The sequence below is a fragment of the Peromyscus leucopus genome, chromosome 7 (genome assembly GCF_004664715.2).
Source record: "Peromyscus leucopus breed LL Stock chromosome 7, UCI_PerLeu_2.1, whole genome shotgun sequence".
NCBI lineage: Eukaryota > Metazoa > Chordata > Mammalia > Rodentia > Cricetidae > Peromyscus > Peromyscus leucopus.
Genome location: NC_051069.1, coordinates 29,779,073 through 29,922,797, shown reverse-complemented (window position 1 = coordinate 29,922,797; position 143,725 = coordinate 29,779,073). Strand labels below are relative to the sequence as shown.

At 49.3% G+C, this 143,725-nt stretch overlaps 3 long non-coding RNA genes across 4 annotated transcripts; 1 reads left to right on the top strand and 2 right to left on the bottom strand.

Annotated features, from left to right (window-relative positions):
• Positions 1 to 76,862: 76,862 nt before the first annotated feature.
• Positions 76,863 to 103,537, bottom strand: LOC119088328. Of its 2 annotated transcripts, none has more exons than XR_005091967.1 (5): positions 103,381 to 103,537; positions 94,284 to 94,353; positions 82,178 to 82,346; positions 80,830 to 81,138; positions 76,863 to 80,257 (listed from the first exon to the last, which is right to left on the bottom strand). It is a non-coding gene; the product is annotated as an uncharacterized LOC119088328 (long non-coding RNA). The 2 variants fall into 2 exon arrangements; XR_005091968.1 differs by lacking the exons at positions 94,284 to 94,353; positions 103,381 to 103,537 and adding exons at positions 84,368 to 84,485; positions 85,019 to 85,090.
• On the bottom strand, positions 85,967 to 87,464 carry LOC119088330. Its single transcript, XR_005091970.1, has 3 exons — positions 87,096 to 87,464; positions 86,434 to 86,506; positions 85,967 to 86,248 (listed from the first exon to the last, which is right to left on the bottom strand). It is a non-coding gene; the product is annotated as an uncharacterized LOC119088330 (long non-coding RNA).
• Positions 103,538 to 119,593, top strand: LOC119088329. Its single transcript, XR_005091969.1, has 5 exons — positions 103,538 to 103,707; positions 110,041 to 110,182; positions 110,676 to 110,759; positions 112,300 to 112,380; positions 119,113 to 119,593. It is a non-coding gene; the product is annotated as an uncharacterized LOC119088329 (long non-coding RNA).
• The last annotated feature ends 24,132 nt before the right edge of the window (positions 119,594 to 143,725 follow it).

Below are 143,725 nucleotides of genomic sequence, written 5' to 3'. Positions count from 1 at the left end.
AGCTGCAGCCACCACTCTGCCAGCCCCACCTCCTCCTCCCGCACTTCCGCTTCCTGCACAAGTTCCCATCGACCCCACAGGCTTGTTGGCAGGATCAAGTGAGCTGGTACTTAGAAATACGTAGTTAGAACAATGGCTGGGCTTTTAGATGTATGTAACTCTTGTGAAGCATTGTCCTTGTTTCTTCGTGTGTGCGGCTGCTGTTTCTCTGTGAAAGATACACAGGACTGGGTGCTTCGGGATGAAAGAGACGAGTCCCTCCTCATCTTCTAGTAGAAACAAAAGGCAGAAGCCGCTGCATGCCACCCACATGGGCTCCCACTGCAAAGGCAGCCCAAGTCTAGAATGAGGACCTACCCTGCTTGGGTTGAGATGGAAGGCTTCCTGGAGGAGTGGAGATATGACCTAAGGCTGATGAGAGGGCTGAGACTTTGAAAGTTCAAGACGGAATGCATGAGACCAAAGCATTCAGGTGGGAATAGTAACCAGAATACCAGTGTCTTCCCCCAAGAACAGGGGACGGAGGCAGGTCTGCTTTGTGTCTGTGGCATCTTCAGTGCCAAGACGGGGCTGGCTTTGGAGTAGAGTGTCAGCACAAATGAGTTAAAAGAATGCATGAAGAGAGAGAACATGGATGGGAAGTTGTGATGTCTGGGTGAGGTCTACAGACCAATTGGCCAGTAGGAAATGGGTGGTAGGGGAGGGCACGCCGAGACAGGGTTTACATGGAACTTAAAGACTAAGTCAGATTCTGATAGGCAGAGAGGGATGACAGAACACGAGGCTTTGAACAAACGCCCAGAGAACAAGTGGAAAAACCCACCTTGTGCCAACCTGGCATCGTTTCCCACCTTCGACACCTGGAACAGATGAGGGAGAACAGGAGCAGAAGCCTTCCCCAGAGAAGTGTGGCTCCGGGGCAGCCTGTGTGAGGGAAGCAGACACGGCACACAGACACCTGGTTCTATCTCCCTGGGTCCCATCAGAGCACATGTCCCCATCATAACCTACAGCGCGTGACATTCATCTGTCTGGCTTAATGCGGCATCTTCACAGTTGCCAAAGGCGGTCTCCGCCGACTCCGAGGGACTGCTTGGCAACTGCTCAGCGGATTCCACGTTCCCGCTTTCCTGCAGCTGCTTGGGGACAGCTTCGTGCGCCCCTCATCCAGTGTGAGAACTGAACTGCTCATGTGCAGATGCAGCTCCCTGGCTAGACCTTTGCTCAGGAGTGGGGTGGGGATTCTGCATTACCTTTTCCCGGGAAGATTTTTTTTTTAAGTGTACTCCTCCCATACCATAGGGTACCAGTGACAAACCAAAATAACAGTGGCACCGAAGCCAACAAACCAGGGTGTTTATTGGGCGTGCTTACAGAGGTAAGAGGTAATAGGGGCATGACCCCTGAACAACCACAACACCAAAAATCCTCACCCCAGCTCCATGGCTGTGATAAATGGAGTCTCCCTTTCAGCTGATCTTCCATACTTTATATATTCTATCACCTAAGACCCCAGATCCGTGTGCAAACTGGAGGGAGGTGTAAGAAGAAGCACCAGGAGTCTCTGGCAAGAATCTGATGACCCTCCCATTCCCTGCTCTGAGAAGACATGGAAGGGCTTGGTCTTGACAGTCTCTTGTCACAGTCACCGCTGCTGGGATGAAGGTGGCGGTGACGGTCAGGTTTGGAGGACAGCATTCTGTAACACAAGGCGTCTGTTTCCTGTGCCTCCTGCTTGCACTGAAGCTAGTGATACAGAACCACTGGTTTGGGGGGTGGGGGGTTCCTCTGGACTCAAGGTAAGGCTTCCAGCTTCAGGATGGGTAGACAGAGCGGGTTAGCCTGGGGCAGAGCAATCTATCAGCCTATCTCAACAGCACATACGAAGGATTAAATGTTGGGTGGGAAGTGATAAAAGTGGAAAACACAATAAGATCGTCCTGTTATTTTCCCAGATGAGACTCTCTCAGGCAGTTGTATGTGGGCAGGAGAAAGAAAATTCTTAGATGCTGACAGATCTGAGTTCTGTCTCTATTACCTACAAGTTGATCGATTTCTGGAAAACTCCTTTAACAAAGTAGTTTTTGATTGGGGGGTGTTGGTTGCTCCCCCCTCCCCTGGGAGGACATTCAGTAATATCTGGATACATTTTTGTTGTTGCTGCTGTTCCCACAGTCGTTAAGAGGAAGAGCTTTCCACTGCATCAGGTCCCAGAGCCCAGGGCTGCCACTGGGCTTTCCATACAGGGTAGCTAGGACAGTGCTCACCTCCCCCAGATGAAAGAGTGACGGCCCTCAATGTCAGGAGGGTTGGGGACTCTTTCAGTCCTCCTGAGTCTGCTTTGCCATCTGTCCAGTGGGGTAAGGAGAAGCCAGGAACCATCAGATGTGTGGGGAAGAGCAGTCCCTGCACACAGTAGGCCCTCAACGCAGTTCTCTCTGTTTTGCCCACAACTTCCTTCTTTGTTCTGGATGTGGAGACTCTGGAGAGAACCAGAAGTGTTGCCAAGCTAATTACAGGGCAGGGAGTTACATTCTGCAGCACATGAAAAGACCTGAGGTTATTTAGCCTGAAGAATGAAGGTGATTTAATAATGGTGTTAAAACCTTGGAAGGGCTATGATCTCAGAGAAGTCAATCCATCTCTTCCCATCTCCACCGGGGAATGAAAATGAGCTCCAGTGAGGGTGGAATGAGGCCAGACACGGAGCAGAAGTGTCTTTCTATGGAGATTATCGGGAGAGAGGGCCTTCGGCGGGGTCAGGAACCTAAGAACAGTTTCGCACCTGATCTCAGGAAGAACGGCGTTGGTTAGTGACGTCCGTGTGCTGGAGGAGCTGTGGGTATGGAGGCCTGCATGGGCAGAATGGTCTCGGTCTTACAGCCCTCACAGATTAGTGTGGGGGCATATGAGGAGTGAGGCTGATACTGCAGGAGAAGGCTCTCCAGACGTCAAAGATCAGGGGACGATGGGGCAGCGTTTGAAATGGATTTAGTGGCTCCATCATGATGCAGCTGGAAGACAAAGGACAGAGTCATGAGAAGATTGGAAGGTGGGTGGGACTGGTGGGCCAGAGATGGAGGGTGTGGAGGGCGGAAGGAGTGGCAGGGCGTACTCCGGAGTCCGGAACAAATCGGGGCCCCAAGAACAGAATAGCAGGGAGGGCTTGGTCCTTGGCTCAGGTAGGTAGAGGTGCGCCTGTGAAGACGGAGTAGCTGCAGGCAATATGGGGACCAGGGGGGTCAGCTGAGGACTATGGCTTGAGGACTCAGGTCAAAGCTGAGGTAATGAGGGGGGTGGCACCTGGGGGGAGGTGCCAGATCCTCCCCAAATCTCACTTCCTGGGTGTGCCTCTGGTCTCTCACAGACAAGACAGGTCGGCTCCAAGCTGGGCCACCTGCTGACCTCATCCCTGGAAGCCATCCCAGGCTGGATCCTTTCCTTCCCACTGTGGAAACATGGCAGATGACTGGGTGGCCTGGCTGCCCCTGGCTCTGCCACCGCCGCCGCAGGGGCTCTGCTCTTGGGAGGGCCAGAGGCACCCCTCAGCCTGATCCAGGCACCTGCTCTCTACGTGCCATCCTTTGTGTCCTATTGTTCCCCCGAGTGGTCCCTGGACCAGCTGGGCTGTCCTCTTGGTAATGACGCTGGTAGGAATGTGTAAGTAAGTGGGTGCTGGGGAGGGGAGCCAGGCTCACAGAACCACCTAGGCCTCAGAGGGCTGCTGGCCAAGACCTCCCATCCTTGCCCACCACGCAGCTATCGGTGAGTGTGTGCAGGACATCCAGGTTGTGCCTGGTCACTCCCAGGGCCACTCCTGCCACCTGGGGGCAACTGGCTGAACACATGCCCTCAGAGGCGGTTCCTGCTGCCTGAGGTCCCTTCTAAGAAGCGGTAACATCAGTGCAACTTGGCAGCTTGTCTGCCTAGGGCAGGATGCCCTTGTAGTCTTTATCAAGACTGAGGTATGAGGGGAGGGGTTTGCAATAAAAGGCCTAGGGATCAGGGCAGATCCAAGGGATTCTGGAGGATGCTGCAAGGTGCGCTATCACTGCCAGATGATGCCTGGGAATGAGCTAGAGAGCTTGATAAAAACAGCCTGAAGCCCGGGTCACAGCGGTCCAGCCGAAATGGGGGTGGGGTGTGTGCTGCGTAGAACACCGCTTGCCCCGTTCCCATCCAGAGTGGTGGGCTCCTGTCCCTGCAGAGAGCTACCTTTCCTGTGTCCCCTTATCTAGTTTGGCATGGCAACAGCACTCTTGGCTGGGGCCATCAGATGTCATAGTGAGCAGGACTTACATCAGGAAGATGTGGGGTTTGACTCTGGGCCTACTGCATTGGTTCTGGGATCATCCACGCAGTACAAAACTGAACCAAGCTTGGTTCCTTCCTGCTTAATAAACGAGGGTGTCATTTCTCATTCTATTGGATTACTGTGAGGACAAATGAAATATCAGAGCGCCTCTACCTGGTTGGTCCTCAATAATTAATATTCTTTCCTTTTTTGTCCCTGAGGACCAGTACTGGAATGAGCCAGCTGGCCCATTTAAAGCATGTTCCTGAGGCGTGTATCTCAGGGGCTCACCACAGGAGCCCAAGAGAATGGCCCCTCCTTGAATTTTGCATACCGAGGCCTCTCTTGATTACCTTGGTTCCAGGCTTGCTCTGCCCATGAGCAATTTGTCATCTCCAGCACAGATTTAAAGGTTGAATAACGCTTTGGAGGATCCTCGGGGTGGGAGTCTTGGAATCTACCAGGTGAGTAGACAGCCGTACCTGTGCAGTGTAGAAATCAGAGGGGGATAAGAATCCACAATGACAAGGACCAGGGGTGACACCTGACTCAGAATTTGGAAGGACCACCTGAGATGGAGGGCTTCATAGCAGAAGTTAATCAGCATCACAAACACCCCTGTGATGGGATCCCAGCCCAGTTCCTCTTCTCATCCCATCACCAGGAGGACAATTTAGCTCTTCCCACTCTGATCCCATGGCTGTGCCTGCAGCATGCCAACCACCTGTGCTGAGTGAAAAGCTTACCAGATCCTTCCAAAGATCAGGGGCTGGCATGGCAGAGGCAGGTACTGGCCAGTGTCACATGGCAGCCCCGGGAGGAGGGGGGAGGGAGGCGTCTGGAAACACACACCTGGCTCAGGCTGTGAGTTCCACAGCTGCCTTACTGTGAGCCCACTGGCTCCTTGCTCCTGGGAAGCAAAGACTCCACAGTCTGAGTCACACCACTCCCCAGTTACTTTGAAAGGAAGCTCTCTTAATGAAGGAGAATTGCAGGGGAGCAGCAGCAACCCTGGGAAAGCATCCTCAACTTCCCTCACGGCTGGCACTCCGCTCACCCCCTTTCTCTTTGCTCAAGGTGCATGTGATGGGGCCTTCCACACAGCATGAGCACAGGAAACTGTGAGCGTGTTTGTTGCTGAGCCATTTTCAGCCCTCCATAGGTTCCATCTGTCTAGAAGGCCCGTCCTCATCAGCAGCTGGCGAGAGGGTGCACCAGTGGATGGGCTTGTTCCTCGGCTTCCAGCGGAGCAGGGCTCCCTCACCAGCACCAAGTGCTCCTCCTTCAGCACAGAGAACGCTGGAGAGAGATCCCACCGCACATGTGGGGCCTTCTGTGATGTCTTCACAATGTGATGCCCACCCCAGAAAGCTCCCATCCTCTCCGCCGCCATCCATACCCCACAGCCCACCACCACCGCTGCTTACAGCTTCTTCAGAACTCCAGTGAGCTCTAGTCGGAACGTCTGGACCAGCCATAGTTGATGAACAGTGCTGGCAGGGTTACCTAGGGATGGGAAGTTGAAGGAAATAACGCATGGAACCCTCTCCAGACTTTCTGATGCCGTGAATAGAGAGCAGTTGCTGGAGGTTTGAGGTTGTTTGCTGTTTAAGCCTTCCCCTTCCCTGGTAATGTCAGGATCTGTAGAAATGAAAAGGCTTCAAAGGCCATCTGGCCCACTCTCCCTCTCCTCCCAACCCCTGCTGTCCTCTCTGCCTATTCCGAGCTGAGCTTTCTGAAACATGGTCCTCTCGATGGTGAGTGTTAGTTGTCAACTTGACCGAATCTAAAAATCACCTGGTAGGCTGGCCTCTGGGCATGCCTGTGGGCATTATCTTGAACATATTAATTGAGGTGGGAAGACCAGCAGGCCATCGGCGGTGTCCTCCCCTGGCTGGCAGCCTGGACTGCGTAAGTGGAGAAAGGAAGCTGAGAGACTGCATTCACCGCCCTTTACTTCTTGACTGCAGACGCTGGGTGGCCAGCTGCTTCAAGCCGGGACTCCCTTGACCTCCTGGCTCTGATGGACTGTGCCCTTGAACTGTGAGCTCAGTTAAGCTCTTTCTCCCATACGTAGCTTTTGTCAAGGTATTTTATCGCAGCAACAGGAAAAGGAATGGAGACAGTCTTTATTCCAACTGCGGTCCTCTTGTCAGGGGATTCTCGTTGTGTTGCAAGGCTCAGGGCTGTCTGCACTGGTCCTCAGCGTTCCTTCCACTGAACAGAGTTCTGCACCTTGGGTTGATTCTCATGGGCTCATGCTTTGTGAAGCATGAAGTGAAATCTTATCCTGTTGTGGAATATCACTTTAACTATGTAAAGGTGTGTTACATTTGTTTGTGCTGCCTTTGTTTAACAGTGTAAAGATGTATTGTTTTGCCTGCCTAAGGCACCTGATTGGTCTAATAAAAAGCTGAATGGCCAATAGCTAGGCAGTAGAGGAGGGGCTGGCGGGCAGAGAGAATAAATAGGAGGAGGAATCTAGGAGAGAGAGAGAGAGAGAGAGAGAGAGAGAGAGAGAGAGAGAGAAGAGGACATGAAGGAGAAAGAAAGGGAGATGCCCAGGGCCAGCCAGGCAGCTGCCAGACAGACAGACATGGAGTAGGACGTACAGAATGAAAGAAAAGTAAAGAGCCCCAAGGCAAAACATAGATGAAGATAAACAGCTTAAATCAAGTTATAAGAGCTATCAAGAAAGGAGCCTAAGCTAAGGCCGAGCATTCATAACAAATAATAAGTTTCTGTGTCATGATTTGGGATTGGTTGGTGACCCCAAAGAAAGCCTGCTCCATCATCCCTCTCCTACCACAGCCTGGATTATGCCAGGAGGTGTCTGGCACACACACATATGCATCTCTCTTCCAGAAGGATAGGTAAGTCTATTTCCTTCATGTACAGATTTGGAAGTGCCTTGGGTTGGATATGAACTTTGGAGACCCACCTCACATCAAGCTTCCTTGGGAATTTGGCAGGAAACGAACATCTCAGGGCCCAGTATGCTGGTTTATGAAGGTGATTGATCATTTATCCCTGAAAACCCTGTCTAGTTGGTAGAATTCAGACTTCCAGTAGCCAGTAGGCTGCCAGATCACTGCCTCTGCACAAAACCCTGGACTTATGGAAAGGCTAAGGAGAGAAGACAGCTGAGCTAGCTCTCATAGCCCTCCAAGAAACATAAAGAAGACTGGGTGCCAGTCACTAAGGAGGCTGGAAGAGACAAGGAAGCTTCTAGGAGAAGCTGGGCCAATGGGCAGGATAAAACTAAGAGGAAGGAGGTGGAGGAGCCAGAACACTGTGATGATAATGGCAGAAGAGTGAATCACAAGATGGTGGTGTGTGCATGCACGTGCGTGCATGCGTGTGTGTGTGTGTGTGTGTGTGTGTGTGTGTGTGTGTGTGTGTGTGTGTGTGCATGTGCATGCATATGCATACATGCATTTGTGTGTGTGTAACAGGAAGTCAGAGGGGTTAGAGATCCAGCATACGATCCCAATGCTTGGCATACTGCTCCTCTTGCCTTTCAAATAAAGACAAGGCTGAATCCTGAGGGGACTCTCCGTGGATAGAGAGCCATTAGCGGAAGAACTTCAGGAGGCCTGTGGCTGCAGGACAGACATCTTTGTTCAGCATGCACAGGTGTGTCTGGCCACCAGCACCTTCACTGAAGTCAAGCTAGGAGAGGTTTGTAAGGATGGCCAGGCAGTCCTTTGCCTCATCAAGAAATCACCCTTTGCAGGAGACCACTTGTCTACTGAGGCGCCTGGGTCTGCAGGTTGTCTTTACAAAGAACAGTTCCAGGGGGGCCTTGGCTCAGGCCTCCATGGTCGAAAGCAGCAGTAGCACCCTGAATTGCCCTTTCTTTCTGACAATGTGGTTCAGAACTACAGGAGCTCTGGGCCTCTCTGGACCAACCCTTCAGGGACATGTCTCCCTGCTCCAGAGCCTTCCGATTCTTTTTCTCCACCTCTGGGCCAGGTTTCCAATTTGTTGGTATTTTCCATCTCATTTCCTTCACACTCACCTGTCCTCCCTGCGGAATCATCTGGGGCTTTAGTTTCCATTTGTAAGAATGAGCATCTCCTCTGTATCCCAACCATCCTTCTCTCCTCCTGCCCCACAACACTGTTAAATCAACTGCTTCTTGCTCCTGGCTGTATCTCCTGGGCTGGGGAGGAAAGGCTGGTACCCAGTGGCTCTGCTCCGTGGGGTGGCCCAATGCTGCCGGTGTCAGGAAAACAGAGTACTTCTGTGTCTGGGGTGGGAGCTTGGAGAAGCCTTCACATCGTCCCTGGTGGTCTGCCCAGTAACCTGGCAACCAAAAGCCACGGTATTCCTACAAATCCCTGGCTGATGGAGATCCCAGCCTCTATCCTCCTGCCTCAGGCGGGACTGGCCCACAGCCAGTCTGCACAGATTGAGGAGGGGTGGTGGTGTGGAAGAAGTCAGCTCCTTGAAGAAGCACAGAGAGAGAGGTCCTAGCATCTATCTTCCATGTTCTCCAGTTCTGGAATGTTCTCTGGGGGAATGAGTCGGTCTGGCTTAAATCTTCCTCTCTGTCATTTTAGATGAACTTCCCTTAGAAAGATGGATCTGGATATGTTCTTTTGGGTCATTGATCTTCGAGGCTGGTCTGGCTGAACACCTAAAAGGATCTCTGTGTGTTTCATAATTGTATCCATCTGACTCAGGAATTTGGTTCAGGTTTTACAGGGGTGTGTGTGTGTGTGTGTGTGTGTGTGTGTGTGTGTGTGTGTGTGTGAAATGTGTGGATGGGTGAGCATAGATGGATGTGTGCAAATGGAGGCCGGAGGTTCATGGCAGGTGTTCTTCAGTCTTCATCTTATTATCTGTCTGTCTATTGAGACAAGTCCTCTCATTGGCCCCGAGCTCTCAGATTTGCTTAGACTGGCTGACCAGTGAGCCCCAAGGATCTGCCCTTCTCCACCTCCACCGTGCTGGGATGACAGGTGTGTGCTTGTGGTTCTGGGGAATCACACTCAGATGTTCATGCTCGCATCAGCCGACTGAGCTGGCTCCCCAGCTCCCGTTTGCTCATTTCACACAATCCCCAGTAGTAATGGAATGGCAACAGTATCTCCGAGAGCATGGCACTGGGGACCGTTTACAGGATGATGAGACCAGGATACCAACCGAAGCAAGCTGAGGTTCTGATCTGGGCTCCATTGCCGGAGAGATTTCAAAAGCAAGGGAAGGTGTTGGCCTGCGCATTCTCCTCATCACTGAATTATTCATTTGAAAATATTTTCTGACTTCCTAGCCTCAGTCAGTCATTGTGCAGAGCACGGGGAAAACTGGGGTGCTGAAAACGTGGGGTCTGTTTTCCCAAATGCTTGAGTCTGGAGAGAGAAACCCGCATACAGGTGCATTCTGAATTGCTGCATGATAACCCATAGGTGACAAAGAACAGTGGCCATGCCTGGGGCTTCGGCGAAGGCGTCGGACAGAGGTGACATTAGAACTGGGTCTCTGTGGGTTCTACAGCTGTCACGAAGGGAAAGCTGGGGGACACGGGAAGGCTGGAGAGGTGGTTCAGTGATTGAGATCCCCTGCTGCTCTTCCAGAGGGCCTGAATTCAGGTTCCCGCACCCATGTCTCACAACCACCTGAAATTCCAGTTCCAGGAGATTCAGGGATCTGACACCCTCTTCCGGCCTCTTTGGATACACACACACACACACACACACACACACACACACACACACACACACACTACTTTGAGCAGGGAGGAGGAAGAATAGTGTGAACAGTGGGATCAGGACATCCTATCCCAAACTCTGGTGCCTTGGCACATTGTATCATCTGCTGAAGGCGTGTAAGAAGTTGGCAGAAGCGGAAAGACCAGTCACTCTGGCCTTCCCCTGTCCCTCCTCCACAAAGAAGGCAGTGCACCATCGTGGGAAAGGTGCAAGGAAGGGTGTGCCCATTTCTTCAACGATGAAGAAACCCAGAGAGCTTGGACTGGGCAAGCCTTGCAGAGTCCCCCCGGCTCACCACGCTCATCTTAGTGTCTGCCCTGTCCTGTTTCTCCATGGCTGTCCACTCTTCATCAGTCCAGCTGTGATGCGCAGCTGGATTAACTAATTTGCTAGGCTTTTATTTTCTTATGGAAATACCTGTGTCAGCTAAATCATAGATTCAGTTTGTATGGTTTTTCTTTTCTTGCTGATCTGTCTTCTGTTATAATGTAAGCCAGCCAGTCTCTTCCGATATTCCAGTGTGGACTAGCTTGTCCATTCGATGTTGTAGTATAAACAGCCAGTCCATTGGATGTCACAGCATGGACCAGCTGGTCATTCTGATGGGGTGTATACTAACTACCCTGTTCATTTCAGTCACTCTCTATGGGGTTTGTCTCCATGCACCAAACGACAGAATTTGACGTTATAAAATGCATCATCAGTTATTTCAATCAAGTGATATGTGTGATTAGTGTGGCCAACTGTGCTGGTTAGGCTTCTGCCAACTTGACACAAGCTAGAGTCGTCTGGAAAGAGGGGACTTCAATTGAGAAAAATGCCTCCATTGGATTGGCCTGTAGCCAAGTCTGCAGGGCATTTTCTTGATTAACGATTGATGTGGGAAGGCCCAGCACACTGTGGGTGGGGCCATCCCTGGGCCAATGGTCCTGCACTCTTTTTTTTAAAAAAAAGCAAGCGGAGTGAGCCACGAGGAGCAAACCAGTAAGCCACACTCCTCCATGGCCTCTACTTCAGTGCCTGTCTCCAGGACGCTGCCTGCTTGACTTTCTGCCCCAGCTTCCCTCGGTGACAGACTGAGATAGGGTCATTCAAGTTAAACAAACCTTTCCCTCCCCATGTCACTTTTGGTCATGGTCTTTATCACAGGAACAGGAAACCTAGCTAATAAATCACCAATGTGTGCTGGGGCACTTCCCATGTGGTCCTGGCTCCTGTTCAGAAAGGCTGGGGACATCCAGCCACCTAGAGAACCTAACAGGTATGACTCTGGAGCCAAGACTGCCCCTCATGCCTCACCGCCAATGCAGACATCTTCCCAGAAAAGAACAGAGAGAACTGCTTATGTCTGAGCCTGAGTTCCCAGGCGCCCCAAATGTGTCCTAATTCAAGATTTAGAGACAAGGAGAACATAAATCCATCCAGCTCTGGGGCCAGAGGAGGGTGGATGTTGGTGTTTGCTCTTTAATCAATAGCATTAGGCTTTTCGATGGATGGATCTTAATTTGATAATCTCCCCGAGGAGTCATTGCTTTTGACATGGATGTATTACATGGTTTCCTGGCTACCAGGGAGACTGGGCCAGCTTCCCAATGGAACGGGAATGTTGCTCTCTTTACGTTCTCTTTGTTTTGGGATCCAGGAAGGGGCTTGGTTTGCATCAGAGCTTCAAAGATTTAGAGCTGGAACAGATCCCGGTTAGTTCACATTCTCTGCCCCTGGAAAGACCACACAGGGTCCTGGTAAACCATCCCTGCCAGGTGAAAACACTCACTAGGTCCAAAAAGAACCAAGTTTTTCCTATCGGAGGAGACTGCAATCACAGCCTTTGTTGTACTGAAGTCATTCAAGCTGCTGTTTGGATCATACTTGCTTTTGTTCTCATATCCCCCACCTTTCAGACCTAGCTTGCTCACCATGCCGGAAGTGGAGAGTCCCAGAGGTCCAGGGTGTCTCTAGGTGGGCTGGGGGCAGGACACTGATGCTGAAGAGTGCAAGAGCCAATGCCACCTCGGACCAAGCTGAAGCAAGGGATGGGCAGGTGGCGTCCGGCCAGCTCTCACGATGCCCTCTTCTCTGACAGAGGGCCCCACCCTGAAGCTCTTGTCTTTGGTCCACTGCTACTAAAGCCATTCTCTATTTTCCCCACTTGAGGGTAAGCTCTGCAAGGTCAGCAACAGGACCTTCTCTATCTCTGAATCCTCTGCTGTATTATTGGTGGACAATCGGTATGTGAATGGATCATAAATGCTTCAGAGAGGGCATGAGAGGCAAATAGTTAGAATGTATGAAGAGCCACCAAAATGAAACATCTCTCCTCCATCTTCCAGTCAATACGTGTGTTACAGAATAGATGCTAACAGTCCTCAAGTCAGAAGTCTGTAAATTAAAACTATATGAGGTTCCAGCTAACTCTAGGCAGAATGGCTACCATCAAGAAAAAAAAAAAAGACCGCCAACAATGATGAGGATGTGGGGCAAAAGAACGCTTCTTAACTTCCGGTAGGAGCTTAAAGTGATACAGTCATTATGGCAATCGGTGTAGGAGGGTCTCTAAAAACTCAAAATGGAGCTACCATAGTCCCCGCTGTACTACTTTGGGGTGTATACACATAGGACTCTAGGTCCTACCACAGAGAGATCTGCTCATCTGTGTTCACTGGTGCACTGGGCACAATAGCCAAGAAACAGAAGCAGCTTAGATGCCCCTCAACAGATGACTGGGTAAAGAAAATGCACACACACACACACACACACACACACACACACACACACACACACACTTTTATTCAGCCATAAAGAAAAATAAAGCATGGAACTCACAGGACATGGATAGAACAGGAAATTATGTTAAATGAAATAAGTCAGGTTCAGAAAGACAAATGCCATGTTTTTCCCGTGTGGATCTTAGACTTGAGAGAGAGAGAGAGAGAGAGAGAGAGAGAGAGAGAGAGAGAGAGTCTGGGGGATTGTGTGGGGGTGTGGAAGAGGAGGAAGAAGAAGGGGAGTCGGGGAGAAAGGGACAAACAGGAGGAAGGGGGAAGGAGAGGAGAACGGACAGAAACAGAGTTATGAGAAAGCTGTAACGAGGCTTGGAGAGATGGCGTAGCAGTCTGGAGCAATCGCTGCTCTTCTAGAGGACCTCAGGTCAGTTTCCAGCACCTGCCTCAGGTGGCCTCGCAATCCTCCGTAATTCCAGCTCCAGGTATCCAATGCCTTCTTCTTGCTTCTCTGGGTATGTGTGCAAACACACACACACACTTTGAAAAGAAGAAATGCCATAAAGAAATCCATTACCATGCCAATAAAAAAATAATACAAAGAAAAATAAATTTAAAAATAAAAAAAAACTGGGAGAAAAGTTATTCCTGTGCTCTAAAGTACAAACTAGACATTTTTTTTTTTTTTTTTACTAGATTCACGGTTCAAAGATTCCACCCTAGTCATTTTAAACATTTTTTACCTGACAATTTATTTTTTACCAAGCCTCAGGTCCTTGTCTGTAAAATACACCCCTGCCTCCCAGGGCTGCTGTGAATAATTACTTAAGCAAAATGATGCTTGCGGGCACTCCTCCCTAAACCAGCGCGCTAAGTAGATCTGAAGCATGGAAGATTTGTCATGTTTAGTCTTCATCCAGCCTTCATTGTTCTCTTTCATTTGTTAATCATAACGGAAGACCACAGAGAGAGCAGCGCACTCAAGGCCTGGACAATTGTCCCTTCACTTGGGACGGTGACTGCTCTAAGAACTGAGCACAGGATCCTAAAAGGGCTAGAGTTCTTCCTTAAGAACTCTGTGCTGAGGGGTGAGGGGGGGGGGGCTGAGCTATGACTCAGTAGTTCAGTCATAGTAGTTTCCTGTCAAGAAGGAAGAACCAAAAAAAACCCAGACTTTCTGCAGATGAAATAGAGACGGAGAGAGAGAAGACGCAGCTCTCAAGCCCTGATGTTGGGGTACCTACAGCTCTTCCTTCAGTTGTCCTCTTTACTATGTAAACTCATGTTTTGCTCAGAGTCTGCTTTTGGTCATAGCCAATCAACAAGTTATTCGTGGTCCTGTATTTATTAATTTAGTCTCCGTGGTATATAACCAAGGCTTATTGAATATAAACAGAACTGCTATAAAATAAAGTATTCGGCTCATCTTCCTAGGAGAGAGCTTCTAAGCCCTTGGAATTTTCCCATGATGGAAGCCTTTGCTATTGACAGGTACTCTGGATCACATCTGAATTTATATGGAGAAAATGACTTAGGAGAGGGCTGCTTATGCTGGAGAACAGTCATGTGTTTAGAAAATTCAGCTTCAAGCCAGATAACACCAACTTGGCTAATCCAGGGAGGACAGGGGCTGGAGACTGATGTCAGTCCCATGGCCAATGATTCAATCAATCATGCCTACATAATAAGACTCCAGCCCCTGGCAGCAGTGTCAAACACCTTCAATCCCAGCACTTGGGAGGCAGAGGCAGGTAGATCTTTGTGAGTTTGAGGCCAGCCTGGTCTACAGAGCAAGTTCCAGGAGAGCCAGGGCTGTTACACAGAGAAACCCTGTCTTTAAAAAAAGAAAAACAACAAAATAATAAGGCTCCAGGCCAGGTGGTGGTGGTGCATACCTTTAATCCCAGCACTCTGGAGGCAGAGGCAAGAGGATCTCTAAATTCAAGGCCAGTTTGGTAACAGAGTTAGTTCCAGGATGGCTAGGGCTAGACAGAGAAACCCTGTCTCAAAAAACCAACCCCCCACCAAAAAAACCCCACAAACAGAAGACTCCGGGAAGACTTCTGAATATCAGAGCCCAGCCCAGCTTCTCGGCTGACAGTACACTGATGCACCTGGAGGCTGATATGTCCCAGTTCCAGGAAGAGAGGACAAGGGGCAGCCTGTAGTGACCCAGTATCCCTTCATTTGGCTGGTCCCAATTTGTATCCTTTGTCTTTTTTTTTTTTTTTAAGAGATTTATTTGTTATTATGTATACAGGGTTCTGCCTACATGTGTCCCTGCAGTCCAGAAGAGGGCACCAGGTCTCATTACAGGTGGTTGAGAGCCACCATGTGGTTGCTGGGAATTGAACTCAGGACCTCTGGAAGAGCAGTCAGTACTCTTAACCACTGAGCCCTCTCTCCAGCCCTGTATCCTTTGTCTTAAGACCATATGCACAACACTCTGTAAAGTCTCTAAATCAGTCTAGAGAATCATAAAACCTGATAAGGTTGTGGGGACTCTGGCATTTGCAACCAGTTAATCAAAAGTGAAAGTACCATCTGGAGTGGGAACAATCTTGTTGGAAATGATGCCCCTGATCTGTGGAGTCTGTGTCAAACAGTACTAGAGTACCATTGTAGTACTGTAACCATGGTATTCACAATCCCCGTCATCCCACCATGTGCATCTACCTGAGAGAGAAAAAAATGTATGGCTTTTCATCAAGGGAGAGACTTATGTAAAGATGTTTATAGCAGCTTTGTTATTAATAGTCCTGAATCAGAAATAAGAGATTGGTGGGTGACTAGATAAACAGTACTATAGGCACCCTGGAATTACTAATTCTACCATTAACAAAAATGAATGAATTAAGAAATATGCAACATGGATGAATTCCAAAATAATTATGGCAAATGACAAGCTGCACAAAAAAAGAAAAAAAAGACTATAGAAAATACATCTATATTTTGTGTATGAATGGTGGCACATACCTTTAATCCCAGCACTCTAGAGGCAGAAGCAGGTGGATCTCTGTGAGTTCAAGGCCAGCCTGGTCTACAAAGTGAGTTCTAGAATATCTAGAATAGCTGGGACTGTTACACAGAGAAACCCTCAAAAAAAAAAAAAAAAAAAAAGCTATATTGTGTGCTTTCATTTTATGATCCTTTAGGAAATATTACATAATCTACAGTGATAAGGACAGAGAAGACACCTGAGGTAGCATGGAGGGATGAATTATGGGGCTGAGGGAACTTTTTGGCAAAGAGTTATACAATCTTTTAGTTAAAAAATTTAATTCATGCGTCCCATCTCCTAGCCAAGTAAGAAGCTATTGGCAGTTGATGGCTTCTGGGGAAAAGACAGTTTTCTTCATGGGTGTGGCTCCTGGTAGGTCAACCGTGTTCCAGTGGGTGACCCCACATCCATGAGTGTAAGTGCAACTTGAGTGTGTTGACTACTTTGATGCCAACTTGACACAAGCTAGAGTCACCTGAGAGGAAGGAGCCTCAGTTGAGAAAATGCCTCTGTAAGATGGGGCTATAGGCAGACCTATAGGGCATTTTCTTAATTAGTGATAGCCAAGCCCACTGTGGGTGGCTCCACCCCTGGACTGGCGGTCCCAGGTTCTAGAAGACAGCAGGCTGAGCAAGCCCTGAGGAGCAAGCCAGTAAGCAGCACCCCTCTGTGGCCTCTGCATCAGCTCCCGCCTCCAGGTTCCTGCTGGGTTTGAATTCCTGCCTTGGTTTCCCTCCAATAGCCTGTGGTGTGTAAGCCAAACAACCTTCTCCCCTGAGTTGCTTTTGGTCATAGTGTTTCATCACAGCAGTAGTGACCCTGACTAGGAAAGTGGGTTATTAAAGAATAAAATAAAGAGGGCATGAAGTTGGGAGAGGGTGTGTGTGTGTGTGTGTGTGTGTGTGTGTGTGTGTGTGTGTGTGTGGTGGGGGGGGTGGATTGAGGAGGAGTTAGGGAGAGGAACAGGAGTGAGTAGAGATTGAAATTCTCAAAGAATTAATAAAAATATTATTAGATGTATTTTTTTTTATTATTGTGCATGTGTTTGATGTGGGCGTGGTTGCCCGTGTGGTGATCTGAGGACACCTGTGTGGAGTCGATTCTCCCCTTCCGTGTTCACATGTGTTCCAGGGATCGAAGCGCTCTTGACTGCTGAGCCATGTTGCTGGCCCTTGGCTGATGGCTGTGTTCACTATTGTCATTGTAGTCAAAACTTATCAAACTCTACATCTCATATATGGTTTTTCATACGCTGATCACATCTCTATAAGTCTCTTACAAATAACATGGCAGCATCTATAACAGGTCTAGAACTTTCCCTCTAGTGTCTCACTGGTGGCTTGGTCCTACCCAAGTGGGAACTCCTTTTCTGATCTGCCTCCTGCTTGTTCTTGCTCTGTTGGTTACAATCACTCAGAACCCAGAAAATGGAGTCACTTTTTTCTCTCCCGCCAAGAGTCAAATGGAAATCAAATTCTAGTCCTTCTCTTCCTTTAACAGTTCTTAACTCTGAGTGTTCCTCTCCAGGTAGTTGAGGTGGTCAGTTCCCTCACATTCTATTTCTAACCTAGTCAGCTTCTGTTACTGTCATGAAACACCAGAGACAAGCCGCTCATAAGGAAAAGGGAGCTATTTTGCTCACAGTTTCGGAGGTTCCAGGGTGTGGTGTGCCTGGCATTGGACCAACTCTGGTGAAGACCCTCATGGCTGCATCATATCATGGCAGATGGCCATGGTAGGAGCATGTGTGAAAGCAAGAGATTGCATTGAACTACAGGGAACCAGGGAGGTGGAGTCCCCACCATTCCTTTGGAAGACACATTCCCAACTGGCCTGAAGACATCTCACTGGACTGTACCCCTTAAAAGTCCCATCTCCCAACCTTGTACAGGGATCCATCCTGCACCACAGGGATCCTTGGGCGACAAACCACATCCAAACTATAGCAGCTCCATAACTGATTTGTTGATCTTTGGTCTTACTATTTTACCCCATTCCCTCCCTCCCTCCCTCCCTCCCTCCCTCCCTCCCTCCCTCCCTCCTTCCTTCCTTCCCTCCCTCCCCTGAGTCAGTGACCTTATGAGTTTCTTGTCTCACACCCAAGAAGGATAAGGAAATGTGGACAAGGAGTGAGCAGAGTGAGGGGCGGGCTCTCAGGGAGGAAGACCACAGGGCTGTTGTGCCTCGGGGGCTCTTAGGGATCTTATGGAGGGAACTGGATAGAGACCGAGGTCATCTTCATTGAATTGGTCATTTTTGAGCTCATCACAGGCTGAGCTGGTGAGAAATCCACCTGACTTCTACAAGCTCTCTGAGCCCAGAGTACCACTTGTCCATTTAGGGGATGGGTCACAGGTGCTACAGGATGCGCTCATGATCCACCACGGGCCCTGTCTTTTCTGTCTCATTAGCTCCTTAAACTTCTCCTCCACAGTCTCTGGACTCTCATGAATGCTACGATCGTTACCTTATGGTCAGTCTTCTTGCCAGGCCACATTCTCCATAAAGAAGGGACCAGGTCTGTTTTGTTAACATGAGTACCAGAAACACTGGTCCTCAATACAACCAGCTTTCAGGATTACTAGGATCAATGCGAAAGCATTAAGCAAGTTAGAGTTACCACCAAATCCAACACTACAGTGCATGGGAGGAAGAGAGGGATCTTGTGAGACGAGGAAGGCTTCCAAAAGGGAAGGCTCATAGGAGCAGGGCCAGACCTTTTATGTGGTGAGAATGAACTGAGGAGAGCATGAAAGTGTACAGCCAATGTAGAGACCGGAGCAGCTCACTTACCTAGCCGATTGGCTTACAGAATGGAAAGACAGTGGGAAGTGCCTGGAGGCTAGAACTTGGAGGGTGTGAAATATCCAATTAGTTGGTGGCCAAGGGGAGCCATTGAAGATTTTTGAGCAGGTGAACTACATAATCAACTAAGCTCCTCCTGCTGATTCCTCCCATTCCCTCCCCCATATCTTCCCTCCCTTTCTCCTTTTGTCCCCTCTCTTCCTCCCTCCCTCCCTTTCTTCCTTCCTCTCTCTCTTTCTTCTTTCTTTCACAAGGATCATGATAAGCAACAGAATAGACATTACAAAGGAATGGAGACCGGAAGTGGACATCAATAGCTTGGAACGTTGTCCAAACATTTGGGTATCAGGTTTGAACAGAAAGGAGGGGAGTCAATTGTGAGAACAGAGGCAGAAAAGAGACTGCACAGTCCAGGCCTGACATCTGATTACTCGGGGAAGATGAAGGAAAGACACCGCGGGAGAATGAATCAGCGCTTTCAACTGTTTCCCCCCAAGGATGACTGTATCTTTATTAAGTATCACCAAAGAGCAGATTTGGTGGGGAGTCTGGACTGAGTCAGAGAGGGGAGAGAGAAAGCATTTGGAATGAGCTCAACCTTTATAGCCACATGAATGCAATTCCTCATATTCTTTGATCATGAAATTCAGAGACCTCTTCCCTGCTGTGCTCAAGTCCTCTGGGAGCCCCTGCCAGTCAAGAGGATGGGAGATCCGTCTTCTTCTTCACTGGGAGATTTTTCCCCCCTGTAATAAATAACAATGCTAAATTGCCAGTGTGTGTGTGGGAGCATCAGGACCCAGCTCCTCAATCCTGCTATTGTGTTCACGAGCTGGGTAATTAGTGTCTGATAGTTTTAAACAGATGGGTCTCTCTGGCAGCAAGGATTACGGCTTGAAATCAATCCTGAACAAATATTATATTAATTTCTCGACTCCCTCTCTCTGTGGACAAAACGCGTTCTTTGCCTGCGAACGCTGTAATGACGAGAACATTAATATTAGATCAGTTAGAGATGAAATGGAAGTGGTAGAGGAGAAAGAAGGGATGGGACTTACCAGGAGCTGAAGGGAAGAGACAGATGCTAAAAGTTTCATGGGGCTGGAAGCGGAAAGGGGAATTCTGAGAGCGCCCTGGGCTGGTGGGGCTAGTGGGGGGTGGGGGAGGGGACTGCTCTTTAGGGTCCTCAGGCTCTCTCCAATGGCTCCAGTTCAGCTTGACCTGGGCACCTGCTTTGATAACACAGAGGGCTTGTCAGGCCGGCTGGGTAGCCTCTGATGTTTGTTTGGTCTGTGAGAAGAGACCAGTTCCACATAAATAGGTCTGCAGGGGGCCTGGCTAGACTTCTGACTTTCCAATCAAACCCAGCAATCTACAATTCAAAAACAAACCCGGCTGCCTGGAGCGAGCCTGCAGCCTCCCCCCCCCCCCCCCCCCCTTCCCCCACTTCCACCACCTGGGTAGCCTTTCTCCTACCTAGACAGTTAAAAGAGAAAACCTGCTACCTGAAACCCCACCCCCCACTTAAGGGTGAATGATGAACCTCTTTCTTCCTGCCTTAGGTGAGAGCTGAGCCCGGAAAGGTTTCAACGTATGGGCTGCTCTCCAGAACGAATGCTAATGTCGTCCTCTCCCATTTCTCTTCAGCTTTGCAGGCTCCCTTTTTCATCTTTCATCCAGCCTCACCTATCAAACCATGCTCGCTCACTCGCTCGGCTCAGGCTGACATGAAAACACAGCACTGAGCTGCAACTGTGCCGCTGAGAAAAGGGCCCAGACCTGGGGGGTGGCCCTGCTGCGTCAGCATCCCTGTACCTCAGTTTCCCCATTGGCAGGAAAAAGGAAAGTGGGGTTAGGAAGATCCAATACGGCAAGAAGTCCAAGGCCAAATGGGGTCACGAGAACGATGCCTTCTCATACTGACGCCTGGGAAGAGGGAACAGAGGCCAGAGAATCCTCCTGCAGGTGAATGCAGAGCCTGGATGCAAATATTACATTAATTTCCGGGGTATCACAGGGGACTCTGCTGCAGTTGTAGCGATGTCAACTTGTGAATAAAGGAGCTTTGAGGACAGGCCACTTAGGGAAATAGAATAATGTAACAAGAGTGAAAGCCTGGGAACAGCTGTTAGGAGTTTTGTGTCTTACCTGACTCGCAAGCTGACAGAGTAGCCTGCCATAATTTCCTGCATGCTGGCAGAATGCATGGGCCTCCTGGGTCAGAGACAAAGCACGTTGTTACGCAGCAAAGGAAGCAGCCAGAGGGGTAAGGTTAAAATGGTTCCCCTGCACCACTTCCAACAGTGGGACTGGAAGAAGATTAGGAGACAGGGGCATGAAAAGGTGCCCACGTGGTGGGGTGTGCTCCTGGAGGAAACATCAGGGAACCTAAATCTCTTCTGAGGGGAAGAAACCTGGCCTGACTTTTGCCCCTTGCCCCAGAGAGAGATGTGGTTTTTAACACTAGGCACTTGGCTTCTTCGCCTTTGCTTTGGAGAGACGCCATCCCTGTCTCCCAAGGCTGTTGGCTGTACAAACATCCTTGAGGAGACAGTTCCCAACAATTAATTAGCAGGCTGCACAAATGCAAGAGGCCTAGGGACAATTCCCTCCCAAGGGAAGGCCAGCTCCAGAAGTACCACAGAAAGCTTTTAGAACCTGAGAGCCTATTTGTGACTTGAGCCGGGAACCACAGGAGATGTGTGTTAATATTCTGACCCACCCCTTAGAAACCAATGTTAGTATTCTGACCGGCCCCTTGGCGCTGCCCTGTGTCCTGATGTAAAAGCCTCATTTAAGGAAAAACTCCTCCCCTTCCTGTCTCTCTTCTGCTTTTCCTCCCACAAGGTGTGCACCCTCGACCCCCCCTCTCTCTTCCTCTCTCTTTCTCTCTTCACTGCCTTTCTCTTTCTCTCTTGATTATAATAAACTTATTTCCATGCAGATGCAGTGACTGGGTTGTGAATGTCCACCTGGTGCCCCACCACCATGCCCGCATGGCATGGGTTGTCCGCCAGCCTGCTGCTGCATCTGCCCAGCATGCCAGCAGGGCTCCCTGCATGAGTGGGATACCCTGGCCTGGCCAGCTGGGAATCCCCCATGCATGCAAATTCATAACAGTGTGGATACGCACACACACACACACACACACACTACCATTCATCCCCATCGTAAGGAAAGTCCTTCACCACTTAATGTGGTCTAGAGCAATTTGGCATTGAGCTATTGATGAGCATCACCTGAAAGCCACTAGAAATATAAATTCTCAGGCTTGGCACCTGTGGAGCACCAGAAATCCTGGAGGTGAGAGGTGTCCTGTCTTTCTTGGTGGCTAATGCTCATTCCAGTTTGAGACCTCCAGACTAGTTCTTTCCCAGGCGAGTTCTTGCTGGTCAATCCTCTGTATCTCTCAACAGTGGTTTGTCAGATCTTCAAAAGCCTGAGGTTAGTCTTTGCCAACTGGGTTGTTCCCTTTGCTTAGAACACTGCTTGTTCCCAAAAGTTCTCATGGACAAGTCCTACTTATTTGTATTTTCTGGTTAGCAGTCACCTCCTCCAGGGAGTTTGCTCCGAATCCCACTTCTAAGTCTTTGCAAGTTCTCTCCACGTGGTGATCTATTTATTTGTTTATTTATGTGTCTGTGTGCGTGCAAGTGCACATGTGTGTGCATGTAGGTGCAAGTGTGTGTGTGCATACAGATGTATGTGCATGTGTGCATGCAGGTGCATGTGTCCATGTGTGCATGTAGGTACACAGGTGTGTGCATGTAGGTGCAAGTTTGCGTACATGCAGGTGCATGTGTACATGTATGCATGTAGGTACACATGGTGTATGTGCACACACATGTGAGTATGGAGGCCAGAGGAAAACCTCAGGTGAGGTATTGTTGCTCAGGTGTCATCCACTTTGATTTTTGAGACAGCTCTTCCCTTGTCTGGGAGCTCACTGGTTAGTCTAGGCTGGCTGGCCAGTGAGCTTCAGGGATCTGCCTGTCTCTGCCTCCCTAGTGCTGGGACTGCCAGCATGAACCACCACACCTGTCTTTTTAATATGGGTTCTGGGGATTGAACTCAGGTCCTCTTTCTTGTGCAGCCAGCACTTTACCAACTGAGCTGTCTCCTCGGCCCCTTTGGTATCCTCTCTTTCTCCTTATAAACTCACTACTGATGTTTTTCTGTCAGCTTAGTGGCTGCACATGAATCTACTGATACTTTAATTATCGTCTGTGGCCCCTTCAGTCAACGCCCCACCGGCCACTCAGGCCTCAGTCTGGAGGGCCTTCCGGTCCCTCAGTCCTGCTCTGCTGGGGCTGAGATGTGAAGGCTTAAACTAAGTCTCTATTGTTCGATTTACCAACAAAGACTTGTAAGTCAGATGTTGCGGGGAAAACCTGCTAGATCAGAGAAGCTGAGAAGCAACCAGCTGACCTAGCTTTATGGCCAGAGACCCAACAAGAGATGTGTCTCTTCACTTATCCCAAAACCAAAAGGATAAGCCAAACTCAAGTCCCCTCCCTTTCCTTCCAGTGCATCTTCTCTGTCCGAATTGCTGGCTTCTCTGTGGCCAATTCCAGTCAGCCAGCCGCTAGTTTTGCCCCTGATTCAAGGTAAACTTTATTTAACAGTCTCAGAGTGTCACAGTGTGATCAAAATTCCTACAACACACTATCTTTGGTCCCCATTACCTAGTCACTTCCCCCCAAAGCTCCATCTCGTAAAACCATGGTTTGGGGGTTTAGATTTGGGATTGGAAACAAGCATCAGGCCTTAGCATTCCATTCCAACCTCCGCTCCAATTCACATCCCTCTCATATGCAAAGCCATTTATTCCATCCCATAAATCTTAACTCATCCCAGCTTTGACTCCAAAGTCTGAAACCCAGAGTCACATCTAAATACCATCTAAATCAGATATGGATGAGACTCAAGGTATGATTCATCCTGAGGCAAATTGCTCTCCAGCTGTGAACTTGTGAAATCAAACATTACTTGCTTCCAAAATTCTATGGTGGAACAGGCACAGGATGGCTGTTTTCATTCCAAGAGCGATAAATAGGGAAGAAAGAGGTCGCAGGTCCCAAGGAAGTCTGAACCCCATGCAGGGTAAACAAAAGTAAATCTTAAAGCTCTCTCTGGCTTGGTGCCCTGTCTCCCACAGACTGGGTCCTGTGGACTCTGGGTGGTCTTACTCCGTGGCCTTGCTGGTGGCTTTAGGTGCATGGTTCCCATTCTCTGTGCACTGGCAGAGATGGCACCACATAGGTGTTTGCCAGAGTGGTAGCCACCATGTCGATGCCACTCCTGGGCCTGCTGGAGCCAAGGGATGTGGAGGGTGGTCCTGGGCAGTAACCATTGCTCCCCTTAGTTATCTGTGGCCCCTCCTTTGAAGCTGTTCTGTTTACAGGCCTGATTCTCTGAGCCTGTGATAGGAGAAACAGGTTCCAATGGCCTCCACAATACCTTCAAGGTCATTCCTCAGTGGCTGCGACAAGTAACACCTGTATAGTGTCTATTCTTCTCATGGAGTGGACACTTGGTCACACACACCCTGGGTGTTTTCTTTTGACCTGCTTTTTTATTTTATTCTTTCACAACCCAGGCTGAATCCTCAAGTCCTGCTTCCCTTTTGATTAGAAATTCCATCTTTAAATCATTTCTCTCATCTCACATTCTATCATAGCCATTCAAGAGGATTCAAGCCGTGACTTCAATACTTTGCTTAGACATTTCTTCAGCCAAACATGCTATTTCATAGCTTATAAGTTCTACCTTCTACAAAACACGAAGGCAAGAATACAATTCAGTCAAGTCCTTTGCCATTTTATCACAAGAATTGCATTTCCCCTGGTGTCCACGGGCACGTTCCTTATTCCTAAGACCTTAGCAGAATGGCCCTTACTGCCCACATTTCTCCAAACATTCTCTCCACGACCACTTAGCTATTCTCTGGGAATATTGACATTTCCTCTAGAGCTCGCCTCTTCTCTGAGCCCTCTTTATGATTGTGCTTTATGATATTTCCATGGCTGTGTGAGCTTTGGCTGGCAAGTGCTCAAAACCCTTCTTCCTTTTTCTACCTACTGCTAAATCCCCCGGCTGCTTCCATAGCTTTAGGTATTTGACACAACATCAACCCCACCGCCAGGCACCCATTTTTTGGTTCTAGTCTACTGAGGCTGCTATCCCAAATGCCACAGAGCAGGTGGCTTTTAAGCAACATGAATGTGTTATTATTGCATTGCTAGTCATCATGTAGATTGGGAAACCTAAGCTCAAGATGCTGGAAAATCCAGTGTCTGGTGAGAGCTGCTGCCTGGTTCAGAGTTATTTTTTTTTCTCATTATGTGCACCACCCCAACCCCAGGATGGAAAGAGGAAAGGATCACTCCAGGGCCTCTTTTATTCACAAGGATGCTAACCCCATTCTGGTGAACACAGTCACCTCCCAAAGGCTCATTCTCTTAATACCATCACTTGGAAGCAGAGTTTTAACATGTGAATGCTGTGGTGGACACAAAGTCAGATGAAATGCCATTGGACTCTGTCTTCACGTGGAAGCAAGCAAGGGCCACACTTGTCACTCATCCTGTACCCCTGACACCAAAGAGGTGCTCAGTTGGTACTTGTTGCAAAAACTAATTATTTCATTTAATTCCAAGCCAGTTGGGATGGAGACCATGGAAGGTGCCACCTGTGGGGTAGGGTTCCAGTTAGGAACCCTGAACCTTCTACATAGAGATGTGACCTCCTGGGAACACACCAATGAAACTTGAAGGACCTTGCCCTGCTCTGCCTACTGTGATCCAAGGGATTGTCTAAGGGAAAAGAATAAAGTCCCTAACCTCCCATCCTTGGGGGAGACACTGTGCAGGTCAGTATATCTCCTGGGGTCATGGTCCTGTGGGTAGGAAGTACCACCTAGATCCAGAAGACGAGGAAGAAGAAAGAGAAGAGAGGAAAGTAACCCTTTCTTCCTAAACTGATGATGTAGTACTGGGACTTTACACACTTGTCTCATTTAAGCATTACTTAACAACCTTATGTGGCAGACTGTCAATCCTCCCTCTTCTTACAAACAAGAACGGAAGCCCAGAAGGGCCAAGACAGCCTTCAAGAGCACAGAGTTTCGACATGGCAAAGCCAATGTTGTAGATGGCTCTATCCAACATAGGGCTTTATGACTCCTCTCTGGATATGCATTCAATGAGGAGCTGTCCGAAGATAAAGGCTTGCTGTGCCAGCATTAGTGGATGAGTGAGAAGACCCACGACAGGAGCTGCTAAAGAAACGAAGGAGTCAAAGACTCCACCAAGCAGCCCACACTCTCCTCCTCTGAGTAGAGAATGGAAGTGACATTGGATTTTATGATTTTCAACATCCCTCCAAAATCTGGCATGCCCCAAAGCCCCTGTGGGCTGCTTCCATGCCCTACTAATCCTGATCAGACTAGAGCTGAGCCAGGCTCACCCTGTCTAGCAGGGAGTGAAGGGTCGATCCTTAACTTGACATCCTTCATTGGCCATCCCTTTGACTTCCTACTCCATGTCTAAAACAAAGAAAGGGAGTGAAGAGAGCTGGGTAAGAAACTTGAGAAAGATGGGCACCCTTCACCCCACCTCTATTAGTAGATGTAGCCTTTCAGACCCAACTGTGGCTACAGAGTGTAATCACCTGGAAAATATTAGCTAGACTTGAAAAATGCTAATGACCATGCCTACCCACTAATATGCTGATGAATTGGCCTGGGAATTAGCATTTTTTGAAGAATAGTGGGGTCCTTCCAAACTGCATGGTTCTTAAAAAAAATGTGTGTGTGCTCTTTTATGTGCACATGGGAGCTAGAGGTTGATGTCAAGTATCCATCTTTAAAAAACAAAGAAAACCATTTATTTGGGTGGGGGGTGGGTGTAAAACCACAGCATGCTTGTGGAGATCAGAGAATAACCTGCAGGAGTTGGTTCCCACCTTCTATCGTCATAGATCCTGGGGATTGAACTCAGGTCATCAGGCTTGGCAGCAAGAACCTTTACCCACTGAGAAGACAGGGTCTTTTTTTGTATCTGGAGCTCAATCAGTTGGCTGGACTGGCTGGCGGGCAGGCTCCAGGGGATCTTCTTGTGTCTGCCTCTGTGCTGAGGTTATAGGCACACACTGCCTGTGCTTGGCTTTTTATGTGGGTTCCGGGGTCTCAGAGCCTCATGTTTACCCAGCAAACGTTTTGTCCTCTTGGAATTTTCATGTTTGTCTATCTTCCCAAATGCCAAGTTTTCTGTGGCTCTAGGGCAGTGCCTAAGAAAGACAGATATAAAGGAAGGTGGCAGGTAGGTGGGCAACATGCCACCCACCAACCAGGTCTAGGGCAACCAGGGTCCTGGGGTAGCAGACACAGCAGGATGAGGGTGTGAGCTACTCATAGCAAGGAAGGGCCGTTGACCTGGACCTGGAGACAGCTCTTCGGTGGGCAGTCTTGCAGTGCAGATCCCTTCATTTGGCCATCAGAGTGAGGGTGACAGCTCAGTGCCAGCAGAGCCAGGGCCCCTTGAGAATGTCCGCTATGTGAGACCCTCCCCTATAACACTGGCTAAAAGGTCGGTCCCCATCTCCGCAGCTGGGACACAAAAGACTTAGAATCTCTAGCCACAGCTGCCCAGAGTGCGTTGGTGGGAGAGAACAAACTAAATCCCTGTTTTCGTTCCTTCCCCCCAAATGGAGCTCACGTAAAGCCTTTAAACCATCGGCTTTTATCTGTTTTTAGTGTCCAATTTAGGGCTTTGCAGGGGCTCCCTCCAGGGCTCTCTCAATGGATTTATATCACAGCCAGATAGCATCTTCGAAAGCTCATCTGAGCTGGAAAATAGAGAAACATCCTTCTCCATTGTCAAGTGACAAGCGATGGCACCCAGGCTGCCGGGGAGAGTGCACAGGGGATCCACTCTGGATGCTGTGGCTGGGGTGTGCCTTGCCCAGGGAGGGGGCAGCTGGGTAAGAAAGGAGGGGAGAACTCTGAGCAGGGGCCTGAACTACCTTCCCTTTTTTGAGTATAGACTCGCCAATCCTGACAGTCTTGAAACAAAGGATTTACTGTCTCTGGGCTTGTCACCTGTAGGCAAGAAGATGTCAGCTCCTTGGCCAACCACCAGGTGCCATTTGCAAAGAAGTGTGCAGGGAGGGTGGGCGGGGGAGGGAGGGGTGGCGTGAAGATGCCTGCTCAGGCTTGCCTGGCAGGAAACAACAGCTCTCTTCTGTATTGCTAAGCTGGCTTCTTTAGCTTCCTGCAGGAGCTGCATTAACCCCCTACTTTCTGTCCAGTGTTCTCAGGATAGGGCTTTCGTGGGCTCTTTCTTTCCACACACATTTGTTGAGCATCTACTATGTGCCAGGTGGTGTCAAGGATGGGGTTCCTGTCTTCAGGTTGTTCATGAGTGTGTGTGGAGGAGGGTGGGGGCGAAGAGGCGATGTCGGGGCAGCAGTCAGAGGGGAAGCAGGCATTACAAACAGAAGTGGTCAGAGCCAGAGCCCAGCAGAGCCTGGCCTGTGAGCTCAAGGGTCTCCCCAGAGTGACAGCCAGCCCAGGAACTGTGAGCATCCCCAGCAGGAACACGCAGCAGGAACTTCTGACCTGAGACTGGGGTCTGGATGAGGATTCCCAGGATTCCCAGGACATTCCTGGTTTATGCCTGTTGTCCTGGCAACCCCTTTCATTCTGAAAATGTCAGAGTTAAGCTGACAAACAGGTGTAAATCAGAACCATTTCCGAAAACCCATCAATGCTGTATTCACAGGATGTACATCATCCAGGCTGAGACTATTTTGTGAAGCTGAGTCGGCATACCTGGTACGTCTGTGGTGTGTGTGTGTGTGTGTGTGTGTGTGTGTGTGTGTGTGTGTGTGTGGTGTATGCATGTATATGGTGTTTGTGTGTGTGAAATATGAGGTGAGTGTGTGTATAGTGTGGTGATATGTTGTGTGTTTGTATATGTGGCTGTGTGTGGTGTGTATGTAGTATATGTATGTTTATGTGTATGTACATATATGTGTACATGCATGTGGATGGTGGGCGTGTGCAGTTTGTGGTATGTGTGTATATATGTGTATGGTGTGTGTGGGGTATGTTTTATGTATGTGTTTGTGACATGTTATGTGTATGTATGTGTGTGTGTGAATAGTGTGTGTATATGCATATGTGTGGAGTGTGGTGTGTATGTGTGAATAGTGTGTGTGGTGTGTGTGTGCATGTGTGTTGTATCTGAATGCTGTGTGTGTGCATGTGTGTACATGCATGTGTGATAAATGAGTGTTTTGTAGAATGTATGCCCTCACTTTAGTAGAGATTATAAAGTGACTTGGCAGTTGGAAATGGTGATCATAAATATGAGAGAATCCACGAAAGCCTGTCTGACCTTTTCCATTCACTAAATTGAAGTTCAGAAAGAGAAAGGAGAAAGCAGATGGAGAAGAGAACCATGGAAGGTGTCTAGTAGGAGCCACATGGGTTACACCAAGCTCTGGCTCATTCTCAGCAAATCTGGGCAGTATATCTAGCATACACATTTTCCAAATGAGGAAACTGAGTCTTGGGAGATCCCATGACTGTGTGGGCCACAGAAGATAAGCAGCAGATCTGGCCTCCAGATCTGACATCACACAGAGCAGCATGTCCTGGGCAGTCCTGGGCACAGCATGTCCTGGGCAGTCCTGGGCACAGCATGACCTGGGCAGTCCTGGACACAGCATGACCTGGGCAGTCCTGGGCAAAGCATGACCTGGGCAGTCCTAGGCAAAGCATGACCTGGGCAGACCTGGGCACAGCATGACCTGGGCAGTCCTGAGCAAAGCATGACCTGGGCAGTCCTGGGCAAAGCATGACCTGGGCAGTCCTGAGCACAGTATGACCTGGGCAGTTCTGGACACAGCATGACCTGGGAAGTCCTGGGCAAGGCCGCGCTGGCTCCAGCTGCTTCCTCTGCCAGTCTTGTCACAGTCCTTGGTTCCCGGGGGACTTTCACAGTCCTCTGGGAATCTCATTTCCTGGAAACGTCATTTAGAATCCATCTTAGCCTCCAACCCTTTTTTCCTTCCAAAGTTCAACCTGGGAGTCTGAGGGACAGAGGACGAGGCATTTGGAGCAAGGAAGAGGCTTGGGACACGCGGGGCTCCCTTCTAGGTCACACTAACAATGTGCTCTTGTCCCTGGGGCTTATGAATGAAGATGAGCAATGGATGGCTGTCAGGATCCTTCTAGCTTTGGCGTGACCATCATCCCAGGGTTGGGGTCCCTATTCATCCTGATTCTGGTGGTGAAATGTGGGAAACTGGCATCTTTGGAATCGTCTGCCTTCTCACTGTGAAATCTGGATTCTGCAAGATCTGTCAAGCAAGTTCCCTGCACACAGCATCAGCAGAAGCCCCTCCACATCCTGGCTCGAAGCTGAAAGACCTTCTAACAGGAGGGGGGGAGGGGGTGTGTGTGGCGTGAAGGCCACTTTGCCATTGTGAGGACACCTGGTGAGTGTGCTGAATGAGCTCCTCTGTGGACATTGCTTGGCTCTGGATCTCAGAAAGGTCAGGGGTAGGAGCCTGGCCAAAACCCTGGAGGAAGCATCTTTCTAGGTCAGAGCCAGGGAGGAGGCCACGGGTGTTGGTTTCAGATGGCTGAGCAAGTGGCCCTGCTGGGACTTGCTTCTGCTAAGTCCCACCAGCAGGCACCCTCTTGGCTGGTGGCAGATCCCTGCTCTGCCCCCTTCAGGGACAACAGTTCTCTGGCTGCTAGCATCAGAACACCTGCCTCACCCACTCCCCAGCAGGGCTCAGAGCTTCCTGCTTGTTAGCCAGGGGCCCAGCTGGGGATGACGGAGATGGGAGATCACTAGGAGACCCAGACTCCTTGCTCAAGTGGTGGCGGTGAGGTGTGCCCTACTTGAGCACTTCGTCACCTCTGCCAGGCATGAAAGCTGGCCTACTGTGTGCACTAGGGTGGGGCTCCTCCTAGGTGTTCCTAGATGGGACTGTGGCCCAGACGGAGGGAAGTGTGCTGCCCATACCTAAGGATCTGCCGCTATTACCTGGGGCCTGGAGAAGGACAAAGGGATTCTGCTTTTGTCTTTACACCTCAGTGCTGCTGGCTGGGGTACCAGCCTCTGGCCAAGGGCGTTTGCAGTCTCAGCATGCCCTTTTCAAATCAGGGTCGTCCAACTCTCCCTTCTGAAGTTTCACTCTGTGTGTGTCTGGGCCCTCAGTGCTGTTTCCACACGTGTACTCTGACGCCAGTGTCCTACGTGAGCTGTGATCCACGTTTACCTTGTAGATGAGGAAACCCAGGAACTGGAAGGTGAAGTGACTGACCGGCCATGGTGAGAGTGAGGCAGAGTTGGGACAGGAGCACAGGCCACTGTACAGTGGGCAGTCACAGACTCCCTCCTTCTCAGGGTGGGGTCTGGGGCCAGTCTTAGACTAGGAGACCTGTGACTGCGGATCTGCAGGTGCTGGCACCACAGGAAGGTTCCGGAATGGAGGAGGAGCCTGTGGCTGTGTAGGCTAGCCAGACCTGCAAAAACAGTGGTGTCCAGTGGAGAGGCCAGGTGGAGAGGGGGCTGCATCCAGCCTGCTGCTCAGTATCAAGTAGAAATGTGGGACTCTTTGCAGGTCTTACCACCCTCATGCTGAGAAGGGAGCGGGGAGACACTGAGGCTGAAGACGAGAGAGCGCCGTGCCGGGGAACACAACCAGCTGGTACTTATGTAAATATTGACTGAGTTGCTCCCCTGGCCCTGGCAGTGGGTGGGTGCCCTTTGGTTGTGACAGAATGCATCATTCAAGGGGGATGAGTCAGACACAGGGGGGAGTCTAAGCAAGACAGAATTGTGGGGTGTACGGGGTGACCAAGCAGACCCCAACCTGCTCCTTACTACATTCCCACCTTCTTCAGATCTCTTGGGTTTCATTGGAGCTGGCCTTTTAGACTGGCCTGTCTGCATGGGGCCTGTCTGCTGACACCAAGGGACACCAATAGCTTACCCTAGCTGGTTCCTGTGCGCCTGCTGCTCCTGCCTCCGTGCTAGATCTTCCCCCTGACCCTTCCTGCAGCTCCCCGTCATTTCCTGCTGCCCACTGGTCCCTTCTCATCTCCCTGTGTCTCCTCCCCTGGTTGATCTTAAGCTGTGTTGACTATGCTGCATGCTGATTGCTCCCAGCATCCCTGCCTGCCCAGGCTTCGCTCAGCTCCCCAAACCTTGCCTAACCCTGGCCTGGGAATGGCCTGGGAATGGTCCCGATCACTTTCCTCAGCTCCCAGATCAGGGCTCAGCCCCTGGAGACAGGCCCAGACTCCCGCCATACCCTCTCAGTGTCATCAGCAGCAGGTGGCAGTCACAAGGGCCAAAGGCCTGTCCTCAGTCTTCACATCACAGCCCAGATTTTCGCCGTTAATGTCATTGATTTCCTCTGCCGAACTGCTAGGATCAAAGGCTGCCCGGGCAACTCGGCAGTTCATTAAGTCCAGGCTGCCCCAGGGGACTGGCCAGAGGATAAACACGTGCATTACAGGCCAGGCCAGGACCTGGGGGGCTGCCCACTGCAGGGGGTGCAGCCTGCTACTTGGCAGTGTGTTGGATCAGGACTAGGTGGATGGGGAGGTCAAAACGCAGGCAGGCCGTGCTAGAGTCATTTTTGCCTGGCTGCAGCAGCCACATGTGGGATCGGCTACAAGTTCACGACCAACAGGATACAGCACCTGCTCCCTCACAGCCTCCCCACCACCATCCCACCAGCCCTCCCATCAGACAGACCCTGCTGGGCCCTGCACGGGGCACCCAAGGCCAGGCTTCCAAAGACTGTGTCCCACCTGAAGCAGAGAGTCCCCCGCAGGGCGGTGGGGCCTGGAGGACGGAAACTATTTCTGGGTTAGAGGTCACCTTTCGTTTCCCTGGGTGTTCGCTCTTGTTTTCCAAGTGACTCATTGGCGACATTTTAGACGATTTGGTCTCTGAAGTACAAAGTAGAAAATGAGGTTGGCAGCTGTTGGGCCTGGTGATTTTTCCACTTCCTTTCTCTTTGCCCCATCAGGCAGTTGGCCTAGGGAAGGGAGCACCTGGATGGATTAGTCCTGGCAACCCCAGGCGAGGAGCATCACTCGCGGTGAGGGATGTGTGACGGAAATGGCGGGAGGGAGAAAAGAAGGGGGAAAAGCAGCTATTCTCTTGGTCCCCACTCCTCACACGACGTCATCTCCTTCTGAGTTCCCGCCTGCCTTCCATCCCATTTGTCCTCTCTCATTGTCCCTAGCTCACGTGAAATGTGAGCACTTACAGAGACAGACAGGCATTCTAGGCAAAGAAAGGGCCTTCATGAAGACCAAGGGAATCTGAAGGGTCAACACTCCCAAGGGCCCACCAGAGGCCAGGGGATAATGGCCTGTCCCCCATGACAAGAAGACACTTAGGCGGAGGAGAGCTCTCCCACCCCCAGGGCTGCACTGTGCGTAGTAGGTGGCCTTGACCATGCAGGGCCTGTGCACAGTAGGTGGCCTTGACCATGCAGGGCCTGTGCACAGTAGGTGGCCTTGACCATGCAGGGCCTGTGTGTAGTAGGTGGCCTTGACCATGCAGGGCCTGTGCATAGTAGGTGGCCTTGACCACCTGTGACTTCATGATGAGAGCAGATGACTAGAGAGGAAACTGCCTGAGACAGGCCAGTCTGGCCGGGGCTCTTTTCCGAGTGAAGCCTAAGCCAGAGACAGACAAGTCTGGGGCTGAGGGAGATGCCAGATAGGAGTAGGTACACCCCCCCCCCCCCCGCAAAGTTCTAGTGATGCAACCAAGTAGCTCCTCCCTTGTTCCAAAGCTGTTGCCAGCAGTAGTAGAGTCAGAGATCATGCTCACCACTGTCCCTCTCCTCCAGTCACAGGGAAGAGTGGGTGACATCATTCATTCATTCAGTCAGTCCTCCAATCAGGAGTTGATTGCTAAGTGAAGGCCTAGGGATGCAGAGGTAGGCAAAACAGACACATCCATCTCCCTAGAGGACCTGTCCCTTGTCAGCTTGAAGCCACCCCCAGTCCAGGGATAGCACAGAAGGGTCTGTCTGGATAGTTAGGAGATTAAAGTTTGTGTCAAGACTGGGCAGAGAGCTAGGGATGCAGTCCGGTGGCGGAGTGTTTGCCTAGCAGGTACGAGGCCCTGGCTTCAAAGATGGCGTGGGAACTCTAATTAAATCCCCATCCTATACCATGCACAGGTCTTCGTGTTCTTTATCTCAGTGGTCAACAAACTCTGCGAATAAAGGAGCATGAGCCCCATTTGCAGACCCTGAAACTGGGGTTCCCCGAAGCCCATGATCTCACCAGAATCTGGCTGCACAGCACTGCCTACACTTGCTCCAGCCTGGGTTCTCACTAGGAAACACGTTCTCAATGGAAACTTTAATCTCCTGCTCCCCACGCCCCTGCCCTGGAGCCTTGCAGACTCTCTGACACTGTGGCTCCTTCTCAGGCTGGGAAGAAGAAAATCACCATGGAGAGCCAAGAGCAAACGCTATTTCCTTCCCTGCTTCCTTCCTCCCTCCAGTTTGTATCTGTTCCTGGAAATCCCTGTTGTACCCACCCACCCACCTTGCCCCAGAAAAATCCCAAGAAAGCTTCTCAACTCTATTTAAACCCCCGCTCAAGCGCTCAGAACCGGCGCCGGGCTCCTAGCGCGCTCTGGGTGTCCATCTGGTTTGGAGGCTATTTTCATCTACCGGATGCAGATCAGCCGCCGAGATCTGGGGCTGAGTGGCTAGAGCAACACCTTTATCTACAGAACAATTTAGAAACTAACGCAAAGCCCAGAGAACAAACAAACAAACTCCTCTTTCTGTTCACGGCTTGCTCTCTCGTTCCTGTTTCTACAGGTAATTGCAGCAGGATTTTTCACTTCAAACAGGCTCTTAGGTGTATTAAGCTTAGGGCGCTGCAGAGGCCACTAAGGACATACGACTCTGGCTAGAAACGCTGGTGGGGGAGACAGGAGACAGGCATTTTCTGGGCTCTAGAGCTTTTTTGAGGGTGGAGTCAGATCTTCATTCATTCACTCTAACTGGGGTCTTCTTAGGATTGAAATTATGGCCTTTTTGCCTAATCATGGCAGGAAGGGCTATCACAGGTGCTCTAGCCTGAACCCAAAGAAGGCATTGCTATGGCTGGATGTTTGTGGTGCCTGAAACTATGCGCTTCTACATGTCTCAGGTGGGTGATGGTGAGGGTGTCCCAACTTGAGAGGCAGAGGGGTGGGCAGAGGTGGCAGGGAGGAGAGAGATTTTACAGCTTCTGAGAGCCTGCGGGTACAAGGCGGAGGAAGGCAGGAAGAACAGAGCCCCAGCTTCCAAGCTCACAACAGCCTCCTTCACTGATGCGCTCCGAGGCCGCAGGTCCAAGTTCACTTGGAAACGGCAGAAACAGAATTCAAATGCACACTTTCTAGGAGAAGCTCTGGCCTCGGTGCCACACTGCCCCTTGAAGAGTGGCACAGAGCTACACAAGGGGCAGACGAGCTGGGAGGGACAGGGGTAAAAAGGAGGAGGGAGGATGCTTTCTGTCCCCCCCCACCCCCACCCCACCACTCTCCCTCCATCAGCTCAGATGGGAAAGCTGCTGACACCTCTCCAGACTGCACCTCTGCACGTGCCCCACGCCATGGCCAGAGACAATTGTCCTCAGGGCGTGGCCAGCCTTGATCTAGCATGGGGGATTGGTCCTGTTCTTTCAGAGACATTGGACTCAGGATGGTAAAAGTGATCACAGAAACACAGGAGCACCTCACAAGGGTCAGCCTGGGCTGGGGAGAGTCAATGGAAGCGGGGATACTATGGGCCTGGGCCCTTGTGTGCTAGCTGGGTGTGTGGCCCCTTAGCTCAAACACAGGCAGCAGATGAATGTGAGAGTTAGGGACCACCCTTTGGAATCCTTGCCTGACTGGCCACAATTATCACCCTCGAATCAATGGGAACACGAAGCTCCACTAAAGGTCACATGCATGGTAGGTGCAGATTTGATGTTTGAATCAAGGTCTATCTCAATCTTAGAATTTTTACTGAAAACCCAAACAACTATGGGACATGCTTTTGGAGCTTTCTCCTACAGTCCGCTGGACGTTTTGACCCCACACAATCTTTCCCTGGCTTGGAGATAAGGAACTGAAGTTGAGATAGGTTCATACTTTACCATGAGTGACATAAATCTCAAGGCAGGGCTAGCCCCAAAGCTATGCTTTTAACCTGTGGGCCACTTCTTATTCCAAATGGATACTCAAACTAATGGGACAGTGGACTTTAAAATTACCAAAAGACCTTTGAAAATTTTTAATTTCTATCCCCAGGGATTCTGAGAGGCATATTGATTTGGGGATCAGAGCTGGGCTAGCTGCTCTATACGTGTTTGTGTGGGCACACCTGTATATGTGTGCACATGTGGAGACCAGAGGTCAATATCAGGTCTTCAGGAGCCATTCACCTTGGCTTTTGAAATAGCATCTCTCATTGGTCTGGAGCTTGCCCATTAAGCTAGGCTAACTGGCAGTGAGCCTCAGGGATCCACCTGCTTCAGCCTCCCTGATCACTGAGATCACAAAAGCATGCCACTGCAACTGTTTTGTTTGTTTTAAAAGTTTTTAAAATCCAGTTTCTCAATTTCTTTCTTTCTTTCTTTCTTTCTTTCTTTCTTTCTTTCTTTCTTTCTTTCTTTCTTTCTTTCTTTCTTTCTTTCTCTCTCTCTCTCTCTCTCTCTCTCTCTCTCTCTCTCTCTCTCTCTCTGTCTCTCTCTCTCTTTAAAAGATTTATTTATTACATATACAGTATTCTGTCTGCATGTGTCCCTGCAGGCCAGAAGAGGGCACCAGATCTTATTATAGATGGTTGTGAGCCACCATGTGGTTGCTGGGAATTGAACTCAGAACCTCTGGAAGAGCAACCAATGCTCTTAACCTCTGAGCCATCTCTCTAGCCCCACAACTGGTTTTAAAATGTACATTCTGGGGATTGAACTTGGGTCCTCATGGTTGTGCTGCAAGTACTTTGCCAACTGATCTACCCCCTCACTCCCACACCCAGTGGTCCTTTAAAACTTTCCTTAGTTGTCTACCATAGACTGAAGGCTAAGGACCTAACATGAACCATCTGGTTCCCCAACTTCCTGCAGCATCTATGAGGCCCACTCAGTGCTCAATACAGAGAGAGAGGAACAGGGAGGAGGAGAGAGGGGGAAGAGGAAGGATGAGAGAATAAGAGAATGAAAGAATGAATGAGAGAATGGATGAATGAGAGAATGAAAAAAAAGTGAATGAGATAATGAGAATGGAAGAAAAGAAGCCAGATGGAAAAGCTAGTAATCATGGGCTTTGACTTAGGCGGGTCTGGCTTTGTGTTCTGACTACACCAGTAATATTAGGTATGGATAACCCAAAGCAGTTTTGTACCTGCTTTGAACTGATGCTATGAATCAGAATCTCAATCTGCTGTAGTAAGGTTTAAAGGTAATAATTCTCATAAAGAAGTTAGTACAGTTAGCACACCTCAGGCTTCTAGAAAGTTCAGATTCATAGCATCATCTGCCATACAGCCAGAAGCCAGGGTGATCCTGTGCTTAGGGAAGCCAGAGACTTGGGTGGAATATTCTTCAGGGCAGAGAAGGAGTTCATTAACCAGCTCGGGATTCAGATGGGCAGGCGCTAAGGAAGAGCGCGGCTTAATTCCCCGGTGCACACCCCAGGGAAAGGGCTCTTTTGGAAGAGATTTGCGGTGGCTTTAGCTGATTGCAATTACGCTGTCCTGCACCGTGCCGAAAACGAAATGAAACCCTAACAAAGTTCCAGGTTTAATTGAAATTTCCTGGGATCTGTTATTACATCGCTGTGATTGTTCTGTGCCACTAATGAGGCTGTGCTAGCTGATTAGCCAAGTGTCTCTCCAGTCACTATTCCATTATTGCATTATTAATGATCAGATATGATTGTCACAGCCCAGGGTTTGAACATCCGACAGTCAGGAGACAAGCTAGACGACCAGGCAGATGGACAGATGGCCTGGCGAGTGGAAAGGGTGGACTAGATGACGACCTGGAACCCAGAGTAGAAGGAAGCGGCTGTGTCAGTGGGATGAGGAGCCAGGTGTGGTGCCGGTCAGTGACAGAGGGGGTATGAATGGACATGGTAGCAGCCGGGACTGGATCCTATGAACCCGAGGTTCTGTGGGTCTCTAGCTCTTAGTCCTCTGCTTATCTGGTGGGATAGTCAAGTACTCTTGTTCTGCCATTCTTTTTCTAGTCAGGGTACAGAATACTATGTTTTGTTATTATATATATATAATATTACTTTATTTGCAGTCACCCCTCCCATCCCTTTCTCTCATCTCTGTTTTCAACCTTGATGGTTTCTTTTCCCCATTCTGCTTTTGCCCACACATATATGACAGGCATAGAGTTAAATCTAGAGTTACCATGAGGAAAAAGACACATAGCATTTTGTCTCTCTTCTCTCTCTCTCTTGTTCTCAACTCCACTCTCTAGATTTTCTTAAATTAATTAATTAATTTAGACAAGGTCTTTATGTAGCCTGGCTGGCTTGGAATTCACTATGTAGACCAGGCTGGCCCTGAACTCACAGAAATCACCAACCTCTGCCTCTGAAGTATTGGAACTAAAGGTTCACGCCTCCACACCTGGCGTCCATCTCCCTTTAGACTCCTTCCTCCTCACCTCAGAGTCCCTCTTCTACTTTCAAGTCAACAAAGAGAGACAAAATCCAACATCTACACATTAGCTTCGTCAGAGGGCCTGGAAAGTAAGGGTGAGGTCAGGGTCAAGGGCAAGAAGGAGAGGGGTGGGAAGGGGCCATTCCGTAAGCCGCAGCCCTGACGGGCATCCCGCCGGAGCCGTCTGAGTGCCTCCCCATTTCATGAGCCTGGGTGCCCAGAGCTTGAGTTATGGAGAAGGCTAATGGCAGTGTTTGTCCAGAGCACTGTGAAGCCCTATACCCTGTTGCCCTCTACCTGCAAGTCCACGTCAGTCATTTTTTTAACCCGTCCCTTCCCTGTACCTGAGGACGGACTGGAAGCAAAGGGGTGGGCCATGGGACAAGTTGGGGGAGTTTTCAGGAAACTGCCCGTTGGCTCATGTTGATGGTCAGATGCAATGAGCCAGGGGTTGAACCAGGAGTACCCAGATGCTCCCACTGGGCAGCACGCCCATTTTGCATCTAGACACCCCGGCTCCTATTTTTAAGCCCTCTCATCCCAAGCCTCCCTCCTTCAATCTAGAAGACATCTTTTCTGAAAATGCCAGACACTATGAGGTCATAGCCGGTCCACAACTGCTGCCAAACTTCATTCTTCAAAGACCAGTGTTGGGCTGACATGAAATGCAAGCCTGGAAACAAGAGAGGAGGGGAGTGGATTGATGAAATGGAGGGGAAAACTCACAAGCAGGAGGGAAGAAATTGACATTTGAACACGGTTTTGTAATCGGAAAATTGATCCCAAGACTGTTCCCTCCCCTAGCAAAAGGCCGAGCCTGCACTGTGGTTTCCCGGAGCCCGTGGTGGGGGCCACCTGTTCTGTTACCCTTGCTGCCTACAGCTCACTGTCTCCATGGCAAAGAGGCAAATGGCTGGGGGCTCCCGCAGCCATGGTTTCCCTGGCAACCCTCAGGCGCTCCCACCTCCAGCCACATGAGTGGCCTGTCCCCACTGCCCCCCACTGCTGCACAGCTATTTGGGAGGAGAGGGGGGTGGCTCTTCCCAGCCACCCACAATCCTGTGAACATGTACACAGGTGTCTCCTCTGTGGGTTCCGGGTGTCCACCCACCCTAAACTAGCCCAGCCTGCAGGGGTCCCGAGCTGGCTAGCCAATCACAGAGAGATGCTTCAAGTGTGGGATGAAGGCTCACTGTGGGCGCAGCCTGAGTACCTCCCCCTGTCTGTAAGGGAAGACTGAGAAGTTAGAGGGAAGAACACTAACAAAGATGCCCTCTTCCCTCAAGCATGACTCAGGGCCATCGTGACGAAGGGTCATGATGCTGTTAATCCTAAAGGTCCCATCATGCCAACGTGTCTTCTAGAAACAGACAGAACAGCTCTCGTTGTCATATCCAAGTTATGGAAGAGGAAGCTTCCAGACCATGACCAGAGAGGACCAGAGAGAGTATATGACCTACTCAAGGCCACAGTTGGACATGATGGTCCCATGTCCAGTGTGTGGTGCAATGGTTGGTTTGAGGGTGTCCGACGGGAGATCTATGCCCCCTGAATGTTGATTTTTCTATGTGTAAGGCAGAAATAGGGAGAATTGAGACAACCGTGTCCTTGCCTCCAGGAAACGTCTAGGCTGCCTGTACTTGTTCTGTGGGTTGATTGATGGTGTGCAGCTGGGACCTGAAGCAGCAGAGGTAGATGCCCCTGGGGATGGCTTTCCCCAGTTCCCAAAAATCCTCCGAGGGAGACCTAGGCCACCTGTGTTAACTGGTTTCCAGCACTGCCCTGGAGGCCAGGAGCTATTCCCACTAGGTGTTCCTCAGAGCTGGCAAGGAGCCAGAACTTGAGAGAAGTGCGCTGCGTTGAGCAAGGGGAGAGAAGAAACAAAGTGAGCGGCGTTGTGGCGTGGTGTGTGCGGGATGCAGAAGCAAGTATGCGGGAGGGCGGTGACCTGGGAGAAGGCATGTCAGCGGAGTTCTAGGCACTTACGTTCACAGGCCTGGAATTTTGTTTTGTTTGAGACAAGCTCTCGCTGTGTTGGCCTGGCTGGCATGGAACTGTCTATGTAGACCAGGCTGGCCTCGAACTCAGAGATCTGCCTGCCTGTGTCTCCTGAGTGTAGGGATTAAAGGCGTGCGTCACCATGCCCAGGCAAGCTTAGAGTTCTCTTAGTAACTTTGCAGGCAGATTTCCTCCACAGCCTCCCATGGAGGATGGGGGATGATCCTGGATGATGTTCCTGGTATTTGTTTGAAGTTCCGGAATGGGCAATGGAAGAGAGTGGAGGGCTCTGATATGGGATGTGAGGATTGCTCAGTCATGCAACACTTGTCTATCACGTGTGAGGCCCTGGGCTCCATCCCCAGTGCTGATAAAGGACAAATCAACAAACCAAGGATGCTGGCTTACCTCATGTGCACACCCAGAGCCCATTGCTCTTCAGCAGTGGCCAGGCACCCGGCACAGGTTGCTCTCTGGAGGCTCAACAGCCTTCCTGTCTTACCTGGAAGAAGGACACCCACCCCACCACAGGACCTGACACTCCCCAAGGGGAGAAATATGGCTTGTGTTAAACATCCTCCCTGGAAGAGGATTCACCATGTGTTACTATAGCTGCTTTCTGAGCCTCTTACTTTGCCGGGGAATTTTAATCCTGCAGTTCTCTCAGAACTAGCTCTGTACAAGTGGTTGTGATATACATATACCTTCTATTTGGTGAGGGTCCCACTGTCTACAGACTTCTCTCTCTCTCTCTCTCTCTCTCTCTCTCTCTCTCTCTCTCTCTCTCTCTCTCTCTCTCTCTCTCTGTGTGTGTGTGTGTGTGTGTGTGTGTACGTGCACGCACGCAGAACTCAGCTTGTTTCAGTCATCAGGAAACCTAAGCTCATATACTTTGGGCAAAACAATCCCAAGGTACCAGCTGAAGAGGATGGAAGGTAGGACTTGAACCCCTGCCTTCTACCTCCCTGTTAAGGAACCCAGCACTTTTAGCAACAATGAAATGTCTTCAGTGTCTTTCCTCTGTTGGGGACTAAGCAGGACTAGGGCCAGCTCCACAGCCCCTGGTCCATAGCAGTCACCTCCCCAGGCCAGGGACCTGCCAGATAGCTGAGTAGGGCGGTGGAGGGAGGCTGACATGTGCCCCTCCAAACTGCTCCTTAGCTGGTCGCTGGACTGAGAATAGAAAACAATCCGGATCTGCCCATCATCGCCCCTCTGCCTGTCCTCACTTCTGCTCCAGCCTGGAGATGTTGAGTTGATTATATTCCATGCTCAATCACCAGAAATAATCAATCTGTAATTAAGAGCACCCCTCAGCCCTCTCCCACCCTCCCCCAGCCTCCCACTCCTCCAGTCCCCCCTCCTACCCATACTGCCGCCGCCTCCTCCTCGCTCCCCCCTCCCACTTGCCTTTCCAGCACGGAATCGTTTTAATGAGATTTCTCTGTTACAAATGACCAGTTTGTAATAATTATATTTTGTGCGGCAATCGTGGTTTAAAAATGATTTAAAGCAGGGAAGGCTCCAATTTATTAGGCATCAAATTTTCTGTGGTGAACTTCTAACTAGAAGCTGCCGTTCAGGCATGGAGGGGGCCATCTCTGCCACCCTGGGCTGAGCAATAGTCCTGAAATATTGATGGTTTGTGGATGGAAATGGGGCCGGAGACATTTAACTTTTATTAAAATAAATGAATCTTGCAACAACAGTGTGGCTTTCCTGTGCGCCCCACTTCTTGAAGTAGAAGGGGGAGGAGGGGGTCCCCAGCAGAAGGAGGTGAGACAAGAAGGGCACAAGCTCTGGGACTCATGGTTTGAAGTACTTTCCATGTAGGACCGTATTTGCAGGAAGGCCATTACCGTATTCGGCTGGGCACTTCGCCTCATAAATCTGTGAGGTGCTTTGGGGGCAGCCAATGCTGGGCAGTCCTTGCACTTAGCTTGGGTTCAAATCTGGACCTTGTTATTGTCTATCCATGTAGCCTTGGACATGCTGTCAGTCTTTCCAAGCTCAGTGGAGAGATAACAGGTACGAGACCCTTTGACCTAGCATGGTATGCAGCAAGCTCATAATAAAAGATAGACGTGGCTGTTATTACTGTGACTTCGTACCTATTAAGAGGTTTTGCAACACCGATGTTGCATATAGTAGATGTCATTGTCCCCCGTGGAGGAAGGAGGGCTGGGTGAGTGAAAGTATGACCCCATTGGTTGGATCCGTGGGGTCCCAGCTCCAGGACTCCATCCAGCCTCCAGCCATCTTCTCTCATAGCAAACGCATGACTGAAAGCTTCCGGGGAGATGGTCATTGCAACTAACTTGAGCATGGTATTGTTTTAAAACTGCAGCTAAGGGGGCTGGAGAGATGGCTCAGAGGTTAAGAGCATTTGCTGCTCAAAAGAGAACCAAGGTTCCGTTCCTAGCACCCAAGCGTTGGCTAACAACCATCTGTAAATCCATTTCCTGGGGATCCAATGCCCGTTTTCTAACCTCCATGGACACCAGGCATGTACATGGTGCACATATACACATGCAGACAAAACATTCACATGCATAAAAAAATTAAAAACCGCAGCTAGAAGGTCAGCAAGCTGGCTCATCAGGTAAAGGTACTTAATGCCCAGTCTGACAACCTGGGTTCATTCCCTGAGATCTACATGGTAGAAGGACAGAACAGGCTTCCGCAAGTGGTCCTCTGACTTTTTTTCATGCACTAGGATATGTGCACACCCACATTAAATAAATAAATAAACAAATAAATAAATAAAATTTAAAATCCTTGCTGCTAAAGAGGGTCAGGTTAGACACCAGGACAGCCATATTGGTACAAAGAGCACTAGAAAAAGAGATGGTTTTCAGGAAGATTAAGGGGACACCCCCCTTTTCAGGATATAGAGATTTTGATGACTCCTGGCACTGTCTTTGGGGACCTATGCCAGCAGGCAGATCCCATCTCACCAGGACCAGCCTGTCTATCCTGGCATGTGAGTTCCTGAAGGCCCAAGTCTACAACAAGTTGGGGCTCCCTGCTGCTTAGCTCTGAGTCAGATGCACGCCCAGCATGCAGTGACCCTCTCTGTATGCTTCCTGAAGGTATCCAGAGGCTGTATCCAGAGGCTAAACCAGGGCCAGGCATGTGTAGATACTAAGAATACAATGAATGAATGAATGAATGGACGAATAAGGGTTTGTTGTATCAAATAGGGTTTCTGCCTTCCAACTTCACTTCAAAGGAGGCCATCCCATCATTTCTGTCAGAACACCAGTGTTTACAAGGAAGAGTTGGTACACCGGACTTGCTGGGACTCCATCTTGGGACTCTACGCCTGGGAGGCTCTATGAAACCAAAAGGGGTCAGTGACCTGGAGGGTGGGAGAGGGAAAAGGAGGGCAACTTGGTTCCCTTCTGCCTGGCAGTTCACTCCTCCCAACTCTAGCTTATTGGGGGTCATCCTCCTGCTGGTCACCAGCCCTCTGGCCCACTGCTGGGACCTGGACCTTCTGTCTGTTCACAGCCACCTGGTGGCCCCAGGAAGGGTGGAAGCCACATACTGGCTCCTGACAATGAGACAAAGGGTCGGGCCACAGGCTGAAGCCCCACACAGTCTACCTTGAAGGATGCTTTTGCAGTCACCAACCTGGAGGAAGGGCTGGTGCAGCCAGGACCTCTCCCCGCTGCGGTCTCCTGGGAACAGGAAACCTAGGGACCCCTGAAGGACAGGACACTCCTCGAGCTGTTAGGCCGAAGCCCTCTGCTTGGAGGCTGGGGCCTGAAGTGTAGCATTGGGCTGTCAGATGAGCTGCTGCTTTGAATTCACACAAGCTGTTTATCCTCACAGGGAGCAGCTGGAGGACAGGCGGCCCATCCGCCACCCCACCTCCTTCATCCTCACCTCTGTGCCTCTTTACAGAATGAGTAACTAACTCTTGACCTCAGAGAGGGTTTTGCTAGCAGGGCTTCGCCTGTCAGAGCTCCGCCTGTCAGAGCCAAAGCCACACCTCCTGGAGCAGGACACAGCATTCTGCTCCCCCACAGCTCTGGAGGTCTTGTTCCATCACCTTGGATCAAGCCTCTAGGGGTGAATCCTCTTGTGGGCACCCTCTCCATGTTATCCAGAGGGACTCCCTGGCTTAAATCTTTCAGAGCTTGTGCTATCCTTTAGATCAGTGACAGTGTTGACCACAAATCTCCTGTGTACCAGGGCCTAGCTTCTGGGTACACACACAAGGTCTTCTGCGAGCTGGTTCCTGCCCCAGCCACCCACTCCTCTCTAGGAACAAGGGTGACTTGCTGGTCCCTGAGAGTGCAAAGCATACACCCCTTCCTGTGATGCCCTAAAGCCACCCCCCCCCAACTCCATAGACCGTTACACATTCACCAGCTTATGCAGACCCAGCCCTGGTGTTCCTTTCCCATGGCTTGCCTCTGCGTGCATCTCCCTCAACCCATCCTGACACTTGACCTTCGCATTCTGTCCTGGTGACACAGCAGCCCCTCCTCCCCCATGACCCTTCAGGACAGGGCCATAGCATCTTCCTTACATCTCTACTATCACCATGTGCTACGGACTGGCTGTTTGGGTCTTTCTGAATGGAAACGTTGAAATCCTACTCTGGAGGTGAATGTATGAAGAGGTATCCTTGAAGGGGTTGTTGTTGGGACCCTGCTTCCTTTTAAGCTAGTGGTTCTCAGCATGTGGGTCACGACCCCATCACGGGATCGCATACCAGATATTTGTATTACCATTCATAACGGTAGCAAAATCACAGTTATGAAGTAGCAATGAAAATAATTTTACAGATGGGGGGGTGGTCACCGCCACATGAGGAACTGTACTAAAAGGTAACAGCATCAGGTCTCTCTGCCCCCCACCATGCTGAGGGAAGCAGTCCCTTTACCATGCACTCCCATATGACATTCTGCCTCATGACTGGCCCCAAAGCCACAGGTCCGCTGGCCTGAGCAGAGATGTCTGAGAGCATGAGGCAAGATGGGACCTCTTCCTCTCTAAGTTGTTTCCTTGGGCATTTTGTCGCAGCGAAGTCTTCCGAGCCTCCTTTTCCAGAGGATGTGGGGTCCCTGCTCCTTTATCCTTTTCTTCACTTCTTGGTCATGAGATGAGGAACTGTGCTCCCATCCACGCCTTCCAGAATAGTCTACCTTCCCATAAGCCACAAAGCACAGGGCCGACTGACTTGGACTGAAACCTCCCAAATTGTGAGTCAAATTAAAATCTGTTTTGTATTACACTCATGGACTCAGGTATTTGTTACCATGATAGGAAGATGCTTAACACACACAGGCCAACTGAATAATGACAATAGCGTCACTTATTAAGTACCAACTGTTTAAGGAGCACTTGGTAAACGCTTAACTTTTATCAACATGCTCATCAAGTCCTCACCAAACAACATGGTTGGTACAGTGCATTATTTTATCCATTTTAAAGACTGCGATACCAAGGCTCAGAGAGGGTGCTAACTACCTTTACCTACAGCCAGACAGTTACTTTTAAAGCCTCTACTTAGGACCAAGGGCGTTCAACTCCAAGGATTGGGCATTTATAACCACTGAGCTAGACTGCCACTGATCATCCCCTGGATGAGCCTACCTGACCTAGCCCCATCCAGGAGCCAGCCTGGTTGAGGAGTCTCTTAGCTGAGTCTTGCTGACGGCCATATCCTGTGGCTGTGCTGGGTAACCGCGCACAGACACCAGCGAGAAAGCCTGTCACCCAGAGTCCAGGTGCTTCTTCCTGGGGGACCCGCTGCTCTTGGGATGAGGGAGGAAGGGCGGGCAGGGAAGGAGTGCCTAGGGCCTGTCATTTATCCAACTCTTACCTTCTCTATTGAGTGACAGTCAACCAAAGCATTGGTGTAGGAGGAGAGCTCTAAGGACCCGCGAGAGACTCTTAATTTTGGCTCCAAGCCCATGGTGGAGTTAAGTGACTGGAAAGCTCCTAATTGGGGTGTAGGGGTGCATGGCCAAGGCGGCTATAGCTGTGACAGCTCGACCATGTGCCAGCCCTGAGATCAAGTCACTTACGGGATATATGCCACAGGAGGGGTGTGAATGCCCAAGGGAGGAGGCGCTGCAGCCAGTTGTACCCTGTGTGGGGACAGAACCAGAGATGGCAAAGCTGTCTCCCCAGCCGGAAGAACTCACCCAACAAACAAGGTAGGCTAGCGTCAGCCTCCCCTCTGGGAAAAGAGGGGGAGTCTAGGCTGTCCTTACTGTAAAATCAGGGACCCAAGGCTTCTGAAATGGAGAGCAGGATTTGATCCTAAGACACAGAGCATTATCAGACACTTCTCCAGGAGGGAAAGTGCCCGGAGGAGCGATTAGACTATTCTCAGCACCATATGTTGGGATTTGCATTTGAGCATTTTTATATTTAAAACAACAACAACAAAGACAAACAGCTCTCAACATTGTACACCTATGGGACACAGGTGTGGCAGCTCCTGGATGGTGACCCACTGCTCTGCTGTTCCGTGGGGATGACCATGGCAGCTGCCTGCAGGCTTCAGAGGACACTTGACACTGTAGCTATCCATACTTATGTCGTTTTGTCCCTTGTTCAAACAGATTTTGTACCTTCCATAACAGACCTTGCTCATCCCTTCTTGCAGATAAGAAATCGCAGAGACACCGCACTAAGAAGACTAGAACCTGGAACCCTTAATCCAGCACCCTTCCACAACAATGCATTTCTTCCCTCGAGTCCAATCTGTTTGTCCACTGGCTGAAAAGCAGGCGGATTCTAAGTGGTGAGAATGTAAAAATACTGCAGAAATCTGTGTAGGGCTCGTGCTGGGCAGGCAGCCACGCTGGCCTTCTGGAGTCCTAGGAGACAGCTCGGAACTTGGAAGACAATGTTCTATTACATGGTTCCCCACTGGGCCTGCGTGTTGAGCTCAGTGAGCATCAGAGGAGAGTAAATGCTTGGGCCATTTTCCCCCATGGAAGGAAGCTGCCGGCTCAGAGATGAAAAGTATTGCTGCTGGTTTCTCTTCTGTGGCTCAGGGGTCTGTTCCCTCTCCCCAGCCCTGGCCATCAGAAGTATCTGGATAGTCAGGGCTTGGAGAACAGGAGTGAGTCCGAGCTAGCCCTCACATCTGGCAGTCACAGCCCTGAGGAGGCCAAAACAGTTCGGCACAGTCCTCCCCTGTTATTGGTCCAGCTGGCTGCGTGTTGGCTCACTTTCTCTGATCACCCAGCTCCTCAGTGCTGGACAAGGCCTGGGAGGGACTTGCTGAGTCCTCTGGAGCCTCACACGTGGTAGTGTCTACCCTTCCAGGACGTCCCTGTATGACAGATGTCAGTCCCTGTAGTCAGAAAAGCAGAGAGAGGTCCAGAAGACAGCTGAGGGCATGGTGGAGATCTGGGCTGGGCTGCAGATCCAGTGACGCATTTGGAGTTGAGCCCTGGGTGAGCCATGGTCTCCAGTTCCCATGCCGACTTCAGGACATGTGTCCTGAGGGAGTTCCAAAGGGTCCTCCTGGATCACACATTTCCATGTCAGCTATTTGGGTGTGTTTCCAGAGGTCTTCCACATGTGGCCCATGTCATTTTGCTGAGGCAGGAAGACAAGAAGGCCCCGGTGTTGTGGGGGCAGCTCAGCAGCAGCAGATTCCACGAGAAGCCAGGCTTCAGCCTTGCTCTCCTCTCAGGAGGCCTGGGCCCTTCTGGGTGAGGTGCCTCCTCTTCCCTGGGAGACTGATGCATGCCCTGCTGTTTAGAGGAGGACTCAGGAGTACAGCTCAGCCTTGAGCTTCCACAAGTGAAATCGAAGGAAAGCTTTAGGGCCATCACTCCTCATGATGTCTAGGCTGTCCTACACCCCATGAGCAGGGGGAAAGGAAGGGGAGAGGGAGACTGGATTTACTGTAAAGTCTATGACAGCGGTCTGGTTTCCAGAAAAGACACCAGTCTGTCCATTTCTGCCCACATAGTCTCAGACTGTTAGCACAGCAGCTCCCAGCCCAGTTCCCAGTGAGCTCCAGTACCGCCCTGGGAAGGCAGGGTCCCCAGACTGGATATTGTTTGTGTAACAAGCCAGTGTGGCGGTCTGGTTCCAAAGCACCCTGACATGTACCGTTTCTCTCACTGGACCTGTACAGCAGGGTTAGTGTCTGTGTTTATCTGCTGGGGCTGTAATGACAAAATACCACAGACTAGGGGACTCAGAAACCAGAAGCTTCATTCTCATGGTTCTGCAGGTTGGGAAGTCCAGGATCAGGAGCTGTCGGATTCAGTGTCCTGTGGGTGAGGGCCTAGTTCCTGACTCATAGATGTCAGTGACACTTCTTGCTGTGTCCTCACACAGTGGCCGTGGTAAAGGGTTTCTCTTAGGTTTCTTTTCTAATGGCACTAATGCCACTAAGGAGATTCTTGCAGGTCTCCTAATACGATCATTTTGTGGAGTAGGATTACAGTACCGGACTTTATTTTTATTTTTATTATTAAGAATTTTTCTATTCATTTTAAATACCAACCACAGATCCTCATCTCCTCCCACCCCCCAACCTCTCCCCCCAACCCATCCCCCATTCTCACCTCCTCCAAGGCAAGGTCTCCCCTGAGGAGTCAACAGAGCCTGATACATTCAGTTGAGGCAGGTCCAAGCCCCTCCCCCCTGCAACAAGGCTGTGCAAGATGTCCCACCATCGGCACTGAGCTCCAAAAAGTCCACTCATGCTGATCCTACTCCCTAGGGGCCCCTTAACCAGTTCAAGCTAAACAACTGTCTCACCTATCCAGAGGGCCTAGTTCAGTCCCATGGGGACTCCAGAGCTATTGGTCCACAGTTCATGGGTTTCCATTCATTTGGCTGGCCATCTCTGTACATTTCCCCATCATGATCTTGATGGCCCTTGCTCATAGGATCCCTCCTCTCTCTCACTGATTGGACTCCTGGATCTCAGCCTGGTGCCCGGCCATGGATCTCTGCATCTGCTTCCATCAGTTGCTGGATGAAGGCTCTATGATGATAGTTAGGGTATTCACTAATTTGATTACTGGAGTAGGCCAGTTTAGACACCCTCTTGACTATTGCTAGTTGTCTAAGGTGGGGTTATCCTTGTGGATTCCTGGGAACTTTCCTAGCACCCTTTTTTTTTTTTTAATAATGATTTTTTATTTTATGTGTACGGGAGTTTTGCCTGTATGTATGAGCACTCTATGCACACAGTGCCCACAGAGGTTAGAAGAAGGCACTGGAACCCCTGGAACTAGAGTTACAGACAGTTGCTGGCTGCACATACATGTTGGAAATGGAACTCGGGTCTTCTATATGCTGGGATTCAAACTAGGGTCTTCTGGAAGACAAAACAGTGCTTTTAACCTCTGAGCCAGCTCTCCAGGCCTACTAGTACTTGGATTTTTGAGGCACATAAACACCAAGTCCACACAGTACAAGAATACCAAGGAGCAAAGGTAGGCATTCTGCTCATAGTCACAGGAGGGACTCCAGGTGACCCGGTTTCCTTTCTGTTGCTACGATAAAGTACTCTGACAGAAAGTACTTTTTGGAGAAAGAGTTTATTTTAACCTCCGGGTTCCTGTCCATCATTAAGGGGCAGTCAAGGCAGGAACTCAGACAGCCCGTCACATCACAACCATAGTCAAGTGCAAAGAGAAATGAATGCATAAGTGTGAGTGGCTTGCCTTTGCTCAGCTTGAATTCTCCACTCTTATATAGTCCAGGACCCCTGCCTAGGGAATGGACCCACCTACAGTGGGCCACATCAATTAACTTAATTAAGACACTCTCCCATAGACATGCACACACGCTAACCCAATGTAGACAATCCCTCATTGTGACTCTTCCCAGGTGATTTGATTATAGGTTGTGTCAAGATGACAAAGCTGTCATACCGACTGAGGTCTTCACATTTGCATCGCAACCACAGCTCCTCTTAATGCCATCTTGTGGCTTGAAAGCAAGTACAGAGTCCTCCCTCATTATCTGCAGGGTAGTGGTTCCAGGGTTCCTTCTCCCTTACAGACACCAAAATCCAAGAGTACTCAAGTCCCTTATAGAAAACCTACACATACCTTTCCGTATACTTTAAATCATCTTTAGATTACTTATCATACTCAAATCAATGTGCTAGTAAATAACTCCAAGAATAAGGACAAGAAAAGTCTGTACACGTTAGTATAGAAGTATGCTTATTTCCATGTATATTATATGTGTGCATGTATAATTGTTCGTTTGTATATTATTCTCTCAATATACTCTGGGTTAGCCTCAAACTTACAGTCCTCCTGCCTTCCCCCCTAAAGTGCTATCCTAGGCACACTTCTTCACAGGGACTTTCGGACTTTCGACTTGCCAACTGGTTGAACCTTGCATGTGGGACCTGAAGATACAGAGGGTGGCATATGCCATCCACATTTTACAGGGAAGAAGCAGTCTGATGTGATCCACCTGAGTCCAGACACTTCTATCTTGGAAAGCAGAACATGGGTTTGATGCCAGAAAATGGAGGAGAAAACAGGAGCTGTGGTCCAGCCAGACCTTGATATCTATTTAGAAACATCTTTGCACAGTGATCACACTACTTGCACAGGAGGTTGCTAGTTAAATGAATTATATTCGTTAAATGGGCCTTGCAGGACAGTCCCCAGGGCAGCCCGAAGATCTAGCCAATGACGTTAACTTCTAGAAGACTGCAATGCCCCATCTCCCCTCCCCAACTGTCAAGTGGGTGTTCTCCCATACCTACGGAAGACAGCTTAACCAGCACATGGGTCTTGGCACTTCCCTTGACCTGGAAGGGAAAGGACTCACATGCAATGTGTGGGAGCATGGCATGGTCATGTCTTTGAGTTGTGTGTCTACATAACAATGAGCCTAACTATCACATCCCCCATGTGCATGACCATTTCCATGTATGTGCACAGCACTACATAGGTGGTCACACGTAAACCTGTGATTGGTAGTTGTGGACACCTCCCCTCCCCACCAGGGCCCTGCTCCGAAAGCACACAGCTCCCTGCTTCAGCCTTGGTCTGTCATGCCTGCAGCATGCTGTTTTGGTGAGCTGTCAAATGTAAACATCAGCCCTGGTATCTCTTTCATGAGGAGGCCAGAACAGGCAGGTAATTTATCAAGCATTACTTAAAATAGTCCCCCAGCCTCTCGCCTCCTCTCCCTCGTTACCGTCTCATTCTTGATTGTTTCTTCTCTTTTCTGTCCCTTGTTTTCCTGTCTGGAGATTGACAGCCCCCTGTTAATACAGCCTTGGAGATGCCAGGTGCTGCTGAGGCTGACACCTTGCTGCCTTGGCGTCCCTCCCTGAGCTGACTGCTCCCTGGCTAACGCAGGCACACACCGTGGCTCCTGTCTGCTCGCCTGCACCAGAGCTGATGGATGAGTGGTACCCCGCGCTGCAGACGCTCAGGAATCAGCCACTGATGCTGTGATCGGCTGAGTGACGGACCAGCTAACGAGACTCCTGACACCAGCAGGCCCACCACTCCCCTAATTTTAGCCTCTTCTCACCCTCCGGCCTTTTAAGCAGGCCCAGGTGCTGTGACCTTGTGAACTAGTCTGTGGTCCTCTAACTAGATTCAGAGAGAGAGAGAGAGAGAGAGAGAGAGAGAGAGAGAGAGAGAGAGAGAGAGAGATGCATCATTCCCTGTCATGTCTACTCCCCAGATGAAGTAACAAAGGCCAGTCAAGGAACAGTAACATTGTTTAAATATTATACCGCTGATAGCCTAGCGCTTAGTTAGCTGCTAGATGGTCCTGTATTATCTCACTTTACTTTGTGTAATTGCTTCTAACTCCATATCGAGCCAAGAAGACTGGGCTGCAGAGGACGGTGTCAATCATAGGTTCAGGACTCACCCTTGCTCTGAGCACAGTTGTCACTGATGACCACAAACAACAAAATTACCTCTAGCTAATATAACCAGAGAAGATATTTGGGGGGATGAGACGGAAAGCTCGAAGACCACGTGAGAACTTAACAAAAATGTGTGAGTCCAAAAGATCAGAGTCAGAGCCAAGGTCACTGTCGCTCTAGGTCTAGGAGGAGTCTGTTAGGAGGCTGGAGCCCTGGATTCGGGGGGCTACTAGGGCCGCTACCGAATACATTTCACACTCTCCCTCTGTGCCTACCCTGGTATCTAAGGGTCAGCAGGCCACACATCACACCTCAGTGCCTAGGCACAGCGTACTTTATCTCAGTCCAGCCTTTGACCAGGAATCATTTGTGATGAGTCACAAATGCAGATTAGGGGTCCCAAGATGAGCAGCCAACGCCAGTGCACCTGTAAACCAGGGGGATACTCCCAGCTGGTTAGGTTGCCCTGGCTTCCCGTCAGGCACTCTCTGTATTACAAACTCCCAAATAATGAGGCTCCAGCCAATCAGAATCAAGGCCAGCAAAAAAAAAAAAAAAAAAAAAAAAAAAAAAAAAAAAAAAAAAAAAAAAAAAAAAAAAAAAACCGGAGTTTGGCCATGACTGTGCTCTGCTATCAGCTGACTGCCATTTCTACATCAACAAAGCAAAATTCAAACTCAGGACTCCTGGCTGCCTGGGCCAGAGTTCTAGCTGCTGAGACTATGTTTCCCCAACGTTTTCATAAAAAGTGACCATCCTTGATGAAACACTGGAGTGAACGTGGGTGTCCCTCCAGTGACTGACTTAGTAAGGTAGATAGAGACATGATAGATAGATCAGTTGATAGAGGATAGGTAGACGGCAGACAAGAGAGGATAGATAAATATAGATCATAGACGATAAGTGGGTGGCAGGTGAGGGGGGCTAGATAGATAGACAGGCAGATAGACAGACAGAAGTTAGGAAGATAGATATAGACGACAGAGGGCAGTTAGATGGTAGAGAGATTAGATGGTAGATGATTGATTGATGGACAGTAGATACACCAATTAGAAGCTGATAGATGATAAATATTAGACTAATGTATTAGATTCGATCAAATTAAATTAAAAGGAAAAGGTACATGGTAGTGGTGAGGAGAAGCCCGCTACATATATTTTTTAACATTACATTATTATGACAAAAATAAAACAAAATCCCTGTGAACTCCAGGCTCTTCTTACCCAGCTGCCTGCCTGCCATCTCCGCTTGCATGCATGATGGCTGTCTTAGAAAGAGCGTGCCAGTGTGTCCACACCTGTCCCCCACACGGTCACTACAGCCTTGGCTACCTGCCTCTTCCCAGCTCAACTCAGGTCTCGCTTACCCTGTTGTTTGCCCAGGCCCAACCCTGCAGAGTCTTCTTCGACCCTTTCATGTTCTCCATCCATCCGTTGTCTATGCATGTGTTATGTGATATCTACACACACCCCATAAAACGGTATGTCCCAGTAATCTTCGGCTCTGTACCTTTAGCCTGTATTTATAAACTTGTCACAATCACAGCCACCATTTTGTTCCAACTACTATCACTACCTCATCGGATCCTTATAACAGCTTTCTAAATGAGTTCTTCTGTCCTTCAAGGCTTTTCTTATCACAGTGGCCAGGGTTTTTCTGAAACAGCCTACATCATGGGCCAGAATGTAGCTCCATTGGCAGAGTACTTGCCTAGCCTGCCCAAAGCCCTGGGTTCAACCCCCAGCACCGCATAAATCGAGTGTGGCAGCACACACCTGCAAAGCCTGCGCTCAGGAAGTGGAGGCGGGATGACCAGATGTTCAGTGTCATTCTCAGCCACATCGAGTCTTCGAGGCCAGCTCACGTGAGAGACGAAACGCACATCATGTGACGTCACTCTGTGGCTTCAAATTCGCCATGGCTTCCAATTGACTCACAGGAGGAGCAGTGTTCTCAAGGTGTCTTCCAACCCTCCTCTCCGTCTAGACTCCACCATCTCCGACATCATCTGCTCCTCCCTGGCATGCTTACTCCTCTCTAGCCTCGAAGCCAGCTTCCTGCTCTGGAACACGGCACTCTCGCTCTGCCTCAGGGCCTTTGCTCATGCTCTTTGCTCCGACAGAGTGCTCTTCCCCCACACGTCTACCTTGCTTCCTTCTTTTCTTCCCCCACCCCTCTGCTCGGTGCTGTCTTCTAAGGAGGCCTGCCCCGCCCCCTGTTTTCTCCTGTCCTACTTTTCCCATACCACGCATCACCTGACAGGTGGCCTTTATTTATTTTATCACTTGCTCTTTGTCTCTCTGTGTTGGAATGTCAACTCCAAGAGTTCAGAGGCTTTGCTTGTCCAGTGGTATGTTCTCTGGAGCGAGAATATTGCCTGGCTCTCAGTTCATACTTTCTTGAAAGGATGAAGAAAATACAAAGCATTAGGGAGGATATAACGTAAATTTGCCTAAAATGTCGATACTAGCCAGGAGACCGTAGTTCTTAAGTCTTAAACAATAAACACTGTACCCATAAGCACAGCATTTTCAACCTGGCTTTGAGCCTGCAATGGCTTCCTGGGATTGTGACTCCGGGTTTTCAATACATTCTCTTCAAACTCTTGATAATCTCCATTGACAAGAAGCTTTGCGTGCAGAAAGCAGCCGTGCATTCAAAACTTTGCCGCAGTTGAAATTATATTTAAAGACTCTCCGAGCTTCCTTTCCTTTCATTGGCAGACGCGATGTTGAAATATCCAGCGATAATGCTAATGGCTTTGAATGCTATTGAACTTTTTCATACCACGCATTTCACAATAGTGCTGACGCGCCAACCTGGAACAGGTGGGTGCCTTGTTGGAGCAGACATCCCACAGCTGGCTTAGATGTCATTAATGGCAAAGGAGCCTTCAGTGTTCACAGTCACCTCAGTCTCCCTCCCCTTGCTCACTAGCAACTTCTTGGGGCCTGTGCTATGCTCGAAATAAAACACACATCACGTGATATCACCCTAGAAATCCTCCGATCTCTTATTCTACAGGACAGCAGCCTGTCCTCAAATCATGGAATCATCCAGGTGGCAGAGCATCTCCCAAACAATGCGTAGCGTGTCATGGCATCAGGATGTGATTGAGTTGTTCAGGGTCTCCTGATGGGGACCACGAGACCCACCATTACATCCTGTTCTTCATCCTCAGTAGCCTTAGCTCCCTCCTGCCCACATGGGCAAACTTGAGACCCAGTTGCCATACCCCAGTGTGCCAAGGCACATCCCTCAGAGGGCTGACCCATGGCTCACTGGGGCTGGAGTCTACCACTGACCAGCTATGTGTCCTTGGGTGGGTTAACTTTCGACTCTGAACTCAGATTTCCATGTTTTTGAATGGGAGAGTTGATTAAAAAAAAAAAAAAAAGCAATTGTCAAAGAATTGCCACGGACTGACTCCTGGGATTATGGGTTGGTGCCATGGAGACTGATTTGGGATAGACTAGGAGGAATCCAGTTGGGAAAGACTTTCCTCACCCCCCTCTTTACCCACAGCCCCCCCCCCCAGATCAGCTTTATATTTTGATATCCTATAGACTCTTCTGGAAAAGAGACTCCTGCAGCTAACAGAATTTGAAATCAGTGCACTCTGAAGGTCCCCCATCCCTGGGGCCTCTGCCTCCCACTGTCCCTCTGCTCAAGGAGAAGAAAAGAATTCAGAATGAACTTTTTAATATATTTTACCATAAAAATGCCATCTTTCCTTAATAAAAATAAGACAAGCTCCCCCAAAGTGGCTATTGGAAAGGATTTTCTCAGCGGGATGGGCCGGATGGCCACTCATCTTGTCACTGTATTTGAGTCAGCCTCCGTGTGACTCCTTATAACACAAGCCCACTGTCTCCCGCACACTGCCTCCAGGGAGTGACGGAAACCTTCTCCTTCTCCACAGCACAGGGAAGACACAGCCGAGAGTTGCTTCCAGTGACACTTTATGAAGGACCCTGGGATAGCACAGCAGCAGAGAACGTGGCATAGCTTGGCCATCGGGTTTGCCTGCTGTGACCAGCCTGCCAGGGCTGAAAAACCCTGTTTCATCCCATTGGTCCTCAGAGTTTCATCTTTCCACACTTCCCTCCACAGGGCAGCCACCGTGTAACAGAATCTAGAAATGTCCACTGTAGTCCTCAACATCTTTGCCCATTTCGTAAGCTGAAGCTAGCCTCTGGGTGAAGACCCTCCTTTTTAATGCTGTTACTACCTCTTCTTATGCGATGCCACTTTCTGGCAGGCGCCCCCTACTGGTTAGCTTTACCAATAGCATAAATAGTGCTATTCAAAAGACTGTTTACAGAGGCTGAAGCAGAGAAAGGTGCAGCAATTTTTCTAATACTTCACTGCTTGATGGGAGCAGAGAGAGGATTAGAGACCCTAGTGGTCTGTGTAGGTTCCTTCCCAAGCACCTGTGGGCAATGGGACAACCCAGGGACTCAAGATCCCACTTGATCGTGGTGTGTGTGTGTGTGTGTGTGTGTGTGTGTGTGTGTGTGTGTGTGTTTATGTGTACAAAGCATACACACACACACATCACATACAGGGGCATATGTGTGTGCATGCGTGTGGAGGTCTGAGGACAAGCTTGGGTGCTGTAACTCAGGTGCTCCCCTTATTTTGAGACAAGGTCACCACATAGACCAGGGTGCCCAGCCAATGAGTGCCAGTTTCACCTGTCCTCATCCCCCCTCGCCCCTGCATTGGAACTGCAAGCCTGTACCACTATGCCTGGCTTTTTGTGTGGGTTCCGGGGATCAAACTCGGGTCTTCAAGCATCCATGGCAAGCTCTTTACCAACTGAGCCGTCCCCACCAAGTCCTCTTGAGCCTTCCCAGAATCCATCAGAGTGTGCTGGCAGGGGTGAGGCTGACTGCCCCACTGCCCCACCCAATACTTCTGTCCAGGATTTGGACCCCGGAAGGGATGGGTTTGTTTTGGATAAAGACAATGTGGCTCTGCTGGCATCTGTAGCCCAAGTTCCCTCAATAGGCAATTGTGACTTCCAAAGGCTCAGGGCCAAAAATGCCGAGAATGTCAGAGCCCAAGGCTTCTTCTTCTCTAAGACTCTGATATTTTCATGAAGACTTTTGTTTGCTTATTTATCCTGTTGTCTCAAATTAGAAGTGAAAACCAGAACAAAGCAACAAGAGGCATTCCTCGGGATGGAATTACCTTCCTAGCCTTGGGGTTTGATCCTGCCAAGACAACTGGGAATCTGTTTCAGCCTTGCAAGCATCCTAGGTTTCCTTTCATCTGCTGGTCCCTTGGGATGCTCAGTCCATTTAGGAGAAAGTGGGAGGCCTGCCCTTTCTAGCTTTCGGGGGTCACTGCACGTGTATGTGGACCTCCACAGGCAAGAGCCCATGACCGGGGGCCTTTCCTGTGTCCCCGTGCCTGGGGACATTCTGGGAACTGGAGGGGGATGCTGGGTTATCTCCCAGTGTCCTTTTCTCCCTGCTAGAGGTGCCTGTTCAAACTCCCGCCTGTCCCTGGAGGGATATGAAGAAAAGCTTAGGGCATCCTCTCAACAACCAACTTCTGCTTTAACAGTCCAACATTCGTGAAGTGGGAATGCTAACCGCCTTGCTTCCCTCTCATAGAGGGAACGAGGATCCGACGAGATCATGCTCACTCAAAGCTATGCAGAATGATGCAGAGCGTTCTCAAGGAGTGTGTGGATTATATATGATGCTCCAAGAGTGAGAACTGGTTCCAAAAGCCTGGCACCAAGTTCCTTTATCTCACTGTCTTTCTTCCCCAAAGATTCTTATAGCTCTTTGTTATTGTTGTTTTGAAGGCGCCCAGGAGAGGGAAGCACTCCCCACCTCCACCCTATAACATCCCTTTTCCTCCCAGACAGGTTTCTGAGGAGAGAGGAATTTATTTCAATTCTACAAGGACTTGCTTGTGCCACAGTGCTTTACACGTTGACAAAACTAGTATTGATTAGCTCACTTTGATTTTCACGGTAACCCCAAAAGGTGGGTAGCAGTTCAATTAGCATTCTTAAATTTGAGAAAAAGAAATTGAGAGTTTTGGGCTAACCCATTTGTCTGAGGTCATTGGGCTTGCTAGGGCAGGGGGAGAAACTCACTGGGAAGTTCTGCTGAAGGCTGCCCCCACTGCTCCTGAGTCCCGGAGTCCCGATCTCAGCTCCCTGCATAGCATGGAAAGTTCTTTGCACCTGCACCCATTGCCCTAGACCCAGAGCCATTGCCCTAGACCCAGAGCCATTGCCCTAGACCCAGAGCCATTGCCCTAGACCCAGAGCCATTGCCCTAGACCCAGAGCCATTGCCCTAGACCCAGAGGTTTCCCAGCTTGCTTTCTGTTGGTCCTGTCTGCTTGCTTTTTTGCAGCCCAGCTCTCAGCCCTGGCCCTGGCACATAATCTGTATTTAGTAGACAATCAACTCATAAAAGAGCAGGCATTAAGAGCAGAGATATGATGGAAACACGCTGATTGGCCAACAGTAGCAGAATGGTTAAGGAAACTATGATACATCTTGTACATGTAATATCATGCAGCTGTTAAAAACCATGCTAATGAAAAATTAATGTCAATGTGAATAAGTCATAAGGTGTTGTCCTGTGAAAATGCAAATGTCACAACCTGGGTATGGGCAGTAATCTCAGTACTTGGAAGACTGAGGCAGGAAGATTGTCATATGTTTGAGGCTAGTCTGAGGTCTGAGTTACATAGTGAGTTTTGGGCAAGCCTGGGCTATGCAGAGAGATTCTGTTATAAAAACAAAATCACTATCACCACCACCACCAGCATCGACAAAACTCAAGACTCTAAAATCATGCATAGATTATGATCATAGCCATATAAAGTATAATGACACAGATATAAATATGCATTGTGTTCTATGAAGAATACAAAACATATATCAGGGACATTAAGGGAAGTCTTGGCTTCTCTCCCAAGTCACATGTCTAGGTTTAGGTGGCTGACTTTTCCGGTTCTGAAAATGGATAGGAGCTTAGAGCCACCATGTAATTACAGAGAACTCATGGGCCAGGCTTCCACCCAGAAAACAGGGACTCGAAAGAAGCCTGTACCTAGTTTTAGAAAACACGGTGGTGGTCATTAGGAGCCCTGCCTTGGATCCCTAGAGGAGAATGAAACATTCCTCCCTCACCTCATTTTCCTCTTCGATGGAGCTCCGAGGAGGCTGGTAGATAAAGAGAATGTTAGGGGCTTAATGGGTATTGATTCAGCAGTTGATTTGACAGACTTTCCATCCCTATGAACAAGGTGGAGAAATGTGGGCCAGAGAGCCGCCCCTTCAGCGCATAGAAAGAGATTGTAAACACACATGTAAATGAACTTCAGTGGCTTCCAGACTGTTCTGGAGCAGGGAGGATGGTCTGTGACCTGATACTACCTGCAGGCATAGCTAATCCAACCCATCACTCTTTTCTTTGGACTCCAATGGGGCTCTGCAATCCTCTGCTCAGTGCTCCCAGCAGACGAGCATTGACCATTAGGTTTCCCAAGTTGAAACTCATTAGCCATCTATCCAAGCTGTGACCTTTAGGGAAATCTCTTGTATTGTGGGACTGCCTCACCTGATCCCACTCCACATGACTTGGGATCCAAACCCAGTAATAAAGTAATATGTCTGATTTCTAGATGACTTGAAATCTGGAAGGAAGATTGATTGGGTCAACCTTTATCAACATCTGACTGAATGGTATTATGGGATGGAAGCAAAGGAGCTATGATAGATTATTTTATAATCCCACATTTGAGTCTGTGAATGAGTTTGCACAAGAACAGTTCGATGGTGACAATGATTTGCCAGCAGTTCATCAAGATAGTGGAGCGGGAACTAGACCAGGAGCCCATTTGAGTCCAATATAACTTGAGCTCTGCACAGAGCCACAGGGCCTGGAACACAGCAGGCCAGGATGGCTTAGACTCATCTAGAGGCAAGGCTAAACCATGAACTTTAAAGACCTTCATAAACACCAAAAGACTGCAAAGATGCACCCATGTCCCAGCTCGCTTACATAATACAAAATAAATCAATATAAAGCCAGAAAATAAGGGTAAATAAATCCAAGAGATCCTGCATGCCTTTCCCCATGGAAATGCTTTTGCTTATGTTAGAAGTCTAAGAGATCAAAAATTGAAGGGCCTCCTTCTTCTCCTCCTCTCCCCGCCTCCTCCTCCATTTGGCTGTAGCCTGGGGCATTTTATTCAAGAATTCACTGGACATCAGTGGTCAAGGCCACATGGAGCATATTCAGCTTGGGAAGACTCATGTGGAGAGGAACCTTGCTGTATCATAGTCTACATCTGATTTCATCCCTCGGAGCAAGCTCCCAATTCCCTCCCCTGAGGCTCTTTGTGCAAACAGAATAGGGTGCAATTTCTTTAGTCTGGAAACATTTAAAGCTTGCCAGGACCCCAAAAAAGCTGATTTAAGAACATCAAAATTAGACAAATGTTTTAAAACACAAAAGCACCAAAAGGCCTCTAATGAAATATGGCTGTTCCCAGTTCTGCTCCCTCAGCAACCTCAACACCGTCCCCTGGCAGGTACCATTTTGACAGTATTTATATAGTTATTCTGGAATTACTTTCCCATCTCTAAACAATATGTTTTAACTAATATATCTTGATGTATGTGCTTTACACGTTATCTATTGATTATCTATCATGCTGGTCAAGTGCCAAATTGTCTTACATTACCCCAACTCTCGCCTACTTCATCCTTTGAATATTGTGTTTGTTTGTTTGTCTGTTTAAATCAGTCTACTGCTTTGCCTGTGGAAATATTGGTTACTGCCTCATCAGGCTACATCCTTTTGTGTAGTCTGCACAACTCCCAGTTCCCAATCTCTTTCTCTGGGCCTCACGTGACTTGACTTTACAGACTCCCTCATGGTTCTTTTGTCTTTCAATATTTCCCCACCTCTGAAATTCTTTTTTGGGGGGTGGGTCAAGGTCTAGCCTCAAACTCCCTGCATAGCCAAGGATGACCCTGAATGTCAGATCCTCCTGTCTCCATATCCCAAGTGCTAGGATTATAGGCACGTACTACCACATCTGTTTATTGCAGTGTTTGGGATCGATCCCAGTTCTTTGTATAAATTGGTCCAACACTTCACCAATTAGACTAATTCCCAGTCTGTCTGTCTTTCCTTCTTCCTTCCTTCCTTCCTTCCTCCCTTCCTTCCTTCTTTTCTTCCCCCTCTCCTCCTCCTCCCCCTCCTCCTCCTCCTCTTCTTCCTCTTCCTCACATCACATGCTTTACTTGGATTTAGACATTGACCTGAGGCATTCTTGAAGCGACTCCCTTAATTTCCCTAAAGTCCACTTGTTCTTGTTCCTTTGATGACCAGGTCAAACAGTCCATCCTGGTATTGTCCTGACCTTCTTCTTCTTTTTTTTTTTCCCAAGACGGTTTCTCTGTGTAGCCCTGGTAGACCAGGTTGGCTTGGAACTCACAGAGCTCCACCTGCTCTGTCTGCTGAGTGTTGGGATTAAAAGCATGTGCCACCACTGCCTAGCGTGACTTCTTGCTTGGGTTGGAGCCAGTGTTTTCTTCAGCCCGTCTATTCCTCCCTCTTGATTTAACTTGCAGGGCACTCTTTAGGTAAATGCTGAGAAGGAGTCAGTGAACATAGATGATCTGAGCCCCAGGAGCCCCAGAGTGCGTTTTCTGCTCTTGTTGATGCAGGAGTCTGATGGAGGGTCTGGGTTGGAAGCTGTTTTCGTTCAGAACTTGGTGGGCTTGTTCTACGGTCACCCAATGTCACGGATGAAAGTGTGTGCTAGGATGCTCGTGCTTTGTAGATGAACCCTCTCTTCCCGCCGGTGCACTCACTCTTCTCCGCACTCCACCTGTCTTGAGCATTGCTGTTCTCAATCTCCATTCACCTACTGAGCACAGAACCGCTCCATGGAATGGTCGGTTCGGCTCTCAGAAGTTCTTTGGCATTATTTTTTTTTGAATTGCTCTTCCTTAGTTTTACTTTTTGAGATAATCTTAATTAGATCACAGGTTCCCTGAATCAATTCTCTGTCTTTTTTTTGTATGTTCATATTTCTCTTCTGTTTTTTTCCATCTCTTTCAAAAAGATTCCCTTGACCATATCATCTTAGCTTTCTACTGAGTGTTTAAAAAAAAAATCACAAAATATTGATCATATATATTACATATTTCAATACATACTTTGTGTTTTGTTTCTTTTTAAATTGCATCCTGTTCTTGTTTCATATATATACCAGCGTCTTAATTTTCTTGATGATCTGATTAGAATCTTTTTAGAGTTTACAGCAAAAAAAAAAAAAAAATTGACCTCATTCTATTTCTTTCATTCCTTGATTACAAACCACTCTTACAACTTTGGTATTTTCCAATTTCGAGTTACATATGCATGATACATGATGCTATTATATTGCATGTTTTGCATTTTCATTTAAAGGTCTGAAGTTACACCTACTAATTTTCAAATTGTTTCCTTCAAAAATTGCTTGGGTCTGTTAATGTCCCACATATCCCTTCACTGTAATCTAGTGTTTAATCAGTCACCTGTCCTCCTGGCCATGGAGGTTTACAATATTTGCAATGGCTCACCATCATATTCAGTGTGCTGATCTGAATACACTGTTTTCCCTGAGCACATATGAAAATCTGGCTATCTCTGCTGTGTCTGTCCACACATGGCATTCTTCATTAGGCAGTGGCAAGTTGCTTTCAAAAGTATTTGTACCAATTTATTCTCTTTCCACCATTAAAACTGCGACCCCCCCCCCAACCCCATTAGTGTCAGGATCAATCCCAAGGCCTTGTGCATACTAAACCACCCCCACTCCACCTTCCAGAGGGCTTTCTTGTTTAGTATATTTATTTATGTACCGGTAAATTTGCTCATTTGCATATTTGCTAATTGGCTCGGAGGAAAACAGGATGTCGCTTTTTAGTCAACATTTGCTAATAACAGCCAAGTAGAGCTTTGTTGGCCTTCAAGGTTTCCTCTTCTGCAGACGGAATGCACATAACTTCCACCTAGTTTCCTATTGAGTTGTTTGCTCCCTTCATTGATTTACGGAAGACTGTGCATCTGCTGTAACCTGGGAGCTTGTCAGAAATGCTGGATCTCAAGCTCTACCCAAGAGCCACAGGACTACAGTATTTATCTGCGTGAGGGCCAAGTGATTAGACCGTGCAGTTTAGTTTGAGAAACACAATTTAGAGCATTGTGTGGAAGACTGGGATTCTGTTCCTTGACTGTTTGGTATAATTTTCTCAACGACCATCAGAAACTTGTGTTTGCTAGCTGTAGCTCTGTTGTTGGGCACAGGCAACATTTCAGTTGCTTGTTCAGTTTCTTTAATGACGGAATCGAAATAAATGCATTCTGATTTTTAAGTGTCTTCTGAGTAAGGGTTATTGGTTCATTTGTCTAGAAAATTGCATTTCCTATTTATAATTTCTTAGTATATCTCATGAAGATATTCATATTAACAGGAAGATTTTAACTGTCTCTGCTCTATCTAGAGCTCTGTCTCTCTTTCTGAGGTTTCTTCCCCCTCCCTCCCCATTTCCGCCCCCTCCCCTCTCCCGCCCCCTCCCCTACTCCTTCCCAAGGTTCTGGTTTTGTGGAATTTGCTGCCTTACAACATTCTCATTAATAACTAAATAAATGAAAATAGCCATTAATTTCTGCCTTTATCTTACCTTCTTACTTCGACTTGCCGGTTCCTTTCCAGCTCTGTAAGTGGAACCTCTAGCTTTTTAATCTTTCCTTCTCTAATGACTTTGACACTTAAGGCTGTGTATTTCTGACTAACAGCTATTGTAGTTGTATCTGACATGTTTTGATGTATTCTGTTTTGACTGTCCTTTATGGCCAAATGTCTTCTAATTTCCATGTTAATTTCTTTTTGACCTGTGAGCTATGTGAAAGTCTTTAAATGTATGACCATGTAGGATATTCTAAACATACTTCTACAGTACATTTCTAACTTAATTACCCAATGGATCGAGTACATGGTCTAGATGGTATTAGCTCCTTGGTATTTGCTGAGACTCTTGTCACAGGATCCTGCCCATGCCCTATTGCAGACATGTTGTGAATACTTGAAAAGAATGTGTGCCCGCCTCTTGGTAGGTGCAGTCAAGCCTGTTGCTGTGTGTTTCCTCCCTTTTGTCCTCACTCTTCTTAGTTGGCTTAACCTTTCAGTTGCTGAGTGCTGTGTTGTAATTGTCATTACGGTTTTAGATAGGTAAATTTCTCCTTGTAATTGAGTACTTTGGAATACACACACCAACACACACATACCTTTTTGTTTTGTTGTTGTTTGTTTTTTTAAGGTAAGGTCTCTTCATGTATCCTAGGCTGGTTTCAGACTTGTCATCCTCCTGCCTCAGCCTCCCAAGAGATAAGATTCCAGGTACCCCACATCCAGTGGCTTTATGTATGCATTTTAATGCAAACTCTGCTGAGGCGAGAAGATCCCGTGTGTCAGGCCAGCCTGGGACATATAGTGAGTTGAGATACTATCTCAAACCCCAACCAGTCAAACAAAAAGGCTACATTATTAGCTTCATGAAAATTTTGGATGACTATATATTCACAACAATGGTTCCTTTTAATTATGCGATGTCCATCTCTTTTTAACAATATACAACAAAATAATTGTGCTTCAGTGTCTTGTAGATTGGAACATGATTTGCCCTTTCTAATTTGTTATCATCAGTTTTTCCGTGTCCTTACTTTGAAGTAGCACATAAGTTTTCACAAACTGATCTGATGGCCATTTAACAAGTGACATTTATGTGTTTACAAAGTCTCACATACCTCAGGCTGGCCTCAGATCTTCCCTATAGCTGAGGGTGGCCTTGAACTTCTGATCTTCTTGGTTCAACCTCACAAGTGCTGAGCTTACAGGCATGTACCCCCATGTAGCTAGAGTTTTTCTGGTCCTGCCTGGCCCACAGTCAGGGCAAATCTCTCTAATCCGCCGGTCCCACAGCAGCTCAGACCCAACCAAGTAAACACACAGAGACTTATATTGCTTACAGACTGTATGGCCATGGCAGGCTTCTTGCTAACTGTTCTTATAGCTTAAATTAATCCATTTCCACAAATCTATACCTTGCCACGTGGCTCGTGGCTTACCGGCATCTTCACATGCTGCTTGTCATAGCAGCAGCTGGCAGTGTCTTCTTCTGCCTTCCTGTTCTTTCTTTTCTCCTCTCTGTTAGTCCCACCTATACTTCCTGCCTGGCCACTGGCCAATCAGTGTTTTATTTATACAGAATGATATCCACAGCAACCCCATGCCCAGTTTATGTGGTACTGGTTATCAAATTGAATTGTTTATTCTTGGAAAGCATTTTATCAATTTAGCCACATGTATCCCAGGCTGGCCTAGAACTTGCCATATAACTGAGGATGACTTCTAATTTATGATCTGTCTGCCTCTATTCTCCAACTCCGGGATTGCATGTGGCCTTGCATCACCGCGCCTAGTTAAAAGCAGATGACTTTAGGCCACTTTCATTTTTGTGACCACCAGGAAATAATCAGTGTTTTATCAGGCTTAATATCATTATTTTATTTTGTGCCTTTTATTCCCTCTGTATTTCCTTTACTGTGCCTATTTACCAAGCTCTCCTAATCTTCTTGGTCTAAGACAGCATTTTGACATGCTCACAAGTTCTCTACATATTTGGGGCCTCCTATGGAGTCTCAAAGGCTGATATCATCCCAGGGCTTATTTACTTATATGTGTTAAATAAGAATTATAGGAAGCCGTAGTTTGGAACTAGACTCCTGTGCTGGGCCCCAATAGACCAGACTAAAAATCAAAGAAATGGTAATTGTCTGACATGATAGATACACCAATTACCCTAATCTGATCATTATCCACTGTGTACAAGTGCTGAAATGTGCTGTCCCAGGAAGATGTGCAATTACTGAGTATCAGTTAGAAATAAGACCGCATCTAAAACAATCCAAATCAAGAGATCACCCCTATTGAAGTTTCAAGTTTCCAAGCCAAGATGAAGTCATTTCCTGACCATCAGAAGGCCGGGGAGAATGAAGGCCACCCAAATATCCTAAACAGCTAGCACAGGGACATCCTTTCTATTTAAATCCTGTGTCCTTTTAACTCTTTCGAAAAGTGGCCTAAAGTGACCGGATGCTGATGGTTATTTCCCCGTGTTCTGTCTCTCTATGCCTGCCTTACAAGGAAAGGAGCTTTCAAACAACTGATGGCCCTTTGCCCTTTGTTTCTGTTTCCTTCAGCCCTTCTCTGTTGGTAAAACCAGCCCCTGTGCCCAGACCATTGGAACATGATTCTAGTTTATGAAACGAAGTGTTGCCCCATCCTAGATCCATAAAGCCAAATAAGCTCTCTCGGTGGGTGGTTGTAGTTTTGTCCTTTGGCATATGTCAGGTAGTTGAAGTTGGCTGGGTGCTGAGACCTTAGTTGAATGTATCAATCTATATGACTGACAGGTAGCCTGTCTGTGTGACTAGGGTCCCTCACTATGTGGCAGCCAAGTTTGGGGCCAATCTGGTCTACATAGTGAGGTCCTGTCTCATCTCGTGTGTGTGTGTGTGTGTGTGTGTGTGTGTGTGTGTGTGTGTGTGTGTGTGTATAAGGAGAGAGAGAAACTCAGAGAGAGGGAGGGAGAAGGAAGGAAAGGAGGAGGGAGGGAGGGAGGGAGGGAGGGAGGGAGAGAGGGAGGGAGGGAGGACTCAAAGGAGAGAGCAATGGGTTCCGTCCTCTGGTAGGCAGAGTTCTAGAAAAGCCTGTGAGATCAGACTTGTACTGTTGGGTCAGTTTTCATAAAGTTCAATCTAGCAATTTACTTTTTATTTGCTTCATTTCTTTTTTTTTTCCCCTAGCATTCTATTGGAATGACTGAGGCTTGTAAAACATTATCCCTGCACATTCCGCCTACTATTCTGGGAGTTAGAGACTCTTATTTTTTGAACGAACATCTTTAAAATGTTTGTATTTATGTTTCACCCAAAAATAACAAAGTGAATCACTCTGTCTTTATCTCCAACTAAAGAAGGATGTCAGGACTCAATGAATGCCCACCCCTTCCTCAATTTATATGCTAGCTTGTTGGAAGATGAATTCCACTTCGCTGTGTAACCCCAATAATTATCACATAATTTGTTTTTGTTTTTAATAGCATAGCCTGTTTCAGTTTACTGACATGAGCCCTGCTCTGCGCTATGCTTTTACCTGGCTTTCCAGCAGTCACTCTATCATAGCACTTTCCTCAAAGCTCTATAGACACTTTCCTTTTTTTTTTTTTTTTTTTTTAATATATCTAGAAATGTCTTTATTTCACTTTCACTCTTGAAAAAAATGCCTCAGCTATGCCTAAAATGAAGGCTGCTGGCTCTTCTCTCTCAGAACTTTAGCCGGAGCCTTCTGGAGCCTGCTGCGCTCCAGGAGTCTACAGGTAGCAGTCTTTGTAGGAAACACACACCTTTCATCTCTGCTTGTTTCAGAGATCTTCTCTGCCTTTGTTGCCCTCCAGCTTTACAGCAGGGTTGCCAGGCAAGCATTTAGTGTTATGAATCCCACTTGGGATTCCTCGTATTCTCAAGTAGGAGGATTTCCAGCTCTGGAAAGCTCCTGATTATTGTCATCAGAATACGGCTTCTTCCGTAACGTGCTATTTTCCAGTCTTAACCTGCCGTGTGTGCTCTGAACCTTTGTGCCATGCCTCCATCTCTTAACTGCTAAGAGTTAAAAAACAAAAAAACTCTTTATATTTTGGGTATTTTCATACGGTTTATTTTATAGTTCTCCAATTGTTTGTTTGTTTGTTTTATGGACTGGTTGGAGTTTTAGTTGGTCTTTTTTTTTTTCTGTTTGTTGAATGGGATCTCATATAGTCTTGGGACTTTCTGTGTAGACCAGGCTGGCTTTGAACTTGTGGTGATCCTCCCGTCTCTGTTTCCCAAGTGCTAGGCTAACAGGCATGTACCACCACCCCTGGCCATCACACCTGGCTTACTTCGTGATTTTTTCAGCCATGCTTGAATGTACTTTTCATTTTGTTTTCCTGAGACACAGTCTCCTCTAGCCTCACACTTGGCTGTGACAGAGGCTAGCCTTGAACTCTGGCCACCCTTGCCACGACCTCCTAAGTATTGAGATCACTGGTATGGCACAGCTTTGTACCATCACACCCAGTTTAACATGTGATTTAAGTTTTCCATTGAGTTTTAAACTTCAGCAACTATGTCTTTTATTTCCAGACTTCTGGGACTCCAAACTTCTTGTCTTCTCAATGACTTTCTCTCTTTTATACCTTCCTCTATCCAAGAAATAGGAAAATTCTATTACCCAGAGTCCTCTTCTTTCTCTTTTTAGTCACAACCCATTCTCTTCCAAAGAAAATGATTGCTCCTACCTCTGGTGCAATTGTCTCTTCTTGTTCTCTTTAACTCTTAATATCGTCTTTCACTTCGCTCATGTTTTCGGCACTGGGCAGCAAATGTAGATCCTTGCATGTGGTAGGTGAGTGGCCATCACAGAGCGAAATCTCCAGCCTGCACGCCTAGGTTTCCAGGTGGTTTTGGATTTCAGATTGTAAACTTGTCTTTTACAGGGTCTCTGGAATCCTGGAGACGTTTACACAAGGATATGATGTTCTAAGGACATTTATGTTTGCTTTTGTTAGAAATCTCAACACATCACTAACCCAGGCCCAATTTTTAAATATAATAGCTCATTACTTCCATGTTGATACACTAGAATAAAGTCAGAGGCCAATCTACAAGCAGAACTGGTTCAGCGGTCATGAGTTACCTCATGAGAACTTGAAGAGATCAAGGCAAATCAACTTTCTATCATCATCCACACCCAGCAGTAGACATTTTTCTATCAAGTTCTTTCACGGGACTGCAGTCATTTGAAGGTGAAGGATCTCAAAACAAAACAAAACAAAACAAAACAAAACAAAACAAAACAAAAAATACACAAACAAACAAACAAAAACTCAATTCCAACACTCCATTTCAGAAAACCAAATGCCTCTACCCAGTCCCCGTGTCCCATGTGAGCCTTATCCCCATATGTTTGGTCCCACCATTGGTAAGATGATGCAGGGGTGACAGTGTCCACACACGTGCTTCCTGCTCCAGATTCTCTTGTGTCTGGCTCACGGGTAAGTTGTACTTTGGTAAAGGTCAGTTATGTATTTAAAGGATGCTTGCCTTTTTAGGTCGTTGTCATGGACATTCTGCTGTGACATTGTGGATATCTGGGCCATTACATTGCTGGAACCAGCAACCTTGCCCTTCTTCCTCAGTTTTGAATCCCACCACGACCCTCCACTGTGTCTTTCTCACCAGTGTATGAAGCCTGCTGATCTGCCTTGAGGGCTATCCAGGCCGTTCCTGAGATTACGAACCCTCTGGGTCCAGCGCCTGTGGAGTTCTGTGGATGGACCAGCTGGCTCCCTGTCAGCTCTCTTCTTCACATGCTTCCTCATCATTTATCAGTTCCTCCGGCCGCCTTCTGTCTTCTTGAAGTCGTTCACATCTTTGATTGCCGTTATCTCCTTTTCTGCTCTTTTGGTTCCTGTGAGTTTAGAGTTGTCTTTTGTGTTTTGCTTTCATTTCAATAAAAATTCAGTGATCTGTGTTACCACCTGAGGCCACGTTGATGTCCATAGTCTGTGCTGCTACCTAGGGTCATGTTGGGGGTCTGTGGTTCTGCTGCAGCCAGAGGCTGTATTGACTTCTGTGGCCTGTGCTACCACCGAAGGCCATGTAGATGTCTGTGGTGTGTGCCACATCCTGGAGCCATGTTGGTTTCCATGGTCCATGTTGCCCTGTAGGCCACATTGTTGCCCCGAGGCCACCTTGATATCAGTGGCCTGTGCTGCCATGGAGGGAGGGCCATGATGGTGTCTGTGGCCCATGCTGTGACAGTGGGCCCTGTTGATGTCCGTGGGCTGTATTGCTACTGGAGACCATGCCGAGGCTCTCTGGCACGTGCTGATGCAGGAGGCCATGTGGATGTCCATGGTCATGCAATGGCCAGAAACTATGTGGAAGTCCATGACCTGTGCTCCTGCTGACTGTAAAGGGCAAGGGAGCTCGTTTTTTCAGTGTTATTGATGACTGCAGACTTGCAGTTGAGTCATAGAAGGCTTCTGTGACAACCCCTCCCGCTAAGAGGTAACAGCCTAGACAGGAAGCCATCGAAGAGAACTCTTAAAAATTGTGATACTGGAGTTGGGTGGTGGTGGCACAGGCCTTTAATCCCAAGCAGAAGCTAGTGGATCTCTGTGAGTTCGAGGCCAGTCTGTTCTACAGAGAGAGTTCCAGGACAGTCAGGGCAGTTACACAGAGAAACCCTGCCTCATTAAAAATAAATAAAAATGAAAATTGTGATAATGGTGTCGAAAATGATGCTGAAGTGTAGCTCGCCACAACTGATCAGCCCTGGTGGGGGTGGGGATGGGTACAGGTGGGAAAGAACTCAGTTTTCTTCAAGGAGCTGGCCACTGGGACTTTGACCACGGTCCAGTGAGTATATGGGCAACACAACTGGACTTTTTAATTTATTTTTCTTTCTTCTTTTTTTTTGGGGGGGGGTGAGGGGTTAAGGTCACAAAGGTGGGGGTGGACCTGGGAGGACAGGGAAGTGAATGTAATCAGGGTGCATTATGTGAAATGCCCACATAATCACCAAAAATACCATGTTGGGGGCGGGGAGAAATTCAGGAAGGAGAGAAAATAAACACTTGTGTCCCATTTTCCATGTTTATATGTTATTTTGTCTTTATGTTTCTTGCTTTGTAAATGAGTTTGCCCTCTTGAACATATGTTCATTTTCCAAGTCTTCTTGTTTCATAAAAATTGTTATTTACATCCTTTCCCTGGTTTTTTTTTTTTTTCCTCTCTCCCCACCCCCACTTCCAATCTTGGCTCCTAGAAGGCTACGGTCAATTTACATACTAATTGTTTATTCTTAAGATAGTAACACCTTGAAAAACAGAAAGCTGATACTGTCTTCAGTCCTTGCTCTTCACAAAAGCCGTTCCTCCGTTTGCTGAGTTCCACGGAGTTTGATACACTGTTCGTTCGACCTTTGGGAATTCAACCGTGGCTCGGAGAGGGCACAGGCTCCTGTGCCCACCAGCTCTGTCACTGACACAAAATTCTTGCGATAAACAACTTCGAAGAGGGAAGATAGATTCCGGTTCACAATGTAAGAGATTTCAGTGGAGCCCTGCTTAAATGGCTCCGTGGTTTTGGGACCAGTAGGGAGTCAGAACATCACGATGGGAAGCAAAGCCACTGACTTCATGGCGGATGGGAAGGAGGTGGGGGACCGGAGTCCTAACACCCCCCTTCAAAGGCGTTAGGACAGCCTTCTCCCACTAGGCTCTGCTTCTTAAAGATAACACACCTCCCATTGGTAACATAAGCTGGAGGCCAAACTTCCCACCCACGGCCATAACATTCCCCAACGCCTCTCTGGCGGCAGCTTCGAGTTGGTTCTATGGAGACAGGAAGCTCTAATGGAAAGCAGAGAGCCGGAAATGGGGTTTTTTATTTGAACAGGTCATCAGTTCGTACAGGGATAATTGAGAATTGACTACAAGCGAAGTTGACAAAACAACCTCCTTAATTATGTACCGATAGACCCTATTGTTCGCTGTGGGCAGGAAAGCACTTTCCACTCTGGCTCTTAAAGGCATGCTCACTCACCCTCTTCCTGGAGATCTTGCACTTGTGGCCTGCTCTTCTGGCGAGTTCTCTTTAAGACCCATTCCTCTCCGGACGCCTAAAGTGTTGGAGAGAAAGCCGCAGCCTCTTTACTGCTGCCTGAGTTCTTGAGCCCCCAGCCGGCATGTAAAGAGGAGGCAGGATACATCTCCAGCGCCTCTGATGGTAGCTGGCATGATGCTTGATAGCAGAATTTCTCAGACAACAGGCTTGGGCTGGGGAATTTTAATATTGTCTCTCCCTATAAGTAATTTCCAATGTTTATGCTCTGCAGAGCCCCTTTCGCGTGTCGGAGCAGAACAAATGCCAGTTTTAATGGACTTGCTAAATCATAAAAACTGCTTGCAAAATTGCATCTGATTAAAACAAGAAAATGGTCCATTATTCAGAAAAATCTCCCTGCCGAGGCTCACAGGGTGGCTGAAGGTGGAGAGATGCAGGGAGTACCCGGATACTGTGGCATTTCTCTCTCCATGGGAAAGAGGGAGCTCCTTTTCCCACCCTCCACTCTCCTCCTCTCTTCTCCCTGGGTCCCCAGTCCTTCTACCATCTGTGATGAAAGGAAAATTGACATTAATCATTTTGTAATTAATTTATATGACAACACATTATTAGCTGAGGCACAGCATGTATGACAAGGTACAGCCATTTTAGAAGACGGTGGCACAGGGGTAGGAAATACTCCGGAGTCTCTGGGTTGTCCATGGCACAGTGGCCTCTGTGGTGCAAGGACCAGTCCAGTGGCGGTGGGAAAAGCCCGCTCTGCCCAGCTGGACCAAGATCTCTTGGCTAGCAACAAAATATAAAAAAGGAAATTGAATTATCCCACTGATAAAAGCCGCTCACTGGAGTGCCACTTACAATGAATTAGCAGTCGGGTCTGATTTGGCCATTTAACCTAACAGCTAGACCAACTGACAAATGACATCAAAACCAAGGATGCTTCGTGTGTAGAGAATTATCCCTAAGTCTGGAGAGGAAGCCAAGCAAAGATATACTTGACTCAGAGGTCTTCATCTGTGGTGAACATAGCTGGAGAAGGGCCAGGGGAACTCAGCCTCAGGTGGATAGCCCGGTTGGGGGAGGAAAGGCATCGTAAATGGCAGCCAGGTCTGTGGATCAACCCTGGTTGGTGTTCTGTCAATAGAAGCAGAGAGCAAGGCTGGGTGAGTCTTTCCAATGCCAGGAAGGAAGTCTGTGCTAATGAGCTGTTTCAGCATCCAATACCACAGAAGAAGCACCTGCGATTCTTATCTTCCACAATTCTTTGAGGGGGGTGGCTAGGCTGGGACCCACAGCTCTTCCACGTGGTATCAGGTTGGAGCATCCCTGAGACCATGTTTGTCTGAGGCCTGGAACATCCACATGGCTTCGCTGGCACATCTGGCATCTGGAGTAGCTGGTGGGATGGCCAGACTTCTTCCTTTTTACAGGACCCATGGATCTGTGTACCCACTGCTTTACAAGATCCTCATCTCACCAGGCATACCACAATGCCTATCAGTCAGTTTGCCACGCCCAACAGTGCAAGCCTACAGACTGGCTAGGCTCTGGAAAACAGGCTCATTTGGGTTCGCGGTATTGGAGGTTTAAGGCTGAAGAAGAAGGTCTGAATCTAGTGATGGCCGTTTTGATGGCAGCATCCAGAGGTGACAGAGATCATTGCGTGGTAAGAGCAGACAGCAATCATGCATGCTGTTTTCGTTTGGGTTTCTATTGCTTCAATGAAACACTATGACTAAAAGCAAGTTGGGGAGGGAAGAGTTTATTTGGCTTATACTTCCAAATCACTGCTCATCATCAAAGGAAGTCAGGACAGGAACTCAAATAGGGCAGGATCCTGGAGGCAGGAGCTGAAGCAGAGGCCTTGGAGGGATGCTGCTTACTGGATTGCTCTTTGTGGCTTGCTCATCTGCTTTCTTATAGAACCCAAGACCACCAGCCCGGGGATGGCACCACCCACAAGGGGATGGGCCCTTCCCCATCAACCATTAATTAAGAAAATGCCTTACAAGCTTGCCTACAGCCCAATCTTACCGAGGCATTTTTCTAGTTGAGGTTTCCTCCTTTCAGATGACTTTAGCTTGTGTCAAGTTGACATAAACTATCCGGCACAGGTGACCCCTTGTCAACTTGACACACAAACACATCACTGTTAACCCATAACCTTTCTTTTCTCATCCATCGCCAAGACCTCACATTAAACATATAAATAACTTAAAAAAAAAATCCCACAGTCTTTACAATTTCAAACACATTAAATGTTCAGTCTCTTAAAAACAGCCAATCTCTTCTAAAATCCAAAGTCTTTTAAAATGTAAAGTCTCTCAAGTGAGGGCTCCTGTAAAATAAAAAAAAAAAAATTATTATTTTTTACTTTAAAAGGGAAGAACCAGGGCATGGTCACAATCAAATCAAAGCAACACCGAACTCCAAAAGTGTAAACACCTCAATGTCCACTGTCTGGGATTCACTCATGTCTCTGTGCTCCCCCAAGGAAGGGACTTGGGTCGCTTCTCTAGCTCTGCCTTCTGTGACACACACAGCTGGTCTTCTGGGCTCTGGCTGCCTCCACTCCGCTCCACTGCTGCTGTTCTTGGCGGTCAGCCATGGTACTGGCATCTCCAGAACACTGGGGTCTCTGCCGCAGCTGGGCTGCACGTTCACCAATAGCCTTTCACAGACTCTCTTCATGATGCCGAGCCTCATCTTCTCTGCGTGACCTCTTCAGTCCTGGGCCTTCAACTGCCACTGAGGCTACACCTTCGCCAATGGCCTCTCCTAGCCTCTCCCAGTGCCAAGCCTCAGTGGTTTTCTCTGATCCCTTCATGTCTTCAAAACCAGTACCACCCGGGTGGCTCCTACACTACAAAGTTCTGCTGCCAGAGTGAGCTACAACCTTGGCCGCCTCTGGAACACAGCTTCTGTGTGCTGACTCTGAAGAAACACTTCCCAGAAGACGCTGACCTCTTCTTAACAATGCTAGTCTCTTCTTAATCACCTCTAATTTCTCAGCTCCAGCCAACCAGCATCGAGCATCTCAACAAAGCAAAGGTTTCACTTTAGTGGTTCCGGTATCTCGTTAATCATAACTGATTCTTCAGTCCCAGCTAACCAGAATCACAGAATTTTGATTCAAAATAGCAAATAGCTCCGATAGAGTCTTTAAACTTCCCTCTGAAACTCCACAAGCTAGGCCTCCATCATCTGCACTTCCTCAATATTCTTATCTTCCAAGTTCCCACAGAACAGCTCACCAAGCATTGGACACTCAGTGACTTTTCTTGCACAAAGTTCCAAAGTTCTTCCCTAATCCTCCCCTAAACAGCATGGTCAGGTCTGTCACAGCAGTATCCCATGATCCTGGAACCAATTTGTCTTAGTCAGGGTTTCTATTGCTGTCATGAAACACCATGAGCGAAAAGCCATTTGCAGGCTGGTGTCTTTCGGTCTGTCTTCCTCTTTTGACAAAGACACTTCACAAAGCTCCACCCAATGAGCTCATCTGACCCCATCACCTCCCCACAGTCAGATTAAGTTTTCATCCTGTGAACACCCCACAATGAAGAGTTAGCTTTATTAGGGGACAAGTCATGTTCAAACCATTGCACCGTGGTGGGGTCGAGATCAAAAGTGGAAGCTGCCAGTCCTCTTAGGTCAATGCCTGGACCTCGAGTGGTACCACATCTACATTCTGATGCTCAAAGCAAGTTATAATGCTAAGACAGATTCAGAGGGAGTGAAAATATAGTTCCCCTTTTGACAGCGAGAGAGGTAGCTATGTACAGATATGCCAGGGAAGGGGGGGGGGTGTTGATGCCTACCTTGGTAGACAGTGTGGCACACTGAGGCTACTTAAGAAGATGTGAACTTGAAGCCGAGTGGTCTGCATTTGAGTGCATTTCCCCCCCCTCTCCTTGTCCAGAAACCCTGGGCAAGCAGCAAGAGCTCTGAGCTGTAGCTACTGACTCCAGTCTACTTCCCGGGGGTGCCGGCTTCGTGAGTGAGCTCTGACATGGCTGAGCACTTTGCCGAGGAAGGATTGTTAAGAGACCCGCCCTCCCCACCCCCTGCCCTCCTTTTTGCTTTGACTAATCAGCACTTCTCTCTGCTCCCGAATCATCACTTCCTCTTCCTCCTCCCCACTTTTCGTTTAAAGGGCTGCCTTTTGACCACCATGATTTCCAGACTTGTTTTCCGGAATGTCACCTCGACAGGCCCCGGCCTCTCCGCTGGGACTGCTGTGAGCAGGAATGTAGATTCTTTCTACTCCAGAGTACCAGGACAAGAGGGATCTTGGGGACTGGTTCGCCTATGCTCCTTGAAGCAGAACTACGTCTCCTAGAGGGGTCCCCGGCCCGTGCCGTGCCTGGTGCCAGCCTAATGGAGTTCAAGAGCCCACCAGTGGGAGGCCAGCCATCAGCCGGGTCATTGGCCTTCTGAGCTCCTCTCTGCTACATGCTTCTTTGCACCCAAGGCCAAGTGTGGTGAAGCTTCTTCCACTTGACTTGGGGGCTCAGGGGCCTGCCCAGTTTACCCAGCAGCCTCTGCTTGCAGCCTCCTTAGTCTCCCTTCCCAGTCCTCTCAACCCTCACCCAGCTGCTGCCTGTCATCCTCTGTCCTCCCTGCACAGAAATTATTTTTATAAACTCCTCCTTGACTGAAGAGCCACTTAAAAGCATTTAAAACACCACTGCTCTCTCCTAATGAGAGGGAGAAGAGGCGCCGAGGCACTAAATTCTCCAGAGCTTTGCTATGGCTCTCTGATGCTGCGCTCGCTGGAAATATTTCTCTTCTAGCAACAGACAGCATATTGGCTGGGGAGCACCAGAGCCTATTTTAGAAGCAGCCCCTTGAGTGCTATGTCTCCCCCTGGCAGAACTTCCAAAGTACACTCTGTCAATACCCCAAACTTCAAAAGTGGGGTGTGCATGGGCACAGGACGCTGGATGCTGATTTTAGTCTTTATTTCCCCAAATCCTACATGGGCCTCATTCCAAGTCAGGACCTGAAGAAGAGACAAAACCACACTGCAGTCTCAGCTCATCCTAGACAGAGTCCCCGATGCCCTAGTCCCCAAGAAGGCTGAGGTGGATTCTTCAGTTAGTTCCGAACCCTGGCAGGGACTTTTAATACTGGAGCTTGAATGTGTTTCCCCGAAGTCTGCGTTGGAAACAATCCTCCAGTGTGAAGGGTTGAGAGATGGGACTTTCAAAGACGGAGGAGACCACAAGGACAACAGCTCATAGATTAATGACGAACTCTGTTATCATGGAAATGGGCTAGTTATTGTGAGAATCGATTCGAGGCGAAAGGATGAATTTCCTTAGTCTCGTATATGGCCATCCTCTTCACACCGTTGCCCATCTGTCTTCCTCCATGGCATGACGCAGCATAAAGGGCCTCACCGGACCTTAACCATCAGTACCTTAGCACTGAACCCTCCAGCCTCCAAGGCTTGTGGGCCAAAGAAGCCCCCCTGTGGTTTATGAACTACCCAGTGTCATGGTTTGCATGTGAAATGTCCCCCACAGGCTCATGTGTTGTATACTTGGTCCCAGCTGGTGGCACTGTTTTGGGAGAACCTTTAAGACTCAGGGACTAGCTAGCAGAAGTAGGTCCTTGGGGATGAGTCTTGAAGGTGACATCCACTCCTGCTTCTGACCTGAGCTTTCTGCTCCCTGTGCTACCCAGATGTAAACATGCCACAGCTGCCACAGCTGCCAGAGACACAGAACTGCTCTAGCACTCCACCTTTCCCACCGTGGTGGACCATTTCCTCAGAAACTGAACTTAGACAGAGCACTCCCACCTTAACCAACTTCCATCAGGCATTTTGTTACGTTGGCAAGAAAAGTAACTAATTCACCCAAGTCTCTGGTATCCTGTCACTGCATAAAATTCCACGGGTAGCCTGCATAAAAATGAACCAAGGGAGCCCTGGAATTGGAACCCCAATACTTCCTATACCATCTCATCCATCTTGATCTCTGGAGCCCTTGTTTTCAGGACCACACTTTCCCCTTACACCACTATCGGAAGCGAGTCTGCCTGGCTGCACCAGGGGCCTGGCATCTCTCAGGGATGTTTCACTTGGAGAGAGGGACTGCTCCTGCAGATACCAAGGTATTGCCTGATGAGATCTCAGCAGTTGCCTGCCATTCAAACATCCTCTACACAGCAGCCTGGCCACCCACAGAGTGCTTCATTCCTCTCAAGTCTGGTGGGCATGGACAGTGGGACCTTCAGGGGCTTCCTCTGATCCTGGAACCAGCCTGTGTCTCGTCCTTTCTCTTCTCCACTGTGTGTGGGTGAGGTCCTATCAGGTCCCGGTCCACTTCTCTTCCCCTCAAGCCACACCTGGGGTCCCGTCTCTTATTTAGATTAGAATGTAGCCCCTTGGTGCATCTCCTGCTTCCAGCTGCACTCGCTTGCGTCTGTTATTCACCACGAAGCCAGGGCAGTCTTTCCAAAACGGCAAGTACGACCTTCATGCTACTCAGGGCCACCCAACATGCCCCCCCCCCAGTCTTTTTATCCTCCTTGCCACATGGAATGGGGACAGTGGGGTCATTGTCAGGCTTAGATGACAGCAAGCATATAAGATTTCTACTGTGTTTCTGAATAAAAAGGTAAGCCTGCAATCTAACCGAGCTACTATTACCCCACTTCACAATGCCCCACACCCAGAAGTCCAGCCATGTTTTCCCAATGCCTTGACCTTTCCCCTCCTGGGCTTGGATCACTCCTGTCTGTCGTCCATTTCCTCTAGGATGTCTTCCTGGACTCTGGCTGCCTATGTTAGATGCTGACTCCATGGGTCCCTGCTCTGAGTCCTCTTCTAGGAAAGGCCTTTCACCTTGAATCATGATAGCAGTCTGCTGGTCTGCTTCTGGCACCACCCTGTGAACCCACAGGGAGTGGGATCTGCATCTCCCAGGTGACAGGCACTTAAGGATGAGTAGAAAGCATTCAGGGTGGGCTCTGCTGAAGGCCTGGCCACTCTACGTCCCTGTCTCTGCAGCAGAGATCAGTTTGGTACGGCCTTGAGGATGTCTTCATGCCGACGGGAAGGCAGGAAGAATAAACGTCAAACACTGGGGACTGGCGGCAGATGACAGGCGCTTACAGCGCCATCAGGACAGACAATGAGCGAGCTGAGTGCTGGGAGAAGAGAGCTATCACTGTGGGTGCGTAGAATATTGTTGAAATAAGTGGGCCATCGGCTAGGCTGGGGAAATTGCTTTTGTCATATGGAAAGTTTCACTGCCGTGGTCCTTGCATTAGCAGGATCTGACTGGTAATACTGAGCATGTACAGGATCTCTGTGATTCCCAGGCACTTACCATCACTTCCTGAAATGCAGTGTAGAAAAAAAAATGGTTAAGAGATTGGCATCTCCAATTCCTGTCTCAGGTCTTCAGTTGCTCCTGATCACAACTTCCCACTATCATAATTCCCCTGCCTCAGCCGAAGTGGGCAGAAGAAGCCTCTAGCCAGGAAGGAATGTGGCTGGCTGAGACACCCGTGGGCCTACCTGGCCCAGAACAAGGACTCCGGTTTTTCTGAGGCCCAGGGATGCTGGTGTAACTGAGCATGGGCTCAGGACTGAAGGACAGTCCTTACAATCTCACCGCTCCTCCGCGCTGGTGAAGGACTCAGCACAGTTCAGAGGAAGGCTGCGACTCTCTGCTCTACCCTGTTAGAAGGAAACTGGATGGCACATTTTAGCACTTCCCTGCTGGGGCCTTTGAGACCTCCAACTATAACAATTCGTACTCCGTCCCTGTGCTAAATGACACCAGCAGCCAGCCTTCCCATCTTGGTTTGACGCACCTTGCTGTTTTGTTTTTTGTTTTTTTGCTGCTGCCCTGAGCACTGAGAGTGACTTCTTCTTTTCCTACCAACTGTGTTCTGTGCCAACACAGAACAGTGTCTCCACCAGCCATAACAAGCTCCATCCACAGGTTATACCCTCTCTCCATCTCCCCACGCCTGCTCCTTTTCTTTCTTGTATCCCCTCTTTAGATAGAGCTCTGCAAACTTCGTCTTCTCCCTTGGCGTCTTTAATCCACAAAACGCTTTCACATAACTCACTGCAGCTCTACACCCAAATCCAGCAAGGTGGCCAGGAGGGTGGGGAGTGCCAGTCCCACGTTTTGATAGTGAAGTGCTTCTGAAGTCCAAAGCTTGGTCACACATTTTGTGGGACTTGGTTAGTGACGAGTCTCGGTTTTGTTTCTTGTGGCTGTGATGAAACACTGGAACAAAAGCAACTTACGGGAGACTGGGTTTATGTGGCTCATTATGTCAGGCTAGTGTCCATCGTCACAGGAAAGTCAAGGTCGCAGGGACGTGAAACAGCCAGGCACGCCCACAGCCTAGAGTAGAGAGCAACAACGTGATGCTTCCTGCTAGTGCTCTTATCTACTCGCACACAGTCTAGGATTCCCCCACCTAGGGAATAGTGCCACCCACGGTGGGCAGATCTTCCCCCTTCAATTAATGTCATCCAGAAAATCCCCTACAGACCTGATCTAGCCGATCCCTCATGAGACTCCCTTTCCCAGTGATTCTAGATTGTGACAAACTGGTGGTTAACACTGACAATTACAGTGACCACTCTGAGTATAGACTCTGAAATCTGTGCCCACTTTTTAAGATGATGATTCATTAGTAAGAGAGAGATTTTCCATCGGGACACACACACACACAAACACACACACACACACACACACACACACACACACCTCTTGAAACAAGTTTTCATAAAACAATTCCCTGCTACATGCAGTCAGCCTTCCCCTTCCCCATTCTCCCCCCACTAACGGGGCACAACCTCCTCTTTCACTCCATGTCGAGGGCCCTCCATACCCCACCTCCCTCCCACTCCCCAGCTCTGCTTCTCACCCGACCTTGTTTTTTCCTCACTCACTTTCTCAACCTGACTCACCACTTTGCACTTTGCACGCTGGCTGCCTTGCAAGCATTTTGGAGTCCTCCTGTGTCACTTCCGATATAGGTCATGAACCAGGCGGGGGGAGGGGAGACCTGCTTTCTCACTGGCTCTGCCTCCCCTCGCAACAAGGTCTGGTGCAGGTGCCAAGCCAGACACAGCTCTCGACACTGTCCCTGGCCCCTTTTCAGTCTTTACTGCCTTTGGCCTCAGACCAGCACTTCCTCTCCAGCTTTCCTTCGGGGATCTTCAAAGGACCTTGGCTCCACATTTCACAGAGAAGACTCTCACTGTGATTGATTGAGGCTGCAATGACAAATATTTATTATGTGGAAAGAACTAGGAGCGAGGTGTCTAGAGATAGTGGTCCTCGGCCTTGGTGGAGGAGAGAGGGGATAAGGGTCAGCTGGGGTGGCCACTTAGTGGGTTCTGTACACTCTTCAAGCTGATCCCTAAGGACAGGTTTTTTTGACCTCTGCCTCCTCCCTGGGGAATCCCTGCCTTGCAGTCATAGGATCCAGCTGTCATCTGGCCAGGCTTTATGAAGTCTCCACAGAATCTTTCCATCTCCACCATAGCCTGGTTGAGAGGCATCGTTACCCTTGTTTCCCAGAGAGGGAAACTGAGGCTGTTTGATGCTGCTAAAAAGACAGTGAAACTAGTCACTGTGGTCCACATATGTAACCCCAGCCCTCCAGAGTCTGGAGCAGGAAGATCATTGTTTTTAGGTCAGCTTGAACTGTATAATGAGACCCCCATCTCAAAAAGACCAGGGAAAACAGGCTGGGGAGATGACTCAGTGGTTAAGGTGCTTGCTGCTTCATTCAGTGTGAGGCCCAAAGTTTGGATCCTCGGAACCCACATAAGATGATGGGTGGATGTGGTGGCCCACCTGTAACTCCTGACTCTGGGGCATTCCTGGAACAAGTTGGCTAGCAAGATGAGCCATATGGTGGGCTCTGGGTTTGAGAGCACCCTGCCTAAATGAATAAGGTATAACTGTGGGAAGAAGACTCTTGACATCAACCTTGGGCTTACACATGCATGTACATTGGCATACAAACCTGTGTGCCCACACATGTGCAAACATTCATACACTGCACTTAAAAAAATGGAAAAAGAAAAACAGAAAAGAAGAAAGCAGAATTCAGTGCCTTTTTCCTCTGACAGCCACTGTTTAGAACTTGGGGAGACATAAATAATTTGAATATTACCTCCCCTACCATGCCTTGATTTGGGCACAACTGAGCCCAGCTGCATCATGGGTAAAACATACTCCTGCACAACCTTAGTCACTTATGTGCTATCTAGATACTATTTGAAGGGTCTGTGTATGTAAAATCACCTTCCAGGCAGACCTCTGGCGGAGTAGTAGGACGGGGACTCCTCGTGAGAGACAATGGTGATGAAGCCATGCCACCGTAGGAGTTGATGCTGGGAACCAAGACAGGTTTCTCTTTCTGTGACACCTTTCATGTCCCAGTGAGTCAGAGGGTCACACCTGTGTGGGAAGACTATTGCAATAGATATACCTGTTGACATTTAGTGACTTTGTTGGAAATTCATAAAGATGGTGTGATGGCTAACATTGCCAACTTCATGGGATCTACAACCACCTCGGAGACAAACCTGTGGGCATATCTGTAATGGAGTTTCTAGGTGGGGTTCGCCAAGGCAGGCAAGTCCACTCTAAATGCAGGCAATGCTGGCCCATGGACTAGGGTCCTGGACGGAGTAAACAGAAGAGAGCAAACCAAGTCCCAGCATCCATCTCTCCTTCCTGACTGTGGATGCCATCTGTGTTCCACTGACTAGCTGCCTCGTGTTCCTTCCTCCATGACTCGCTCACCTCAAACTTGAGCCAGGAGAAGTCCTTCCTTCCGTCACTTTGTCAAGCATTTTGTTTCAGCAAGGACGAAAGTCACTAACATAGATGGTGGGTTTGGTGGGTCTAGAGCAGTGGTTCTCAACCTTCCTCATGCTGTGACCCTTCAATACAGTTCCTCATGCTCTGGGGACCCCCCGCCCCTGCCCCATAAAAATACATTCATTGCTACTTTGTAACCATAATTTTGCTACTGTTATGAATTGTAATGTAAATATTTGATATGCAGATGGTCTTTGGCGACCCCTATAAAATCAAAGATTGAGAACTGCTGGGTCATCATCATCTTTGTGAGTTGTTCAACACATGGCAGTGGTTGCCTGTATCAACGGAATGTAGCATGTGAAAGCCCAGGACTCAACCCTCTTTCATAGATGGCAGGATGGACCTGGAGAGGGAATGACTTTAAAATGACTACATTTTAAAGATAACAACGAGGTTCCCCTTTGTAGATACTGTGGTAGTTTGAATGCAATTGCCCCCAAAAGCTCATAGAGAGTGGCACTATTAGGAGGTATGACTTTGTTGGGGGCAGGTATGTCCTTGTTGGAGGACGTGTGTCACTGTGGAGACGGGCATGCTTAAGCCATGCCCAGTATCTCAGTCCACTTCCTGTTGCCTTCTGATCAAGATGAAGCCAGCACCATGACTGCCTGCATGCCGCCATGTCCCATCATGATGATAATTGGATTGAACCTCTGAACTGTAAGGCACCCAATTAAATGTTTTCCTTTGTAAGAGTCGCTGTGGTTATGGTCGCTCTTCACAGCAATAGAAACCTTAAGACAGATACCACTTATGGACTAGTGACCACGATGACAGTGACTGGTCAGTGATTTCCACAGAGCAGGTACTTTGTGAAGAGCTCTCAGCTTCAACTCCTTTAGTTGCCCAGTGAAGTGACGCTCTGACCGAGCATCACCAGCTTCCCCTGGCAGATGAGGAAACAGAGGTTCCAGGATTTTAAAATGTTACCAGAGGTTACATAGGAAGAAAATGATCAGCCTGCACCGACCTCTGCTGTCAGGCCAGCAAGCTGGGCGAAGGAGTGTTCCCACACACTGGCTGCGAGATGGGTTCACCACGTCAGTATTCCCTCCTCTCCCACTTTTTGATGATTAAAACACTAAAAGGTTAATCATGTAGGGACCAGTGAGAGCCTCGTCTTTCTATCAACAATGTGGACCCTGAGAAGCCCCAGAGAGGGATCTTCAGGGAGGCAGCCACAATGTGGATGGATGAGGGGCAGAAGTTTATTACAGGGAAGAAACTGCTTATGGCCCCTGGGGACAGCTGCCTCTGACCTCAGCGTCCTTTTTCATCTCTAATTTCTGTGACTCTGGGATTCAAAGCCGGCCTCATTCCTCATGCAGAGCCTGGGGTCACTGCCGAGCTGCGTTTTCTAAAGAGTATAAAGACATCAGTTCTATCTGTCCTACTGTGATTAGGGAGAAGGGAGTGCAGAGAGCCGGTACCTGCACAGGTGCTGTCCCAGGCAGGGCTGGACTGATGATGCCTGGACAGACCTTGCCCACAGTCTTGGCCTTTTCCAGCCAAGGGTCAGGGTTGTTCTTTCTTGACCCCTCAGAGCCCCAGATGACCCATCCCAGCTGCCTGCTGGAATGCTGACCACAGCAGATGGAACCTTACCCTCAAAACCCGTGGTCTCCCTCTCTCCTGTATTCTTCAGATGCTTGCTTTCTCTTTATCTCTGTCTCACTTCTTACTGATCATAGGCCAAAGGATTCCCCGAGTCAAGGATGCACAGCTGTGTCAGAAGCCAGAGTGAAACCAGAAGGCTGAGCTCGGGTTGGATTCAGAGTTGAGTTGGGGAAGTCCCAAGTATGACATTTTCTGCTGCTGAGGATCCCATGGGGCTGACTGTGGAGCCTCAGATATGGGTTAGGAACTGGGGTTGGACCTGAGGCTCAGCAAGATCCATGGACAGAGGTGAAGCTGTGAAGTCTTACGTTTGAGACTGGTGGTGACTTGGGTAACTTTGAGAGATAACTTAGTTTCTCCAAGCCTCACTTTAATTATTTATTAAGTGGTTACAATAATAAAATAACAACTGTCCCACCCAATGATGTGGGGACGGCACAGTACTAGGTGTGTGGCAGCTGGGTACCTCCCAAATGAAAAATACTAGATAAACAGTAGCCAAGCTTTGTATTTTCAAAATGCTCCCCTGCTGGAACCTAGGGTAAAGGACATGCTCCCACACAGGATCCTTCCCCTGACTTTTACCATGACCTCACCACGGTCAGACAGAGACTTAAGAAGTATCCTCAGATAGCGTACCACTCTCCACGTCCTTGAGTCCATGACCACTCCTCCTGATGGAGGAGACTCAAGTTTTCTGAGAAGTCCTGGAGAGAAAAGCGAGGCCAGAAGAGGGTTGTGAGGTCCCATGCAGCAGCCAGTCACAGGCCCACCCCATGGCATCTGGACTCTGAGCATTTGTTGTGAATAGTCATACACTGTAAGGTTGTAGCTGGGTCTGCTGTGAAGGGACCCACAGATCTGCATGGTCCCTGGAGGGCCAGTGGCCAGGGCCTGCGTGTGTACATGAGAAGTCAGCTTTTGCACCAGCCTCAGATCAGGGTCCTTCTTCCTTGCTGCTGCAACCCTGACTGGTCTAGAACTCACAATGGCTACCAGACTGATCTCAAATTTACAGTGATCCTCCTGCCTCGGCCTCCTGAGTGCTGGGATTAAATCTCCTTGAGACAATGTCTCCTTATGTAGTTTTGGTTAGCCTTGAACTCACAATCCTTCTGCTCTACCGGCTAAGTGCTTGGGTCACAGGCATGTGCCATTGTATCTGGCTAACAGATTCTTTTTATTGGAGTCTCTCATACTGTGAGAGTCTGATGGAGGCCTGGCATCATCTGAAGTGGTTTCTTCCCTCACTGTGAATGCCTTGGTGAGGTGGCCAATAGGCCCGGTCAGGCTCCTCCCCTGTGCTTTCTGTATGAAGCTGGCCTGACTTTCTTAAGCACATTATCTCAGGGCCAGTCTCTGACAGAATGCTTCCATCATGGCCATCTCCTGACACAGTGAGTCTCCAAGAAGACAAGGCTGCTGTGGCTTAGCTTCTTGAGATGTCACACTGTGTCACATCTAGCACAATTCACTGGCCAAACTCGAGTGACGGGGCTGGCTCAGCTCTCAAGAACGGAACACGGCACAGGGACAGAGTAGGGGAAGCATCTTGGGAGACCAGCTCCTGAGAAATACACAGAAGGGCCGAGGAGAGGGATCGGTGAGTGAGAACACTTGACTGAAGGTTTGAGGACCTGCATTTGAGTCCCCAGTGTATGTGTACAAAGGCCGGACATGGCTCACATGCCTGGAAGCCCAGCTTTGGTGGTGAGTGGGCAGAGATGGGTAGATCCAGGGAGTTGGCTGACCAGCTGGTCCACAATCTTCAAGTTCAACAGACTCTCTAGTCCATCTTCAGGGGTGGGGATTTAGCTCAATGGCAGAGTGCTTGCCTAGCAAGCGCAAGGCCCTGGGTTCGGTCCTCAGCTCCAGAAAAAAAAAAAAGACAACATCTTAATAGTGGTGACACCAGATATCCTGCTCTGACCTCCACAGGTACACACACATGTACACACACTTGCACACCCATGTTTGAGCACCACATACTCACCCACACCACCTCACATACACACGGAGAAATACATAGAAGTGCCATTCACAGTGGCATATACCTGTAATCTCAGCTCTCCAGAGGCAGGGGCAGGAGGATGGAGAGCTTGAGGCCGGCTGGGGTATGCATAGAGACTGTAATAAAAAGAAAGGATGGAAGGGAGGGAAGGAGGGAGGGAGGAGGAATGGAGGGAGGGAGGAAGAGAAGCAGGGTAACTCCATTTCATCGCATCAATAGACCATGTGTTTGGTCTCCAAACAGATGCTTTTCTCAGCGCCTGCCTCTTACCTCACATCCCCCACATGAACCTCCAAAGCCACCCATCTCCCTCTGCTATCTGTCACCTCCTGTGGCTGTGGGGACTTCTAGGTGATTCGGTCTAGCGTTTGAATTCTGGTGCTCACTATCCATGTGACCCTGAGCACTTTGAGCCTGGGTGTATCCAGCTTTTCTGTTCCTTGGTGCTTTAGATGAACGTGAAGAGAACCGGGTCTCATTGTAGCATCTTCATAGTGTGTGTGTGTTGTACTTGATTCTCCTTCATGCCCCCCCCACTGCTGCCCTCTCTCTGTCCATCCTAAAACCAGGAATAATCTAGGCAGGCATGGTGCTGTGGGCCTATAACCCCAGCACTGGAGAGGGAAGGCAGAGGCAGGAAGATTGTGAGTTCGAATCCAACCTGGGCGACACAGCCAGCTGCTCACCCCCACTCCACCGACTCACCACCCACAGCAGCAGCCTCTCCTCCGGTGGCATCATCGAGCAGAGATGCTGACATGGCTGCCCCTCTTGACACAGAGTGATCTCCATCAGAGCCGTCTCTTCATTACTGGAGACGGTGCATTTAGCAGGGCCCCCAAGGCACGCCCCCAGCTGGTCCTGACATTAAACTAAGCCCCACCTCCAGGTCACAGCTGACCGTGTCAGCCAAATATGGGGAGTTGGGAGAAGGAGAAAGGGGAAACAATCTTGATAATAATGTCATCACATAGAATCACCCCCACTTTACAGATGAGACAGCCCAGCCTCAAAAGTCTGACACCGCCCCCCCCAGTTCACACAGCCACCTTCAGAGGCACCGGGACCTACTCTGTAGTGACCAAGCATCTAGTCTGCTTGTGGACAGGGCCAGGGGCTCCTAAACTAAGTCAAGGCAGGCCCGAAACTCACTCCCAGGCAGCAGATGGTCGGAGTGTGGGTCATACATGTGTTGTTACAAACAGTTCCGGCTTCCAGGTAGGTTTTCTCAGCCTTGACCCACTGAATCGAGGATTTAGTAAAGAAAAATAGTCGTTTGAAGGTTTGACCAGAGCATAATGTTTTAAAATCTAGCCATCCACAAAATTACATTTTGGAGAAGAGAGTCTGTGTCTGCTAAACATCAGAGAATCAGGATGGGGGTGGGCAACCTTTCACTGGCATGGAGGAAAAATAATACAAATGTGTTTTGCAGTGTTTTATGGCTTAAAAAATGACCTCATCAATTCTCACCACGGGCTGCGTTTCATGTTGAGCAAGGCAGGGAGTCGGGGCTGTCTTGACGAAGTCCCATGAGAGGGGTACAGAAGGCAGTGGAGTCCCCTCTCAGCTGTATCTCCAACCATGTGAGGACCCTGTCCCAGATCTTGGGTCACCTGCTCCCCAGGGTCCCTCTCTTTACCCAGAATGCATTCTTTCCTCTTTTTCTACCCTCACTAGCCATCTACCTGCTGTCCTTACAGACAGAGAACAACCCTCATCCTGCACGTTTAAACCTCCCCCTTTAGACTATACTGTCTGCAGGAGCAGGGAGACAAGGGACAGTCTCCTACTGCCATGATTGTGGCTATGGGTTGAGCCATTCCTGTGTCCCATATGTATGTAGCTTCATTTTACCTAGAGTTATGACCATTTTAAGCCCCATTTTCAGAAGTAGAAGCAAAAGCCACAGTGCTTAAATAATTTTTTCCCAAAGTTCCATGCCCAAGTCAATAGTGACAGCAGGATTCAAACCCAGATCTATGACTTTGTAGTCTACATATAACCATTATGCTATCCTTCCTCTATTTAGAAGGCAGGATAACCATTCTAGAAGACACCAATGCTTTTATCTGGTGACCTAGAATGTGGAGTAACTTATCTCTCTCACCCGTTCATTTCACTTCCGGTTTGAGAGGCACATGTACTGATTTACATGGCAGATTCTAACTATGCCCATGGGAGGATATTTCTGCATGGTTCCTGAAAGTCTGAACTCGGAGCTCCAACTTCATGGCTTCAAACCCCAGCTCTGCTATTTGCTGTCTGTTCGGCTTTGGGTGGGATTCTTTATCACTTCACGCCTTCGTTATAAAATTTAAAAGCAGTAGTTTCCTTCGAGGAGTGCGTAATGACTTAAGTGAGATAGTACAATTGCTTAAGTCCGAGTCGGGCCTGTGGTGAGGAATGCAGAAACGCTGCCTGCCTGCGCTTATGGACACTCTCAGCGGCACCCCTGAGGTGTGGATGGCCGTGACGGTGCAGAGTGAGAAGTGGGTTGCTCTCTTGGAAGCACAGGCCCTGAGGGTGCCGATGAGTCTTTATTTTAGGGATTTTAATCTGGCAGTGGATTAAGCGGGATCAAAACTGGGAGACTGCAGCAACAGTGAAGGCGGCGAGGGGGGCGGGATACAAACATCAGTGGCTGAGGAGGGTGGAGCCGACGGACAGCTGCGAGGAACATGGCAGTGCAGTATGTGAGAACACATTGCACTTGGGGTTACTCCAGGAGAGCAGCACCCCAAAAGAGTGTGGCTTCTATCCCAGAGCAATGAGAGGACACAAGGCCAACAGAAATTGGGAACAGAGACTGCCGGAGGCATATGCCACGCAACCTCCATTTGCACAGAACTGGAAAAGGGGGCTCCCCATAATGTCTCGGGAACTGGCCAAGACAATCCAGACCAGAGAGGCCAAGACACAAGGGCAAAGACCTCTTGCTGCCCCTGGAGAGGGCCCAGTTTGGAGTGTGCTTTCCACGGCTAACCTATGCGTCCCCTTCCTGGCCCGACTTCATTCTTTCCTCCATGCTTCCCTGTCTACTAAGAAGAAGCTTAAGAAAGGAAAATCACTGTTGGGTCTCAACTTCCCCGCTGCACTGAGAAACACTTTCTAGCCCCCCAGCGGATTTTGGGTGTGGTCCACATCTGTACCTACCCCGACTCCCAAACAGGAAGGGCTCTGATCTTGCCAGATACCACTGACATCAGGTAGCCCAAGGACTTCTGGTGGATAGAGGTTGCTGTGGAAGATGAAGCCACAGGGTGGCCGGGTCAGCTGCAAGGGCTGACATGGGAGAGATGAGGTCTAAGATATGGGACCCTTGGGTCTGACTGGCAATGGCTGAGCTAGTGCCAGGGTGATCTGCCTACTTGGTTTTCATTCCCACTCCTCAGCACAGCACCGGACAGTAAGTGCTCAATAAATTACTCATCGAATGAGTGCACAAATGCCGGGTTGCCAAGCCTTCTCCGCTTGGCGTAGAGAGGACTAGAAGGCTCCCCACCCTGTCCCAGGGATGCAGGGCGATGAGACACATTTGTGCTGTCTTTACTCAAAAGCGGGAAGCTGAAGAGCCATCCTCAGGGGGCTTTAAAGGGTGGTAATGCAGCCACTGTATCCACCACAGTGAAGAGCTGAGGGGAGGGCATGGCTATCTGCCAAAGAAAACCAGCCCGCTAGCCAGTGTGGTTCCTGGACAGAGGTTGCAGACCCTGGGATAGATGGCAGCACAGGATATGCTAATCTATGCAAATGATGGCACAACCTCATTCGGGCTTCCCAGAAAAGAATATTAATGGATGTCACTGGACATCTGGCCTCCCGCAGCCAGGATTCCAGTCATCACACCACCATCCTGTGGCAAACAGCCAAATAAACAGACCTCCTTAAAATCATGCTGGATTCTGGTCCCCTTCCGGTCTGCCTGTGACAGGAGGAAGAGCAGTAATTGAATTGCAAATGCAGTGTCGGCACTGATCGATGTCTGTGTCATCGGGATGAGATGGTGACCCTGGGTTGGGGTCTCGGGAGCTGCTGATGAGCAGAGTGAGCTCTGGGACTTTGCCTGGGGATGGGTGGAGGTTGTGGCTGGGGGACCTGGAGCCACCGAGGGTGGAAGACATACGGGACTGTCAGAAATCGTCGCTGGCAGAAAGAGTTCAAGGGAGCTAGTGTCCTGAGTCCTTAAGGTAACTCAATTCACTCTGAAGCAAAACAGAGGTGAGTGTGAGGTCCCAGAAGGAACTGGGCATTACCAGATACCAGAAAAGACTAGAAGACATGGCCAAGGCTGTGGGGTCTTCAAGGACAAAGGTCCTTAATGGTAGAAAAAGAACCAGAGTCTGAAAACAAAACAAGGAACCTATAATGGGGCCCACTGTGAAGGTCCTGGTTGGGCCTTATTTGTTTATTTCATAGAGGTCCCTTTGGGCAGGCCCTGTACTCGGTGCAGGGCCGGCAGTGGTAAACAGACACAGAGCCCATCTCATGGATGTAAAGCCTGGTGGGGAGAAAGGATTCGAAGCTCACTGAATGACTGCGGGTAGGTGGGGAGAACTCGATGCGCCTGGTTTAGTCCGATACAGCAGGAGAGCTTTCGTGAGGACCCGATGCTAATGTTGAGACCTGAAAATGAGCAGGAGCTAACTAAATGGGAGGCTGGGGTTGGAGGGCTGGTAGAGAGGCTGCTCCGTGAAGAAGGACCAATGTGTGCAAAGACTCCATGGTAGAAAAAGGCAAATAGCTCCCTGTTAGAATGAATGAAGATGTGTATGGCGGGGCTGGAGCATGATGAGTCAAGAGTGGTAAGAAGGCAGGATACACACACAGGTCATGTCCAAACTCGGGACCTGATACTGCTGATGCCATGAGAAGACGGGCAAGTCATTTGCAACCAAGGCACGAACCGATCAGCTTTGTGATTTCAAAGATGCCCCTTTAATTGATGAAGAGTGGGTCTGAGAGGAAAGGAGCCAGATTAACTGTCCCTGAATGCTGTTCGCCATGCTGCTATGGTCCCTGTGGGAGGGGGCACAGAGAAGAACCTCTTCTTCCTGATCCCTTAATAGTGAGGTACAAGACCAAGCCTCAGTTTACAGACTGACTAAGCCAGAACCTACTGTCTTCCTCTTGGCTCCCTTTCTCTGTGCAGGGTGGGGCTAGTTCTTACTCCCGAAGGGTCACCTGGGAATGGCATCTGTGAAACCACATGTGGCTGAAATCACCACCACCCAGAACCACAGTATGCAGGTTGGTGCCACAGTCTCCCAGCCACCTAAGGCCTTGTGGTAGCAGGATGGGCTCAGATCAATGATGCTTGCCTTGTCATTCTGATGTTGAGCTGTTCCGAGTCCCTCATGCCCACCAGAGGGATAATTTTATGCTCCAACAAACAGAGAGGGAACAGGGACAAGCCTGGCTCTCTAAGAAATGGTCCCTGGTCAGGAATCTCTTACTCTGTAGTTACAGACAACACAGACAGACGTGTACGAGGGCCATAAAAGAAAGAGCCAACATGTGACATTTAATTCAAGATTAAAGGAAACTGTCAACTGGATCTGACTGTGCTCATCCAGATGTCACCAGAAACAGCTGTATGCCATCTGCTGGAGTGGGTACCACCAGCTGGAGCAGTCCCACTAAATCCCAGTTTGCCTTGCCCCACAGCAGGAAGTCCAGCTGAGGTTGGGGGCTCACCCTTGCCTGAGGGATGACAGGAGGAGCAGGAAGTCCCACCTCCCCATCCCACTTTACGGGCCTCTTTGTGCTAACAAAGGTAAGTAATGAATTACTGATAAGTGGCCTCTTTTAAAGGGAAATTATTCAGGAAAGCAGGTGAGAGTCTGCAGACATTCATCTTCGGGCTCTGAGAAGCTGGCTGAGAGATGGGGAAAGGTAAGGGAGATGATTCATGGCCGGGGCCTTTCATCCCTCACGCGAGGTGTTCTCTGCAATGAGGAAGCAGGATTGATGGCTTTCAGTTTGGTGCTGTGGCGGGAATCTGCCAGCTTCCTCTCAATAGCCAGGCCAGTGAGGCTGAGAATTAGTGGGACCAAAGGACCAAACCCCCAAACTGAAGCTCAGAGCTAGTTGGGGCCCTGGGTGGGATAGAGGGTGTCCCCCCAGGAAGAGGACATCTGCACTGCCATTGCCTATGGCTCTGTTTTTGGGGAGCACAGGAGAAGGCAGTGTTCATATTATAAGGAAGTAACCCTAGAAATCAGCCCTTAGGAGGGGATTTGCTGGTTGGATTTGGCACTGGGGTTCTGGCGATTAGAACCTCACTGTTGGGGATTAGTTGAGTGGTAATCTTTGATCTCCGGACAGACCACTGAGCTCAGTAGAAGTCACAAATGTTAAGACTTGACTTCTAGAAGTAAGGGAGGGAACACTGGCCTGGGATGCAGGAAACTGGGTACCAGGCCTTTAATACTTAGCCTTTCTCTTCTCCTGGTCCAGCTTCACAACTATCGCGGGCCAGTGGGCATCCAGAGGCAATATTTGGACCTGCATTCTTTGAATATGCATGGTGTGAACTTACAAAGAGTACCTGGAAACTATTCAAGTTGCCTTGAAAGAAACAAAATAAAACAACAGAAAAACACAGGTCATCAAGTCCCTATCCCCTCATCTCTCTAACAAACCCTTTTCGTCCCCTTTACCTGCCCCTCTCAGCCTCGTCTGCCTCCAGCTTCTAGAACATCGGCAACTCCCAGCTCCTTGTGGGCCCCACCAACTGTGTCCAGGTAAAAATAGACATTTCTTGCCTGCTGCCCGCCCCAGGTGCCTCCGGCCCTGTACCTCAAAGCTCTAGGCTTCCCTTCTGAGAGGTGGAGGTTGCAGGGCTCTGCTTGGCACCCACTGTGCACAGCCCGAGAGTGCCGAGGAGTTAATGGCCAGTGAGGCAAAACTTTGATCAATGGAAAATGGGAGCTAGTGGAAAATTCTTTCCTCTTGCTCCCTCCCAGCAGATGTTCCCGAGACATACAGCTTTTTGAAATGGTCTTGCAAGATTGAGCAATCAGTCGTACTCAGCAGCAGCCAGCTCCATAATGCATCCTCCGAGTGGTTCCCTACCCCCCTCCTGCCCCAGACTGTGCTTCCTCAGGCAGAGAGAGGACAGCAGCACTGCCGTTGCCTACGGCTCCGCTTTTGGGGAACACAGGAGAAGGCAGTGTTCATGTTATAAGGAAGTATCCCTAGAAATCAGCCCTTAGGAGGGGATTTGCTGGTTGGATTTGGCACTGGGGTTCTGACAGTTAGAACCTCACTGTTGGGGATTAGTTGAGTGGTAATAACCTGGGCATGAAATGGCATCACAGTGGTCAAAGCACTCACCCCACCCCTAGCATGCGGACAAGAGGTGCTCGTTGAAGATGAGGCATTGGGTTCTGCAGTGAACTTGGCAGCTGGACGTTGCCATGGATGGATAGAAGAGGGAGATGTTGAGAGGTCTGCACGGGGTTGAGTGTGTTGATACAGGACCATTTATTCTCGACATAGACCCTTGTATGTAACTGGTCCAAACAGACCTTGGTCATGACAATGTGATAGTGCAAATCAGCTTCCTCAGCACAATTCCAAAGAGGCTCTGAGACTCAGGTAGGCATCAACCTGGAGCACAGTGTGTTGTGGCTGGAGGTTGCATTGGTGGCTCCCCCCCCCCCCCCCCCCCGCCAAAGGATGCACTAAAATCTAACACCTAGTATTTGTGAAATGACTTTATGTGGAAATAGAGCCTGGGGAGGCCCAACCAAATTAAACTGCAGCCATTGGTTAGAGAACAAGTTGGAAAGAAATTTCACAGTAGCTTCCCTCAGTGAACTGGGGATGATGGTGACCCTGGGTATAACAGAATTCAGGAAGAGTAGAGGCCAAGGGTGGCACACCTACCTCAGATGCAGAGTGGGCAGCAAGACTGCAGTGACATCTAAGACCTTGACCGGTCAGTCAGGATGTTCATCTGCAAGGGAGGCGTTGAGTATGTCATTAAAAAAAAAAAAAAAAGCCGGGCGTTGGTGGCACACGCCTTTAATCTCAGCACTCGGGAGGCAGAGCCAGGCGGATCTCTGTGAGTTCAAGGCCAGCCTGGGCTGGTGACCTGGCTGCAGATAGTAGGTGGAAAGATAAGAAGACTGAACAGTTTAACTTTGGTTCTCCTGTTGTGAGATATCTAGAAAGCTGACTATGATTGACAGATGGCTTTTCACTCCTAAGTTGACAATCCCAGGAAGGGATAATATTAAGTTTACTGTAAAGTATGTTATTTTATTATTAATAAAAAATAAAGCAATAAAATATCTGCCCCCCCCCCCAAATCTCAAGAGACAGTAAGTAAAAGGAAGTATCAGCCTTCCCCTGACTTCCAGATGTGTCATTTTCCAGAGCCAGCAGCCACCGGGGAAGGGAAGATGGTCCCCTGGAGAAAGGGCCTCACAGTGTCCACATAGGTGCATGGTACATACTCCCCATCCTTCTATAGGGACCTAAAGACTCTTCAATGCAGGATCCGTCCCGGCACCAGCCATGGACCAAGGGGGTCCCCTGGGGTCCATTGCTGCCTGGAGTTATCTCGCTGGTCCTCGAGTATGTAGCTGGGACAGAAATAACAGAGAGCCTGCAGAGCCCTCCCATGTGGTCTCAGACGGTAATCAAGGCCCATTAATGACTGGATGGGCCAAGTGAGAGGCCCCGCGACTACCCTCTAGCTCAGACAAGATAATAAATTGGAGGAATTATTGGCACATTCTGGACAAAACTGCAAAGATTAGTGCCACATTACCAGCTCACAGGATGGAGAGTAAGTGCCCCTGCCCCGCTGCTGATGTGAAAGTAATCTCAGGAATGACCTTGGATGAGCATCTGTTGACCCAGTTGGCAACACAGACTGTGGTTTCCATGCCAGAGGTGGTCATTTTACTGGAGCGGGTCACACTGCCTCTGACACTGAGGTGAGGCTATAGCTTAAGCAAATACATTCTTCCTCACCATCATATTGTAGGAGCTGTCTCACTCTAGGGATAGTGCTATCTTCCTGTTCTCTATCATAGTGTAGCCCAAAGGGGTCTCTGGCTGTGAATTCTGTGGGGGCACCACACTGGTTCACTATAGGGACAATGTCTTATAAATTGCACCTCGTGAGGGAAACCCAGAAAACCTTGGGTGCTCTAGTAAGATTTAGGTAAACCAGAGGTGGGGAAAGCGACAAGGAGAGCCAGGGGCTGGCCATATTGGGTTGTTTAGGGAGGATCTGGTGGTCTGGAGTTCTAGGACATACCTTCTAAAGTAAAATACATATTGTCATATTATATACTTTTTCTCTGCTGGGAGAAGCACGGTGTTTTGCAGGGCACTGTCCTTTCGAGGTAGTGTCTAATATAGTACAGGCGAGAATACTGTGTGGGGACTGGAAAAGTTAGCTACCCTTTTCATTTTTGTTCAACATTTTGTGCCTGCCTGCACGTGTGTGTGTGTGTGTGTGTGTGTGTGTGTGTGTGTGTGTGTGTGTGTGTGTGTGTCTGTGTGTCTGTGTGTCTGTGTCATCTGTGTCTGTGTCTGGGTATTCCCTCAAGCATGCGCATGCTATGGCATACATATGGAGGTCAGAGGACATCTTGCTGGAGTCAATTCTCCTACCATGTGGATCAAACTCAGGCCATCAGTCTTGGCGGCAGGCACCCTAACCCAATGAGCCACCTTGTCAGCCCAAGCTACCTACTTCTAGTAGGGTTCAGATTGACAGAGAGCTCTGTAGGGAGATTAGCCCCTGATGCAAGCTGCACTAAATGTGTGCATCCCATCATATCACCAGGGGCCTGTGTAGTAGATGAAGATACCTATGGACGTCATTGGAAAGTCAAGGACAGAAAGCCCTGTCTATGGAGTGGACACAAAGCACCCAGATCTCTTGTCTCCTATGAAAGCCACCAAAAGCATCTATAGCGGAGAAAGAACTAAGCAGTCAGAGAGAAGGATGACACATCTAAGCGCGTCAGCTGGCATTTTCATCAGCCACCATTGTGCAGGTACACAGTGATCATGGTGGCTGAATGGAGGCTATACATGGGCCAATGGTGTGACTCTCCTCCCCCAGATCGACCTTGCAACTGCTCTAGCTGAAAACGCCAGTCGTCATCAGGGGAGAACGATGCTGATCTCTTAGTATGACACGGACCCTTAAGGAGATGTGCTGGTACCTGCTGGCACATTGCTTGCCTCTGACCCCAGAACCCTGCCAGGGGCATCAATTCATCCTCACCAGGGTGGATGCTAACGTGGATGTGGGTCTGTCTACATGAAGGCTGCTCATGAATGCCAAGCAGTGCCAGTAACTGAGTGTATAAAATACTTGATTTCCTCGTATAATATCCCCCATCATCATTTCCCATCAAGAAACCCGTCATCCAAGGAGCAGGGCCAGCCCTGATGGGAAGTCAGAGGCGTGGCCATGGTGTCAGGTGTTCTGCTGCAGACGTCTCTTAAGCACCTCTAAAGGTCACTGAGCCCACCTCCCTCCTGTTTCACCAGAGGAAGCAGCTCTGCCAGGACGCCAGGCACACATCTGTGCGGCCTGCCACATGCTTCTCTCCTGCACCGTGGCTAGAGGGCAAGGAGTGCCAGGGGACATATATTGGCTTTCAAGCTTACTGTCCAGAAGGGAAAGTAAAAAGCACTCAGTGGGATATTGGAGTCTATCTGCCTCCCCTAAAAGAGTTTTTAGAGCTTCTTGGGTGAGGGGTTGTCCACAGACGGTTGGAGGGGTGAAGACATGTTGTCTCTCATCCTTCCTGCCTCAGCCTGTACCTATAACTCTGGCATCCCTTCCAGAAGCAGCACAGGCTGTGCTTCCTGAAGAATCTGGGTGAAGACAGACTTCAGCCTGTGTGATGACTGTCCCTTGTCATCTACCGTCTAGACACCTCAGCTCTTCCTAGTCTTTGTGTCATCTGAGATTAGACACTGGAGGGAGCCGATTTATTAGGCCCTCTGCTCAATCCACAGGCTTTTGTTTCTATGAACCAAGGGTAAAGATCTCCCCCCTCCCAAGTTCATTGGTCAAATGTTTCTGTTTCCTGGAGACCATCTCTTGCCTTGGTTTCTACAGGATGAAATCCTAGGATTTCAGTTGGTCTTGAGTTCCAGGTTTAGGGAGGCCTCTATAGGGACTCCTAGAATCAATCAGCCCCCCAAATGCAAAGCTTGTCTGTAGCTATAGGTGCCCTGAGAAAAGAAGGGAACGGATGACATCGCAGAGCTGTGGAGAGGAGTTGGGGGTGTGTGCAGCTTCGCAGAGCTTGTGCCTCCAAGAACTTGGACGAGTTCTGGAAAATCTGCATCGAGGGAGAAGAGCCAGGCCTCCAGAGCATTTCTGGAGCCTCTCCATGGGGCCTGGGATCCAGGTTGGGAAAGCAATGCTGTTTGGACAGCTTTCAGAGAGGCAGGCGGGCTGGCCACCAAATTCCTTCGAAGGGAGGGAGTGAGCCCCAGCAGTGGCAGCTAGCAGCAACATGGCCCGTGTCAGGCATTTGACTGGCACCCATGCCTTCCCCTTGTATTTTAGGAATGGGGGAGATGTAGATGGGGATGGTGTCTAACCTGAACGTTCACTGTATTTATAGGCAACAGAAACAAGGACGAGGCAAGATGTTCTGTTACCAAGAGAAGAACAAAATGTAGGGTGTCATGATCAGGAGAAATTTACCAGAGAAAAGAGGTGCCTTGGGCTATTGGACAGACACAGATTTCAACCAAAGTGTGATTACCAGAGATTTATGACTACTTGGGATGTGCAAGGCAGTGCCAGCCTCTGGGTATGTGGCTATGGAGTACGTAGGGAGGAGGTGAGTGAATGCACTGACCCACTGCCAGTGGTCACACCAGGCTCGATAAGGATATCGAGCATCCATAAACCCAGGCACATGCAGGGTGGAAGGGGTCAGGCCAGCTTAAGAGGCATCACTCAGTGTGGGACATGAAAGAGAAATGTCCTATCAGCAGGGGAAGAAGTGCAGAAGTGTGTAGTGGGTAGCCATTCCAGCTTGGATCTGGAAGTTCCAACCCCCATTGAGACTCTGGCAACTGTCACGCCTATGAGGCGGGGCCAGGGGAGGCGCCTGGAGACCAGAGAGCTGGATGGGCCAGCGCTCTCTCTGTGCCGGGACACTGAATAGTGAAGGTGGACTGTGCAGAGCTCCAGAGAACACTGCTGGACTGCGATTCACCTTCCCCAGACCCTACGACCTACCTATTACTTAATTTGTGAGTTACACCATTAAATAAATATCCTTTTAACTACGTGGAGTGGCCAAAATAATTTCACCAATATCTGGCGCCCAACGTGGGGCTCGAACCCACGACCCTGGGATTAAGAGTCCCATGCTCTACTGACTGAGCTAGCCGGGTGGTCCAGACAGAGGCTGGGAAGAACAGCGTGGAAAGCAGTCTGCCCAGTTGTTCAGCACACTGAGTCATCTTCCAGCGGCCATCACCATGGGGTGTTGTTGTTAGGACAGTAATCAGCTGAGGGTCACAGAAACACCGAGGAAGGGTTAGTGAGGAAGGGCTGGAGAAGAGAGCCTCTTTCTGTTTGGTTTCACATCTCCAGGCCAGGGCTACAGACTTCATGATGTCATTGACGGTCCCACCTCTAGCTAGCTATCTCTCCACTCTGGTCAGGGTCACGAGTAGCTGTTTCCCCTCTGACCCCCCAGCAGTGGAAGGAAAGGGGAAGCATCAGTGGCCACCTTGGAAGAGTAAACTGTCCCACAACTGTCAGCCTGCAGTCCGCTGACCAGGACTGGCTGTGTGACCACTCTTCCCCACAAGGAAGCTTGACCAGCACAGACCGTCTCCCAAAGAAGACCTGGGAAGTCAAGGAGGAGGAGCGGAGGGGGTACCTGGAGGGAGCAGCACTGTGCTGAGGGTTGAGGTGAGCTGCAGCTTACAGAATTAGGGGGTCATGAGAGGAGTAGTCACTATTAGGACTAGTCACTATTAGGGCTAGTCACTATTAGGACTAGTCACTATTGAGTTATCACAATAGAAACCAGTGGTGTCCTGAACCAGAGAGTGAGGCGAGAACCTGCATGACCCAGAAGAGAAAAAGAACAGAAGACAACTCTTCCAAAGAGGGTTGCTATAAATAAAATAGCTAGAGGGGGAAATGGGCCTAGAGGGTCCTAGTCCTCTCTTTAAAGATAGGAGCCATAGCATCAGGCTTAGATGCTGACAGGTGTGGGCCAGGAGTGAGTGAACACGGGATGATACAGGCAAAACAGGGAGGGTACCATCAATGTCCTTGAGTCGGGGAGGGGTGGTGCTGGTTGCAGGACTTGGTGGGGGCCACACAGGGGGACTGACCTTGGCTAGAAGCAGATAGAGTTCGTCCACAGAACCGGGGAGACAAGAGAGAGTTAGAAATAGACGCAGGCAGGAGCACGGCTGTGGGAGTTGGTGGAAGTTGTCTTTGTCCCCATTTCAGCGATTAGAAAGCAAGGTTATCAGGGAATACAAGGACAGAGGAGGGAGGACTTGGAGGCTGGAGGAGAGAGAGGAAGATGTGATTCCTCATCTAAGAGAGGGGAGAGTGACTGGACCACAGAAATGATGGATGATACAGCAGCCAGCAACACCCACCTGAGTCCAGGGATCATAAATTCAAAGCGTGAGATGACCAGTGTACTCTGAGAATTCTTCCACCACCATGCTGTGCTGGCCAAGGTGCAGCCACCGCAGAGGGGCAAAGGTGTCTTTGACTGCTGGAGGTTTTGGCTGGGGTGACAGAGGCATGGGAGCTGAGGATATTTGCTGAGAAGATTGCAATGAGTCATCAGGGAAGAGCAACTGGGTTAGGAGAAGGGCTGGGGTGAGGAAGGGTAAGGGACAGGGAAGGGTGACCGTATTGACAAATTACAGTTCCAGGGTGCCTGGGAGGTGACACTTGAGGTAGCAAACTAAAGCCCCTAGATGTGGTGTCTTGAGATGGGGAGTGAGGTCTTAAGATGGATTTAGGGGTCTTGGGATGTGGTGTGGGGTTTTGAGAAGGAATGTAGGGTCTTGAGGCAGGGCATGAGATAGGATGTGGGGTCTGGAGATGTGATGTGGGGTCTTGAGACAGAGTATGAAGTCTTGAGATGGGGTGTGGGGTCTTGAGTTAGGAAGAAGGATCTCAAGGTAAGGTATGGGGTCCGAGATAGGATATGGAGTTTCAAGATAAAGTGTGGGATCTTGAGGCAGGGTATGAAGGCTTGAGATGAGGTGGGCGTCTAAGATAGGATGTATGTAAGGTCTTGAAATGGAGTCTCGGGATGGAGTGTGGGGCCTGTAGATGAGGTGTGGAGTCTTGAGACAAAGTGGGGAGTCTCAAGACAGGATACAGGGTCTTGAGATAGGCTATGGGATTTTGAAGTGGGGTGTGGGGTCTTGAGACAGGGAGAGGGCTTCTTAAGGCCAGGGTGTGGGACCTTGAGATGGTGTATGGAGTCTTGAGGTGGGTTATAGAATGATAGAAATTTCTGGTAATGACAAGATCTGGGGACAAGACCCTGGAGTAGTGGCTAGAGGAAGACTGAAGACCAGCCCACCTCAGGTGAGGAACTAAAACCGCAAGGCAGCCAGGGGGTTGGGAGACTCCTTGCTAATGATGCAGGATCGAACTGGAGAGAGTCCCCACTGTCCAGGGGCCAAAACGTTCAAGGAAAGAGGAGAGGGGCCTGGGGTGGGTAGATAACTGCAGGCAGGAGCTTGTGACTGGAGATTCAACTTGGGGTGTTTTTCAGGAGGAGGAGATGGATGTTGGTGAGAAGATGAGCGGCGAGAGCCAGGAGGCCTCCTACTCCGCCTCCAGACACGGGGACCATGGAGAGAACATAGCCTCCGTGTGAGGGGGCTGCGGAGGAGCAGGCCAGAGGGATTCCAGTCAGAGCTGGAGGATGCAGGGTGGCGGTGGGGCGACCCAGAGGCTGCCGAGCTGCCCAGTCGTGAGACCGATTCCATGAAGCCCTGTGTTCTAGCCACTTCCCCGAGCACCGTCTTGGCCCAGGTGGAAGGAAGCTCAGAGATAATCATTTCGGAGGCGCTGAGGTGTTCACACGGCAGCAGATCTGAACTTGTTAATATCCCAGCAACACAGCCCACGGGAGGGGCCTGTGCGGGCTGAGCCACTGAGGCCGCTTATCTTGCAGTACGTCGCTCCTTACAAGGGACGCATGGATGCCAAGTGCCCACAGGATGGAAATTAAAGAGAGAAAGAGTTGGGGGTGGATGGCAGAGATATTAAAAAAAAAAAAAAAAGTTCCGTGTCCAGGTCTATTTTTAGGTCTACTGAAGTAGAAAATAAGTGCTCGGACTGTGAAAAGGGGATCAGGAGGCCAGCCCTTGGCCTCCAGGAGCAGCCTGGGTCCTGTGCTGTACAAAACCTACCATTCGTAACTTTTGATTTACTGTGGCACAGACGTGAGGCGCTCACATGATACACCGCTTGTATATTTTTCTATCGATCAGCAAGACGTCGTTCTCTAAACTTCCCATCCATCAGCTGTATCTGTTCCTGCCCCTGCCCCCAGCCCTCGAGATGAAATAGGGGCCACCCCACCTTGCAAAGGGGGCAAGTTGATGAGGCCGGAGCATTACGAAGATGGGCTTGATTCATGCCCACTTCTACAACAGGTGAGTCTTACCATGAAGTTCACAGGTGGGGCACAGGAGAGGAGACACCAGAAAGGGGCCTCAGAGCCCCAAACACACATGGCCCAGGAAGAAAGGGGTAGTTAGTATTCTGGGGGAGAGGCTGGCACTCAGCGATTATCAACCCCCGTGGAGGCCATCCTGGATCTCGCTACTATAAACACTTTTGGAGCTGAACAACAGCACGAACACTGCCCACATTCGCCATCCGCTTCTACCCCACAACAGAAGGGCCCGGATGGTAGCACTGTTGCCGGCCTGTGGGCCTGGGGAAAAGAGAACCTGTTTCCCACTGGCTCCCACAAGAGGTTACAGTGCCCCCACCGGAAGACATGTTGTTCTGTGCATATAAGGAAACTCGGGTACCCACGTACCACCTTAACTCTTCTCCTCCTGCCAATATTCTCAGAATGGAAAAGGCGAGCATCTGTGATGTTACATCCACCCCCAGCCCCCTCCCTCCATTTACAGAAAAGAGTCTTTTCAGTTCTTGCAAAACAGATCTCTGCACCTGGGGGTGGGGATGGAGGAAAAAGGGAAAACGCCTCATTGTCTCTGCTTTGAGGCTAGGGCACAGAGGGCAGGAGGCAGGGCTGAGGACCACCTGGGCCTGGGGGGCAAATGGAAGGCTTACAGGGTCTTGAAGAGGGAACCCTGCTTTTGTTGGGTGTAGTGAGCCCACGACCGACCTGAGGATCTCCGCAGAACGCTGAGCATCCCTTAGCTTGGTGGATGGGAGACAGCAGGACAGGAGGGAGTTGAAAAACCTCGTAATGTATCAGGAGCCTTAGCCAGTTCCATTCTGGGGCCTTTGGCCAACCTCCACATCTCTATGTGCCTCAGTTTTCCTAAGAGAATAGTTTTGACATTTCTCTTGGGTGTTGAGAGGCATCCGAAGAGCGTCAGAAGTAACAACCTTACAAATAAAGGAATTATCGATGTAACTGATGCTTTAAATTGAGCCCTGGGACCTCTGCTGTTTAGAGGCTGGATCAATAACAATAACAACAATAAGTAGTGTATAACTCAGGAGGGAGTTTATAAAGGACCCCGTGGCAGCAGGACCAGATAGCTCAGGAACAGAAAGCGGCTTCCCGTCTGCCCACACCAGCCCAGCCACCATGCCTGACCGGCCAAGCCACCCAGCTCCCTGGCCAGACAGGCTAGAGGCCCAGGCTGTTGGAAATGGGGAGGGAACCCAGCTGTGTGGGGAGGTGGGGCTGGAAATGAGGGAACAGGGTAAGCCAAGAAGTCCCCAGGGAGTGTGCCCAGAGCTGGCCCAAGAGGAGGTAGGCCAGCGACATACCATTGAGGAGATGTCCAGACGCTAGTGCAGCCAGTTAGAAGGCTGAAGAAGAGCTCGGCCATGGAAGGGTGGAGCAGCTAGCTGTGCCAGCGCCCAGCTCTGCTGCTTCTGATAAGGAGCAGATGTGCAGGAAGGCACAAGGTCTGAAATGTCAAGTCCTTGTTTGAAGTGTTGGCTCTGGCACATCCCCACTGGTGATGTGTCATAACCTCCCAGGGCTTGGTGCTTCTTACTAGCAGTTGGAGACAAGGCTAGACCTCTATCTAGTCTCTGTGGGGAGACAACAGCTGTAAGAGGACCTGGAAGCTTCCTGTAAAGTTTTCCAAGGTATTTTCAAAAAGATTGTTTTATTTTATGTGTCTGTGTGCTTTGACTGCATGCATGTGAACCATATGTGTGCCTGGTACCCAGGGGGGCAGAAGAGGGTACCCGAGCTCCTGGAACTGGAGTTGCAGACAGTTGTGAGGCACCACATGGGTGCTGAGAACCAACCCCACGTGCTCAGTAAAAGCAGCAAGTGCTTTCACTGCAGAGCCTCTCTCCAGCTCCTGTCTACAATTTTAAATCATGTGTCTATGTATGTGTCTCTGTGCGAGTCTGTGCACACGTGAGTGAAGAAGAGTCCCCTGGATCTCCTGGACCTGGAGTCACAGGTGGCTGTGAACCACCTGTCATGGGTGCTGGGATCCAAACTCAGATCCTCTGGAAATGCAGGAAGTACTCTTAACTGCTAAGTCATCTCTACATCCCCATGTTCTGAGTCTTCATCAGATAGTTCCTCACATGGGTTGGTGGGAACTATCCCAAAATAGCTTTGCCATCTTCTGGTGACCATAGAACCAGATTCCCCTCACTAATCTTTCCTAGGGTGGAACTGAGTCTGGAGACCAAGCCTTCAGGAAATGAAACTGATGCTATCCCATCCCATCCTATCCCACCCTGACCTCGGTATGAGCACTGTCAAGCTTTGTCTACTTTGGGGTGCTTTGCCTCTGATTTTCCTGTTGTGTTATAAGTCCTGCTGGCAATGGACACATCATGGACACCGCCCTGCTAGGAACTTGCTACTGAGAATTGATCTGATGGCATAGTGCTTTTTCTCCCAGAGAGAGGAGCTCCCAGAGAGAGAAAAACAATTTGGCAAAAGAAACAGAAAGAGACTTCTGGTAGGGTGGAAAAGGGCCTTTTAAAAGGCACAAAATGGACTAGAGAGATGGCTTAACAGTTAAGAGTGTTGGCTGCTCTTGCAGGGGATCTGAATTCAGTTCCCAGCACCCACACCAGGCTGCTCACGACTGCCTGTAACTACGGCTCCAGGGGTCTGATGCCCTCTTCTGGTCTCCTCAGACACCCTCATACATGTGACATATACTCGTATAGACACACACCCTTAGAGATAAAAAAAAATAAAATAAAACAAATCATTTCTTTTAAAGAAAGAAAAGAGACACAAAGCTCCTAGAAAGGGAGCCTAGTGGGCTTGAGTCCAAATTGTGGGTGAAGAATTGTTTTGGAAGGAGCACCCGGGGCAGGCTGCTGGTCACGTACTAACACACCCCAGCCCCCAAGCCTGACCCTCCACTGTTGAGAAGAATCAACAGTGCTAAGGACCGTATGGATAAGCTCGCTGTCTCCAATCCAAACCTGACGGTACTCACTCAGTCAAGGAAATGCTGTTTGAACAAAGACCTGGCCGAGGAGCTGAAATGAACACAGACCTGGTCACTGAGAATCAGCTCTGTTCGATGAGTGTTTTCATGCCTGGTGACTGATGTCTCACAGAGTGGGGTACAGTTCCCTGGGAACACAAGGAAACACACACACACACACACACACACACACACACACACACACACAACTAGAGCTATGTTTCTCTCTTTTATACATAACACGGCTAGAGTTCTCTCTCTCTCTCTCTCTCTCTCTCTCTCTCTCTCTCTCTCTCTCTCTCTCTCTCCCTCTCCCTTTCCCTCTCCCTCTCTCCCCTCTCTCTGCCTTATGCAAATATACAACTAGAGTTTTCTGCCTCCCTCTCACACACACAGCTAGAGTCTTCTTTGTGTGTCTTTCTATCTGTCTCTGTCTGTCTGTCTCTGTCTGTCTCTGTCTCTCTCTCTGTGTGTGTCTCTCTCTCTCTCTCACACACACACACACATACACACACACGAGAGAGAGAGAGAGAGAGAGAGAGAGAGAGAGAGAGAGAGAGAGAGAGAGAGAGAGAGAGACCTCCAGGCACACACCGAGCAAACACAAACAGTAATTCAAACAGTGAGACTTCTGGACCCTCGAGCCAGCAGGGAATTTTGGTTCCCATAATAGATTACTGTCCCCAAGCTGGCCAGAAATCAGTTATTTCAACCTCCAACCTAGAGCTCTCAAACATTCATGATGTGTTGATCTGAAGCCTCTGCTTAACACTCCCCACACAGGGAGCCTACTCCCCTGCTGGGAAAGCACTTCGTCACTCCAGTTAGTGCTAATCATCATAGGCCAGTGGTTGCCAACCCCAACCGTGTGCCTGGCACTGTGCTAAGCCCCTCAGACAGACTATTTCCAATAGCAAGATGGGTATTTTTCTCTCCATTGAACCAAAATTGAAACTGAGTCTCTGGTACTGACAGTCCTCAGCGGTGGACATTTGCAGGGACCAGAGCTGGGGTTGAAGCTGGGGAGCTGAGTCTTCACATGTCCTGAGTCATGGACAGTCATATTGCACAGGATGGAGCCTCTAGATAAGCCCATGTTCTGCTCATCAGTCTCCCCGGTTGTCCCCAGGTTGGAGTTCTGGAGCTTTGAAGAGGCATTTCCGCCCCATCCCCCCACTCCTCGTCCCTCTCCTCCGACGCCTTCTTGGAAGCCTCTTCCAAATATGAGTACCAAAAGAACGGGGATTCTGTTCCCCTTTGCTTGGGCACTGAACTTTGAATTTGATTCCTAAGATGCCATGGGCTTTTTGGACAGCCATATCACATCTTTTACGGCTTTAAGGAAGCTAGGGATTTTCATTTGATTTTAGTTAGCCTGTTTTTTTTTCCCCTCCCAATATAAACTGCTATCAGCTACTTCTGTAGTTGGGATGGAAAAAATATGTGCTTGGCTTATTATTTCAGCTTCTCAGAAGAGTGTGTGAAGTTCTAGCCTGTCAGCCAGTGCTCTAGTCATCCTAGCAGCTTTGAGACATTTGCAAGTTGGCTGAACAGGCTTTCTCTGCCTAGTAGTGATCAAAGTCAGGCCAAGATTCAGGGGCCAGCTCTGTCCCATCAACTAGAGAGACCACCTGTCTGGTGACATTGACCCACGAAGCTCTGATTCGATGCCAAATGTCAGTCACAACTGGGTTTGGACTAAGCCCAAAGATGCGGCAGGGGTCCCTTCTGAAGCATTAGAGGGTAAATCTCATTTCTCATCCAGGAGGAAAGGGGAATGTGATAGGAGAGAGGTCAAAGTTGAGAACCTTTGGCCCTCTGACCAGGCAAAAGTGCAGTTGTGTTGGCAGTGGGTCTGTACCATCAGCAGCCAAGGGAGCACGTGCCAAATGTGGGCTGAAGCTAAGGAATGCACAGACACAACAAGGTGCCTCAGGCAGAGTCCACACCAAAGTCCACACCAGTTCCAGGAGACTGCTATGGGATGCTTGTTAAAGCACAAACACACAACCTTCTGGATGTGCACCTGGTTGTCTGAGTCCCTTGGCTTCTAGTCAACTTGGGACCCCCTACTGTGACGGTGTCTAGTGACATTGTTCAACCCTAGTTTCTTCATTTTGCTCACAAGAATATCTTTAAGTTTGTAGCCAACTTTTTAAAGTTGGAATGTATTGTGTCTAAGGCATTTCCCTGGAAGTGGGTGAGATATTTTTTCTGTAGGTCAGAAAAGTCCTCAATCAATTTGTTGAAATAATAAGGAAGCTGAGGGTCTCACATAACAAGACTCTCAGAGAGGGATGAGGCTTCAAAGTTGATCAACACAGTAGCTCAACAATGTCATCAAAGCCTTGAGCTCTACCCAGCTCTTTTCTGCCATCAATAACTGTACCATGATCTTAAGTCTGAGTCCTTCAGGGTCATCAGGCCTTTATCAATTGTGACAATATACTTCTTTGTTCCCATCTGGGATGTGTCTCCTCATCTCATTGGTTCAGTTCACTCAACCTGCCCCTAGACTGAGCCAGGCTTTAGGGTGCAGTAGGTGGAGTAGATATTGGGAAATGCCAGCCACTCTTTCCATGCACTGGTCCAACCTTGCTCTCAGTAAGGTAAGGGAGCCCATTTGGACTTGATGCGTGCCAAATGAAACCATGTAGCTTCCTGTAACTCACCATTTCTCTTAGTGATCATCTTAGTTAGGGTTCTATTGCTGTGATGAAACACCATGACAAAAACAAAAACAAAAACAAAAACAAAAACAAAAACAAAAACAAACAAACAAACAAAAAACCAAGTTGGGGAGAAAAGGGTTTATTTGGCTTACACTTCCAGATCATAGTCTATCACTGGAGGAGTCAGGACAGGAACTCAAGCAGGGCTGGAACCTGGAGGCAGGAGCTGACGCAGAGGCCATGGAGGATGCTGTTTATTGGCTTGCTTCCCATTGCTTGCTCAGCCTGCTTTCTTATAGAACCCAGGACCACCAGTCCAGAGACGGCACCACCCACAATGGGCTGGGCCCTCCCCCATTGATCACTAATTGAGAAAAGGCCTTACACCTGGATCTCAAGGAGGCATTTCCTCAGCTGAGACTCCTTCCTCTCTGATGACTCTAGCTTGCGTCAAGTTGACACACAAAACCAGCCAGTGTGGTGACCATAGCCATTTTACCTGTCTTGTGGCTTTCCCAAGGATAACAGAATCTAGGGTCTTATTTTATGTCTCTGGTTTTGAAGCTGGAGACAGCACACATGCCACCCACTACCAGAATTCTTGAGAATGACTGTTTGCCAATGTAAGCATGCAGGGGTAAGCCTGTGGGGCTTGTTCAAAACAGACAAGTGGCCGTAGAGCCTAGCTGACAGGCATGGAGCCTAACTAGATGAGCTGTTCATGTTCTAGTCCCAGCTCTGCCGGTTCCCCTCAGCTAAGCTCTCTGGGTGTCAGCTTTCTTGTCTTTAAAACAGAGTTGGTAGCACTTGCACATCCCTAGTTCCCGAAGAGCTGAGATGCTCCAGACTCTGAAGTCTTTTGGATGTTATGATTCAGATTTAGGGTTTTCAGATTAGAGGTACTCTAACGCACCCACAGACATTTCCAAATCTTCAAAACTCTAACTGGAAGTACTCTGGTCCCAAGAATTCCAGATCAGGAATGCTCAGCACAAAAGATTGTCATGGAGATGAAAGGAGACAGTGTCAACGTGCTTGCTAAATATGTTCAATTTCACCCCCAGTCTCAGAGCCGTACATTATCAGTTGGATAGGGAGTTGGGGAGGCTGTGGGCAGGAATCTCTGCTCTTGCCAAACATTTCTGGGGGATCTTGATGCAGGCAGATGGACACTCCTGAGAAGAATGTCATCGCAGTGAGTAACAGTGTGCCTACTGTGTCCATGTGTGGAGCTCAGAGATGGAAGACACTTTGGCTGGGGAATGAAACGCCCAAGCACAGCCATCTACACCACCCCAGCCTTGTCTTAAATGGGCTTTAGGTTTAGCCCTGTTTTCTTCCACTTCCTCCAGACTTGGGAGTGTTTTCACTGATAGGAAGCAAACAAAGGAGCATCTTGTCTTCCTTAAGCCTTTTTCAACATCCCAGTGCTCACCTTAGACGATGGGATCACCTCTTCTCCTTGCTCTTGCATCAAGACTTGCATGCACCCTCTTCATAATCCCTGAAATTCCCAGTTCACTGTGGACTGTGGAGTCACTGGTACCCTTCGGCAGGTCTGTCAGGCTTAGGTTTGTGGGTTGGTACCCTTTCCTGTTCCAGCCCTTTATAGTCATGGGGCTTTCTGTCCACCCCAATGTTTTCTTCCCTGTGTCCCTTGGCTGACAGCATCAGCATGTCCTGTCTGAGAAACTCCTCAGCCTTCCTGAGCCAGCCTCCCTTTTGGATGCCCTGTCCCTAGGATAGTGGTGGCCTTTCTTTGTACCCAGGCAGTCCTCTCTGTCTGAAACTCTACAGTCCATTCTGGCTGTGCCCATATTTCCCTCCTTTGTCTCTTAGGAACTCTGAGATGACTTGTTTCCAAGCTTCTGGTCTCATTTATCTGTTGCTGAGGGAAAGGAGAAAAAAAAATTATACCCTAAGATTTAGTGGCTGGAAATAGAAACCATCCATTTACTGTGGATTCTGCCACTGGGGCAGGGCTTTGGGTCACCTTCACAGCTGCCATCAGTGGGTGAGCCAGAGACCCAGTTTCTCTCGGGCACCTCATTCTTGGGCCTGGAATCTCAGTGGGTAACTAGGGTGGCTGCCATAAGTCCACACACCTGTCACCCTCAGCTGTGGGGTGGGGCACTGGACTTCCTTACCCAGCAGCATGGGCAGCAAGGACCAAGGGCAGAACCAGAAAGGTCTAGGGTTTGGAGGTCACACAGCCTCACCTCCATTGGCGGTCTTCCACTGCTCAGAACATTCTAGCAGCCCGCTTAAACCAAGGACGGGAAACAGCCTCTAGCACTTGAAGGAAGGGTTTGTAAATCAGGGCCTTTATGATCTTCCAGACCTCAGATTCTTCAGCCTCTTGTGAGGCCTTGCGTTGATCAGACAGTGAGGAACACAGGTCTGGTCTCTGAAAAAAAAAAAAAAAAAAACAACGCCAGCTGGTGGAAGACATAGCAAAGGAGAGCCCGGCAACCTGATGAGGTGAGTGATGATGACGTCACCTTTGAAGTATTCACTACACACACTGTGCTTCATCTTGGTGAACCCTCACTGTTATGCTCTGGGGGAGCACAAGTTATTGTAACCATTTGTCAGATGGTGTCCCACTTAGCCTTCTATTGTTGTGATAAACACCAGGACCAAAAGCAGCTTGGGGAGAAAGGGTTTATTTCCCTTACACATCCACATCACAGTCCATCCTTGAAAGCAGTCAGGGCAGGAACTCAAGGCAGGAACATGAAGAATTTGAAGGCAAGAACTAATGCAGAAGCCATGGGGAAATGGCACTGACTGGCTTGTCCCCCCACGGCTTGTGACTTGCCCCCCATGGCTTGCTCCATTTGCTTTCTTATCTACCCAGGGCCACCTGCCTGGGGGTGGCACCGCCTCCAGTGGGCTGGGCCCTCCCAGGTCAATCATGAATCAGGAAAATGCCCCCGCGGACTTTAAGATTTCCCCTTCCTACTGTGTCTAGGTTTGTGTCCAGATGACAAAACACCACCCAGGACAATCGAGGCACAGTGTTAGGTACTGGAGAGAGAGGCCAAACATGCCATTGGTAAGTGCCCAGCCTTGGAGTCTCTGCCCTTGTCGGATGCTGTGACTTCAAGTTCTGTTGAAAAAGCTCGGCCAACAAGCAGATGGGGGCAGGAGAAGGAAGGGGGACTACGGAAAATTTCTTTCTGTGATAGACACCACAAGGCTGCTCGCCTGGTCTCTTGGCAGGCCGCTTGTATCTTTTCTGTAACTTGGGGCTGAGAACATAGTCCAAGGTGTCCTAGGACTTGAGAACAAAGGAGTCACCTGCTGCCCAACTGCCCCAGGGTCACGTGATCAGGTTCCCCAAGCCACACAGGAAACCACATCTCTGAAAACTCACCGTGACGTCAGCCCTGCATCCAGAAAGGCCCTTGCGCCTTCCTCCCACGCATTCCCCGCATTTACCAATTACAGAAAACAGCTCGAAATAGCACCTGCCCCTCAGCTGGGCCTGCTGCAGGAATACTGCTTGTGATCATTTTCGGGAGGGAGCAAGTCTGCAGGAAATCAGTCCAGGGAGAGGATTATTATCAGTCGTGTGTTCCAGTGCCAGACTCCAGTTTTAACTGCCTGGGTCTGGCCAGCATGCATTTTGTGCTCTTTCCTGCAAGACCCTCCCGGGTAGATGTGGCTAGCTGTGCCACGGGAGGCCACAATATCAGCAAGGACCTACCTAGGAAACACAAAGCCTGAAGCTCCTACCCCTGGAGTCACCTGGAAACCATTCAGCCATCCGTTTTTGCCTTGGTTTCTCCAAACTCCAGGACTGTCCCAAAGACCCCAAGAGACTCCTGTTTCCTCTAGTCACTTATAAACTCATTTTAAAATCTGCCAATTTGTGAGGGATGATGCTTATTGCAACACAATAAATAAAACAAACACAACAAGATAAATATCCATCAGTAAGTTTGCATAAGCTATGGTGCCCTTGGTAGATGAGACTCCACATAACAATTAAATGAACACGTGGCTCTCCCCGTAATGGAACTGGAAGCACACCAAGGAATATTGTGAAGTGAATGCTAGCCACATAAATATGTTCTACCTCTCTACGTATCTATCCATCATCTCTCTGCCCACGCAGCTACATGCTAAATCAGACATTGTTATTTCCTTTAAAGAAGGTCCTAGGATTGGGGAAGGAGAAAGGACTGAGTTTTACTTCATTTGCATGACTTGAATGATTTTAAGAATGCCTGTATGCTAATATAATTAAAAATTTAAAAACATTCTAGTCTGTTGAAGTAGCGCACATCTATGGTCCCCACACTTGGGAGGGATCACTCGAGCCTATGAGTTTAAGACCAGAGACCAGCCTGGGGAGCACAGTGAACCCCCTTCTCAATAACAATAACAACATAATAAATTCTCAAGCAAACAGAGCTGGAGAGACTGGGCCAGCAACAAATCCTAATGCAACTCATCCCTAATTCGCGTCTCGGTTTATTTGGGTGTCTCTTCTTCCTGGGCATCAGTCCTGCTCTGAAATAGACTGTCTGGCACTACGCCTTCCCCTGTCTGTCTCCTTCCACCCTCCTCAGCTCTCGTTTTACCCTCAGGCCCTGCCTTGCCCCAGCAGCCTCGTCCCGGGCTGGAGAAGCCATCAAGTACAGCGCGGGAGTCCTGGGTTCCGAATGAAGGTTTGTTTGTGTCCCGGTGGCCAGTCCCCTACATAGGCCCTGGGTGTCTTTGCCTAATGTTCCCCAGGGGCCTCTCCTAATGCTCATTTGTCACTTTCTCCTCTTCCTGCCTGGTGGGCTCAGCTCCCCTGACCTCCTGGGTGAAGCTACCACTAGGAGTAGGTATGTGAAGTGGACAGACTCTGGGCCACTGCTGGAGCAGGAGAGATACTGAACTTGTCCCCCCAGGCCAGGGCGTGGTCTATGAGACCCATAAGTGACCCCTTCATCTTAAGAGTAAGCAGTCCGGGTGACCTTTTAAAGGGGATGGGAAGTCTCAAAGGCCCTGCATGGACAGGTGGCTGAGAGTTGGTTTCAGTCTGCTTGTAGAGCCAGCGAGCCCTCCAGGTGGGGAGAAGGGAGACAGCTGAGGCCCCTCACTGTCTCCCCAGACAGTGAACACCACCCCCTGTCTGCTCAGGCCACCCTGACCATCTGGCTCTTCTGGCCGAATCCACAGTGCGACACACTCTGGAGAGGGTTTCTGGGGTGGGGGTGGGGGGCTGCCGGCACTGTCCTGCAGGACTGTAGGGATCTGTGCCATATTCTTGCACAGGAAACTCTAGAAGAAAGAGAGCTTGTCACCCCAAACTGGCTCTTCAGACTACTTTATATGTGGCTGGGCTCAAAGGCAGGAGGATAAACAAAATGACCCCTGATAATGACCCCACGTGAGGCCCCCACAGTGCCTGGTAACAAATGCTGTGACTGAAATCAGCAAGCTCCTGGAGCCAGCTGATAACCCACAGCTTATCGGAATGGTGGGAGGCCCTTCCTTCCCTCTCAGGCCTCCAGGATGGATGTTTCCTGTTCTTCAGTGACTTGGGCGTGTCCCCACTGCTGGCCGCTAGCTTTAAGATCAGCAGAGCAGGTCTCTGTCCAGTGACTGTGATGGACTTTCTTCTCCACCATTATTAAGGCACAGTGTGGCTAGAGTTCAAACAACCCCTCCTCTGACCCTTGGCAAGGCCCTCTGCTCTTCAGCTTCTCTCTGGTCCTCTGGCTATCATCACCTACCCAGGGCTCTGAACATCTATTAATAACTACCCTAGAGATGACGCAAGCCAGTGAACAAGAACACGGTGTTAAGCACTGTGGTGGGGCGTGGGGCAGATGTGTATACAGTCTTGCTTGCTAAGTGGGGTGAAGGTACAGAGCTGCAGCGCCTGAGAACCCTCCTGAGGGCGTTAAGACCCTCATCAAATGAGGGCTCACAGAACTGAGAGAGGTTGGTAACAAAGCCGCTTCGAGAGCCGAGATGTTTCGCAGGTTATCAGCGGCTGCCAATATCTTTTGCATAAGTACTGGTAGGTGGGTGTCTGGTCAAAGCTGATGTGTGGGTGTTGGAAGAAACAATCAAACTGACGTGAGTTAAGAACCAAGGGTTATTTTGAACTCTTCCATTCTCATTTGAACGGCCTCCTTTTTCTTGAAGAAAAGAAGTTGTTTTTCGTGGATAAGCTGGGGAAGTGGAAAGTGGAGAGTCGGTGGGAGGAGCCTCAGCTTGTTCCTGTTCTGGTCCTGTCTTTGGATTCTTGCCTGGATGCAGGGGCATGGCCAGAATGACCCCCCAGCATCTTCTGCCAGAGCTGGAAGAATCTTGGCTAGAGGTTTCTTGGAGGCAAGAATGATGCCCCTGAGGCTTGAGGGGAAACTTGTAGTCATGGTAACCATGCAATTCAGTTTCCCCATGTGAGTGGGTGGTCCTAGTTTATGAGAAGCAAAAACTGAGGTTCAGAGAAACACTTAAAAGCCAAACACCAAAAACGACCAAAAGAATCTCACACGCAGCTTCCATTCTTGGTGCAAGTGCATCTCTCCTTGCCAAGCCCCTGGGACTTTCCTGTGGGGAAGGAAAGTCCCACAGGTAAAAAGGGGACTTGAGACCAAATGTGTCAAGGATGGGAGAACCGTGAGGATAAAGGAAGAAAAGGCACCCCACTCTACAGAGCCAGAGGACACCCCATTCTACAGAGCCAGAGGACACCCCATTCTACAGAGCTAGAGGACGGAACACAGTCATTGAGAAGACAAGTCTAATGGGTAACTGGATTAGTAAGCAGATTTGGAGTGTCTTGGAGGGTAGAACAGCCTAATGAAATATTTCCAGAGACCCTGAGAATCAGGTCCTTTCACATCCCATCTAGCAGTTCCTCATTTCTTGACAGTCCAACCTGGGCTCCAAAGAGTCCATGCTATCCCTCTCATCTTTTCTGATCAAACAGAGTAAATGCCAACATTTGCTTAGATGTGGGTGCTTCCTCCCACACCAGGACCTTTCCGCGACCTTTGTGACCCTAAGCACAGCTGCTGTGTAAAGCCAAGGAGCCCCTTGCCCAAGCCTAGGTACCCAGAAGAAATGTCACTGGTAATTGGCAGCCAACGGAATCCTCTAATCCCACATTGGACCGGGATGCTAGATTTAACTCACACAGTGTTTAAGACACCCGGGAGCAGAGACATGCTACTGTTTGCATAAATGTCCTCCCACTGAACTTCCTCCCTGTCCATCTGTCCCTTAGCTGCCACACTGCTCAGACCGCCTTGTGGGTAAACAAGAGAATCCCCGGAGCAGAGTGGCACAGAGCCCTTCATCTTGCTGGGCTCTCTACTCCCCATCACCGGCCCAGCCTTGCCCTGGTCCTCTTCCCTCTACTCCTGCTCCCACCCCTTTCTCATTCCCTTTATCTCCTTCCTCTACAGTCCCATTTCTGGCCCAGCTTAGCCCTCTATAATGACTTAATCTTGCCGACAGGGTGACAAGCAGATGAATCGAAGTCTGAGGCTTTTTTCTCCACTCTAGATTCATTGGAAGATTTCTCCCAGATGCGGCACTAAAACCCCAGATTCAATTTCCCTTTGACATAATAACCGAATTAGTCTCATATTGTCATACATAAATTACTAGCCAGTCAGGGTGCCACCAGAGGGAGAGAGAGCTGGAGAGAAAGCAAGACATGAGCATCCGAAGAGGTGTGACTGTGACAAGTGGGGACCTGAATAACAATGGGACCAGAAGGGGAACAGCTAATCATATCTGACAAATGAGGAGAATTCCCGGGCTGCAACAAAGGTAAAGAATATTTACCTTCCTCCCCGTGTCCCTGGCTATTAAAACGTCACCATGGGGAGCCGTGCACCTTACAAGTGATACACAGATCTAAATATCTACTCAATTAAGAACGCTCTGTTTGCAAAGGCTGTTTTCCAAGAGGAAAATGTAATTTTAGGGGAGCGTTGCTGCCGCTTCTAGCCCTGCTGATGGCGCTGAGCTGGGTAGAGGACTTGTGTGACTCTCGGTTTGGTGGAACGATCCTCGCTCGTCCTTGTTGCAGGGCATTAACCTGGAAGGCTCTGAGTGCAGAAGGAACTTGACCTCACCTACCCAGGCCAGGAATCCCATCCTGGCTAGAAGTGTGGCCAAATACCAACAAGCTAAAAATGGGGCTCCTCACCTATCCACCAACCACTCCCCTAAACTGGAGTCCTGAGGACTGTCCTTCTCTCTGTGCCCAGGCTCACCAGCCCATCTGTCCATCCTATTCAATGGCTCCTCCAGGAGGCGCCGACCTCTGGCTTTACCTCTGTATCCCAGTGCCACACTGGGGTTATTCCCACACTGTCCCAATGTTCTTCCTACTTCCTGTGCTCCCTGACACCCATGCTCTACTTATCATCTGAGTTTACCCTGCCCAAATGCTAATTTACTGACAGGATCTCCCCTAGTTCAAACCTTTCCCTAGTTCCCTGAAGAATGAAGCCTAAGTTTCTTGGCATTTGCTGGTAAGATGGTCCATGGCCCAATTAGTGTTCTGTGCAGGTTTCTAGGCCAGGCTCCTTGTACCCACTGTTTCCAACCAGTTCTCTGGTGTTGCCTCCCGCTTCTCCTCCAGCGAGAAGAGTCAGCCTCCTCTATTCCAACACTCTCCATGGAAAGCATCCCCCGGCTTCTGAAGCCTGGGCCAACCTACCACAGTACACAGGCCTCTGCTGCCCGTGTCTTCCAGTGTTACTGCTTCTAAAACGTGTTACTGCTCTCAGTGGCTTACTGGTTCGCCTTTACTGCTGTATATCAAGTTCTTCAAAGCTAAACATACGATTTGGAGATGGGGAACACCAGGTTGTATAAGGTCAGAAATGGAGCAGATCAAAACCCCCAGGCTGATTAAATTGGGTCAAAACTCCCATGCCAATCAAAGCTGAGCATGAGATCTTACTCACTGCTGCATTCTTCCACACCTAGCACACAGCAGGAGTTATGCGGGTGTTTAGAAAATAAACCTCAGAGAGGTGCAGCGAAGCCAGTCCTGGGAAAGCAAGGGTTCAGTAGATGCTATGCCTCTCATAAAGATACCTGGTGGGTATGCAAACCCATGTGGGCATGTATGGTGGGCTGAGGTTGCCACCCAAGATCTTCCTCAATTTCTTCTTCAACTTATTATTATTATTATTATTATTATTATTATTATTATTGAAATGGGCTTTTTCCACTGAGCCTAGAGCACACCGTTTGAGTTGTACTGGCTGGCCAGGGAGCCCTTGGAATCAATTTGTCTCTGCTTCCCAGATCTGGGGTTCCAGGTGCTCACCATGCCTGGCTTTTACATGGATACTAGGATTTGAACGCACATCTTCATGCTTGCAGACCAGGCGCTTTACTCAGAATCATTTCCCTAGCTCTGTAATTTATTGTTTTACTGTTTGCCTGCTGTGAGTCCTGCAGGGTCTAGAAACTATGTGACCTGGGGCATGTTGGGTCTCCCAGTGGCCGATATGGAGCATGTCCTGTAGTAGATCCTCAGGAAATGTATAATAGATGATCTTCCGTGGGTTCGGCTCTCAGGAGCTGGCCACTTAGGGGATCATAAAGAGGGATATGAGGGACTGTCCCTCTAGACCTCGAGCTTCTTAAGCAGGAGCTGCGCTCTCTTGAGGTCTGCATTTCTGTGGAGACAAATACTCCCCAGCAGTGCTGAGCATGGCCCCTGTTCTGGAAAGGCTGGGGGAGCCATGGAAACTTGGTCTTCACGTGTGGTTTGGGGACAGGCTATGACCTGTCAGTTTCTCTCCTGCATTTCATTCCTCTGTGGCTATCACTGTGGCCTGGTCTACTTGCTTTCATACTGTGTATTGCTTTGTGTTTGTATTTTTACTGTATCTATAGATTTGCAGAATTCCAAAGACTTAGATGGATTCAAAGCCAGCGCACTAACTGGCCTGCTCAGTAGGGGTGAAATGAGGAAATAGCTTGTCCTCTCATTATTGTGACTACCATTCACACCTGCTCTCCACGGTGGCCTCCCAACCCCCACTCACAGGATGAAGATCCTCTAACCTTTCAATCACTCCAATATTATCAGGTTTTGCCCTTCCAGTTATTAAAAGCCCAGTTCCAGACAAATGCAGCATGTTCTCACTTCTTATATGTGAAACTAAAAAAGTTTATCTCATAGGCACAGACTGAGATTGGGGTTGGGGGGGGGCACGTCACAGGTGCAATTGGGTAGGAAGAATAACTTCTGACACTCTATGTCACAGCAGGATGACTGTAGTTGGCTATTAATTGAATATTTCCAAATGTCTAGTAGAGAGGATTGTGAATGTTCTCATCACAAAGAAACAATAAATGTCTAAAGTGATGGATCTACCAATTACTGGGATCTGATCATTACAAGTGGTACACATGTATTGAAATATCACACTCCCCATAAATATGTACAATTACCATGTGTCATTTACAAAAGAAGACAAATTCAACCCAGATCAGAATTCATGTATCTCACCAAATAGGAAGAGTCTCCTAGCCCCCAGGCTGACCCAGAGCCAGAGCCCCTGCAGCAGGAAGGGTCAACCTGCTCTTCCTTTAGCCTTCCCTCTTCTCTGCCTCAATCTCTTGCTGCTCTGAGGTCAGGCAGAAGAAAGATCTTTGACTAAGTTCAAGTTTCTGATAGTCCTCTGTGGCTATCAAATGGCCTGGGAGATGCCCAGACACAGCTTGCAGAAGAATTTTGTATGCTCTTAGGGAAGTTACCTGGGGAGCTGGACGGTGGTGGTGCCCGCCTTTAATCCTAGCACTCGGGAGGCAGAGCCAGGTGGATCTCTGTGAGTTCGAGGACAGCCTGGGCTACAGAGTGTGTTCCAGGAAAGGCACCAAAACTACACAGAGAAACCCTGCCTCAAAAAACCAAGAGAGAGAGAGAGAGAAGTTACCTGGGGAACCTCCACCACACAGTTTCACGATAGGACGATGGCTTCCTACTGTCTCTCATGGCTCCCTCACAGTCAACTCAAGAGTGATCCACGATCCACATGGCCTCCTTGGTCTGCTCTGGCTGATTCTCAGGGCAATGGTGGGATCTGTGGAGGCAACTCAGGTATAGTCAACCTCCAACAGTCCATCCAGCCTTCAGGATACGCTGGGGCTCCCCTGAACTCCACCACATGGTTGGCTCTGTGCCTCTCCCTCCCCCCCTTCTTTCTCTGTCACACACGTGCACGCGCGCACATGCAAGCATACACACATATATGCGCCATTGCATGTAGAGACCACCAGAGCTCGACCTCTAGTGCTACAGAGTTGTCATTACAGACTGCTACGAGCCACCATGTGAGCGCAACATTGTCTTTCTGTAAGAGACTTTCTTTTCTTTAATTAATTAATTAATTACGTGCTTTTTTTTTCTTTTGAGACAGGGTCTCTCTACATCGCCCTGGGTTCCTAGAACTCACTACACAGAGTAGACTGGGCTCAGATTCACAGAGGTCCTCCTGCCTCTGCCTCCCGAGTGCTGGGATTAAAGGTGAGTGCCACCCCTGCCTGGCATAAGTGACTTTCTTAAAACTTCCTCCACTTGCCTGAGGTGGCAGAGGGAAGAAACCCCGGCTCTCAACCTCACTCTTCTCCTCCCTGTCTGGGGGTGGGTCTGGGGCCCCAGAGCCTGTCTTGCTCTCTTGGTAAGTCTACAGCTATGTTTGACACTATCTACTGGGTGGGGTCTGGGCAGACGCAGATGACATGCCCAAGAATATGGCTGGGGAGAGTAGAGAAGGCCATCCAAAGGCCTGGGCAGAATGTGAAAACTATTTTCAGTAAAGGAGGCAAGGGAGCCGGGCGGTGGTGGCACACGCCTTTAATCCCAGCACTTGGGAGGCAGAGCCAGGTGGATCTCTGTGAGTTCGAGGCCAGCCTAGACTACCAAGTGAGTCCCAGGAAAGGCGCAAAGCTACGCAGAGAAACCCTGTCTCGAAAAAACCAAAAAAAGAAAAAGAAAAAGAAAAAAAAAAAAAAGGCAAGGGAGAGGAGATGTGTCTGGAACCTTGGAAAATCCAGGTCTGTTGAACAGGACTGTAGCCTTCAATACATGGATTATGCCATTCGAACTATGGGCAGACCGAGGGGGGACCAGGGAAATAAACAGCTCTCTCAGCTCTGCTGCTGGCATATCTACTGATTGAGTTTCGCTCAAAGCCCAAGGTTGACACTGCTGGTTCCCACTTGGCAGTGCCAGGATGGAGATGCAGGGTAATAAAGGGGTGTGTTGGGGTGTGCCCAATACACAACATGTGGGAATTTGTTATATCGTCCCCAACCCAGCCCCTCAATGAAGGCCAAGACAAATCCGTTTGACAACAAGGCCACCCATCATAACCTAGCTTTTCTCAGCCATTCTCCTCTGCCACCGAGGGCCGGGCATCTGCCTCCCAGTGTGGACTGCAAGGCAGGGTGAAAAGTCTGGGGCCGGATGGTAGTCTCTCACCGTCTGCTAAGCCTGGCTTCCCTGGAGTTTAGATAGCACAGTGGAGACCATGTCCAGAAACACATCACAAAGTTACCATGTGAGGGGAGTCTGAGTGAGGGATTCCCTGCCGTTTCTGATCCCCTAAGCCTCACCACTCCCTTCATTGGCATGCAGAGTTAGAACTGACTCAGCGTGGCTGGCTGAGAAGCCTCCCAGAGACTCCAGGCAGGAAAGGAACAACTGGGTCACGAAGCCCACGGTAGAGGCAGCGTTCAGACCTGGCTTTGGCCACATGGGATGAGACAGAAGTGCCTCTGTCCCTGATTTGCTTCTCCAAGGACTGATTCAGACAGGGTCCGAGCCCAGATGCTGCAGCCATGAGGGCAGGGCTGCCTGGGAGTACAGAGCAACTTTGAAATGTTCATCCATCAATGTCAGGGCTCCCGCTGGCAGGGCCAGGCTAGGCTCGCTTAGAACGAGAGGGCGAAGCTTGCTGACACATTGCTTCCTTGTCACACAGGCAAGCAGCTTGTCTTCCTCTCCCACAGTCAGGTGGGCTGAGGTGGGCGTCAGTGGGGACACAGAAGAGGGAGGAGGGGGCACTGGGTACCTCAGTCACCACTAAGTGCCTATGGAGCTGCTTGTGGTCTGGCTCAAAGCCTGCTGGGGTCCAGACCTTGCCTGGGATGGTGGAAGATGATTGGGTAGGGTACGGTATAGGCCATCCAGGGCCGTGAGGCATCTGCCTACAGCTCACCTCTAGCTGGTGTAAGTTGCTGATTAAGCATAGATACTTTCTTTCAGCTGTATCTCTGCTCACATCTCCAATCAGCTACTCCCCCGCCCTCTGCCTTCAGACCTTGAGAAAACCGAACCTCCGTGTCTTGACCTGTAAAACAGAATGACAGATCATACAGGCCTGGGCTAAGAAGTAACTAAGCTAATATGCCAGCTGCCGATCACCGTGCCGGGCAGCCGTTATTGTTACTGCTGGCAGGCTCTCATTATTCTTGCTAGGCCCAACTGCACGTGGTAGCAACCTCTGGCCATTTGTTTATTCAAACACCATTTATTCATCACCTCTCATATGACACCAGAGAAAAAAAGAACTCGAAGTACTTCAAGTTCAGTGGTAAGGCAGAGGAGGGCCAATGGCCATGACCTGAGGGAAATATGGAAGGCCGTGGAAGTATGGACTAGGTGGATCAAAGTGGCCGGGTCACTGCAGCTGAAGCAGGGTAAGCTGAGCTGAGCGGGGAAGCTGTTTTCGGCAGAGGTCACAGCCAGCACTGATTAGGGAAGCCAGAGTCACAGTAAGGTGGCTGAGGGTCAGGGACAGGAGGAGGGATGAGAGGGAGTTACAGGGAAGTTCAATGCTGCGCAGAGGTATCTGGATGGCAAACTGTGGGAGCAGGGGCCCCACCAAAGGAGCTGGTGTCCTCTGAGAGACCTCATGGATGTGACCAGGACTTGAACCAAAGCTGCTGAGATCTGCGACCTGGGCTGACTGAGGAGGACCTCAGACCTGACCTGAGATGCCTCTTGCTACCTGACCTCTTGAGTGTTGTTCCCTGGAAACCAACCAAGAGGGGCAGCCACCACTTACCTCATTCTTGGAGCTGCTTCTGCTGTGGCTGAGGGCCGTTACTGTAGGAGAAATAGTCAGCACCCATGAGCACCTATCTGCCCCGTTTGGAACAGGAAGCCCTGCAGGGGCTTTGCTCTGGTCCAGGCTGCCCTGGACTGCTACATCTTCCAATGCTTACAGACAGCCCATCCTTGCTGAGGGCACTGAACTCACTCACCCCCCCCACCCCCCCCACCCCCCACCCCCGCCGCCGCCCCAAACCTCCAGCCCACTGTCCTCCTTGGAGATAGCAGCTGAATCCACAGTTCACATATCCATTTGAGAAGAACAGAGACCACACCCCTTTGAGCTCATCACTTGGTGGCAGGACAGCTGTGTGCCATCACGTGTGCTGTGGAGACATGGGGAGTGGAATGGGGGGCTTCTGTGAAATGGAATTATCCTGGGCAGCCTCCCAGTCCCCCGTTGCTTCTTCAGGGGACAGAGCTACAAGTCAGCATGAAAGGCCGAGACACCAATGGAGCAAGAGGGGTAGGCATAAGTATTGGGGAAGGAAGTTTTAATTCAGGTCTCAGGTAATCTCAGAAAAGTCATTTAACTTTCACAAGCCTCAGGTCTGCCCCCCCCCTTGCCCCCACCTGGACTGTGCTACAGGTGAAAATTGTGATAACTGAGCTTGCCATGCTTCAATTAGGGTCCCCCAGATTTTTTTTTTTTTTTTTTTTTTTTTTTTTTTTTTTTTTTTTTTGGTTTTTCGAGACAGGGTTTCCCTGTGTAGCTTTGCGCCTTTTCCTGGAACTCACTTGGTAGCCCAGGCTGGTCTCGAACTCACAGAGATCCACCTGGCTCTGCCTCCCTAGTGCTGGGATTAAAGGCGTGCGCCACCACCGCCCGGCTCAAGGGTCCCCCAGATTTTAAAGAGTCAAAACAAATAAGTTCACAATACAGAGAAGCAAAGAACCCTCTAACAAATTATGAACAATAATAATACAGTATAAAATATATATTATATATTTAACAATAATATAGTATATAAACAGGTAATTGTAAAAACAGTTCTCTCTCTATTATAATCTCTTTGGTCTTTAGACCCTTGGCCCTGCTTGCTTCTTCCCTGTCTTTTTTGGAGTATATATCCCTGTAGCCACATGAAAGGCACAGTGTGGGGAATGCCTTCCTTGGCACATACCACGGAACAAGTAACTGGATATGTGCCATCCCAGGCTTGGCTTCTTTGAGGCACATTTTGCCCATAAGTTAAACTTTTGAATATCACCTTGTCTATCTGGTCTGCTCACCTATCCACCCATCCATCCATCCATCTTGGATACAATCATAGAAAACTCTTTAGATGGTGATTACCCAGGCAACAACTGAGAGAGGCAGACCAGAAGGAAACAGCAGAGACTAGGGGAGTGGACCGGGGGTGGGGGTGGGGGGGCCCGGAGGCAACAGCTGATGAGACACTCAGGGAACCATGGAGACTAGAAATTCGGGACTGAAGGGCTTCCAGGGTAGAAAGGATGCCGAACCACCACACGCTGAGACCCACGCTGAGGGGGTTAGAGAGGAAAGGATAGCTGTGACCAGCTAGTGGGACATGATGGCCATTGCTAAACAAGCCGATAAGCTGTCTCTGCTCCTGAGACAGGCTCAGTCCAGCTGCTCTTTTGCAGACAAGATTTAACAGTCTGTCCTCATGGCCAGGGATCACGTTCTGGCAGGTTTGGGGCAGAGCTTGATCTCAGCTTCACCTTATGACTGCTGCCCCCCCCCCCACCGCGCCCCCAGCTTAGCACAGAGCTATCTATCTGCTCACTGGAAGCCTAGACACCCCCTGACTCTGCATTGTGTGATCGAAGGCATAGGTGGAACGTGGTTTTGATGAATAACAACAGAGAAGTACATTTTAAAGTATCGATTTTTAACCTCACACTGTACTGCTCATTAATTTTATTCCTACCGAAGTGCACACTTATAGGCCTGGTGTTTGTCATTGATCAGGTTTGATCTGAGAATATTCTTTGTGAATGCCTAAAGTCATTAAAAAGAACTGCAGACTGTGTTTAGCTGGCACCCACACCGTTTCTACCTTGAAAGTGTTTTCCTGGAATGGGCTGTTGCCCAAAGGTGAGCTTTAGAACCACACATCTGAGTCCACAGATTCTGAGGACCCAGGGGCGGGGGTCATGGTGATAAGTTTTGGCATCTCAGAATGTCCTTGGACCCTGAACAACAAGCCCCAGACTTAAAACTCGTGTTCATCCCAGCATGTGAATTGCCCCCGAAGCTGTGACACAGACGGCGGCCGTCATCTGCTCAAGCCATCTTCCTGTCTCAGTTAGGTCTTCTTAATGTCTGCGTGTTCTAGAACAAATTGGTAGTTCTTCAACTCCCCACAGCTTCAGGTTCTCTGTGTTCAGATTTCTTCAGGGGAAAAAAAAAAAATGAGTCACAGCGTGTCCAGCACATTGGGCTTCTCAGGGCTGCGAAAGCATTTGAATGAGTCTCTTGGGCAAGTGCCCACCACCCAGCCATGGGAAGGATCGAGAATGAAGAAAATGTACAGACAGGGAGCGCCCCCCCCCGCCCGCCCCCCACTGCAGCAGGCAAGGTACTCATCCCCCAGTGTGCTCAGAGTGTGGAAGAGGCCTCAGGCCAGGAGATAGCTCGGCTTTTTACATTCCATCAGAGCGTCTCACACTCGACCAGCTGGGAATAAGGCCTTACCAGACTAAGCATGCGAGATCATTAAGAAAAACAAAACGTTTAATTAAAAATGTCAAGTGGGCAGCTCAGGGTCAAGTGAGGGAGACTTGGCCTAATGACTGCTGTATACACTTAAACAGAAGAGAGTCCACTGGGAGAGAGAGAACATGTGTAACATAGGTTAGAAGTTCCACGGGGCCACCACAAAAACTTCTTTGAGTGTGTTTGACTTCTCCCAGGTCCAGCAGCCACTAAGATGGGCACTTCTGTGCCTGGCCTAATCCTAGCAAACATTAGGGAACTCCTAAGGGGAGTTCTGAGCTCAGAACTTCGTTTAATCAACCCCCACACGGCCCTTTGAAATACAAAATGCACCCCCATTTTATTGATGAATGAATGGAGTCTTAGATAGGCTAGAGCATTCAGCCTCCAATTCCCAGCACTTCTGCCTTTGAATCGTAGCCACCTCCCCAGCTGAGACTGTTACAGATGTTATGGACATAGTTTCCTTGCAGCAGAATGCCGTGCGTGCGTCAGTGTGCCTCCTTGAGAAATAGTACCAATAAGAACATTTCAGAGTTCTCTAACGCAGCAGGACTCCAGACGAGGGCTAAGCCTCTGCATTTTGTAAAACTGTCCCCAGGGACTATGCTACCATAGATGGGACTTCTCTAAGGAGAGGCCCCTTCCCAGCCATTCCCCTGCCCCTGGGCAGACATCCCGCACCCAGTGCAGCTTCCGAGAAAAAGGCGAGCTAGAGGAGCTTCTCCCAAGATCTTCTGCTCCAGGGCTGGATCTCAGGAGGGGTCCTCAGAACTTCCCTGGCCTGTCAAGAGAGAGGCAGGAACTAAGGGGAAAGCTGAGAATCTCTGCATCCTCATCCATCAAGCGCCAAGCGTGGCCTTTCCAAGTCTAGTCCATTCCCACCCTCTTTGCAGCCGGCTCGACTCAGCTCCCCTCTGCAGGGAGGGATCTGGTCACAGTCCTCTAAGAAGGAGAGTTTAAGATTCTGGCTCTGGCATTTAAAATTAATATACTGATCAAGAGAGCAAGAGAGTACATACGGGGAAATGTCTTCGGATTTTTTTTTTCTCTAAGGTGAAGGCCACTTAGCTCCAACTCGAAGTCAGCTGGCTTCATGGGACCTTGACATGTCTGGGGCTTTGCTGTACAGGAAGAGGGTGTTGTATACACAGCCCTCCTGCATTTTTCCATGCTGGGCTCAGGCGAGTCTCTGTGGGAGCCTCAGGCAAGAACTGCTGGAACCCCTGCAGTAAGGAGCCCTGCCTCTCTCAGCCACATTGCCAGCCTTGCGCACTCTGTACGTCGATGTGAATTTACCCAGCTACCAGTCCTTTACCCACCATCCTTCCATTCCTGCTTCATTCAGCCCGCCAACTAGGTGTGCTTCTCATGTGTCCATTCAACATTTACTGAGCGCCTTTGGTTTACAGGCACGGTTGGCCCACAGGTGAGTTATACTTCCCACCATTAGCAAACTTTCAGAAATTCTTGTTCTAAGGTGGGAGGCAATGTGCTACAGTGATGGCTGAGACATCTTCCCTGGTCCTACTGTCAAGGGCTCACTCTTAAGTCAAAGCCCAACACAAATGCTCTCAGCCTCCTGAACTCTCCCCATTGACTCAGGGAGGTTAAATGCCACCGTGAGTTCTTATAGCATTTGTTTATGGCTGGATCCCAGGCCCTGGCTTGATTGTGAACATCACCTTTCTCCACTCTGGGAGGACAGTTACCAGTCTCTCGGAGGTACATGTCACATGCTGAGCATAACATCTGCACGCAGAACATTTAGTGGCTTCCCAACTTTTACAAACACAAGAATGATCTGGAAAATTGGTTTAGGGTGCTGACTCCCCAGCTCCCAGCTCACCCTCCTAAGTCCTGATTCAGACCGTCTAGGATGAGTGTTCTGGAGTTTTTGTCTTTGGAGGAAGTTGCTTGTTCATTTTTGAGGCAGGTTCTCACTATGTAGACCAGGTTGGCCTTGAACTTCTGCAGTCCTGCCTCTGTGTCCCGGGTGCTGGAATTGCAGGCATCACCATCATCCCCAGCTGCTTTTTTAATTTAGTTTAGTTTTGTTTTAATCACATTTTTTCCTCTACAGTCTAAGGTGGCCTTGGCCTTACTCTTTAACCTATACTGGCCTGGAACTCTAGACCCTCTGCCTCAGCCTCCTCTATTCTGGGACTACAGGTGTGTGTCACCAGGCCTGGGAAACAACTTAAAACATATAATATTTTTAATGTGTCTTCTAGCTGATTCTGACACAGATGGGCTGTAGCCCACTCTTGAATAAACACTGTGCTCTGGTTGGCTCACTGCAGGTTATTTTGAGTGAATGAAAAACCAAGGAAATGATGTTAACAAAACGTCTGATATCCGTAAGGGCTGTGGACTGAAGTGTCAATGCTAACTTCCGAGTTTTGATACTGTCTATAATTATATGGAATGTTTCCATTACACCGGGTGAAGGGTACAGGGACCTCTCTGTGCTGTTTTGGTAACGTGCTATCAATCTGTAATTGTTCACCGTAGAAAACCCGTGCTTTCCCAGCGCTACAGGATCTAGAGTAGTAATTTGCTTTAGATCATTGATCAACTGCCCTTTCACCCGCAGTGACATCAGGACTCCACCGACACCAATTGTCTCTTGGTGTAATTAATTCTATAGTCAATTATTGTACAATTACTTTTCTGCAACACCTTTCCTTCTTTGCTTAGCTCCTCAGTGTCCTCTGAAACAATCTTATAATATTTACTTTCGAATTAAGGCTTGTTAAACTATTTGAGGAAGCTAAAGACAACTTTAGAAGAGAAGCAGACAATCTGGCTGGTTACAAAGCCAGAATGCAGATCCAGGGCCATCCTATGTGTGGACTCACTCTGGCGGTTCTCAGGCTTGACTTGGCCTGCATGCCACCTGGAGCATTTTGAAACATCTCAGAGAGCCAGGGATGGTAGGGCACACCTGTAGTCCCCACACTTGGGAAACTGAGGCAGGAGGATTAAGAATGAGTTTGAGACCCATTTGGGAATCACGGTGATATAAAATCCTATCTGAAGATAATAGCAACAATGGCCTCAGCCTCCAGGCTGTACTCCCTTCCAGTAAGAATGTCTGGGAGTAGGACATGACCATGTGTAGTGTACAAAGCCTAGGTGAGCTCCATGGGGCATCAGCAGTGAGAAGAGGACATGGATGCACCTGTGGGCCTGTCCAGGCTGAGGGAGCGTATCTATTCCTGAACTGTGGGTCCTAACCTCAGTTCCCAAACTCCACGGCCCCACCCAACTCTGACAGCTTCTGTGATCTCTGCTCTCTGTCTCGAAGTTGAGCCCTGGAGGCGGGAAGGTCTCCAGCTGCCCTCTAATAGAGGCCTTTGTCTTCAGCACTGTCCACACATGCAGGTAGCTTCTTGTCTGCGTGGCTGGAAGATTCCTTTCAAGGTGCATCATATTTTGCCTGATTTGGATGACTCTGTGTCCCCTGGAAGCCTACCAGGCCTTCGTCTCCTCTCCTGACAGGCCCAGTGCCTGCGTTGGTCAGAACATGCTGTCAGTAGAGCATGCCATGCTGGTCTGTCATGAGGGTAAGGAGGTCATGCCAAGGACCTTAGGTAGAAGTCAGAGAGGCAGAGCACCGGGCAAGGGGCTAATGGGACTCGAGCTGGTCACAGAGGGATGCGGGATCCCTTCAGGAGTGTCTGTTTCTCATTGATGCCGTGATCTTGTCTTCTGCGGAATGGGATGCTTCCCCAGACCGGGCCCCTGGTTCTCAGGATTCTGGATTCAGGCCTGTGGTACCTTGAGTGGGCAGGTATATATTTTCTATATCCCCGAAAACACCCCACTCTTACTTCCAGACAGGTAAAGCGGGGGCAGGGAGAGAGCCTGCCGACATTCTGCAGAGTGCCACTGAGGACAGGAAGGCTGTGCTAGTGTCCTGAGGAAGCTGGCTGTCACTGAGTGCGTGGAACAGCCCCTCGGTCTGGCAGAAGCACCTCAGTCACCTGATCAGCCGGGCACAGGGCCTTCCATGAGCCCAGGGATTGTCATTCGCCTGGGGCCAGCGAAGCTTCTTGATCCCAAGGCCAGCTTAGCATCTCCACTCAGATCCGCCCTAAGAAGCCAGCCCTGCCTCCTATCTGTTGTCCCTTTGCTTCACGTGGCTCTGTAAACGGAACCAGGGAACAAAGGGAAGTCAAATTGGGGACGGACATGAAAGTGACTTTGAGGCATGAAGTTTTGTGGCTTCTCTACCCACACAGTGAAGCAGCGGCAGCATCCACTCTTGAGTCCAGCTGTTCTCGGGGTAATGTTTTATTTCAGATTCTGTACACTGAACTCTCTCAACACCCCCATTTTACAGTTGGGACACGTGAGTCTCGGTGCCTGCAGCCCTTGACTTCAGTCTTAGCCTATACATGTCTCTGCTGTGTTCATCTGTACGGTCCCGAGAATCTCTGTCGCTAAGGTCTTGACAACATTCTCATCAGCCCTGGATGATCCAAGCCCTGTCCCTGGCGGTTGAAAACTCCACAGTAGTTGCCTGGATCATCCCCCTCCACTGAGAAGAAGGCTTCTGTGAGTGCCTGGGCAATGGCCTTGGCCAGTTAGATGGGCCTGCCTGGTGGACAGAGCCTCAGCTCAGGAGCCGGAAGATGGGGCTGAGACCTGCGCCTGCTCCCATCTAGAGGCTTTCTCGGGCCCACCAGGATGTATAGGGAGGTGCTGAGGTCCCAGTGGACGGGCTCAGTTTCTGTTCAGCTCTGACCTGAGAGATGAGAGCGTGAAGAGAGAGTGGAGCCACTTCTTCAGAGGACGAATGTGGCAGAGTCCCGACCGTGGTCCCAGAAACGAGGAAAACTGAGGGAGGTGGCATACTAGACTTGGAAGAGGCGTCTTCCCAGAGTTCCTGCGTTATCATTTCCCCACATCTGCTCACCCTGTTTCTACTAACCAGCTCTGTGACTGAGTTATTTCTGTCCCTCGGTCTTCTCACCTGTAAAGTGAGGGTAGTTGTACTCAGCACACAGGGTTGTGACAAGGCTCAAGTCCTGTGCTGTATATAAAATAGTTGCCTGGCTCCCAGTCAGCACTCTCTCAAGGTGGCTTTTTGAGACCAAGGGCATTAATGAGTTCTTTCCCAGCAAGGAACACTGTGGATAGAGGAAAGCATTTTCTTGCTATTGTACAGGTAAGACACACCAGCGTATTGTACAAGAAAACCAACAGCACATCCTCTCTGGTCCTTAGAAACAGTGCCGGGGCTAAGGGGGACAAGAGTAAACATTTACTGGTTGCCTACTATGTGCCAGGAACTCTTTGGGCACACACCGTCTCATTTAATCCTCATATCAGCTTCAAGAAGCACATCACTTTCACCGAGAAGGAAACCAGAGCCGGGAAAGGTTAAGGACTTTGCCCCCAAGTCCAAGCGTGGTCCAAGCCCCCCTGCCATTGCCAGCACACGGTGACAGAAGATGGACAGATACCGTGACCTTCAGAAAACTCAGACAGTCCAAAGCGGCTCGTTTGAGCGGGCTCAAGCCATCAGCAAAACAGAGATCTGAAAATAATCATGTCGGATTCTGAGCGTTTCTCTCTTCTGCTGTAATAAATTCTCCCTGCATTCGCCAACGCATGGGCCGGTCAGCCCAGGGCGCTGAGTGACAGCTCTGGAGCACCAGCGGAGCCGCTCCGCAGATGTGAGCCCGATGGTATTGGACTGCAGAGGCCCGTGGGCAGGGTGATTGCTGGGTTCCCGGGAGAGCAGGCGGTCCTCGGAGGCTTTTGACTTGCTTGTTGTAAATTGGTTTCATGCATGGGCTATCAATGGGGGCCGGCTAGATAATAGGATTTTCCAACACAGCTCTTCCCCCTTCTCTCTGCAGCCACCCAATCTCAGTGCAGATGACCCGAGGGGATGAGATGTGCTTGGCAGGACTCTCCTTGTCAGGCTCCATGGCATTGGCTATGGCCTGGTGGCTCTAAGAGGTCATGGCCCAGAGCAGTCTCTAAGAGTGGCTCAAGTGTTCCCAGAGTGAGGGGACCTTCAGGCAGTCACTGCCGGGAAACCGTCCTCAGCTGAGATTTCCAATGGGAAGAAGGCTCAGGACGTGCTCAAGGGGCCTCATCGTAGGGTCCCATCGGCATCAACTGTCCATGGCGAAACCATGTGTGATAGCCCCGCTGCAGCATACCCAAGAAGCTGGGACTTGTGAAAGTGCCATAGGAGAAGTGCTCTTGGGGTGAGAGATTATGTTAAGGATGTGATCTGAGATTATGTTAAGGATGTGTGATAAGAGAGTGGTTTTAGCCTGGTTCCCTGGGAGCTGGGGAGCAGGAGTTAAAAAAGGAAGCCAGCCCTGCTCCAGACAGCAGGACTGGTCTGTGTAGCCTCCTGGTCTGTCAGTCATTAGCGTTGGCTTAGAGAAAAGGGACTTGGACAGGATGTGGCTTGCCTCTGGAGTCAGATGGCTCACACTGTGCTGAGGCTACTTCTCTGAGGAGGGGCAGCAGTGATCAGAAGCCACCAGCACTCACAGGAGCTAGGGACCGTACGCCACCCAGCCGGGATAGCTGTGTGGGCACCAGCAGCATCCATTGCACCATGCCATGGTCCCTCAGTCAGGCACAGTAGGCAGACTCCAGCAAGAGCCAACCTGGTGATCCTGACTTGTAGAAACCTAAATGAACAAAGAGTCAAATGCCATCACCCCAAGATCCTTTTACAGACACCCCAGAGGCAGTGCTTCATGCATCTGTTGTCTCTGTGCTGCCCGGCAGGCAAGGAGTTAAAAGGGACCAAGGAAAACTCAGCTGTGTCTTGGTAGCAGCATGTCCTAACTGCCAGTGACCCTTTATGGTTAAACATCCCTGACCTGTCTGTTAGGTTGCTCCTGCTCTACCAGAAACCAGGGCACCACAGCATTCTCCCACACACGCGCACTAAGGGTCTGCATTCTTAGAAGACCTGGCATCATTATAATATAGTTGTGTTGTGGTTTCATACACTCCCCCTGCATACCCCCCCCCCATTTTATGGCCTTTTCTAGAGGACCAAAGGAGGAAAAATCCTCCAGATTCGGTCCACAATGATACATAAACTTCTTTAAAATCCACAACGCAGAACCCAGCTTGCTGCTCCCCAACTTGGGGCGGCACACCCTAATCTCTCTTAGGGGTGCTCGCTTTGCTGGACTTTGCTGAATAAACTTGTGCTCCAACAACCCACATCTCTTGACTAAATTCTTTTCTTCAGGGAGCTATGAACAGAGAAATCCCTACAACATCTGCCCTAGCAGGGCTGCAGGGCTGTGGCTCCACAGATGGAAGTGTCTGGGCCTCTGTCTAGACCCCTGGCAGCCAGGGCCAGCCTTGTCAGCGAGGAAGCACAGGGGGCACTCACTGGAAGGGCTCTGCAGCAACCCGAGGCCTCTGTCCCCAGAGCTTTTAACACAAGTTTGCTCTGAAACACAAATATCCGCCTCCGATGCGGAAGAGAGATTAAATTAGGAACAATCTTAATTCTTTCTGGCAGAGGGAAGCGAAGGAGAGCTGTCAGTTCCCCAATGATAGATTGTTAAGGAAATCCAGGTTTAAAGGTATTTCATAAGTTTGTCTTTGCCTGCTAATAAAGAGAGTCAGCTAACGGAATCCGATCACCAGGCGAGCTCGTAATGAGATAATGCGATGTACTCCACAGAGACCCAGCCAGCTCCTTGAAATTCCTTCGAGAGACATTCTGAAGTAGCTTAGTGTGATGGGAAAGGGAGAGGATTCAGAAAAAAAAAAGGAAGGAGAAAAGGTGTAAGTAGCCAATTAGATGAGGAAACTCAACAGAGATCACAGCCTCCCCAGGCTCCTGGGCCTTGTGCTTACCACTTTGCTTCCTGGTCTCCAGGGCTGAACACACAGTGGGACAGCAAGTTGTCCCAATGGGACAGAGCTGTCTTGAGCATCTGGAGACCCAGGCCTATCACTAGCAAGGGAGCTGGCTGGCCTGTGACCAGCCTCCCCCTGCAGCCCCAGGCCATTAGTCCCAGGTTTGTTCCAATGATGGTGGCATTTGGGCCCTGCCCTGTAGCTTGTCTCCAGTTTGAGCTATGCCCTGTGACGAATTCTGGGTGTGAGCAACTTGTCTGGGCTGTTTAGCCAGTCAGGAAAAAAAAAGGACCCATCAACTTGCAGAGATGGGAGTCAGGGTGTGAGGTGATGAAGGAGATTCCACATGATGGGGCTGGAGAGGTGGCTGCTCTTGCTCTTCCAGAGGCCCCAAGTTCGGTTCCCAGCACTCATGGGGGACAGCTGTCAATCACTTCTAAAGTCCAGCTCCAGCAGATCCCACTTCTTGCCTCTGAAGGCACCTGCACACATGTGACAAATGCTCACATACACAAACAGGTAAATAAAAAAACAACTATTTAAAAGAACAAAACAAACCCACATTCTAAGTGACCATGGAAACATGGCCTCTGTACCCATCCTGCCTTCCTCCTGCCTCAAAGGTCTGAGTGACATTTTTGTTGTAAAGGCCTTTAGGTCGGGCAGAGAGCAGACACTCATCCAAGTCATCGTACTAGGGAGACTGAGGCCCTGGCTCCCGACAGGTTAGCAGGAAAACAACCACAAGGAATGGTGTGGGGCAGATACCCCAGGCAGGGGTGGAGGGAGCTGAGGTCCTGGAGTCTGCAAGGGAGGCCTGGCAGGGGTGCAAGGGCCAGGGGTGGCTGGCTAGGAGCTGGAGGAATGCTGGGCTGCTCCTCTGCGGTGCTAGCTGCTTGCATTCACCCAGGAACCTGACCCCTGAGCTGACAGCCATCCTCGTTACTCGCTGGCCATCGGCTTTGCTGTCCAGATGGGGCTTCTCTCCCTCCGTGGTCACTGATGTAGCACGTCCCCATAATTGTGTATTGTATTTTGGCAGTGGCGTATCCAGAGGAGGTTGGGGATCCAGATCGAACCTTCCCTCCCTGGCAGAGCGTCCATCACACACACTGAAGGGAGGGGGTTGATGGAGGAAGAAGGGTGGGGAATCAGGGTTCTCAGAAACGACCAAAAGGGACGCAGAAGCCACAAAAGGCAGAGTCGCTCTGTGTCTCCCTGCATGGGGTAGCGGCCCCTTCCTTCTTAGAAGCCCTTAAAGGACAGTGAGCAGGCTCCTGAAAATTAAGATCCACCCAGTGTTACTGGAGCCCCTCCTGTATGCCAGACGCTGTTAGGTACTGGGGCTCAGCCCCCAGCAGGACAGAGTTAGCATATGGAGCTGCTCAGCTAGTGTGGTGTCCAGTCTGTGCCTCCTACAGGGAGCCCCCTCTACAAACCGACCGAGGCCCCCACTCTCCACCTCCCACCTCCTGAATTAAGAAGGCGGGCATCAACCTTCCTCTCTCCTCCCGCATCTCTAGTTCTGCGCCTGGTCCTGGCTGGGTACTCGGAGTCACCTGTTGCTAGTCACTTCTCTCGAGATGGCTAGTTGGAGCTCATGACACTGGCTTCGGGTAGTAACACATCACCAGGATGCTCTTAGGGTCCCAGCACCCTCAAAATGTTCAGAAGGAAGAAAATTCTCCAGCACTGGAGCCCAATGGCCGCATTTTGTAGAGGATACCGATGCTGAGTGGTGCCCGCGAGATGTTGTTTCTGAGACAGCTCCTTGTATGTGGAGACTGGGTGCAAATAGAAGGGACTTTTGTAGGTTTGTTTGTTCGTTTTTAGTCAGGGTCTCAAGCTGGTCTCAAACTTGCTGTGCTGTTGAAGATGACCTTGAACTTCTGACCTTCCTGCCTCTACCGCCTGAGTTCTAAGAGTACATGCCTATCCCGCCACCTCTGGTGTAGGTCATGCTGGAGAGTGAGTCGCGCTTAGATTGCATGCTAAGCCATCTCTCTACTCACTGAGCTGCAGGCCCAACCCAGCAGGAGGGATTTGGGGGTCTCTCCACTGAGCTTTGGTTTGTGTCAATCTCCCCTCATCATCCCCCCACCCCACCCCCCTATGGCTCACTGATTGGCCTCCTGTGGTCCAAGCAGGAAGCTGAGCACCCTCTGCAGGTCCTAAGTCCTTCATTTGTCCTCAAAGACCTCACTGGCCTCAGGCCTCGGGCAGCCCCTGCTGTGACCCGGAAGCTGTTTATTGCTTTCCTGCTTAGTGGGAGAGGCTGGCGTTACAGGCTAATTAAACCACACACAGACTCCACAGCAGTTGGCAGGAACCGTGGTGCTGTTATAACAGGAAAAAACCAGAGATGACAGATGGAGGCTGTTCAAGAGGATGTCACCATCTCCCCAAAACATGGCTTCCACTCCGCCCCCTCACTTTAGGGGCATGCTCCACTCGATGGCCACTCCGCGCTGGAAGCACTGTAAACAGATGAGGGAGGGGGGCTAGAAGGAACCCGAGGAGGAGTGCGACTCAAATACAATGGGAAGAAATAGCAACCTAACCCACACTGGGGACTCTCTGGAAGACGATACACCAATCTGAGATCCCTCTCGAAGGACACATCGGAAAGTTCTTCCCAGAGTCTAACTGAAATCTCTTCGGCTGCCCAGGGTTGGAGGAAAGAAAAAAGAAGACTTGCCCAAGGGTGGGGATATAAGAGCTGGGAAAGGGCACCTTCAGGAGGACACCCTTGCCTCTCCTAGACAACCCTTGACTTCCCGTTGTTAAGTGCTGCAGTCAAGAGTCCTACACGTTACGCATCTTCCTATTCTTCCAGGAAGCCCACTTTGATGAGATGACATTGGTGCTTGACTTCCCCGGATGGAGGAGGGGCCAGGCAAAGGATTCCTCTCATCGTTTAAGATTTCTTGTGGTAGTGGGAGTTCAGATGGGAGTTCAGGCTCGCTTAGATCATATGAGGTCTTGGATTTGACACCTAACACTGGGGGGAAAAAACAAACAAACAAGAATAAAGTATGTGGCCAGATATCTCCATCCAGTTATCACATCGGTCCCACTGGCTTCCAGCCAGCAGACAGGGACCTTAGCTTGAGTATTTGCTTCCAGCTTCCTAGTTCTGCTTCCTCCTCTATAGGAAACAGTTTAGGGCTAGCCTTGGCGTGTGCGTGGATTGGGGAGGATTGTAAAGCTCAAGAGAGAGCATGTTTTCTCAACACCAAAGTGTGGCCTTTGTTACCCTAAAGCAGACCCCCACCTCTGTACACTGCATTCTTCACGGCTTAGAGAGAGCCAGAAAAGACACACTGAGTTCTACCTTGATGCCCCCCCCCCCGCCCAGATGCTACAAGGCTGCTGGGGGGGGGGAAGCGTAGGGCCAAGGCAGCAGCTGGGTGGGTGGGGGGGCAGTGTTCCAGAGAGAGGCTGGGCTCCCTCCTCCCTCCGTGGGGAAGGTGCTGGCCAGTTTAGCCAGCTTATTCATCTGTTCCTGCCTGCCCCGCCTCCCACTCCACAGAACCCACAAGGTCACTTGGCCCCACAGGAGTCCCAGCGGGAGGCTGACATGATGTGATGTGACAGCCAGTGTCCTCCACCCACCCATGCTACTCACAGAAGCTGCCAGGCTGTGGGGGGCGGGACAAGGAGTGTCGGGCCCTCAGGGAGCTGGGGTGCTAAGTAAGAGACAGAAAAGGAGGGGCAGGTCAGAGCACTGCTGTCTGGACGCTCTCTCCACACCATGCTGAGGCTCAGAGCTGCACTGCTCAGGGGTCATACTCCTGGGGTTGTCTGCTGAATCACGCTACAGGATGGAGACTGTGAGAAATGGGTAGGAGGAGAGGAGGATAGGTCCCTCTCATGGCCCAACTCATGTTCTTACTTCATGCAGAGGGCCACGCACCCACACAGTGCCACTGAGGCGTCTCTGCCATAGCCAGTCTCCTTACTGCCCCTTTCTGGACACCTGTGTGAAAGAAGGACTCTAACCTGTGGAGCTTCCACTCAGGTCCGGGACTGTGCCAAGTGCCAAGGAGACCTTGCTGAAGCAGAGTCCCACAGTGACAGCCAGGGCCCCACAGGAACAATGGCATACTGTGGAAAAATTTGGGAATTGTTTGCAGTGTTTAGGCAGGGCTTAAGAAAGATAGTCCACTATCCTTGGGGGTGGCGGGTGGTGACAGCAGGTGGCTTTCTACTCCCCTGGGATCGGAAGAACCAGAGAAAGAGTGGGTCCTGCCACTGGGAGACACTAGCTGTCTGGAGACAGCTGTCCTGTGGATCTGTGGCCCTTGATCAGGGGACACAGCCAGCTTGAGCGGACTCTGCTGGGAAAGAGCGGGCAAAAGAGTTCCTTGACCCCTATTCTCCTGTCCTTCCATGTCCTGCTGACACCAGCCTGACCCAACCAGCAGTCAGAGAACAGGGAAGCAGGCTGGCCAGGCAGTTGGGGAGGCTGGAGGGGACTGGGGCTGGGCCAGAGCAGCAGCACGCCAAGAGTGACCTGAAGAGGAAGCAGCAGATGTCAGCTTGCACAGACCAGCCCTCTTCCTGGAGCCCAAGGTCAGCGCTGATGGCAGAGGCAGGCCCCACACACATGTTCTCGCTAATGTTTTCTGGCTGATGTCTCATCTCGGAGAAGGTGAGACAGGAGGTGAGCGAGGACGCTCACGAGGTCTCTTTAGCTCGTCTGATCCCGGCTTCCCACTCCTGACAGCTCCCTAGCCCTGACACACTGCGTCCCTCAGGCCTACATTGGGGACAGTTCTAGCACAGCTCACCGTTGACTGGCCCTGACCTTGAGAAATCCCTTGGGCTCTCTGAGATTCAGTTTTTGGATTAATGAAAAAGAAAAAAAAAATCTGTCTGTATTTCCATTGCAAATATCTTTTGAAAGATTAAAAATTAGAGTATGTGTGCGCGCATGCACGTGCGAGGGCACACACACACATACACACACACACACACACACACACACACACACACACACACACACACACACACATCTTTGGTATTTAACCCAAACTATAAGTCAAGAAAAAACACCCTTTGATTCACCCTGTTTATGCAACAACCTCAGGGCATCTCGTTAATTTCACAGAGGTTATGTTGTGATGAAGGGAGACCAGAACTAACAAACAAATGCACACTTGTCACGTGAAGAAAAGTGCTGTGAGGGAGGGGACAGCAAAGCCCTGAGGCGTGCCAGGAGCCAGGGTTACAGTCACCTACAGGTTGCTGGGGCAAGACCGGAGCATAAAACAAAGACAAAAACAAAAACAAAACAAAACAAAACACTTCTGAAAAGAAGCCTGGAGAAAGGAAAAGAAACATCAGATCCAAGGAGAGCAAACAGCATGTGCAAAGGCCCAGAGGCTGCAGCACATTGAGCATGTTTGAAAAGAGGCATGGGAGGGAGCCAATGCGGCCAGCAAAGGGTGGGGGCACCATGCAAGGGGTTCGGAGTCTCTACTGTGTCAGGAGAGCAAGGGGCAGTGAGCCCTCTTAGCAGTGAGTGTAATAATGAGTGGGGAGGCACGGTCAAAGACTGGGTGGAGACTGAGAGGAAATCAGGTATCTGTCAGTAGGCTGGATGTGATATGAAAGACAAAAAGATGTTACAACAGATGGCAGAGTTGGGGAACCACACAACTGGAGGAGGGTGCTGATGATTGGACAAGTGGGCAGGACCGTTTTGAGGGGGCCCCAGGACTTTGCTTTCGACAGGGTCATCAGGGGGATGGTTGGTTACACAGTGTGGCCCCTGAGACCCAGGACTGTCCCACAGCGATGTGACTGGTCACCTCTGCGTAAAGAGAGCATTGAAGCCACCGGTCTGGGGAGGCGCCCTGGGAGCAAACGTAAAGATGAGTGACAAGCCAGTGAGGCATGAGCCCTACAGTGTGCCAGATCAAGGGTCAGAGGAAGAGATGATTGGGAGGCAATGGTTGAGAAAACAGAAGCACCGGACAGGGAGGGTGCCAAAACAGATGAACAGGGCCCAGCTCTCATCCAATTGCTGAGCACAGCTGCTGGAATCTAAAATAACAGACGAGGAAATCAAGCTGGGCAGCGTGCTGAAAGAAATGTATCTCATGATGAATCTGAGCTCATCTCCTTCAGACAGGCTGATTCGGTGTTAGGAAATGGTCTCTACAGCTGGTGGGGTGCTCCAGGAAGATCTTGTGTGGTTATCTTACCATGTTAAAAAAAAAAGGTTTGGCAAAAGTCTATGTACTCTACACACACACACACACACACACACACACACACACGTGCCCTAACAAAGCAGGAAAGAAAATAAAGCATTATTTTATAAAAATGTACTTAGTTGTGTACGTGTGTGTGTGTGTGTGTGTGTGTGTGTGTGTGTTAGTTTATGTGCAGCATATGTGTACAGAAGCCTTCAGATGTCAGAAGAGGGTGTCAGATCTCCTGGGGTTGGAGTTACAGAGGTCTGTGAACCACCCCAGCAAGTACTCTTAACCACTGAACCACTCTCTAGCCTCAAAATAAAGCACTCTTAATTATACTCCCACAGCCACAGGAGACTGGCTCCTGGACACCCCCCCCCAGTCCTGGCATGCTTACACCTTTGCTATCAAAGGGGGTATCATTGTTTGCATATGACCTATGCAGTTCTTCCTGCATACTTTAAATCATCTTTCCATCACTTATGTGCCTGATACGGCCGAACGCTATGTAAATATTTGTTATCTGTATTGCTTAGGGAATCATGCTCAGAACAAAAGTCTAAGTGTTAAAGACAGATGCAATTGGCTTTCTGAATATTTTTTTTGCACTTGGTTGAATTGCAGGATACTTGTACATGTTTCTCAGAAGCTGTGGGTGCAGAAGGCCAACTGTGCATGTTTCCAGAAGGCCTTTGGAATAGCCATCATGCTATCTGGAAAGAATACAAGGTTGCTTTAAGGAAAGAAACAACAGGTACAAAGGCCCTGGGGCTGGGATGTTATTTCCAGATGAGGTGATTGTCAACCTGGGACATCCAGAAGAAAGGCAGGTGGATGTTAGGGTCCTAGCACAGTAGAGAAACGTCAGCCAGTAGCCAACAGCCACACCTTCCACCACAGGTCTGGTTAAAAAATCAGGAAGAACATTGACAAATACTGTCGGGCTTCAAGGATAAACATGATAGGTTATGAAGAAAACCCATGAAACCCCACTGAGTATCATTAAAGAGGAAAAAATAAGAGTAAGCAACTAGTGAGACATCTAATGTTCCTGGAGAGGGATTGTTCACATTGTAGAGACGTCACTTGTCCCCAAATTCAAAGCAGCCCCTATCAAAACCCCAAGAGAACTGGATGGAACTAGATAAGCATCATTTCAATTCACCTGGAAGAAAAAACTAAAAATAGCTAGGAGATTCTTGGAAGACGAGTGTGAGGAAGAGGGATTTACCCAATCAGAGGAAAGCAGGCAGGATGACACAGGCCACAGCCAATCAATTAGACAGTGGGATGCCCGCCTACGACCACAGAGATGTGTGTACATCCAATTAGTGACAGGAAGTGAGGCTCTGCAGACAGGCGCAGGACCAGTGCTCCCTGTATTGGCTGGTCTGTGGCTACCTACGAGAGAGCATTTGACTCAACTGCGCGCCCATATAAAAGAGTGAATTGTTCATGTAGCAGGTACGGAAGAATATAAAGTAGCACTGAGGAGCAAACAAAATTAAAACCTGCAAGAGAATGAAATGGATATGTTGACTACATCAAGATTAATTGTTTATGCCTGAAAAAATGAAACCTATAAGCAAAGCCAAAATGTAATATATAGACTTGGAAAAGTAAATGAAATATGCAAAACAGATATGTATTAACATTTAGGGATAAGCCAGATATGTTGGCTCATGCCTTTAATTCCAGTGCTGGGAAGGCAGAAGCAGGAGGATTTCTATGAGTTCAAGACCAGTCCAGTCTACATAGTGAGCTTGAGCCCAGCCAGGAACAACATAACAAAACCTTGTCTCAAATACTAATACTAATAAATGAATAAACAAACCACAAAACATTTCTAAAAAATGTGCAAATACTATGAACAAGTAATTCATAGAAGAAGAATTCCAGATAAGAAATATACCTATGGAAAATCTTCCTAGAAATCAGGAAAAGTCAAATAAAGTAAGAATATTTTATTTCAGTTAAAAATTACAATATTGATAATGCCCACTCTTTAAAGGCGTATATGAAAATGAGAGATCTGATCCACTGTTAAGAGTGTAAATTGTTGGGTAGGGGATGTAGCCTACAACATGTGAGACTCTGGGTTCAACCCCCAGTACTATTAAACAAACAAACAAGACAATATAAGCTGCCTGAGGGTATTCATTTAAATTAACTGTGCCTTTACCCTTTTATCAAGAATTATACTGTCATTGCTTTTCAGCCTTTTGGCTAAGATCAAGTGAAGAATTGCATTCTAAGTCATTTTCTATCCTTGCAGAAAAACACAGACAGGGATGCTCTTTGTTATTATAGTTCTAGTAGTGAAACATAAGTAGTCCAAATGTCCAAGACAGGGAAAGAATTAAACATGTATGCAAATGTACAAATGCATATGTAAATACACAACATGCATATGCAATAGAATATTATTTAGCAGTTAAAATGAGTTAGCTGCCGGGGAAATCACTTGAAATAACTTCAGCTCCTATTTTTAAATGAAAAGCAAGCTACACATATCGTACATACCATATTTTGCCATTTATGTTAAAAAAGCATCCCACATTTCTATTTGTATTTATATGTAAAATGCATGTGCAGCTGTCTGGAAGGACCTGTGCCATACCCTACGAACCAGTAGGAAAGGACCTGGAGGAGGGGGAGACTTTAGGAGTTATTTCTGCTGCAGAGATCTTTCAAATGCCCCTATACATCTTCTATGGGGTTAAAGACAGTTGTAAACCTCCAGTTTACCCATTATGCTTGGGCTGAGGGCATGGGGATGCACATCCTGGTTTGCCTGCCTTTGATTCTCCCACCTCAGATGAAGCAAGTACAGATGCCAGAAACCTGGGCCATGCTGTGGACTCCCAGGAACCTCAAAGGGCTGCTACTTTGGAGGCAGAAGACTTCAAAGTCTGAGTTGTGCCTCAAGTTCTTGATAGCTGTGAGACTTTGGTCAAATGGACATCCCTAAGCCTTGGTGTTCCTATCTGTAAAGACTGATAACTAATAGAACATTATCTTGCCCAGTTTCTCCGCAGGCGGATCTCTGTCAGTTCAAGGCCAGCCTGGTCTACAGAGCAAGTTTCAAGACAGCCAGGGCTACGTAGAGAAACCCTGTCTTGAAAAACTAAGAAATAAAAATAAGACAAAAATCCTTGGGGCTTCGGCTGGGGAGGTAGGTGGCTGAGTGGATAAAGCATTTGCCACATAGTCATAATGACCTGAGTTTGAGTCCCTGGAACCCACATAAACCCAGGTGCCATAGTGCACATCTGTAATTCCAGCGCTGCAGGAATAGTCTAGAGAATCCCCCAAGCCAGCCAGCCTGACTTCTGAATCGGTGAACAAAAGCCCATGTGTGAAACAAGGTGGAATGCAAGGACTCTCACCCAAGTTTCACCTTTGACTCCAATAACCGCAGGTTTAGGGGTGTCTACTCTTCCCAAGCAGCCTAGGGGCTCCCCCACAGTACCCGGAGAGCATGTTCTTCCCATGTTCCCATCCTCCCATGGGTGTTTCTCACTAACTAAGGAAGAAACCCAGCTTCATCCCCTTAACGTCTTTGTCTTCCTGGTCCTCCATCTCATACCTGTTAGCACAGGCTGCCTCTGCCTCAAGGAGGCCACAGTTCTCAGGGGGCACAACGTGCCAAGGCTAGCCTAGCAGCTAGGAAACATCCTCTGAATCAGACATTTAGGGGTGCTTCTCCCCTATTCTCTTTGGGACTGGGCCTCTCTTTAAACATTATCTAGGAAGAACTAGCTACCCAGACCGGCCTGCCTCCACCACCCACCCACCCCTGAAAGCAGGGAGGGAGGGAGGGAGGCAGGGAGGAAGGGAGGGAGGGAGAGGCAAACCTCCTCTGTCTGCTCCCTGTCTGCTGACCAGCAGGGCCACCCTGCCCAGTCTTGGGAGATGCAGTTGTGATGGGAAACCGAGAAGCAATATCCTGGCCCAATGCTCCCCCGCCGCTCTCTGCTCCATTTATCAGCCTGCCGCCAAGAACACGTCAGTCACCAGGGAGCCCAGTGCATCTCTCTTTCTCTGCTTGGGACTGAGGAAAACAAGAAGCCCAGGAATACTGAATACAAGTTCCCCATGTCTTCTCTGTCCCTACCTGCTCCCTAGGAGGCTCCAAAACCACAAGCCCAGCAGTGTGTGCAAACAGGCAGGCCTCACCCTCCAGGAGCCACCTGCCGTGTCTGAAGATTGCTCTGAAGTTATGCTCTGCAGACCCTGCCTGCCTGGGGCCCCAGACACCTGGATCTTCCCTGCCTTGTTTCTAAAGATATCCTAGGAAAAAGGGATTCAGCCACCTTCATTGACCTTTAGACGAGCCCAGGGCCTCCTAGCTGCATCTCCTCACCCACGGCAGGCACTGCTCCCTTGCGCTTCCACGGGCGCCATGGAAGATCATCGGTCATAGAACCATCTTCACGATACTGGGGTTTCCTTTGCATGCCTAGTGGCCCTGCCACACTGTATCACCTGCATCTAAAAATCTCTGCACTCGGCACAGCATGGGCACATATTAGACATGCACGGATGGAAAGACAAATGGACAGATGAACAGAAAGCCTCCTTCCAAGAACCAAATGCTCATAACCTCTCAAAATTCCTATGGTGAAATCCTCATCCCCGGGGCTATGATCTTTCGAGGTGGGCCTTCTGTATATTTGAAGGTGATCAGAGTCATGAATGGAGTGGCTTCATGAGTCAGATTCATGCCCCCAGAGGGACCCCTCAGCCCTTCTGCTATGTGCTGACGTAGGGAGAAGATAACTGGATATGTACCTGGAAGCAGATTTTCCCCAGACAGGCAATCTATTGGTATCTAGATGGTGGACTTCCAGCCTGCAGAACCAGGATTTATAAATCTTGGTGGTTTCTAATTCCCTGGGCTCCAGTGTTCTTCTACAGCAGCCCAGACAAACCGAGGCATCTTCCTTGTTCATCCTGCCTAGTTTTAAGAAGTCAGAGCTCAGAATCCCTCCTGCTTCCAGGAGTTCAGCAATCATAACCCTGCCGGCCTGTGGGTTATTTATAGCCGAGTGCCTTCACAACCATCCATGCATTTGAAAGGCTCCTCTTTGAGGGACACCCGAGCTTCTGAGAACAGAGTGGAAATTGTGAACCAATTTACACAGTTTCAGTTT